The sequence below is a fragment of the Xyrauchen texanus genome, chromosome 2, assembly GCF_025860055.1.
Source record: "Xyrauchen texanus isolate HMW12.3.18 chromosome 2, RBS_HiC_50CHRs, whole genome shotgun sequence".
NCBI classification, from domain to species: Eukaryota; Metazoa; Chordata; class Actinopteri; order Cypriniformes; family Catostomidae; genus Xyrauchen; species Xyrauchen texanus.
In genome coordinates, this window is record NC_068277.1 from 21,312,566 (window position 1) to 21,425,415 (window position 112,850).

The window sequence follows — 112,850 nt, forward strand, 5'->3', positions numbered from 1 at the left end:
TGGTGGAGGTTTGGTTCACAGGCCAAACCTTGGAGGGGAAATAACCGCAATTAAACTAGGATTATAACTTGACTATTTCTATGAAAATAATGTAATAAAATATACACCTGTCCCCTTGTGCCGTCAAAACCGCATCTCAGAATAGCGTTCGGAAACCGTTCCGACAGAACAGAGCGGTTCTCTGAATCGCAGTAGATTTTGTCAGTTTGGCCATTCTCCGTTGACCTAACGAATGGCCAGACTAGTTTGAACAGACAAAGTATACGGTAATTCCGGTAACCTTTCTGTACAATGGAGGTGAGAAGATTCTGGTTGATGTGGTTTTGGTGGCAAGATGGGAACAACACTTAGGCAGGTGGTTTTAATGTTGTGACTGATCGGTGTGTATGTATAAACATGAGAAATAGCGACTCTATTTAACAAAGCAACCAGGTAGAACACAACGTAACGCTATAGAGCAAACCCATTTAAAGCTTCCATATATTCCTAATTGTCTTAAAACACATTTCTGTAAATCTGCTTATAAAATAAGGGTTAGAATTATCTATAGTTTGATCATCTGTGAAATTTTGAATGTGATTGAAGTACTCTTAAGCATTTTGGTAATTACTACGGTGCTGTTTAACGACTGATTTCAGTTAATCATATACATTCATCTGTCGAATACACAGACCAGTTTTAGGGAATACATTAGTTAAAAGGTTTTTTCGTTTTCTCAAAGGATTAAGAATGCACAAAATCGAGAGAAGGCATTTAAATACTTGTACAAACATTAAACAATAGACGGTGTTTAATATGGGTCTATAATTAAATTGTAATTAGACATGGGATTTTGTTTGTTGAAAAATCGAATTAAACTCAACGCTGTCCTCAAAACGTAGGTTCGTGTTCCGTTGACCGGAAGTGCTGTTGACTATCAGGCGCGCGACTCCATTTTAGGATTCATTCATCTCTACACTCGTTACGGTAAGACGATACTATTCTTTTACAATCGAATTCCGCTCGCTTTTATACGATTTTATAAGAGAGTGCGATGTGAAAGTGAACTGTTATACAGTTTATTTCGTAATCTTGCGGCGTCAGCTCGGGTAACTTCATTTTGTCGAGCTAATCCGGATTATTTTAGTTCTCCATATTTGGATACATTAGCCCACAACTCTAAAAGGTACCCGCCGACGGTCACCGGTGCGGATTAATCGTGTGACTAACCTTATGTATATATAGTTGAATGATGAGAAACGAATAAATGCAAGGGTTTATTCGTTAATTGATAATTATTGTTAAATCGGGTATCATGGCCCCATATCCCGGGCAGAGGTGGCGAGACATGGCCCAGCAAACGTGTTAATTCAGCTGCGCCATCGAGTCCATGTTATGTACTTAAGCTTCATTCACGTTAACTAGATACGTGTGTTATACACCACATGTTTACATTTATTTTAGCCTGAAGAAACACTTTTTTATTCGTGTTATTTAATTGGGTTGTACTTTCAGTTTTCATCTCTGGTTGTGTAAGGCAGCACAGCAGAAATGTAACGAAACCTCGTTTGAAATAACGTGCATTTCGCAACTATGCTCCCTTTGTCCAGGACATAAACGGGAATAAAGATGGTTAAGATCTTTGTTGGCAACCTATCCTCGAGTACGACCGCGGAAGATCTGCGCTCTCTTTTTTCCGACTATGGCAAAGTTAAAGAGTGCGACGTGCTGAAAAATTACGGCTTCGTGCACATGGAAAGTAAGCAGGACGCGGAAGAGGCTGTTCGTAAACTCCACCATCATGAGTTGAAAGGTCAAGCCATAAATGTGGAGATGAGCAAAGGAAAACCAAGGGGGTCTACAAAGCTGCATGTAAGCAACATCAGCAGTGGCTGCACCAATCAGGAGCTCAGGTCCAAGTTTGAAGAGTACGGCCCTGTGGTTGAGTGTGACATAGTCAAAGACTATGCCTTTGTACACATGGAGCGAATGGAGGATGCTATGGAGGCTGTCAATGGGCTGGATAACACCGCCTTCCAAGGTGAACATTTAGAGAAAACGACGGAAAACATGGTTACCAAAGGTTACATTTTAGTCCTTTTAATGTAAAAATAATCACGGGGAGACTATAAGTCCTTTTTCAATTTATTGTAATTGTTACATAGAAACATTTTCCTAAACAATTTATTAACATAACATTTACAAACATTAGACATCATATTTTAGTAAAATTTTGCATTGAGGTAAAAACATTTTCACATCATTTACTGAAACTGCGTGACTACTTTCATCACAAGTTTAGCTACTAGATGTTAAGTGAACTTGACATGCAAGTGCTCTTTGGCTGTCATGATACAATAATTCTCTTTAATACGGTAACGTGAGCGGAAGAAAATTTTACATTGTCTTGCGTGTTGTTCTCTTCCTCCCACAAGGCAAGCTGGTCAAAGTACAACTGTCCACGAGTCGCCTCCGTACAGCACCGGGCATGGGAGACCAAACTGGCTGTTTCATCTGTGGGGAGCAGGGCCATTGGTCCAAAGATTGCAGACGTGGTCCGAACGGTAGCTATGGTGGAAGCATGGGGGGATTCCGTGGCAATAGAGGTCCCCAGAGGGGTGGGCCAAGTTATGGCATGGGTGGCCCTGGAGGTCCTCCTAGTAGAGGTTACCCAGCAGAGCCACGCCCCCCTCCCCCACCCATGAGCCGGCGTCCTAGCTATGGGGATTATGGTGCAGATGCTCGAGATCGTTATCCCAGCAGGCTGCTGACTGCCTATCCAGAGAGGTCGGCCGCTTTTGAGCGGGATCGCTACGGAAGCATTGATTATTATGAGAAGTATCGGGCTCGCCCTGTTGGCTCTAGCTTTTTTGAGGATAGGTCTCTCTCTATTCCCCCTCCTCCTCCCCCTCCCTCTTCTTCTTCTCTCTCAAGGATGCGGTTGGCTCCCCCTAGCCATGATCCCTATGAACGACGCCCTCTGGGGCCACCGCCTCCCTCGGCATCGGCGTACTTCGCGCGGGACCGTAGCCCAATCAGACGTGTGGGCGGCGGTGCGGAAGGCTACTCGTACGAGCGCTCGCGACTTTCTCCGGTCTCAAGGAGCTCATCTTACGCTGTGCCACGAACCAGGGAGAGCTACACCGAGCGGGTTCGATACGCATTCTAAACCACACACTTGCTAAGGTGAGCGAATGCGGGTCGTTACCATTGATGATCCAGATGAGATTTGTCATCGTGTTGTGTTCTGACAGGCATTTCAATGAGTGGATCAGAGCGGTGCAGCCGCATTACTCGGGTTAGAAAGTATAAATGTCTGACCTTTTGCCTGTAAAATCTTTCCTCTCAAAATATTTTTCCTTTTAGGTGTTTTCAAGTGACCAGACTTTCCCTCCACCTACATGATATTCTAAGGAGATGCTGCGCTGCATTTAAATTATGCAGGATTGAAAAGGCACATGTATTGATCAAGATGCTATATTATTTTACCCATAAAACAAACTACAGTTTAATTTCCCATGGAGTCAATTTCTGTCATCTGTGTATGTGTGCAAAAAGTTATTCATGTTAATTTTGAGTTTTTCCTTTTCAATTATGTCCAAAGGTAAGGAGCAGTGTCTCACGTAAGCATACTTTTAGACTTTGCTATTAATGGCAATTAAACATGATGTTTTGATGATTTATTTATTTTTTTTTGTCTATTCCTGTCCTCAATTGACATTTGATTTGTAATGCTAAGATTTTGCTCTAGCTGTTTGGTCCGCTTGCCACCTAATTCCTTTGATTAATTTTGGTAAAAATGATTTGTGCGGACAATCGGTTTAATTTCTTTTGCCGATTATACCAGCATTTATTTGGATTGAGTGGCAACCTGTAGTCTTACAGCTGTGTAAAAAAAAAAAAAAAAACTTTGATGGGGTAATCAACATTCCATCTTTTAGTCTACTACAGGTGATTATTTTATTTTTTATTGTATGTTTTACATTTGCTTTGATGCTTGTTGAATTGGTAGTTTTGATGCATCTAATGGGTACGTTCGACATGAGATGCACATTTTTACTCCTTCCAATGTATGTAAGTTTTTGTTTTGTGTACAGCCAAGATTTGAGAGTTTGGCAACATGTGTTTTGGAGTTCTGATTGTAACCCCCCTAATACAGATGTATTAGTCCTTTAAAACAATGTGATTTAATGTACAAATTAAAAGTGGTTGGGCAGCTCATGTGATATAGGTGAACAACATGTACCTGATTTCGGAAGGAATGCAAGCTGCTCTGTCTACAATTCTGTACTCACCAATGACTGTTGATGCAGAAGATTTTTAGGTTATAAGAAGCATCTTTACGTATGGAGACAGAATTGCGGCCTGTATGCAGAAGTGAAGTGGGAATTTGCATGATAATATGAGCTGACCATCTGTCACTCAAGGCTCTGTTCACCTTTGAGACTGCTGGCATTTCTTTATGGGTGCATTGGGAAGCTCTGAAAAATGTTTATAAATGTGATTTTCTGTATGTTTCCTACAGAGGTCAGGAGTGTGTTTTATCAATTATCTTTTGTAATAAACCAATATTTTGGTGACATATCTATGTCTCGATTTTAAGGTTTTGTCTTTTCCATTAGTTATACAGTCAAGTTGTGTGTGTGTGTGTGTGTATATATATATATATATATATATATATATATATATATATATATGATTGTGATTAATACAAATATGCACTGATATCCTGGTTGATTTTCAGTGTATGTCTTATGTAACATTAATCATTCTGTCTGTCTAAGTGCTGCTTTGAAATATTTGAAAGCTGCAGCAGCAAGTTATTGCGCGAGGCTTTAGTATAAAGGACAGAACAGAGGATGGACAGATGCATATTCTCTCCAGCAAGTCTCGCTTTTATACTATGCGAGAGTGACGCCATTTCATCTCCGGCTACTGCCAACATTAAATAGGTATGTACTCCTTTAAAATTTGGCAATATGCACAGGACTGAATGGCTAATCCCACATTTTATGCATGTAATCGCTAGGCTGTTTTCCTCGTTCAGTAGTGTTCTGCTTATATTATTGATTAGCTAGTTGATGCAGGGCTAGCTTACTTGATTTATACCATGCATGCCATATGAATGTAAACGTAAATACAACGCCTGCTTTTGATGCATTAATATATGAGGATTTGGTGGCACCCAGCTCATTAATCAGTGCACCGCAACGTGTATTTCATTGTTCTCCCATGCTGTGACCTCGGTTTTAACAATATTTTACGATAATAGCGTAGCTTTTGAGTTTACATATACATTATATAGCTTTCTGTCTGAAGCCTGTACCACGAAGCCGGTTTCGGTGGCTAGCCGGGTAAGTTTCAGATTAGTTTGCCTCAACCCCAGGTTTTAATTACCGTGGAAATTGGTCGGCTTTTAACGGTGTTCATAACCATTGCCATTTACGATACACTGCTGACCTGTTCCGTTGCCGGTTTAGTTCGGGATTACAGATGTTGAACCAATCAGCTGTGAGTAAAATGACATCTCTGACGCAATCAAGTCACGCCGCCGTGTTTCTTAAAGCACATTTTACAAATAAATAATGTATTTGAAAATCTAAATGTAGATTTTCAGCATTAATATGATACCTGCAAAAAAAAAGAAAAATCGTATTTGAAATTTATTTCAAATATTAAAAGCTCAAGGTTGCTAGGGAAAGGTGTGAATGCAACCCAAACCCATTCTTTCTTTCATGTATTCGAGATGAACATACAATATTTTTCATGAAGTTATAATATAAGTGATATTAGCCGTACATAATATATGAAAAATTACTTATTGCATACTGTATTTTTGGATACAGTATTCCAAATGCTCACTTTTTAATTCATCAATAGTAGCCTTTTTATGCTTTTTATATTTGCATGTTTTTTTTACTAAAGAAAAAGTTGTATTTTTTTTATATTTTATTTCAAATAAAGTGGAAAGAAAGATAAAGATGCTACATGTAATATTTTTACTATTCTAAATCATAAAATGAACATACTATGTCATCAGAGAATTAGGAAACATGCTAAATTGAAATACTGGCTTCTCCGATAACAATGCTACAGCCAGTATATTCAACTTTGAAGTTTCCATTCCAGGCTGGAATTTCTGTTTATGTTTTGGCCTGTGTGAACCCGCCCACTGTCCACTCACCAATAATATTTCGACAACCCTGGGTTGCCAGATTTGAACAAGTTTTCAGGCAAACAACACTGCGTTCCCTTAGGACTTAAGTCCACTTGACATTGTGTTTACTAACACATATGGGGAGTGCCTTCATACACTACCTATTTGAAACCTCTCTACAATAACGCCAATATTCCAATAATGGCTATGGTGTTTGAGCCCCACCTGTTTTGGCGCGAAACTGACCACTATAAAACAGGCGCACAGACACCATTTCAACAGAATTTCTTCCTTCAAGACAGCGATTACCTCTTGTCTCAAAGCCCTCTACCTTCACCGTTGATTCACACCAGTCAGCGGATGGAATCTTCACAGCAGCAAATCTTCATGCACATGCCCCACGAGCCCCTCAATCTCCACGAAGGGCATATTTCCCCATACGTTATGTGCTAGACGAGCTCCAGCCCTCTGAAAGAGCATGCAGTCTCGTTTGGTGATGATAAGGATGATAACGCTGGCCGTGCCCCGCAGAACTGCCCCGTTCTTCTCTGAGGTTCACAGTGAATTATCTAAGTCCTGGCGCATGTGCAGTGACTACATTCTCACGAACGTTGACCACGGGAAAAAGAACAGCTATGCCCAACTACCCCCGGTGGAGGAGGCGGAAACGGCACATCTCTGCCCAATGAGTAGCAGGGCATGGAAATCACGCCCCATTGCCGTGTAGGCAGACGTCCACACTGGCGGGAAAAGCCTACTCGGCGGCAGGACAAGCTGGATCAGCACTCCATGCAATGGCAGTGCTCCAGGTGTTCCAAGCGAAGCTCCTCAGACAAATGGATGAGCAAGGCTTTGATCCGGTGACTTTTAAAAGAGCTACGGGCCGCTACAAAAAAAAGTCACGGAGCAGGCCATCGGAAAGTCCATGGGTAACCTGGTCGTTCTGGAAAAGCATGTATGGCTGACCCTCACGGAGATGAGTGACGGAGAGAAGACATCTCTATTGGCTGCCCCAGTGTCTCCAGTCGGCTTCTTTGGCGGCGTAGTGAGTACGTTTGCTGAGCGCTACGTCACGACTCGGAAGCAGTCACAAGCCATAAGGCACTTTATGCCCAAACGGAGTATAGCGCAGACGGCTCGCCCCCACTCTGTCTCAAGCCAGCGCCCGGCTAAAAGACCCATGCCCGCTAACTCAGCACCTGCACCAGCCCCCGCCGAGCCACCAGTGAGGCTACGCATGCCTGGGCCCAGACGGAAGCAGCCACATCAGCACCCACCTCGCGCCGACAGGAGGAACTCTCCGGTGCTCCGAAGAAGGCTCGATTAGAGACACAGAACACCGTTTCCCACCTCCCCACTGCTGTTTGTCGGGAGAGGAATATTGCTGTTCACAATGTTTTAAAAGATGTTTCGACGTAAGCGATGCATTATATCATACGGTGAGCAAACCAAATTGCCCTCTGTCCTATTACGTGGACGCGTGGCGAGCCTTAACAGGCATTTCAGAATGGGTGCAAAAAACGATCGAACATGGCTATACGATCCAATTTGCTCGCCGGTCACCCCATTTCAACGGCGTTCTGTCTTCCACGGTTTCGTCCGAAGACGCGCCAGTGTTACGAGCTGAAATACACAATCTTATTGTGAAAATCGTGATAGAGATTGTGCCAAATTGTCAAGCACAAAAAGGGTTTTACAGCCATTATTTTTTTGTCCCAAAGAGAGACCGCGGACTTCGGCCAATCCTGGATCTGAGACAGTTAAATCGCGCACTTATAAAGCGGCCATTCAAAATGATTACTCAGAAACGGATTCTGTCGCATGTACGCCCACACAATTGGTTTGCATCGATAGATCTGAAGGATGCGTACTTCCATATCTAAATTGTACAACACTACAGGATGTTTTTGAGATTCACGTTCGAGGGAACAGCATATCAATTCAAAGTCCTGCCCTTCGGAATGTATCTGGCTCCTCTGAGACCGAGTGGCATACGCATCTTGAACTACCTCGACGATTGGCTGTTACTAGCACAATCAGAGGATCTGTTATGCCAACACAGAGACTTACTGCTTCAGCATTAAAACAGCTTGGGCCTCAATGTAAACTGGGCGAGGGCCAAAATATCTCCTTTTTGGGAGTCCGCCTCGACTCCACGAGCGGCCGTGTGCACAGGCCATTCTACAATGTCTGTCTCAGTTCAAACTGGGGAGAACACTTCTTTGGCGCTGTTTCAGAAAGCATTGGGATTTATGGCAGTGGCATCGGCCATCATCCCATTAGGTCTCTTACACATGAGACCACTTCAGTGCTGGCTGAAGCGCCATGTGCCACAACATGCTTAGCAACAAGGGCGCACGCACATCACTATATAGCTGCATTGGTACCACGGACAGTTCCTGCATTTTACCAGCTGTGGTAACACACAGAGGTGTGGCGCTGGGGCAAATTATCAGGCGGAAAGTGGTGACTACGGATGCTTCCAACACAGGTTGGGGGGCGGTGTGCGATGGGTGCCTGACTTTCGGCACCTGGACAGGTCCGAGGAGGCCGTGGCATATCAACCGCCTAGAACTATCGGCCTAGAACTAATTCTAGCCTTGAAGACTTTTCAGTCAGAAATAGCGAACTGTCATGTCCTGGTTTGCTCAGACAACATGACAGTTGTGGCATATATAAACCACCAAGGTGGAATTCATTCACCGCCACTGTTGAGACTGACGCGGCACCTCCTCCTATGGAGCGAGCGTTATCTCCTTTCCCTGCAAGTGACATATGTCCCGGGCCACCTGAATTATGTCGCGGACCTACTGTCACGCCATGGGGTGATACCAGGCGATTGGAGACTTCATCCTCAGAAGGTGTTGTGGATTTGGGAAATATTAGGCAAAGCAGAAATCGACCTATTTGCCTCAGTGGAGAATGCCCTCTGTCCCCTTTGGTATTCGAAGTCCCAAGCCCCATTAGGAATGGATGCAATGGCACACAAATGGCCGGCGAACCACAAATGCGCATTTCCTCCGCTATGCCTGATCCACTATATGCAAAGTCCGGAAGGACAAAGAAACGGTTCTATTAGTTGCGCCGAGATGGCCCAACCAGCCATGGTATCCGGAAATGACAGAGATGCTGTACAGCCCACCATGGGAAATACCACCTGAGGAGGGATATCCTCTCTCAGGCGCACGGCACAATCTCAATAGTACTTATCGGGAGCAGATGGACGTCCCACCTTAGCACCATCTGACTCGCACAGATTTTGAATATGCAGGGAAATGTTTTGCAGAGAGTTTAACAATCAAGGATGTGCTACGATATTCATACCAGCATACAGCTCTCCTAAAACATCAATAAGCACAACTACTCTAAATGAAACAGACATTTGATTTGATGCATGGTTATCGACTTCATTCGCATGTCGCGCAACTCTCTAGATATATGTGAAGAGTCAGCTATAGTTTTTTTATTTTTTTTATTGCAGATGTATACATACATAAATGATCAGGGAAATGAAGCATGGTTGTATCTTTTACAATGAACAATCATAACAACAGAAAACAATATTATGTCACATCAAAACAAGTCAAGAGTAATCGAGCACACGCTTCAATCTACAATAAGCCAATGGTAAGCAGGACCCGCCCACATCATTATCATTATACAAGAGACAGAAATGTAAGAATAAATACAAAAATAAATAAATGTGGGAATATTTAAAAATAGAAATAAATACACGTGGGAATAAATAAATATACAATAAAAAAAAAACATGAAAGAATAAATTTTAAAGAATAAAAATAAAAAGAGAAAATAATAAATAAAGGAAAAAAAAGTCATATAAAAATAAATTCAGGAATAACTTTCTTTAAAAACGAATTATATTTGTTTTGTCAAGACATTTATTCCTTTATTTATTTTCTTATTATTACATTTATTTAATTATTTATTATTTTTGCATGTTTTGTCCTCCATACTCCTCCTGGCCATCATGAGGATCACTCACTGTGGAATACACATGTCGGTCGTCGTCCCATAAGACTGCACCACCATGTTTCTTCTTTAGGAAGTTATGTCATGTAGTGCCGCGTGATGGGATTCTGTTCCCCATGTGTTAGTAAACGCAGTGTCAAGTGGACTGAAGTCATAAGGGAACGTTTCGGTTACGTAGGTAACCTCGGTCTCGGTTCCCTGAGACGAAGGGAACGAGACATTGCGAACGCTAGCCGCACCACAAGACTCGAGCAATGCGCTCCTTGTTCTCAATCAGAAATTCTGAGGAAATGGTGTCTGCACCTGTTTATAGCAGTCAGTTCGCACCGAAACGAGCGGTCAGTTTCGTGCCAAAACAGGTGGGGCTCAAACACCATAGCCAATATTAGAATATTGTCATTATTGCAGAGAGGTTTCAAATAGGTCATGTATGACCCGAGTCATGGGCTGCTCTCACTGTTACCATCAGGCAGGCGGTATCGCAGCATCAGGACCCGCACCAGCCGATTACATGACAGCTTCTTCCCCCAAGCAATCAGACTTTTGAACATTTGATCCTCTCACGATCAACAATCAGCACTGCACTTTATTAATCTTCTTAATCTTCATCTTATTTTCTCACACTGGATTGTCAAATATATTCCCCTCAATATTGCATATATACACTCACCTAAAGGATTATTAGGAACACCTGTTCAATTTCTCATTAATGCAATTATCTAATCAACCAATCACATGGCGGTTGCTTTAATGCATTTAGGGGTGTGGTCCTGGTCAAGACAATCTCCTGAACTCCAAACTGAATGTCAGAATGGGAAAGGTGATTTAAGCAATTTTGAGCGTGGCATGGTTGTTGGTGCCAGACGGGCCGGTCTGAGTATTTCACAATCTGCTCAGTTACTGGGATTTTCATGCACAACCATTTCTAGGGTTTACAAAGAATGGTGTGAAAAGGGAAAAACATCCAGTATGCGGCAGTCCTGTGGGCGAAAATGCCTTGTTGATGCTAGAGGTCAGAGGAGAATGGGCCGAATGATTCAAGCTGATAGAAGAGCAACTTTGACTGAAATAACCACTCATTACAACCGAGGTATGCAGCAAAGCATTTGTGAAGCCACAACACATACAACCTTGAGGAGGATGGGCTACAACAGCAGAAGACCCCACCGGGTACCACTCATCTCCACTACAAATAGGAAAAAGAGGCTACAATTTGCAAGAGCTCACCAAAATTGGACAGTTGAAGACTGGAAAAATGTTGCCTGGTCTGATGAGTCGCGATTTCTGTTGAGACATTCAGATGGTAGAGTCAGAATTTGGTGTAAACAGAATGAGAACATGGATCCATCATGCCTTGTTACCACTGTGCAGGCTGGTGGTGGTGGTGTAATGGTGTGGGGATGTTTTCTTGGCACACTTTAGGCCCCTTAGTGCCAATTGGGCATCGATTAAATGCCACGGCCTACCTGAGCATTGTTTCTGACCATGTCCATCCCTTTATGGCCACCATGTACCCATCCTCTGATGGCTACTTCCAGCAGGATAATGCACCATGTCACAAAGCTCGAATCATTTCAAATTGGTTTCTTGAACATGACAATGAGTTCACTGTACTAAAATGGTCCCCACAGTCACCGGATCTCAACCCAATAGAGCATCTTTGGGATGTGGTGGAACGGGAGCTTCGTGCCCTGGATGTGCATCCCACAAATCTCCATCAACTGCAAGATGCTATCCTATCAATATGGGCCAGCATTTCTAAAGAATGCTTTCAGCACCTTGTTGAATCAATGCCACGTAGAATTAAGACAGTTCTGAAGGCGAAAGGGGGTCAAACACAGTATTAGTATGGTGTTCCTAATAATCCTTTAGGTGAGTGTATACTATACTGCATACATATATTTTATATACTCTTATTTTTAAATGTTTTATTGTATGTGTATTCTATATTGTGTGTATTGTTTACTGTACATTGTATATTATATTGTGTTGTGTACGTATGTGTACATTTGATTTGTAAATTGTGTTGTGTAAATATGTTGTTTATTGTAATTGGTATATGTCTCGTCACTGTCATGACTGCTATGTTGCTCGGAACTGCACACAAGACTTTCACCTACTGTTGCACTTGTGTATATGGTAGTGTGACAATAAAGTGATTTGATTTGATTTGATGAAGGCACTCCCCATATGCGTTAGTAAATGCAATGTCTTGTTTCCTTCGTCTCAGGGAACCGAGGTTACATACGTAACCGAGACGTTCTCCAGCCATGGAAGCCAGCAAACGAACTGGATCAGAGTTAACAGATTCCACACGACCTAAAAAGTCTCGCCATCCATCTAAAAACAACCATGACCAGAGGCGTAGTAAAACAAGGATACATATTGAAGATTACTTTGGAATATGGAGACACAGAGTAAACCCAGAAATCCTTTAAAACGGATGCTGAGTTATCTAATTTGCATTTTGCCAACCATAAGCATGAGCTTCGAGTCTAGGGCGGGGCCGACAACTCTCAATATTTTGAATTTGGACTGCAGTACCCATTTCAAATACTTGTTGTCAATCTTAAATACATAGCACCTTTAAGATATCGCCTCCTTTTTAAAAAATATGAAATGAGATTGGACATAATACCTCATATTTTAACAAATTTAACAAAAAAATAATCAAGAATCTGAAGAAAATTATTTAATTTATCATATTTTTAAGCAAATCCCATTTATGTTCACATCCGAGACTGTAATTATTTATTTTAAACGTTACTTTCTCCATTTGGTATATTTCCGTAATCATTTCTCTCCATCTTTGAAACTGTGGGGGGTTCTGGTTTAAGCCAATTTTTTGTAATCTGTTTCAAAGCTGCTATATATTTTAAATGTATATATATTGTTCAGTTTTATTTCTTAAAGACAATGGCATTTTAATCAAAATAAGGTTTTCTGGATGTATTTCTATTGTACAGTTAAATATTAAATTAACCTGTCTAATCACTTCATTCCAATGAATTGTCAATTTAGAGCACTCATACAGAATTTGACTGTAATGAGCCTTTTTTCTCTCCACAATTTCTCCAACAATCCCCTTTTATCATTCTATTGTATTTTCTTTGAATAACAGGTGTTATTAAAAAAAATCGAATTTGTGTCTTCCAAGCAGATTCCCTCCAAACACTGGATGTATGTAACGTATTATATGATATTTCTTCCCAGTATTGCTGACTAATTTTAATTTTTAATTCATCCATGTATCAATTATATAATTTATTAATGGATGCATTTCTTTTTTTATTTTAATCTGTTAATAAATATCTTACCTGTAAATAATACAAAAAAGAAAATTGAATTTGGAAGCGCGTACATTTTGGCTAGGTTTGAAAAGGTATCCATTCCTTTATCAGTGAGCAGTTGGTGATAACTTTTCAGACCTCTATCTGCCCAAAACGTAGATGTAAATATATTTGGCATGAAATCTATATCTTTCTTAATTTTACAAATTGTATTTTTTTTTAAACCAAATTCTAAAAGTACTATTAATACAAACATTATATATTGATTTGTTTGGGTAGGAAAAAGGAAATACTAATAGGTTTCCCCATTTGATACATTTCCATCTTCCTCCATTTCACTTTAGATTCTTCGTTCATCCAAATCAATATAGGTTGAATTAGGGCAGCTTTATAATAATTTATTAAATTTGGGAATTCTGACTGCTTAAGATTTTTAAGATTAATTCTAGGTTTCCTATTATCCCATATATATTTACAGAGTTATACAATCCATTGAATAAAAAACACTTTTTGATATGCTAACTGGCAGATTTTGAAAAAGGAAAATAAACTTGGTGAGAATATTCATATATATAGTCTCTATAATTTTTGTAATCAATAGTAGCCTATATTTATTTGTAATAGGTTTGAATGATATATACATTTTTCTGTTCTAAAAGATTTATATTTTAAATAAATTTAAGCTTTTAAAATTAATAAGACTGTGTGTTCTCTTGAATGAAATGAATTCACTTATCGATATACCAGCTGTTTTATATATTCTTTTATCACTTTAAGAATTTATTTGCAGCAGTCCTCTTAAGATTTCTTAGCAGCCGCTGTTTCTTCTTGTTGTGTAAATGTCCTTAATCGCTTCATCATTTTACAGATATACCTTGAATTGTGTAAATCATGTGTTTGAAGTCTTCATGATTTAATATATATATATATATATATATATTTTTTTTTTAAACAATATCTTGTGCATAATGATTTTAAATTGTTATTTTCATAATCATCAGCTTTCAGCAGAGAGGTCAAGAGTCTCTAGCGAGAAGTGAATCGCCTTCTGCTGCAAATGTCACTCATTCATGTGCAAGAGCATGTAATCTAATTTTAAAGTCAGGATTGAAGCCTGAGTTGACAGGGACATTTGATGAGCTGCATCATGGTACCAATAAAGCCTTTGGTTTGAATTTGTCAACCTGAAACCAATCCTGAAATCTTGAGTTCGTTCAGCGACTTTCATGTTACAGGCCTCTGGCTTTTTGTTTTGTCTTCTTATCCACATTTTTCCTGACTTCTCCATGGGTGTGCCATTATGGAGAGACTTCCTATCGGATGCTCCACACTTCCGCTTAATTGTAGTAATCAGCTAGACTAACATTACTGGTGATGGCGAGCAGCAGAGGCTCTGGATGAATTTGCGCTGTTATGGGTGTTATACCAACTACAGGTGGCTAAATTATTTAGTGTCAAACCAGATGTAGCAGAGGTTGCGTTAACTAATTCTCTGTCGGTGCCTGGGTAGCTTAGCAAGTATTGACGCGGACTACCAACCCTGGAGTCGCAAGTTCGAATCCAGGGTGTGCTAAGTGACTCCAGCTAGGTCTCCTAAGCAACCAAATTAGCCCAGTAGTCACATGGGGTAACCTCCTTGTGGTCGCGATTAGTGGTTCTCGCTCTCAATGGGGCGCGTGGTAATTTGTGTGTGGATTGCTGAGAGTAGCATGAGCCTCCACATACTGTGAGTCTCCATTGTGTCATGCACAATGATCCACATGATAAGATTGCTCAGAAGCGGAGGCAGCTGAGACTTGTCCTCCACCACCCGGATTCAGGTGAGTAACCGCACCACCACGAGGACCTACTAAGAAGTGGGAATTGGGCATTCCAAATTGGGAGAAAAGTGGATAAAAGAAATAACAATTCTCTGTCACTTGTCTATTTAAAAAAAAAAAATGGACAGATAATTCAAAATGGCGTACGTCATATTGGAAGATAACAAAGATGAAAAACATTTAAACGAAGCTCCTTGTTGTTGTTTTTTTTATTAATCATCTTTACGAGGTTCATATCTCGTCACGCTGTGTGTACGTGAATGAGGGAGAGACAGAGTTGTTGGCAGAGTTCGTGAGAATGTGATAATGCAGAAATAATGCCATAAATCTTACGATTTTTTAAATGGAACCTATGATGACCATACACACTCTTTTCACGAACAAGTCCTCTTTTTCTAACCTTAATAAAGGATTTCTAGATTCCCTACATGTCTGGGATTTGGCTGTTTTCATATTGAAGTCCACAACAAGAAACACAATGAAATCTAGCGCATCATATTCGTGGATTCTCTCTCTCCCTGTGTGCTGTAGCCTATGTCTATGTCTCTTTCTCACACACACACACACACACTCACACCCAAGACGCGTGCAGAGAGCGCTATAGAGTCCAGTAACTTTACCATGAAAATGTGTGATTGTGTTCTCATCTATTCGGGATTGCCGTCGAAACCTAATGTCCATAAACAGACATTAGTGAGAAAGTGATTTATGTTAAGTAAACACTGTCTGTTCTTCCGTTTTTGACTGTTGTTTGTGATAATATAGTGCTTGGTAATGGGAATAAGCTGCAAATAGGAAGCCTGTTGCATCCGCATTGGAAGAACACGCTAAGCATAATGGGTAATTTCGCTGCCTGTGGAAAAAGTTGGATAGGTGAGTCGTTGACAAATAGCCTAATGTTGTCTGTCAGGGGCGTTGCTAGGATCTTGATACATTGGGGGCTTAGCCCAGTCCCCACCCCCCACCCCCGCCCACCCGCCCGCTTTTGGTAACTACTTCTTCTACTCATAGGCACATAATAATAAGCAATAATAATATAAATGGGGGTCTGGGGACCTCCCCAGGAAATGTTGGCCATTAAACACTTCATTTCCTGCATTCAGGTGCATTTTTTAGCATTTTAAATGATAGGTAAAAGATAGAATGCTTTATTTGTAGAACTGTAACAGCTATTCACAGAAACACAAATAAATAATACATGAATATTAAATAATTAATAATGTATCCTGAATTTTACTTGGATAATGGGAAAAGGTAGAGGTGACTTGTTGAGTCAGTGACATGAATCTAATTATCTATTAATCTAACCAAATTAACCTCAAAAACATGAAGTTTAGTACTGTTTTCCGAGCTCACTCACTTTGGGATTGTAGCCGAGGCCGTTTGCTGGCCTCAGGAGGTGGAGGACTGCCGTCTTGACGGCGCTTAAAAAATTGCCGGATATCCATTTTTACATTAGACGTTTGGGCTAGTGAGTGACGGATGAATCTTGATGCAGTCTGCTGCTTCCTGCTGATTGGTCAACAAGACAGCACGCTTTATATAGCTGGTAGTAGTCAATATCGATGCACGCGCATGGAGCGCATTATGAAAGACTTCGTCTTAGGGTTAAACAACCTATGAAACTATTAATGAACAATATGAAACTAAAACGACATAAGCTTAATTTAAAATGGCTTAGGAACTATCTATTTAGAGGTGGATAAACGCAATTTAGAGGTGGATAAACCCACTTTGGAGGTGGGTAAACGCTATTTCCGAATTTTGGGAGGTGCGTAAACGGCGTTTATGTGCGTTTAGCCTCCACTACATCCCTGAATAACGTTAATTTACACATCGTGTTTCAATCGCCAAATCAGATGTATAGGCTACTTCATCTACATTCCTCACGAGAAACGGATTATGGCTCACAAAATGGATTAGCTATAGGCGAAATAGTAAGGTCCCACGTACTTTATATATACAGTACATGTTCTGCATTAATACCACAGTGAGTAACTTACAGGGCTAGTAAGTTAGACCAGGGTTTGCTTAAGAGCCTTCACCGACCTGAGCTTAATGATGAGGGAACGGCGCCAGTAGATAACTATTCTTGCCTCCCTCGTATCGTTCATGACTCCTTATTTTACTTTTTAAAAAGTGTCTAATGTCCATAATAGCTACCACCAGAAGCCACAAACAACAATGACAGTCAAGCCCTAAACTAAAGCTGTAAGTTAACCGATGACTCTTTCAGGCTCTCTCCTCTGGTGCGCACTCTAAATACAAGCATTCTGTAACCATAGTAACTTTGATCTGCTTGAACACATTTTAATCGTCTTTAATACATGATTCAGAAGGATAGATTAAAAGACCCGGTACATTTTTTTAAATAAATACAAAATTATTAAAAAATAATAATAATTATCAATAAATTCAATTTTTTGAGATCCGGGGCTATAAAAAAAACATGTCCATGTCTAACGACGCGCCTGTTGTCTGTGATAATACGAATGAGAAATATTTTGAAATCGAGGTTAAAACACATGGATCAAAAGAAAAAAAAGATACAAATTCATGTTGATTTCATACATTCATTAAAAATATTTATATATTTTTTCTACAAATACTTTTTTAATGACTTTAAATAAATGTAAAGTGGTGTAACTTAAAGGTATTAAAATATATTTATTTACACCTTGAATACACGTGAACAACAATCTATCCTTTCAAAAAAAGTTTTCAAAAATGTTTCAAGGTAAAATAATCTTCAACAAATATGATTTATTTCAGTCACAAATATCAGTTTCTTAGGGGTTGTCCATTTAACCTGAACAAAATGTGCCTTTCATGCAAATTACAAAATATCTGTTAATTTATGTATTATTATTTATATTTTTTTTTTTGTAAAAACTGCCCACACAGTCATGATGATCCTAAAGGGGTATTTTAAAGATTTTAAAGATTATTCCATATGACTTTAGTCAACATTTATTTAGTCATGGATTTCAGCTTTTAAATGGACTTTTATTTATTTTATGTCTCATGGTTATGCTAAATGTTTTACTTTGACCCTCAGAAAAAACATGTAAAAGCATATTCATCATAGTAAAGTTGTATTCAAGTAATTGTTTTGTGTGAATTGCATCTTTTATGTATTCAAATAACTTAATTTGCTTCACATCATTGACCCAATTACATATGTAATGTGCCTGCCTTTTAATTTAATGAATTTCTCTCAAAACAGGGCCTGAAATTTGAAATTGTATTATTGTAATTCACTGTATGTAGGGATTAGTTAATCCACATTATCACGATTGCAAATTGTCCAGAACGCTGCTGCTAGATTGTTGACAGATTCACTGAAACGGGACCATATTACTCCCATTTTGTTTTCTTTACATTGGTTGCTGGTTTGTTATATTGATTTTAAGATTTTATTGATTGTTTTAAATCTGTAAATGGCCTTGCACAATCTTACATTTCAGATTTGCTACAATTTCACTCACTGTCCAGATCACTTAGGTCCTCTGACCAGAAACATTTCATTGTTCCTATTTCTAGACGTAAATTATGGGGGGAACCACACCTTTGCAGTGAAAAAAAAAAAACAATCAAACAAAAAAAAACATTTATCTACCGAATTCTGTCTGGCTAAGCAGGAACGTGATCATGGTCGAGCGAAAACTAGAGTGAACATCGGCAGGGCATTTGATTCCTGGAGGGACCGACCCTGAATTGCCATTCTTCTTATTAGACAGGTAAGCTTACATAACGGCAAAGCATGTGAAATAAAGTGCCATAAGGATTGATCTGTGTAATAATCAATGTTTATCTGTAATTATTCAGCAAGGTAAACTACAATAACACATGAAATACACAGTTTAATTCTATTTATATTATCCAACATATCCACTTCTGCCATTACTTACATTGCTCTGTACATAATATACTGTTTCTTGCTCTTTAAATAACAGATTGTAATAGATTTGCACTATGTGTGTGTATGTGGGTATGTATGAAGGTGAGTGTATGTACGTATATGTATAATTATTTATTTTGTATTCTTTTTTGTTTTAATTACCTGTCTTGCTGCTGTTTTTGATATTGTTTGTATAGTTGTACACTGGAAGCTCCTGTCACCAAGACAAATTCCTTGTATGTGTAAGCATACTTGGCAATAAAGCTGATTCTGATTCTGAAATGAATGCTAGACATTGTTCAAGATAATGCAAAAAGACCCATTCATTAGTGTAACGTGGTAACTTGGTTAATCAGAAAATATATACATTCTATTATTATAAAATAATAGCGCATTGATATTTCAAAATTACAGTTTTGATGGAATCACATCAATACTGAATTGTGTCAACATATTTATAATATACAGTCTATTTTAACATCCACCAAATTTAGCTAACATCTATTGATAAAGCTGGCTAGCTAGCTAATGCCAACATTGACTTCAAACTACAGTCTTGCATAGCCAGACCTACGTATATCCACACTTGTTTTAGCCCTGTTCCACTGGAAAGTCAAATATAATATACAGTCTCAAAGTTTGTACAAAAACAATCATAACTGTGTAATTTTAATTATGCTACCTCATCTGTCAACATGATGTCGTTGAATCTTGTTCAGTCTCTTTGTAAGTTACGTCATTGTTTTGGTCGACGCTTGCATCCCTATGGAGTGTGTGCATGAGCAACAGCTAGCTGGCTGCAGTTCACTTAACGGCCACAGGTGTCATTAATAACAAGGGTTTCTGAATCTTACATACCGCACCTTTAATGTGCAAGATCACCTTGGTGCAATTTTTTTTAATCTAAATAAAATAACTTGCTCTGCCTTTGAAACAACTTTCCTTTTCGACTGATGTCACTAATCTCTCTAAATTTCAACTCCTCCAGTCACCACCTCTAACCTTTCTGGTATGTAATGCCAACTTTTCAAGTTTCTATTAATTCCAAAAGGATAAAATCATAAAAAAAGGTCCTGTCAGACATGAATATCCTTTGTTCACTAAGAAATACACCTGTAACACCTGTAACACCTACTTATTAATGCGATTATCTAATCAGCCAATTGTGTGTCAGCAGTGCAATGCATAAAATCATGCAGATACAGGTTAGGAGATTCAGTTAATGTTCACATCAATCATCAGAATGGGGAAAAAATGTGATCTCAATGATTTTGACCGTGGCATGATGAATAAGTTGGTGTACAGGTGTAGCTAATAAAGTGGTCGTGAGTGTAAGGGGGCTTTCACACTTGGTTCGATTGCCTGTTCCGAACCCGTGTTCGATTGCTCCCCCCTCCCCCCGATGGACTGTGTTCACATTATATATTTGTATACGAACCGCGGTACGCTTGCATCATGAAGCTGCAGCTGGTGCGTAATCGTGTTGCTTGATAACCGCGAAATGAAAAGGCGTCAAAATTCAATGAATAGACTTGCTCGGTTCACATTTGTTCTTTTTTAACCTTTGGTTTTGTTTTCAACATCAAGATACAGAAACACATTTGCGTCTGTCTGCCGCAAAAATACTGAAATCGTTCAAAAGACAGCGGGCTGTCCGCCGAAGACAATTTTTGCGAAGGCAAGCAGAAATCATCTCTCTGCTTGCAGTGCGTGTGCGTCAATCCCGCTTTTCGTCAAGGTAAGTGTATATACACACACACACGCACGAAAGTAAACCCTTTCCGCTCATTTTGAAAGTGACGCGTGTGAGACTGACGACCACATTATACGTCATCAATAGCGGTTCACTTCCGCGTTTTGGTTCGATTGCGTTCATATCAGCAGCGAACCGTACTGGAGTTCACATGAACCGTACCCCAGACCACCTTTTTAAGCGGACCCGAGTACGGTTCGCGGGTGCGCACCCAAGTTCGGAAGACAGCGTTCACATCATCCAAACGAACCGAACTCTGACGTCATTCGAACCGGGGTGCGCACCAAAAGTGCTAGTGTGAAAGCCCCCTAAGTCTGTTCACGTAAATAAAATAGGTTGCAAACTGCATTTCACGTTGACTTTATACAATTAAACTCCAATGGTGGGGATTTACTGATAGCGGTGTTTGAATGAGAATCAAAATGTATGGCTGCTTATGAATATTTACTCTGTGTGTATGTTAAATTAAGTTAAGTAGAAGTTACGTTTTTGACTATCCACCTGCGTACCATGCTGGGAATGGGAGAGAAAATGGGTTGTTATCGGTGCCGGCAGGAAGGCCACTGGTCCAAAGAATGCTCATTGGACCAGAACGGCTCCTATCGAGAGGGCCCAGGCTCGGCAGGACATGGGCCCCTCAGGTTTGGTGGGTGTTGTGATCATGGCAGCTGGGGTTTTTATCGCGGCTTCAGTGGCAAGCCAGGCTATGGTGGCAGCTTTACATCCTCACATGGGCTTCACCAGCGGAGCAGGGTATTGTGTCCCTGGGTATGGAAGGGGTGCAGGTTTTGCCTGGAGTGCAATGATTTTATGATATGCCAGCAGGCAACGGCATTGGTGCAGATAATAGAATGGCCCCGGAATATGGCCCGATCGCCCAATCCGGCGAGTTCCCCTAGGGACACGTTTGAACAGTCACGCCTCTCCTCTTTCTCTTCGCTTCCCAGGAGTTCTGCATACAACATTCCGTGGGATCCATATGGGCACGCTATGCTTACTAACCTATGGTGAGATAAATTTAGGATTACAAAAGGTGAGAGCGAAGTTTCATATAACTGAAAGTATGTTGTCAGATTGTAGTTAGTTATACACTGCCATGTCACAAAAAATTCACATATTTTAATATTTCGTTGGACCTCCTTTAGCTATGATTACGGTGCACATTTGACGTGGCATAGTTTTGATAACGTTATGCAATGTCACAACATTTATGTCCATCCAGAGTTGCATTAATTTTTGGCTGAGATCTTGTATTGACGATGTGAGAGCCGAACCTCTCCATAAAGTCTTCTCCGAGACAATCCCCCCGGAGCAACCTGGAGTTAAGTGCCTTGCTCAAAGACACAATGGTGGTGGCTGTGGGGATCGAACCAGTGACCTTCTGATTAACAGTTTAGTGCTTTAGCCCACTACGCCACCACCACTCCACGACTTAATGGATGCTGGTGGCAATCTTTTAAACTATGAACACATTTGTTAAACATAATTTCAAACCCTCACAATCAGACTTCACTAAATTACATAAAGCACTTCCCCAAGAATATGTTTTTCTAACAAGAAATATATTAACATACCAAATGATACAGCCACGACTGGTTCAACTATCAATTCAAGAGATTTTAATTTTGGTTAAAAAGTTCAATAATAATTGTATTAGAAGTTGTTTCACTGAAAACCTTTACCCCGAAAAGCCCAACAAAATATGGCATCCTGCATAAACTTTAAACAAATTCAATAACTAAACTAAGAACAATGTATTTAACACTTCCTATACTGCCCAAAATGAAAGAAACACACTTTAAAGCTATGAACAACATTTACCCCCCTAAAGAATTACTTAGACTTCACTTTGGTATTGATGATAATGCATGCACATTTTGTGAAAATGATGTTGAAACTATGGACCATGTTTTTTTCTCATGCAACCTGGTACATACATTTTGGTGTGACATACATAATTGGATAAAGCAAAAGATCTCTTCATTGCAGACTTCTATCTCCAGAGACTACATAACATTTGGTTTGATATTGCAAAGCAAAGACAATGAACCCTGTTGTAATACAATGCTGTGCCTAGCTAAAATTTTTATCCACAAGTGTAGAACTATAAAATCATCCCCCAAATGTGTTACTTTTTTAAATGAATTTAAATTGTATTTGAAATCTCTAAAAACTCTAGAAGGTCCAAAAGAACAAAAATTTTACGAAATCCTAAAACACTTCCCAATAACTGAACTTAGACTGAATTCTCCCCTGGTACAACAATGCCTTAACACTGGGTTATTTATTTATATCATTTTTTATTTATTTTATTATTCATTTATTAAGAGCTGTTTCCTTTTAATGTTTTCTATATATCTTTATACTTGAGTTGTGGATTATATGTTGCCATGTTTATTTGTAAATTCTGCAATAAATAAAAAAATAATAAAAAAAATAAAAATAAACGTATTTCTGGTGTGTTACATTCTAACACAGCCAAGACAGTCTACCTACCATGCTGGGAGGATTGACTAGTTTGCTGAGCCATAGAACAACCAATGAAAGGCCAACATGTGATCTAAACGGAAGTACGACAGACTCAAACTAGTCCAATGACTGCAAACCACACATAGATTAACATTGTCATAAACCAATCGGATTATTCTTCATTGATGCGAAATCTTCTTTGTCAATCTTAGTGGACGCCATCTTAAACAAGCGGATGACAGAAGAAGGTTGGTAGATACGCGACACACGCTTACCTTCATTAGATTACCTGAAAAGGTTATAGACACTTGTTGTGCAGACATTTAACAACAGTTTAGCTTCCGACGCCCAGTAATGGCAACGGGAGCTAACGCAACCCCGCTCGGAAAGCTGCACCCAAGTATTGGCGCTAAACGAGGCTTCGACTCCGGGCCTGGCACGGGGTTAATGGCTCCGCCCGTTCCTGCGGTCTCTTTCCCGCTGCAGAACTTCCAGCAACCGCAGTTATCAAACCCAGTTTTCCCCCAGTTTACCGGAGCCGTGAGTTCTGCGCTCTCAAGCCCAATTGGAGTAGGGATGCATTCACAGGCGGGGAGTGGAGGTAAAGAATTTGGTAGGGGCCTCATTGTGGCCAAAGGCTCGTTCAAGACCAAAGGCCCAGTCATTTATAGTAGTGGCTTTCTTTAAGTAGTTTTCGGGGCTCTACGTCTTTTCATTTATGGATTTTCTAAAACGTGTACATTACACTAGCTTGTATCAGGTCCGGCAGAATTATTTCTCAGGCTGAATATCTGTTCATATTGTGTAAATTAAACGCTCAAAGCGTGATGCTGTTTGCATGCAATGCGCTGACACCACGCATGTAATCCATCCCTGATAGATTTCGGGCAGAAGAAGCGGAAAAGGAGCAGATGGAGCAGCGAGACCCCCGATCAGAAGACTGTTATCCCGGGCATGCCCACCGTGATCCCTCCCGGTCTGACCCGCGACCAGGAGCGAGCTTATATAGGTGAATATCTGAATGTTCTCGTAATCTATTGTGCTTTGAGTCCTATTGATAAAGAGGTTGCAGCATATTGTGTTTGAGTTTTTGATCTACACTCAAACAACTTTTATCTTTGTGTCAAAAATGTATTGTTTTTTTTATTCCCTCACAGTTTGCACATCACATGTGGTATGTAATTGCTCAATTTCCTTAGTCTGACATCCTTGCTGATCAAATTGAGATCAATTTAAGGCATACTCTTTTGGATATTTGCTAATCAGTTTTTATTCCTTTCGACTCAAGTTTCAAGTTTTAGTGCAGTGTTTTAATTTTCCATATTGAGATGGTGTTTTCAAAGGAGTCATTTCATGGAAATTCAGCACTTTGCCGAATTCTCAGAATGTACTAACTCCATTGATGTGCAATGTGAGTATGGTTTTGTTTAGGAAGCACCAAGGTTTTTAGTTGCACTGTCAATGTTTGCATCACATTTGATGTCCATTAGCAAGAACTGTCTCCAGCTGCAGGGCTCCCATATTGCTCATGATGTTTACGATGGAAAAGGTATTTTTGGAGATTTGACTACAATAGCAATGCAGGTCTAAAAATGAACTGCAAAGTCATCTCCATCCCAGCATCTGAAAGCATTGTGTAGTATATTGTTTTTTCATTGCTGTAAGGCACTTGATTTGCGATGGCATGTGGTGTATTGTTTGTTGAAAGCTAATGTGGCTCAAAGACCAGACATGCATCACCTTAACTAGTCCTTTATTGATACCTGCCGCATGGTGTCTCTTAGGCCAAGTGGACACTACACAACTTAAGATCATCGCCTTTGGTGTTTTGAGTCGGCGACTTGTCTGTGTCTTGTCTCACGATGAAGGGTCTGGTTGTGCGCGAACTCCTGCGACATGCAGGAGTCCCAGACAGTTTTCAAAACTGCTTGATATCTAGACATCTTGTTGTCGGGTGTGCACACTGTCCCTATGAGCATGAGACCGTCAATGAGCCGCAACCAATGAAATGGAGAGCAAGCGCAAGAGGAGGGCGAGGTATTATGAAGCGGAAGACAAAAATGTATTTGAAAAAAATTACACCTCCCTACCTGCTCTCTTTATTTTCAGCTGTTTGTCTTTTTTTCCTTTGGCAAATATGTGTGAAAATGGGCGAGAACCGTTATTACATGTTTGTTGATATGTTATCAGAAATAAACGGCCTGAGTTTGTGAATTAATTTAGTTATCTTAATTTTAAGATTCATTTTGGACAATCCTTTTGAAACTGGCTGATTTTTTTATTTTTTTTTTTTTGCTTATGTGTAAATTTAAAGGGAAATAAAATGTACGATTAGAACATTTTAAAAGGCAAATGCGTGAACATGTACAATATGAATGCGGCATGCACATTAGAAGCTCATTTAGAGGTACCACATTAAAATAACTAAGAATTCTCAGGGCTCCAAAAAAAAAAGGACTTGGGGGGCCATTGACTGTTAAACTGAAACATTAAGGAGCCAGATGGCTGTTTTTGTTCGCCATATCATAGAATAGCTCGATTTAGCTGTTCAGAAACAAGATAGAAAAGAAGACAGCTGATAACCCATTCATTGGTGGTTTAATAAATTGTATGTATACGTGTATGTGTGTGTGTGTGTATGTGTATGTGTATATATATATGTAAGTTGAGAAGATAAGTTTGCATCTCCATTAGCCTCATAAATGTTCACACCCCTTTCATAATTTATACAAATATGAGATAAAAGATTATTTTTTTTAAATTAGTACTGCTCTTCAGAATCTACATTATAGATAATTATAGTATGCATATAAACTCAGCAAAAAAAGAAACGTTCTCTCAATTTCAACTGCTTTTATTTTCAACGAACTTACCATGTGTAAATGTTTGTATGGATTTCCCTGGTTAAATAAGGGTTCAATAATAAAAAAAAAAGTATGAACATAAACAAATTCAACAACTAAGACTTAAACTGAACAAGTTTCACAGACATTTGACTAACAGAAATTGAATGTGTCCCTGAAAAATCTAAAATACCACCAGCTGCTGTAAATACTGCAGTGCATCTCCTCATGGACTTCACCAAATGTTTGCAAGTTTTTGCTGTGAGATGTTACCCCACTCTTCCTCCAAGGCACTTGCAAGTTCCCGGACATTTCTGGGGGGAATGGCCCTAGCCCTCACCACAGAGGGAGGAGGATATCTTCCCTGTAACGCACAATGTTAAGATTGCCTACAAGGACGGCAAGCTCAGTCCGATGATACTGTGATGCACCGCCTAGACCATGACGGACCCTCCACCTCCAAATCGATCCCGCTTCAGAGTACAGTTCTCAGTGTAATGCTCATTCCTTCGATAAACGCAAGTCTGACCATCACCCCTGGTGAGATAAAACCGTGACTCATCAGTGAAGAGCACTTTTTGCGAGCCCTGTCTGGTCCAGCGAAGGTGGGTTTGTGCCCATAGACAATGTTGTTGCTGGTGATGTCTGGTAAGGACCTGCCTTGCAACAGGCCTACAAGCCCTCAGTCCAGCCTCTCTCAGCCTATTGCGGACAGTCTGAGCACTGATGAAGGGATTGTGCATTTCTGGTGTAACTCGGGCAGTTGTTGCCATCCTGTACCTGTCCCGCAGGTGTGATATTCGGATGTACCGATCCTGTGCAGGTGTTGTTACACGTAGTCTGCCACTGCAAGGACGATCAGCTGTCCTTCCTGTCTCCCTGTAGTGCTGCCTTAGGCGTCTCACAGAATGGACATTGCAATTTATTGCCCTGGCCACATCTGCAGTCCTCGTGCCTCCATGGGCATCTTTCTAGAAGAGTCAGTAGAAGGGTCTCTTTAGTGTCCTAAGTTTTTATAACTGCAAACTTAATTGCCTACCATTTGTAAGGTGTTATGTGAATTTTCCACTGCACGGTACGACTCTTTTTAGTACCACAAGGTTCCAAGCGAGCCGGGCGATACAAAATGTGACATCAGATTGGTCAGAGAGAATAGTCACTACCAGCTTCCTGGATTTGCGACACGGTACATCAACCCACTAGTTTTAAAGTTAGCTAAAGCGATAGCAGTATCATTTGTTCACATGACATTTGAATTGTATAAAGAAATGACTGTGCGCAAAACGACACTGTGGTCAATAAACAAGGTGCAGATGTTCCTCTCGTTAGCGATAAAACAATGCAAAATGAAAAAGTCTTTACGGACCAACAGTGTAGGAAAAAAAAAAACAAGTGACTACAACCAAATAGTGGTTCAACCAAATGGATGCTATGTAGATCAGCGAGCAATGGGAGGGAGAGTGCCCTGGACTCCGCCGCGGCTGCATTCCATGATGGAGGATGGTACGTTAATTCTGTACTCCACTTGAAAGCTTCACTTTAATTAGTTTACCAGCTACTGGAAAGCTTGGTTATAAAAAACCATGCCAATTTAACTGTTACACTTGTGTAAAATCATTATGCAACAACTGGTTTATGCATCGCAATGAGCTAGTAGCTAGCGGTCGTGTTATTGATTATTGTGTGGCGTTTAAGATGTCACGACAGTAGAGGCGGCACAACTATGACGATTAGACTATAATCCCACCCACATTGAGGCGGCACGAAACAGCAGTGGAAAAGCAAGTTCCGACAAAAAAGGGGGTAGAGTTGAGTCTAACTGTAACGTGCAGTGGAAAAATGACAATGGTGTCTTAATGCCATTCCGCAGGTGTATGTTCATTAATTGTTTATGGTTCATTGAACAAGCATGGAACACATTGTTTAGATCCTTTACAATAAAGATCTGTAAAATTATTTGGATTTGTACAAAATTATCTTTAAAATAGTGTCCTGTAAAAGGTAGTTTCTTTTTTTGCTGAGTTTAGTAGTGTGCTGTCTTAAGCATCAATTAATGTTTGCACCTTGTGTAATAGTTGTGTACAAGTACCTCGATTGAAAAAGTGATAAAAGCTTGATCTCGTGTGTGTGTGTGTATATTTGAGTGTGTGTGTGAGATATATATATAATATTGTGAAAATTCTTTCACAAACACACGCACATAGAAACAGGACAGTTTATTCGTGATGACAAACCAACAAACAACATGTAAGACTGGCTCACACCCATTATTGCACTGATTTGCACTCAACGTGGGAAAACAGAAGAAAATAATGAGGCGGCGGTTCGGGAGATGTTGGTTCTCTTTTTTTCAATGCTTTTCTCTACTCTTGTGCGCTCCATTTTATTGGCTGTAGCTTTATTGCCAGGACAGTGTGCACACCTGATGATAAAGTTTTGAAATCCAGCGTAGCTTTTGCGACAGGGTCGTAAGATGTTATACTCTCAGAGAAAACAGTTGCTTGATATATTTCTGAAGCAACTGCACTATTTAAACCGCTTTACCTTCACCTGTGCAGGTGAGGAGAAGCTGACAGCTCCACTCTCATAGAAGATATATCTCATCCTGGACCAGCAACTTCCAGTTGTGGTTAAAAATGAATAGCATGGCATAGATTAACTTGAAATAATAATTAAATACTATTAAATTATTTGCAATGCTTAAAAATGTAAAAAAAAAAAAAAAAAATTATATAATCAGTTGTAATGGTGTCAATGTGCTCTGGTAGAGAACCAATTTTGTTTCTTGTGTTTTTAAGAGATTTTTTTTTTTTTTTTTATATAAGGTTCTCAAGAAAGAATCTGAGATACTCTTTTAAACTATAGATCCATTTATTAAATCTTGTGTATATTCCATGTTTTTTTAATTGAAGTATGTGCAAAAAAAAAAGTCTCCCTTTTGAAAATGAATAAAATAAACTGAATAAATAAAGCTAATAGAATTTAAATAATAAACATGATAAAAAAATACCATGTAACTATAACATGTTATATAACTAAATATAGTATAGTCAGCTTTAAAGTAATGTCTTATAAATTAATAATAATAATTTACATGTACTCAAATGGTTTTGCTTCAGGACATATTATACACTGGAAATCAAGTGGTGACCCACCATAGTAAAAACGTAACCTGTATTTAATGTATCCTGTGTCACATTTCCTTTTGTTTGTTAATGGTTTTCAAGTCCAAAGACATGCATCAAGTGACATTATTTTTGTTGTTGATGCAAACAACAAAAGCGAAATTTGAACAGCATATTTTCTTATATGAGCACATCATTATCTAGTTTTTTCCTAATTTCAAACAGAACATACATATTACACAGGAGGAAAGGCTCCTCATTACCATGGCTGGTTAGGTCAGTGGAGCTAGTCTTAAATAATGGTTATTATTATTATAACAAATTATAGTATGCGAGTTAATAGTTAAATCTGCCTCGGCAGTCCTCAATAGGCTATCAATTATAAATATAGCCAGTGGTGGCTCAGTGGTTAAGGCTCTGGGTTACTGACCGAAAGGTCGGGGTTCAAGAACCGCCAAGATGCCACTGTTGGCCCTTTGAGCAAGGCCCTTGACCCTATCCAGGGGTGCTGTTTCATGGCTGACCCTGCGCTCTGACCCCAGCTTAGTTGGAATATGCAAAACAACTGCATTTCATTGGCTCTAAAGTTGAACCTTAATCTAATTGTTCTTTCGCTGCTGTCCGCGACTCAGTCCGTAATAGACCTGGGATCCACCAGTTGAGAAACACTGCTTTAACTTGCACACACGCTCACTTATGTCAGACCCCCGTGCCTCATTCTCTCACATTTTCTGTGCTGCATTTGTGTGTGGGGCAAGTTGACAAGTCTGACAGACAGTCGAGGAGGAATGGAGATAAGCACGTACAGGTGAGATTCTCCGCCCATTTGCATTTTTTTCTCAATACCTTTGATAAGCATATGTACATGGTACATATAACTGTCAATTTTCATAACGTGGTATACCGTTGCAACCCTTGTTACCAGATGCTCCAATCACAGAGACTACAAGGGTGCTAATTGAATGAAATCCCAGATGCAGTTTATTGTGCTACTCCCAATCCCAATCAATAGTTACCAGAAGAAGAAAAAACTGGTGTACAATACATGACTTTTAATGATAAAGAAGGTTGAAATGCACATGGAACTCTATTTTGAAATGTCTGCAATCCCAGATGTGAGGACACTTGATTTGCTGAGAAAGTGAATCTGTTTCAAACAGCTAACCTGAGCTCCTAAGTTCAAACCCTCAGTTCTTTTCGGGTTATTGATGAAAAAGACCCAGTTCAAAAGAGTCATTTGTTCACGACTCGCTCACATTGGGTTTGTTGTTGCGTGCACTGCAGTGCCGCGAGCTCGTCATCACAACAGAATGTGTGAAAAGTGCCGCGAGACACACTGGTGCGCGCTCTGTAGATGTATTCAATAACTAAAAAAAATATCTGACGAAACCGCATATGAAAGCACACAACCGACTGTTGCCAGTTGCGAATTTGTTTTCAATTATTGTCGCAATCAATTATTTTTGGACACAAAGTTTAATCACGGTCTGTAGCCCTGATTCTGGTCTAAACATCATGTTTGCACTATTAAATGCAAGTTTAATTAAGAAAAACTGTGTGCCGGTTTTTAGCGCTTTATTTTGTGCTTTTAATATCATTCAGTAAAACACAGAGGTAATGATTGGTGTTTCCTCATGAAATCAGAGACTCTCCCTTAGAAATCTGAACGCAAGTGTTCAGAAAAGATGAGCAGGTGTAACAGTGATGTGTCTCGCTTGTACTTTTGTGATCTGATCACCCATCTTGATGCCAGATGTACACATGGCCTCAGTCGGGGACGATTGGTTGTGTAGTTGATGCACTACAGTCCTTTAGCGTGTGCGCCAGTATAATGGAAAACAAGACTGAGTCGCAGGGTGCCGACTGCAAATTGTGTAGTGTACACTAGGCTTTACTATTATACTGCACCATTCAGATAACACGTGACCTGGGGGGACTGATTATCTTAAGCATGTCATAGAGAAATGCATGTGTAAACACATGCTTCCATGAGTAATGCAAATCCTTGGTTGATAAAAGGTCACATTTTTTGGTTTGTACAGGCTGTTTTAGTTGGTGTGGCTTGAGGCCAGGGTAAATCTAGTCTTTTAACTCATTCAATCCAAAGGTTGATTGGTTAATCTGATCATTTCTAATTATTGGATTTCAGTTGTCCTAACTGCTTATTACTTGTAACTGCTGGTAAATGGCTACCTCTTAATATCTTGTTAATGGTTGCTTACACAAAGTATGTACTCTGATGGATAAAAGTTTGGAATAATGAACAGATTTCGCTGTTTTGGAAGGAAATTGGTACTTCGCCAAAGTGTCATTCAACTGATCACAAAGTATAGTCGGGACATTACTGATGTAAAATACCATCACTATTTGAACACAAAGTCATTTTTGATTAAATCTAGACCGGCCCCCTCTCCAGCAGCCATCACTCCAACAATTTACTCCTTGAGTAATCATGCTAAATTGCTAATTTGGTACTAGAAAATCACTTGCCATTATATCAAACACAGTTGAAGGCTGTTTGGTTCCATAAAGGAATTCTTACTTTGTCTTGGTGTTTGTTTTGAGTTGCCACAGTATGCAATAGACTGGCATGTCTTAAGGTCAATATTAGGTCAAAATGGCCATAAAGAAACAATCCTCACATGTCCTCAGATGACAGCTTCATTGAATTTTACCCACTCAAACCAGTTTCATGTACAACAGTAAAGGGAAGACTCAGGGGTGCAGGCCTTATGGGAAGAATTGCCAAGAAAAGCCACTTTTGAAACAAAAACAAAAAGGTTAAAGTGGGCGAAGAAACGACATTAGACAACAGATAATTGGAGAAGAGTGTTATGGATCTTAATTCCATTGAGCATTTGTGGGATTAGCTAGGCTGTAAGGTATGTGAGAAGTGCCCGACAAGACAGCCACATCTATGCAAGTGCTACAGGAAGTGTGGGGTGAAATGTCACCTGAGTATCTGGACAAGACAGACCGCTAGAATGCCAAATGCCAAGGATCTGTAAAGCTGTTATTGCTGCATGTGGCAGATTCTTTGAAGTAGTTAAAGTTGTTCTGAATTTAATTCAGATTTATTTATTTATTTTTTTTTTTTTGTACAATTATAATTGTACATTTTCATGTTATTTAGTCCTGAATATACATTGCGATCAGTAATTTCCTTCCGAAACAGCAAAATCTGTAATTTTCCCAAACTTTTGGCTGTCAGTGTAACTGTTTTCGTTTTGCCTGGCCCAATTCAATTTCTTGACTTTTTTTTTTTTTTTTTTTTGCATTGCTTGTTGACAAGTGAAAACAGGGCTACTTAAGAGTGTTTAGTCCTGTTAATCTTTATTCAGCTTTCTCATCCTAAGCATCAAATTATACAGGTCCTCCTTTTCAATCTCTGATGCAGTTGCTCAAGCCACTACATTTTAGCCAGTGTGACATTTCATTTTTTCAAAACTTTTTTCCACTCAGCAGACCTTCCTGTTTTTGCCACCTTTACCCACCCAATATAAATGATGATTGTCTGTGAACTAATGATAATATGTGTTTAAAATGTGAAATTAGTTTTGTCTTTCAAAGTCGGTGGCATAAAACCGAAAGCCTGTTGCAATGAACCTTTTCCTGTGAAATGGTTATTTACTGAAATCCCTACCCCAGGATTCTGGATTTTGGATTGGCCCTACATTTGAAATTAAACATTTTCATAACTTTATTTTTGGAGATTTTTTTGGACTTCTATGATGACTTTAAAGCTCAAACATAAGTGCATCTTCCAGAATTTTAAATGGGGTTTCAGTAATTTAGAAAATTGTTTCAGAAGATCAAAAGGTTTAAGTTGACCTTGATTCTTAGTGACCTGACAATTACCATGGTCTCTTTTTTTATTATTATTATTATTTATTGTTTAACCTTAGTCACATTGATTTTGTATTTTTTTTTTACAGTGTACTGTTTCTGCTTTTGTGGGTTTTTTGCCGTTAACCACATTTCTCTCCGTCCTTGTTTTTTTTTTTCTTTCCTAACCTGATTTCTTCAAGTCCAACTGCAGATTGAAGACCTGACACGTAAACTGCGTACAGGAGACCTGGGAATCCCTGTTAACCCTGAGGACAGGTTGGAATAACGATTTAAACCCACCAACAGTAACATTTTCTTAAATTTTTTTAATGTGTCATTTTATGTGAGGCTAGTTTGTAAATGTGTAACAATTTTGTATGTAGAGGTAGCCTCACAAGTGATTGTTAAAGGAAAAAATAAGTTTTACTGCCTTGCTCTAAAACAGGGGTTGGGAACCTATGGCTCGCGAGCCACAAGTGGCTCTGTTAAAAATCAAGTGGCTCGCCGTGTGTCTCACCATTCACCAACACGTGAACGTTTAAAACTTTCTTGAGATAATTTTCCAACAAAGTGTGTGTGTGCGCGATTGCAAAGCTTTAAGTCAATGACAGTTTTGATTTCCTTCCGAATTTGTTGTACAGCCTACTCCTGGTAAACAAGGTTTGAAATCAACATCCGCCAAATGTGATATACCAACCACTGTGGAGGCGACCTGTAAGAATTCTCGGAGAGATATATTACAAGAAATTAGACACAAAGATACACGTTTGAGTTCTGGGACTCCTTTCCCAATAACTATTGATTTTAGCTGTTTGTATTCTACAAAAGATTTTATGAACGTTCGTTATTTTTTTTATGTGCACCCAGGGTGTGAAACCTAGCACCTACGAAATGCAACAGCTCAATCCAGTTTGTGAGCTCCTCGTCCAAATGTATTTTATGCTTGAGTAATTTTGCTCATCTACCCGCAACAGGTGGGTGACCTGTAAAACGTCTTGGTGTGACGCATGACAAGAAATCCTGTTAGTCAAAAAGATGCGCTTGAAGAAACATTTTATTATATTTTTAAGAACAGACAAAAGCTGTCAATGCTTGTCTAATTCTCTGTTTGTTCTGAGTGCAAAGGGACCCTGTCTTGTTGAACAAAGAGTTATCACTGCTTTTTCTCTTTCATTTAACTGAAAACTATTTGGAACTATTAATGTAGTCCATGAGAATGCTGCAAATGATCTCCGATCATCTCGTGAGGTACTCTGATGGAGCAGTGCACTCTTACACACTGTGAATGCAACTCTGCAGGTTCAGTAAATATACAAGTATCTTCGTATTAAAGAAACAAAGATGAAAGTAATTAAATCATAAATTAATGCAAGACACTTCACCTTGAACCTATTGAGTCTTATTTTCTTTTCTTTAGGCAGCATAAACTTTATTACCAAAACGCAATACAAACACATTCGATAAGAACACATTTGGCAGCATTTTTTAGCAAAACACAGGAATTTATTAGGCTTTTTTATAATGATTATTATAATTATCTTTTTAGTTCTTAATTTGTATGCTATAAGTAATTGTTCACCTGGTGCCGTGTACTGATAATTGCGTGATTGCAAATGTGGCCTTTGGATATTGGTCATTTTTGCATATTTGTTTGTTTATGAGTAGTCTATGGGCAATATAAAAATTTTATTTTATTGAAAAACTTTGTTTTTGAAAATAGTAAATTATTAGTTTGTGATCATTGTCGAAAATATGCATCAACCAAAAATTTAGAATTGACTCCTTCGTGAAAAAAGGTTCCCGACCCCTGCTCTAAAATGACCATATCTTTGCATCTCTTGAAACAAGTTTAGTAAATATATATCTGATTACAATTAAGTAGTTTAGTTATTTGCCTAAACATTCTAGTATGTTAAATGCATAGTAGAAGTTTAGTACACAAACAATTGGATCTGTTTTTATATGGAGTTGCAAAGATATGACTAAAGGCCATTAAGGTAGGATATGGTCATATCTGAAATCAGAAATTTCATTAATTCTGCCAGGTAGCTAGTACATCAGCAAATACTGCATGGTGAAATTAGACAGTAACATTTTTATATTGCGGTATTTCTACATTTAAGACATGCCTTGAACCTAAGAACCTGTTGATGTCGAATAATACAATTTCTTGATTTTATTTATATATATATATATATATATATATATATATATATAAGTAAATCAGATTAATATTTTCTGTGCTGTTCTTGAATTGATATTAATGCATTGGTATGTTATTGCATGCATTTTAAAGTGATTTTCTGTCAATTCATATTGCAAACCATTGTTTAATATTTTATAGTATTTATATCAGTGTAGTTCCTTTAGTTCAAGTTACTAGTATTTAATTTATCAAGTATCAAAGTATATTCTCTTCTGAGAATTTTAAGATTTTTAAAAGGTATTTTGCTTTTCTTTAGATTATATGTAATTTGATGCCCCTTCATGCTAACCTCGGAAATGCAGGATTGAAAAAACACCCAAGTCCTTAAGCACCAAATTGTTGGTCAGTAATGGTTTTCCATAATGGGGCTGCCACCATTTGTCCAGGAATTTCCAGAGTATTCCAGATTTCCGCACTGAAGACCGCTCGGAGGAGAACCCTCTGACCTTTTCTTTTTCTGGAATAATCATAACCTTAACCCCACTGACCTTGGCCGCACATAGGCTTCATAAGCATTCAACATAGCAGGAAATGTCATGTTTCTGACTTGAGTGTCTCTAGTCGCTATACCCCTTGCTCTCTGAACAGCCGTAGGTTCTCCGGCAGAACTTAATCCAAAGTTTTTACAGCGCCAACGCTAAAAAGGTTCTTCTTAAAGGTCTATCCACTCCAGGATTTAGGAATGATCGCTCATCAACTTCCAGCTCACATAACAAAGCTGGTGGGTGGGGGTGGGGGGGGGGGGGCTTCAGGTTGTCAGCGCTGGAGATATAAAATCAAAAGAAACCAGCAGAAAACTCTTCCCTCTTTTTTCCCCCCCCAACTCTTCTCCTCTTCGAGTTGCCTCTAATCAACCTGTTACGCTTGTGTGGCTCTTGTGTTTGAGAGCTGATGAAGGTTAATATTTAATCCAGATTTATTTCTCTAACCCAAATTCCCCCTCGTAACTTTTCAAGCACAGAGCCTCATTGTACCGTTTAACAGGTTTTCAGCACCATCCGAGGGGAAGGTAACAGTTGGAATTCTCTCCGAGAGGGTGTGATGGTTTAAATCAGCGTACAAGAAGAGATGCTCTTCAAGTGTGTTGGTTGCCTCTCTTGTCTCCAGTTAGTTTTTTTTTGTCCCAAATACTGAGACTAAAGACCCAATATGTCATTTGATTTACATTTTCTAATATATTATTTTTTTTTAATTCAGAAATCTCCTTGACAAGTTCTTTTAAGACCCCTTTTTTTTATTTATTTTTTAGAAGCAACTGATGTTTCTGTTCAGAGCTCAAAGTTCCAAAATGTTAACATTTTTCAGCAGTTCAGTATGCTAGGGCCCCCATATTGCTTTACCGGATGGCACACAAAAACACTGGGTCATCCCATGCACTTCTTAATTGACCCCAAAACAGAAGCCAAATGAGTATCAGTCTAGTTTAGGAAAGCCAGTGAGTATTTGACAGTTGTTGTAGCTTCAAGTAAAACATGATTTTGACCCTTTTTTTGTTGTACCTTCTGTTCTTCCTTCCTTTTCTCAGGTCTCCATCTCCGGAGCCCATCTACAACAGCGAGGGAAAGAGGCTTAACACACGTGAATACCGTACACGCAAGAAAATAGAGGAAGAGAGACATTCTCTCATTACTGAGATGGTGGGACTCAACCCTGAATTCAAACCCCCTGCTGACTACAAGTATGGAGTCTTTCCCTTCCCCTGTAGTATTTACCTTCTCTCTGGGTCTGTAATAACAGATTTACTAGTTCTATATATTTTTTTCTCTAATCTGAACTTCCCTTTCAGACCCCCAGCTACTCGGGTCAATGATAAAGTGATGATTCCTCAGGATGAATATCCAGAGATCAATTTTGTTGGACTTCTGATTGGGCCTCGGTGAGTTACAAGTTTTTTTCCTGATGTTTTTGAACACAGAAAGGTGGTTTGTGCTCCTTAGTCTCTGTATAATAATCTAATCTGTCTGGTTCTGGCTTTCCCAGTGGCAACACTTTGAAAAATATTGAGAAGGAGTGCTGTGCGAAGATCATGATCCGTGGGAAAGGCTCAGTGAAGGAAGGTAAGGTGGGTCGTAAGGATGGACAAATGCTCCCAGGAGAGGATGAACCTCTTCATGCCCTGGTAACTGCTAACACCATGGAGAATGTCAAGAAGGCTGTAGAGCAGGTGAGTCTCCTGACTTGTTTGTTAGTCTTTGTCTCAATTAGAAATGCTTTCAATTTTGATAATTTGAGCATCATACAAAAGACAACTGGTACAAAAACTGGGTTCTACTCCTGCAGCAACCAGGAACCTTTTTACTTACCACTAAGTTGTCTTCTCTGCATTTCTTGATTTGTCCACATAGATCCGCAACATCCTCAAACAGGGAATTGAGACTCCAGAGGACCAGAATGACCTGAGAAAGATGCAGCTGAGGGAGCTGGCACGACTCAACGGCACTCTAAGAGAGGATGACAACAGGTGAGAAATGGCATGTCTTGTACCATCGTCTCAGAGCAGTATGCGAGTAGACGTTCATCGATAGTCACTCATGTACGTCTTGCTGTCTCAGGATCTTGCGTCCGTGGCAGAGCACAGAGCCTCGCAGCATCACAAACACAACTGTGTGCACAAAGTGTGGTGGAGCTGGTCACATTTCTTCTGACTGCAAATACACCAGGTAAACAGAACCGCCAGAAATCTTGTTCTCAACTGCCTTTTAGCAATGTCAGACATTGGATATAATTCAAGCCCTCTAGAAAATTTCGGGAAGCACAATAGATGTAATCGGATCTGTCTTCTCCGCAGTTCTTTTGCTCCTCGGACAGGCGAACCACCCCAGTCTGCCCAGGATAAGGCCAGAATGGATAAAGAGTACCTGTCCCTCATGGCTGAGCTTGGAGAGGCTCCAGTCCCTGCCTCTAGTGGGGGCCACAGCAACCCTCACCCTAGTGGACCCCGTCAATCAGGACCCACCAACAACCAGCAACAACAAGTACGAACAAATGCACCGGATGAGTAAAACATCCTCCTGAAGAATATGGCTTAAATTGCTTACTCTTAAAAGAGCATTACACATTACAGCAATGAATCATATAATGTCCATATTAACGGTTTTATATATATATATATATATATATATATATATATATATATATATATATATATATATATATATATATATATATATATATATATATATATATATATATATATATATATATATATACACACACACACACACTGGTATAAATGCATCGATGCCCAAAAGTTTGGAATAAATTACAGATTTTTCTTTTTCAGAAGGAAATGCGTCAAATTCACCAAAGTGGTATTCTACTGATCACAAAGTATAGTCGGGGAATTACTGATGTAAAAAAAAAAACAGCACAATCACTATTTGAAGAAAGTTATTTTTATTAACAAATCTAGACAGGCCCCATTTCCAGCATCCATCACTCCAATGCCTTGTTGTTGAATAGTCATGCTAATTTGGTACTAGAAAATCACTTGCCATTATATCAAGCACTGCTGAAAGCTATTTGGTTCATTAAATTAAGTTTAACATTGTCTTGGTGTTTGTTTTTGAGTTGCCACAGTATGCAATAGACCGGCATGTCTTAAGGTCAATATTAGGTCAAAAAAGAAAAAAAGCCTTCTCTTGAAACTCGTCAGTCAATCATTGTTTTGGGGAATGAAGGCTATACAATGCTTGAAAATGCTTGAAAGATTTCATACAAAGATGTGCGCTACACTCTTCAAAGACAAAGGACAACTGGCTCTAACAAGGACAGAAAGAGATGTGGAAGACCAGATGTACAACTAAACAAGAGGATAAGTACATCAGTTTGATGTAAGAGTCTCTAGTTTGAGAATTAGATGCCTCGCATGTCCTCAGCTGACAGCTTCATTGAATTCTACCCGCTCAACACCAGTTTCATGTACAACAGTAAAGTGAAGACTCAGGGGTGCAGGCCTTATGGGAATAATTGCAAAGAAAAAGCCACTTTTGAAACAGAAAAACAAAAAGAAAAGGTTAGAGTGGGCAGAGAAGAGCGTTATTGATCTTAACCCCATTGAGCTTTTGTAGGATCAGCTAGACTAAGAAAGGACATCCACATCTATGGCAATTGCTACAGGAAGTGTGGGGTGAAATGTCACCCGAGTATCTGGACAAACTGACAGCTAGAATGCAAAGCTGTCATTGATGCATGTTGAGGATTATTTTTTATGAGAACTCTTTGAAGTAGTTTAAGAAGTTCAAAATTTAAGTTCAAATTGTAATAGTAATTTTTCACATGTCCTGACTATACATTGCAATCTGTTGAATGCCACTTTGGTAAATAAAAATACCAATTTCTTTCCATAAGAGCAAAATCTGTACATTATTCCAAACCTTTGTGTTTTTAAAATTTTGTTTTAGAATCGCCCACCTTGGATGAATTCAGGCCCTGCTGATAACAGGAATTTCCATGGCATGCACGGGGGTCCTGGTGGCCCTCATAACTTCCCTCCACCAATGCCAAACATGGGTGGCCCTCCCATGCCTCCAAACCCCAATGGAATGCCTCCCCCCTGGATGCAGCCTCCCCCTCCAATGGGCCAAGGCCCAGCACCACCTGGACACCCCATGGGTGAGTACTAGTCCAGATTGAAATCAATGTTTAGGACTGGTGAAGTGCATACATGACTAGGGCTACAACTAGCGACTATTTTGATAATTGACTAATTTAACGTTTATTTGGATTAGGGGTGCGCCGATCTGCCACTGATCGCCGATCATGAATTTAAGATGAAGATCGGCCGATATAGATCTGTGCAAACCTAATCCAAATAAACGTTAAATTAGTCGATTATCAAAATAGTTGCAGCCCTAGTCATGAAAAAAGTTTGGCTCAAATCTAGGCATGATCATGGATTTTAAGACAAGGATCGGCCGATCGTGCCTAGATTTGAGCCGAACTTTTTTTGCAGCAGGCAAGGAATCACACTGCTACTCTAATGAATGAGCACTTGCTCAGCCCTTGAAGCATGACAGAGTGGCCTTTGGAGGGTGAGTTGTTTTCAGTTCTAAGCATTCACAAATTTAAACTTTCAGACATGGTGTAATTCAAATAAATATGCCATTTTGTTTTAAAAAATGTGTAAGAATTGCACGTGTCTGAATATTAAGTTTCTAGAGTCGTTACAGTAGTAATTCTGACTTGCTGCACAGAGAGGATAAAGAGACTGCAAATGGTTATAAAACAAATTAAACAACAAAATAAACATGCAACTACAAATCTGAGTACATGTGACAATCAGACGCTGTGTGGAGTGATAGACTGTTTGAGCCATCATGAGCTCTTTTTTTTTTTTTTTTTTTTTCTTCACTCCCATCAACATGAGCACTTTCGGTGTCAATGAAACATACATGCTCTCCAGGTGCTCTCAATATCTCATCAGTCACTCATCCCAGCGCTATTCCCAATTTAATTGAGGATCCCAATTTAAACCAGACTGATGTTGGTCGCAATGCCACTAATAACAGATATAACTGTTTAACTCTAAAAAAAAAAAAAAAAACGGCTTAATAATTAGTGATTTGTGTTACAAAAAGACACCAAAGATGGTAAACAAACCGTAAATATTAATGATTTCTCAATGGAGCAGTTTTAGAGCTTGTAATGGATATATCTTATTTTTGAACATGTCTATTCTGTGTGTGATGCTCATGGTTTTTACTGTTTACCAGTATGTCACAATGACCTTTTGATATTTACAGAACTATTCATAACATTTCAATACAAATAAATGTTAGCAATTCACAATTCATGTAATTTTGGTAACGCTTTATAAAAAAAAAAAAAAATTCTTTAATAATAGTTAATGCATTCGGTATCATGAGCAAACAATGAGCAATGTATTTTACAGCATTTATTAATCATTTTTAGTTAATAAAAATACAATTATTCATTGTTAGTTTATAGTGCATTATTTTTAACTAATACAACTGTTGATTTTTAAAAATGAATTGGTATAAGTTGTAACTAACATTAAGTTCGTTAGTTAATGTTAACTACAGTAATGTTGGTAAATAATGTTAACAAATGGAATGTTTTGTAAAGTGTAACCATTTTACTGTTTGGGTATAAACGTATAACTGCAGAATATACCTTGCAAATGTGTGGCAAATGGCACTTTTTAAAAAGATTGGTCTCAAATTTCCTGATCGGTGCACCACTAATATGGATAATCGACTTTCTAGCAATTATTAGAACTAGTGGTCGTCAGATATATCGCAGAGGCTGATAAATCATTTGATGTTCTGAATTTAATTATTGAATCGACTAAAAAAAATTCTGTTTGGCCGATCTGTTTAAAGGGTCCTGAAACACTCCTTTCAGCTCAAGCCTGCCACACAACCATTTTTGAAAGGGGGGCAAGCAATCTGTAAGTTGCCCATGGAGTATGATGAATTGTAAAGATTTGAGTCGCTTGCAAAGTTAAATTCCAACTAAATGGGTTGAACGTTGCTGTCTGAGAGAACAAATCAACTATTAATCACTCAATTAAATTAGTCACTCAGCATTATTTCACTCATACAGTTAATGGCGTCAAAGATTTTCACAATTGCTAGTAACAGTATGCACAAATAAATTATACGCTGTTTTGTAAGCTCACATTAAAGTACACAGATCCACACTGGTCATTATATATCTGTAATTTAATATGCAAATCCCAAGCCATTTACTCTTGAAAATATGTGAATGTTTTTAACACTGATATCTTTGGAGTTATTCCATGTCGTTGATTCACAAATATAAGTGCTTAAGATTGGTTAACACACTCATATTAAGGATTGATGTATGGATCAATTGATAGCGTTTTTGTCGGGGACAATCAATGTTAACCGTAGGGCTGGGCGATTAAAATGATATCAATATTTATCGTGATAAAAAAAAAAATCCACGATATCGACGATAAGCTTTTGAGTCATTTTCGATATTTAGCCTGTGTTCTACATCTAGACATGCATGTTGCTAAAAACACTAGCAGTTTGGCTTTCTTATCGTATGTTTCCACTGGCGCGTGCTGAGCGAATGTGAGCGAGCCATTTCAATTCCTTCCTATGGAAGCAGAGCGTCAAGCTCGCGAGGTGGATTGTTAAATTGACAGCAGCGCGGGGTAAGCGTTGGGAGTGGCTTTGTGCGGATTTCTTCTGTGTCAGTGGAAACGCATCCTCCGACTGTATGAAGTTGCTATTGCCACCGCTACACAGGTCACCGCGTTCAATGTCCGGACCCAAGTTCATTCCATCTTGACTGAAAGACATCTTGACGACTGTTACGCCCTCTCATCGTCTCTAGTGAGCAGCGCAACAAAACAACAGTGCCGGTTACTTCATAGCTGATATTTCTGCGCTGTATTCTTGAATAATCTAGCACTGAAACACGCTTCACTGATGCCCTGTCCCGGGCCGCACCCTCGTCCTCTTTTCTCCACATGTGCGTAAACATGAGGTGCGTGTTTCCAGAGTGCATTTAAATTTATAAAGAAAAAACATTATGGTCTAGTTTTATTAATCTGCATGTTCCAAGCCTTTAATAATAAACAAACCGATTTCAGTTCTAATTTTGTGAAATTATTCAGATGTCATCATCTCTGACAAGGATGAAAGACAAAACAATTACTAGATTGTAGCCTAGTCTTTCTCACTTTAATGAAAATAGGAAAAATTGTCCATTCAGACTTTTACATTTTCAAACGGTTCTCTCTGGAGATACACCTGAACCCCATACAGTATCATTCCTCAGTCACAAGGGCTTCTATGCCCCCATACTTGGATATCTGCATGTAAAGAAATATGAAAATAATTATGTAAAAAAAAAATATATATATATATTATATAGTGTGTATAATATATGTATGTATGTATGTGTGTATACACACAAATACAGTGGATATAAAAAGTCTACAAGCCCCTGTTAAAATGCCAGGTTCTTGTGATGTAAAGGAATAAGACCAAGATAAATCATGTCAGAACTTTTTCCACCTTTAATGTGAATTGAAAAACAAACTGAAATCTTTGAGCGGGGAAAAATAAAAAAAACTCCTAATAAACTGGTTGCATAAGTGTGCACACCCTTAATACTTTGTTGAAGCACCTTTTGATTTTAGTACAGTCTCAGTCTTTTTGGGTAGGAGTATATTATCATGGCACATCTTGACATGGCCATAATTGCCCACTCTTCTTTGCAAAAGCGCTCCAAATCTGTCAGATTGCGAGGACATCTCCTGTGCACAGCCCTCTTCAGATCACCCCACAGATGTTCAATTGGATTCAGGTCTGGGCTCTGGCTGGGCCATTCCAAATCTTTAATCATCTTCTAGTAAAGCCATGCTTTTGTGGATTTGGATGTGTGCTTTGGGTCGTTGTCGTGCTGAAAGGTGAACTTCCTCTTCAGCTTTCTAATGGACGCCTGAAGGTTTTGTGCCAAAATTGCCTAATATTTGGAACTGTTCATAATTCCCTCCACCCTGACTAAGACCCTGGTTCCAGCTGAAGAAAAACAGCCCCAAATCATGATGCTGCCACCACCATGCTTCACTGTTGGTATGGTGTTCTTTGGGTGATGTGCAGTGTTGTTTTTGCGCCAAACATACCTTTTGGAATTATGGCCAAAAAGTTCAACCTTGGATTAATTAGACCATAACACATATTCCCACGTGCAGAGGGGAGACTTGATGTTTGTTTTTGCAAACTTCAGCCGGGCTTGGATGTTTTTCTTGTAAAAGGCTTACGTCTTGCCACCCTACCCCCATAGCCCATTCATATGAAGAATACGGAAGATTGTTGTCACTTGTAGCACACAGCCAGTACTTGCCAGAAATTCCTGCAGTTCCTTTAATGTTGATGTAGGCCTCTTCCTCCCTGACCAATTTTTTTTCTCGTCTTCATCAATTTTGGAGGGGACGTCCAGTTCTTGGTAATGTCTCTGTGTCATATTTTCTCCACTTGATGATGACTGTCTTCACGGTGTTCCATTGTATAACTAATGCTTTGGAAATTCTTTTGTACCCTTCTCCTGACTGATATCTTATGGAGTGGTGGTGGCGTAGTGGCTAAAGCACAGGGCTGTTAATCAGATGGTCACTGGTTCTAACCCCACGGCCACCACCATTGTGTCCTTGAGCAAGGCACTTAACTCCAGGTTGCTCGTCCCTGTAATAATTGCACTGTAAGTCGCTTTGGATAAAAGCGTCTGCCAAAATGCGTAAATGTAAATATCTTTCAACAATGAGATCCCTCTGATGCTTTGAAAGCTCTCTGCGGATCATGGCTTTTGCTCTGAGATGCAACTAAGAAAATGTCAGGAAAATCCGACTAGAACAGCTGAACTTTTATTTGTGATTAATCAGTCACTTTAACTGATGGCAGGTGTGTAATGACTTCTATTTAACGTGAGTTTGAATGTGATTGGTTAACAGAACACAGCCACATCCCCAGTTATACGAGGGTGTGCACACTTATGCAACCAGGTTATTGTAAGGTTTTTAATTTTTCCCCCACAAAGTTTTTTTGTTTTTCAATTGAATTGTTCATTTATAGGTCACCTTAAAAGTGGAAAAAGTTCTGACATGATTTATCTTTGTCATTCTTTTACAAAACAAAAACCTGACATTTTAACAGGGGTTTGCAGACTTTTTATTTCCTGTGTGTATGTATAATTATATATATGTATTGACATTTGAAATGTGTCCTAATAAGCAAGTTTTAGTTACATTTAAATGCTGTTTCGGTTTAAGCAGGTGTTTAATTTGTATGCTGTATAATATAAATATGATATGTAATATGATATAAAAATAATATGAATGTTTAGATTATATTTTATCTAGCATTTATAATGCCTCATTATCAACAAAGCTTGTGCTTGCAAATATGTGTTGGTTAAATTAGTAAAATGTACTTTAAATATGCCCATATTAGAAAATCAGCATATTGATTTCTGAAGGATTGTGTGACACTGAAGACTGCAGTAATGATGCTGAAAATTCATCTTTGATCTCAAATTGCATTTTACAATATATTTAAATAGAAAACTGTTATTTTAAATTGTAAAAATACTTCAGAATATCAATGTTTCTGTATTTTGGATAAAATAAATCCAGTCTTGGTGAGCAGAAGAGACTTCTTTATGTAAAGAAAATATATAGTCAGATTACTTTGTAGCTTACAACTTAATTTGGATCATTCATTCTCTATGCCTCAGGGGAGGGGTCTTTGTCTCTCGTGTGAATTACAATACATATTCATGATCATTCACGCCTACTCGCATATTACCTTTCAACACTAAAATTGTCTTACAAAAGTTTAATTACTATATTGTTTTGTATGAATGAGTGATCAGAATGGTTTTCACATTTTGTAGCAAAAACTCTAGGCTACAAGATTCAGACCTCAAAAGTCTTGTGGACAAATGTTTAGTATGTGTTATATGACCTTATTTCAGTGACTTAAAATTTTAGTTTTTTCAAAAACCACGCATTAACGTTTTCTAAAAAGTACAAACCTGTACACGCGTTGCTCACATATTATTGTAGCCCAGTTTGTGCTAAATACAGTGTTATCAGACTTAAGCCATTAATATGTTTTTAAGCAACTGAAAAAAGCACAAATGTCAAGGCATGTCCAAACTTCTCCTGGGCCCAAAATACCCTAAGACCCCAGAGGGTTAAACAAGCTCTCATAATAAATCTCGAACTGATTGACAAATTCACTTGTGAACTGGATTGCTGTGTACTGTATGCCAATGATTGACTTATAATCAATAATATGGTAGTAAACAATACATTGTATTCTAAAGCCGCTTTTGTATTGTCTTATCAATGATTAACTCTTCTATTACAAGAATGTAATGCATTTTATTTATCTGCATTTTATATATATATATATATATTTATATATGATAACTATGTATAATCATTATATATTGAATAATTGTTATATAAGGGGTTTTCTGAGCAAATATTTGTATATGCGAGTAATTTGATTAAAAATGTTAATCGATTGACAGCCCATACACACATATACCTTCATTATGATTCAAAATGAACATATCATCTTATAACATTCATATCCAACTGCACTCAATTGATAATTTGATTACTAAAATATTGTAATTTTCATAGAAGTTCCCTCAGACACCACTGCATTGGCTGTGTCTGGGCCCCAATGCAGTTTTGTAAAGACTTATTTAGGATTTAGTTTTCTCTTTTTTCTTTTTCTGGAAATTCAAAAGAAATGTGGTAAATATCGAATTATATAAAGTATTTTTTGCATACAAGTCCCAGTCAGAGACGGTCCACCTCACCGCATCTCAAAACACACATAAATGTGTGCTGCGCAAACGGTTAAAATGTGTTGCCTTTGACTGAAATTCCATTCTTCTGTCAGCAGCTCTGAGAGGAATCGATTCATGGTACAATCAACACTCTCAACTGAGGTGCTTGAGAGTTTGAAGCACTGACAAACCTGCAGCTCTTGCTTGTCAAAGGGTAAAGGCCACGCCTTCTCATGAATAATATCGAGAACACCCGTAATGTAGAGGCACTGAAATTCAATGGAAAGCTAAACCTTTTAGTCACGCCCTGTGATGTTGACTCTTCATTTCAAATCCGGTATAAGAAAATTTGCCGAACACTATATAAATGAACTCTTTTCTTCTTGAAATTAAAAATGACAAATGTTGAATTTCTCTTCCCTTGTGTGCAAGACATGTATATGTGTTTTTGTGATATATTCCTATTAACATCTCAAAAATTGTTGTAGTGCTTAATGACCCTTTTAAGGTAGGGCTGGGCGAAATGGCTTCAAAAATTACTCCATGAAGCTTTTATTTTATGTTCAAATAGTTATTAAAACAAACGTTATTCCAACAATAGATTACACCTTGTTAACCCTTTTTTATTTTTTTTTTTACATTTTTAGACAAAACATACATAAAACTTGGATCCCCTAAAATAATTTAATAAATATAGAAAGATAGTAGTAATACCAATAGACAATATAAAATGTGTATAAACTTTAAACAAAATATATATATATATATATACATACACATGAATTAAACCGGAAGTAGGGTGTGATCCTTAAAAAGCCCAATCTTGACCCTTCAGAACCTAAAAACTATAGGCCCATATCTAAACTTCCATTTATCTCCAAAATTTTGGAAAAAGTAGTGGCATGCCAGCTGACCTCCTTTATGGAGCAGCACAACCTGTTTAATACTTTTCAATCTGGCTTTGGAAAATTACATTCTACTGAAACAGCCCTTATCAAAGTCTCTAGTGATGTGATTATGGCAGCGGACTCTGGCCACTACACTGTACTTTTACTTCTTGATTTGACTTCTGCTTTTGACACTGTGGATCACGGTATACTGATCAATCGGCTTCATAATGAGATGGGACTATCAGGATCTGTCCTTCAGTGGTTCTCTTACTATATTCATGACAGAACCTTTAATGTTGCTGTGAACAATGTACAGTCTGATGTGACCAGTTTGTCCTGTGGAGTGGCACAAGGTTCAGTTTTGGGTCCTATTTTGTTTTTAATGTACATTTTGCCACTTGGTCAAATTATTGGTTGTTTCAAGGATGTATCATACCATTTCTATGCTGATGATGTCCAGTTGTATTGTTCTTTTAACGAGTCTGAGTTTCATCGTTTGTCTCTGTTTTTAGAGTGTGTGTCCTCCATCAAAGACTGGCTAGCCACAAACTATTTACAGCTAAACCCAAACAAGACTGAAACTCTGATTTTTGCCCCAGACCATAAGATCCCGCTGATCAAACAGCACCTTGGCTCTCTGGGCCGCTCTGTCAAATCCAGCCTCAAAAACCTTGGGGTTGTGTTTGACCAGGCCATGTCTTTGGAGACACACTCTAAACAGCTCGTCCGAAATTGTTTTTATCATCTTAGGAACATCTCTAAAATTCGCAAAATGTTATCAAAGAAAGATCTGGAAATAATAATTCATGCTTTCGTATCAACAAGACTTGACTACTGCAACTCTGTTTTTATCTGTCTGAATAAGTCTGCTTTGAACAAATTGCAAATTGTTCAAAATTCTGCTGCTAGACTTTTAACAGGTGCCCCTCGAAGGTCTCACATAACACCAGTCTTAATGGATCTCCATTGGCTCCCTGTAAAATTCAGGATTGATTTTAAGATTTTAGTGCTGACTTTCAGAGCCTTAAATGGTCAGGCCCCACATTACATCCTGGACCTTTTGAAGTTGTATTCCTCTGACCGCACTCTCCGGTCCTCTGGCCAGAACTTGCTTGCAGTCCCTAAGACTCGTTATAAGACCCGAGGGGACATGTCATTTCAGTCTGTAGCTCCCAGACTGTGGAACGCCCTGCCCCTGTCCATGCGTCTGGCAGACACTGTTGCCTCTTTTAAAAAGGCGCTGAAAACATGTTTATTTAATAAGGCTTTTGGTTGATGGGTTTTTACTAGTGTCACTTTAATCTTACATATGTATATACATTTTATACTGTTTGTTTTTACTTATCCTCCTGTACAGCACTTTGTGATTTTATCTGTGAAAAGCGCTTTATAAATAAACTTTACTTACTTACTTACTAGGAGACTTGAAGCAAGCAATAAATGCCATTTATTAAAGAAGTTACTTTTCCCAGAACATCTTTTTCAAGTTTCAGAAAAAAATGGTATCCACTAGCCATTGGGAGGTTTTTGGAGGTTTATTAGATTTCCAGTGGAGTAGAATACTGTGCCTGGCTAACAAAAAGGTAAAAGATAAAATATTGAGTTGTTTGGAATAAAACAGACCAAATATTTGGTACCCCAAAAACTGCTATAGTGGGGCAAACATCAATTATAATTTAACACTTCAGACATAATTGTAAAATAATTGACCCAAAAATCTTGCAACAGAGGGCAAGTAAAAAAAAATATGACTTCAATCGCACTGAGCAGCATGACATTGGTCACCTCTGTCTTCAATAATAAAAATATTTCAGATAATTATGCCTTGGAATACAGAATTCATTTTAGTATTTTAAATTGTGAGGCCAAGACGTGCACAAATAGTACTCTACCATATTCTGTCCAGTGCACCTGCCCATCAGTCCTCTTCAAAACTTCCAACTCCCCCCTCCCACACTTTTTAATTTTGTAATCCTCTAAACCTAAAAGACAACCATAAGTTCTTGAAACTTGTGATGTTGATTGAATTGCAGAAATTCTTCCCATACTAGCATCGGGGGCAGAGATGGGTAATTAGAGAATAAGTTAGCAGAGCAGCGTCTAATCTGCAAAAACCGATACAAGTGTGACCCTGATAACCCCAAATCAGAAAATAGCTGTACGTAGCAACAAAATGTGCCATCTCTGTATAAGTCTTGAAAACATCAAGCGCTTTGCATGCTACTGCTTAAGTACAGGATCAATAAGAGATGGTGGAAACATATGATTCCTCAATAGCGGCATCAATGTTGACGTAAAATGCACTGAAAGGCAAAAAGAAACTTGGGCAAAACGTTCATATTTACCACATGGAGCATTTATTTTGACACAAAGTGCAGTGTGTAGTTTAGTGCGCTGTAGTCCTTTTATGTTGTAATGTGCCGCCCTTTTGTAGATTTGTATAATAATTTGTAGTTTTTACAAAAATTTGCTCATCTAATATCTCCCTCTGAAGCACGTATTTTATCAGCCAGAATCAAAAGTGCCTCTGATTCACAAATCATGACTGTCAGTCCGTGACAATCCAAGCAGGTGAGTCGGCCACCCTGGTCTCTGGATATCGTCAGCGGTTATTTAAAAAAAAAACATAGCGGTCGACCTCTAATTAGAATATGACTATTTGGGTGATTAATGCAAGGATTAAACATTAGATCTTAACCAACAATTCAGCTTGTGCCTTGAGTTAAGAGACTGTATTAAATATTTGCTTTATAATAAAATAAAAATAACTAAAGCATCTTTTAAAAATGCCTCTAAACAACCTTCACAGGAAAAAAATACTTGAGCTCCTGACCCGTATCTGCATGATTTTATGCACTGCTGCCACACAATTGGCTGATTCATTGCATGGATGATTGTTGGTGCCAGACGGGCTTTTGAGTATTTCGTTTTGGCCGCATCAGGGGGACCTACACATTATTAGGCACATTATTTCAGGTTTACAAAACACAACATTTGATGTTGTGGCTGATCGGTGAATTATGAATCAATACGTCGTGAGCCATCATGCTATCATAAGTTTCAGCAAGCACGTGCAAGGGACAAGCATCTCCGCGTGAGCGAGTTCATCTATCAGGAGAAGATTCAATCTCTCCTCCTCATTTTCGGAGTTTGTGCTTATTTACATGACCCGCTTATTATTTAAACTGCAATTTAAGGATGCAGTAATGTGTTTCCTTTTTAGACACTGACATGCAAGTTTTGCTCCAGCTTATAGTCAGCTCCACTTCATTTCATATTGACGCTTCTATATTTACTTATTTTGCATAATTCCCTCATACTTTGCGATCTACATTACCCTTAGGCTGTCCTGAGAAGTTTGGACTCTGAGATGTGTCCTCCTCTCGTCTATCACACACTTGAACTGAAGTGCTGCTCCTCATTAGAGTTTCATATAATCTAATGTTAAGTTAAATAAGATCAAATGACTATTCAAAACTCTATGACTTGTCTTTTCAGCCCTATTCATAGCTTTGTCATTCGATAGTTTTTCAGAAAGCTCTAAAAGTTTTCCAATCTTGTTTTGTGTTTAGCTTTAATGCCCCCACCAATGGGTATGATGCCCCCACCTCCACCTCCTCCCAACAACCAGCCGCCACCTCCACCCTCAGGACCTCTGCCACCATGGCAACAGCAGGCTCCTCCCCCACCACCCACCAGCAGCATGGCAACCAGTGCTCCACTACCATGGCAACAAAGTGAGTATACATTGATGTCATTAATAGTATTTCATTTTTACCTTTTGAAAGTGCACAAATCTTTCTTTGCAGTAACATGCAGGTGGAGCATTGCTATGATATGGTCATATTGATACTGATTTTCCTGTCACAGATACAACCACAACATCCTCCTCTGTTACTGGAAACCTGCCTCCCTGGCAGCAGCCTCAGCAGACGGCCACCTCCGGTGCTCAGCCCCCTCCACCCATGGGCGGCTCTATGGTGCCCCCTCCACCTGGGGTCCAGCCTCCACTTCCACCTGGAGCACCCCCTCCACCACCACCCCCTCCACCTGGCTCAGCAGGCATGATGTATGCACCCCCTCCCCCACCACCACCCATGGACCCTAACTTTGTGACCATGATGGGCATTCCTGGAATGCCACCTTACGGGATGCCACCTGCACCTCCACCTCCTCCGCCCCAGAGTTAAAAGCTCTGTGTAGTTATTATGGCCATTTGACCATGTAGTGATGCCTAAAATATATGTACACATATACAACAGAACTATACCTTGTTCTGTTCATTTAACAGCTTGATGTGTTCAGTTTTTTTTTTTTTTGACCTCTTCAGATTTTTTTTGGTTTGGACAAAGACATTGAGCAATAGAGCTAGTGTGGTTGGAATTTGTAAATTTGCTTCAATTGTTAATGATTTTTAACTAGTATTTGATGCGTTAGTAGAATATTTGTTCATGCTGTTAAAATGTTGATGTGCAAATTTTTTGGGGGTTTGTTTGTTTTCTGCCAGCCTACATTTTCATGTATTCTCTGTCCCTCTCCAGTTTAAAACAACAACAACAAATTACATATGCAAATGATTAAATTATCAACATTCCAACAGATGGAAATGACCATATACACTCTTAATCAACATTGCATTTGTTGCTGCAGAAGATAATCTTGTATTTAAATTTGAATAATCGATTTGCTTCGTGTTGGATGGTGAATAACTTTTTTTTTTTTCTGCTCATTGTACCACAGCCCTCCACAATTGATTTTACTTAAAAAAAATAAATTAATGAGAAAATTTATTTACAGTTTTTTGCCTTCCATCAAATGTATTTTTGTAATGAAGCATTGGACTAAATAAAAGTTGGCTTGGCGTCAGATTGAGCATTGAGCGAATTTGTAAATTGATCTCATTTACTCAACCTCATGCCAGATGTGTATAAATTTCTTCTGCTGAACACAAAGATTTTTAGAATATTATCTCAGGTCTGTAGGTCCATACAATGCAAGTGAATGGTGGCCAGAACTTTTAAAGTCCAAAAAGCACAAAGGCATCATTAAAGTATTCGTATGACTCCAGTGGTTATATCTACAGTTTATCTTAAGAAGTGATATGATAGGTGTGGGTGAGAAACATAAACATTGAAATCCTTTTTTACTATAAAATCTCCTGCCCAGTAGTTGACGACATTCACAAAGAATGTCAATTGCCAAAAACAGAAGTGAAAGTGGAGACTGATAGTAAAAAAATTACTTCCATATTGATTTGTTTCTCACCCACACCGATCATATCGCTTCTGAAGTATGCTGCCTTCATGTGCTTTTTGGACCTTTGAAGATCTGGCCACCATTCACTTCCATCATATGGACCTACAGAGGAGGAATATTTTTCTAAAAATCTTTAAAACATGGTGTAAGGGAGTTAAATGGAAAGGAGGCAAGAACCGTCTTGAAAATATAAATAATATTAAATTATTTAAAAAGACAAACACATACAGGGCAGCTGCCCATAATTCTCTCTCTCTCCAACTATCATCACCGGCCACCTTTATCCCTCACCCCATCAGGCTGATTGGGGACTGGGCGTGCGTCATTCCAGCCCGACCACGCCCTCCTCTGCTCTACACATGGATTTTGTATAATCAATTTAATTCACATTATTTAGCTCTACACAATCTTGATTTTGTCTTAGTGCAAACAAATTAAGATTTTCATTTTACTTTGAGAAAATTGGTATGCTTATTGTAGACATGGGTTAAGATGGAAAAAAATACATACACAGTAAATATTTTGCAGTTTGAAAGAATCTTGGCTATAAACTTGCTATGTGCTGGCGTGGTCAAGTAAATAATGTTGTATTTTATTCTTCATGATTTGTGAATTCGGAGGACATCACCCTCCACATCATCGGTCGTTTAAATTTTACGACTCTTCACTTTCTGATGCAAATAGCTCCAAAAGTTGAACACCTAGAAGACTGAAACCACTCTCATTTGACCAGTCTGATTTGTGAATTCTTTCACAGCAGTTTGTTTTCCTCTCACGCCATTTTAAGTCCATGAGTTGGGACGATGACAAATAATCGCTCTTCAATTTCACGTTTCCAGCAAATATGCGGTTCATGTAAATTTACATGTTTTAGATTGTGAAAACTTTCACAATCACATTTGATCGTGTTTTATTGCATCTTCTCTACCCCCATTGCCTCGAGTAATAATATGAAATCAGCTTATAATTCTAAAAACTGACCATCTTTACAGGTAACAATATGATCAAAAAGACCTTGATGATATGTGAAAATTTTCACAGATCAGTCATTGTCTCTCAACCATTGTTTGAGTTCTGTTGTCAACAGTTTAGCTAAAAAAACCTGTGTTAAAAGATTTGAGGGGTCTCATTCTTGAAACATGATAATTATGGTGGAAAAACACTAGTTTCAAACAGAACTGGAATTGTGAAAACCAACAGAATGATTTTTGTAATTTTAATGGCTTCATGCATATTGGCAATATGAAAAATTAAGGATATGTGCCATAAAAGTAATAAAAAGCCTAAAACTCTAAAAACTGACAATCTAGTTGGGTCATAGTAGATCAAATTGACCTTCATGATTAGTGAATTTTTTCATAGATCAGTTTTTGTCTCTTAACATTTTTTTAGTTCTTGGGTCAACAGTTTTCCTGAAAAATTTATATTATAGGCTTCTAGAGGTCACATTCTTGAAACACATGATAATTCTGATGGGAAAACACTAGTTTCACACAAAACTGAAATTGTGAAAACTTTTACAGATTGATTTTACTCGGTTTGATGGCATTATGCATTTTGAACAATTCATAAAGCCATAAAACTAATAAACGTCTTATAATTCTACAAAATGAGCACCTAGACGTGTCAAAATAGGCTTAAATAGACCATCCTAATTTGTAAATTTTTTTTCACAGCTCAGTTTTTGTCATTTAACTGTTTTTTGAATCATAAAGTCAACAGTTTACCTGAAAAATCAGAGTTATATGCTTAGTGTTATAACTGCTCTGTGTTTTAGTATTTCCCATTAATTATGGTGGGTCAAAATGACCTGGAACACCACTAGTGTTACATTTTTGTCACGTGGCCTAAACTCATTGAATACAGTCCAATTTTGTTGTGTGTTCAGATTGCAAATGTAGGAAAAGTTTGCCACCGAGATGAAGGATAACATTTTTATTAAAGAAATTAAATAAAAATGGGTAAAAATTGACCCGAACACCACACAAGGGTTAAACAAAATGACTAGCTAGTTGACATATCATCCATATAAAAAATGTATTTGTCAACAACAAACCAAAGCCATCAAACAGAGTAAAATCAATCTGTGAAAGTTTTCACAATTTCAGTTTTGTGTGAAATTAGTGTTTTCCCATCAGAATTATCATGTGTTTCAAGAATGTGACCTCTCAAAGCCTGTAATTCTAATTTTTCTGGAAAATTGTTGACCCAAGAACTAAAAAACTGATAAGTGAAAAAATTCACAAATCATCAAGGTCTTTTTGAGCCTAGTGTGACCTTGGAAGATGGTCGGTTAGGATTATAAGCTGATTTCCTATTACTCGAGGCAATGGGGGTAGAGCAGTAAGACGCAATCAAACACGATCAAATGTGATTGTGAAAGTTTTCACAATCTAAAAGAGTGGTTTCAGTCTTCTAGGTGTTCAACTTTTGGAGCTATTTGCATCAGAAAGTGAATCATAAAATGATCGATTGCAGAGTGGAGGATGATGTCAACTTAATTCAAAAATCACGAAGAATAAAATGCAACATGTTTACTCATGTAAGCACGACAGCACATAACATGTTTATAGCCAATCAAATTTGAATTCCAAACCGCAAACTATCTTTACCGCGGTGCAGAAGGCTACGTCTACAGTTAAAGGAAGCTAGAAACAGCACTTAGCAATTTTCAGGCCGCCATATGGAAACTATAGCTTCACTTCATTATCAAGGAAGTTGCTTCTCTGGAAACAATAATGGCTGATAGTTCGGTTTTCGATGGACATTCACGTGCCATTTTGAGCATTCTATTTAGTGTATTCCTTCATGCTCAGAATATTTGCATGGTGATATAGGCTAATTTAAACGTGCATCAGCCCTCTGTGAGGCTCATGTAGGTCATGTTATCTCAGTAAGTAACATATTAGGCTATATTTAACATTAGACAAGTGGTCGAAATGTATTATGACCTGCCCAGTCTGTGAAATATATAGAGTGCTCATGTTTATGAAGAGTGCGCGCGCCGCCCGTGAGCGCGCTTAACCCTGAAGCATCTACTGGAGATCACAGTGACGACCGCGACACACGCAGCAGGCATCACGTAGACTATTATCCCCGGTGCACGAAACTTCATATTATATAACAGTCTACATACAAGATGTCCAAGCCACTGACGGATCAAGAGAAGAGGAAGCAAATTTCCGTACGAGGTCTCGCCGGGGTTGAAAACGTCGCAGACCTCAAAACCAATTTTAATCGGCATTTGCACTTCACCTTGGTCAAGGACCGTAATGTTGCAACGAAGCGCGACTACTACTTCGCCCTGGCACACACCGTCCGCGACCATTTGGTGGGAAGATGGATCCGGACGCAGCAGCATTACTATGAGAAAGACCCGAAAGTAAGATACCCAAATGCCGCAGTTTCATCTCACTGTCCGGGTTCGCACGTACACCACTGACAGATGGGCAGCAGGGAGGCGGGGTCGGGTAACAACCAGGGGACATAATGTTGCGCAGTAAAGCCGCAGCATTGAAAGATACAAATATTTATAATTGCTATGAGTGTAATATTTTGCTAGGTCAAACGCTCGAAGAAATGCCACAGTGTTCATTGTTCGGCCGACGGATTATGTAATTATTTTTTTCCAAGAATTACATAATCTCCATATCTGATGCAGATTCGCCGAATCTCCTTTTAATTAAAGGTCCCACGAATGAACTGACTTTAATGTGTGGAAATAGTTTCATGTGCTTTTGACAAGTGTATCAACAGGTCAAACTGTTATTTCTAATTGTCCAGAGAGAAGACAAAATATAATGTGCGCAGCTTCTGTGTTATAACAAGTAATTGGAATTTTTCTTGATGAAAAATTAGAAATTGTAATTCAAAACATCGACACGCCGATCGAAATTAATTTGAGGCGCGCATGCGTTACTAATTGTACAGGATTCCTCACGTATTTTTTTCTTCTTAACTTTCTGCAATTTATGCAGCGCGAATTTAACCTACAGACTCTTTCAATTAATTTCGGCATTATCGGTGCTATCTATTTTTTAAATAAACTGCGACCTATAATAAATGTAGGCCTACATAACGTTGTCATAATATTTGCATATTCAATTGTGATTGGTGTTTTCTTTCTTACATCTACTTAAAGGGATAGTTCACCCAAAAATGATCATTCTCATTATTTACTCTCCCTTGTGCCATCCCAGATATGTATGACTTTCTTTCTTCTGCAGAACACAGATATTTTTATAAGAATATTTCAGCTCTGTAGGTCCATAAATGGAAAGTGAATGATGACCAGAATTTTGAAGCTCCAAAAATTACATAAAGGAGGAATAAAAGCAATTAGTAAACCTCCTGTTTTTAAATCCATCATCTGAAGCAATCCAATCTGTTTTTGATGAGAACAGACCAAAATGTAACTCCTTTTTCACTGTAAATCTTGACATCAGCATTCTCCTTGGCGATCACGATTTCAAGCTCGATTACACTTGTGTAATCAAGCTTGAAGTTAATTTTAGTCACCATTCACTTGCATTGTATGGACCTGCTGAAATATTTTATTAAAAATCTTTGTGTTTTGCAGAGGAAAGTATTTCATACACATCTGGGATGGCATGAGGGTGAATAAATGATGAAAAAATTTCCTTTTTTGGGTGAACTATCCCTTTAACCATTGTTGTCGGCCTTTATGGTGCAAAATTGGCAGAGAATGATCTATAACATTAGCTAACCTAAAACTTGAACCAAGTGCTGAAAAGCGCGGCCTTGCAAGCACTGTATTTCCTTCAGTAACTGTAAATCACTTAAAATCTAATGTATATTTAGCTTCCAAATAATAGTAATTGAAGGGTAGCAGTTATGATATGGTTGTATATGGAATTTGTGTCATCCCTATTTGAATTGCTGGCATCATGACAGAGTGTCTAACCTTTAACATTGACTACTAATGTGACTATTTATATATGAGCAACATGCCTGAGACACAGCACGTAAACACACTCACATATATTTTTTCAGACTAACTTTGTTAGCATCTAGACTAGGAGACGAAAATATACCAAGCTGATTTGTATTTTACTTGTATTTTTTTGTGCTAGCAAGGCCTCCATGACAGCCTCCATTATTGATTGAAGGTTTGCAGTGATGGTCTGGAGGTCAGTGAGGTCTTAGACAGAAAATACAGATGAGATTTGTGTAATGCACCTGTCACAATAGTACTTGTCACTGGTTCTCTGCTACTGGAGTTTTTTAAGTATAGAAATGGTAGAAAAGTGTGATTTATTCCTGATGCAATAGGGAAAGATGAATGATTAATGATATATTTTTGTCTTAATATTACACTCTATCTCTCTCTCTCTATCTCTCTCACTCACTCACTCTATCTCTCCACCTCTAGCGTGTGTATTATCTTTCTCTGGAATTTTACATGGGGCGGACCTTACAAAACACCATGGTCAACTTAGCTTTGGAGAATGCCTGCGATGAGGCCATCTATCAGGTTAGATATGTAGAACAAAAACTGATACCCAAAGAAGATGTGAATTTTCCCACCTCTTCTGCTCTAATTTTGTATCATCACAGTACAAAGAGGTAGAAATAGCTTAAAAAATGATGTGGTCTTTCCACACAATTGCTCACTGTCCTCATCAAAGAGCATGTTTAAATATGTTTCTTTTTTTTTTTTTGTACCTCCTTTGATCCTGTCTGACTCTGTTGTTCTGGTTCTTCTCAGCTGGGTTTGGATATGGAGGAGCTGCAGGACATGGAGGAGGATGCTGGCCTGGGTAATGGAGGCCTTGGTCGACTGGCAGGTGAATTCAGTCTATTTGAGCTAACCGTGCTGTTCATAAGATTAATGGAGGGATTTTAGTGAGGCACTTACAAAGGAAGCCTCACTGTAAATTGGTTTTTGCTTTTTTTATAGAAAAGGTGGGGCAAGTCCAAATTATTTTTTGTGGTAATCAATATTATGCAAGAAATGCTGTTGATTGAACTTGTGTTGAACCCAGAATAATCCTTTAATTTATTTTATTGCAGCTTGCTTTCTGGACTCCATGGCAACCTTGGGCCTGGCAGCTTATGGTTATGGAATCCGATATGAATTTGGAATCTTTAATCAAAAAATCACAAAGGGCTGGCAGGTAAGAAACAGTAATATTTGTGAGAATGTTTACTGGCAACAATATATCAGTGAAAAATCATTCCTTCCCCTCTGTGTATTTGTCAGTGCTGGCTGTCAGTAAATTATTCACATTATTTGACAGGTGGAGGAGGCGGACGATTGGCTGCGCTATGGAAACCCTTGGGAAAAGGCCCGCCCTGAATACATGCGTCCTGTGCATTTCTATGGTCGGGTGGAGCACAACCCTGATGGAGTAAAATGGGTGGATACACAGGTTTGAGCAAAGAAACCATGTATCTTCACTTACATTTACATTTACTTTTATTCATTTGGCAGACGGCTTTTATCCAAAGCGACTTACAAAAGAGGAAAAACATCAGCGAATCATCTTAGGGAGACAGTGGTACGAAAAGTGCCATATTACAAAGTTTCACTATCGTCAGAATAGTATACAAAACAGATTTAAGTGCAACAAGAAATGTAATTTTTTTATTTTTGTTTAGTGACCGGTTAAGTGCTTTTGGAAAAGATGTGTTTTTAGCCGTTTTTTGAAGATAGAGAGTGAGTTAGCTTCCCGGATTGAGTTGGGAAGGTCATTCCACCACCGTGGTATGATGAAACTGAAAGTCCGGGAAAGTGTTTTGGTGCCTCTTTGTTTAGGTATGACAAGGCGACGTTCCTTAGCCGACCGCAGGCGTCTGGTGGGAACGTAGCTCTGCATAAATGTTTTTAGGTATGTTGGAGCAGACCCAGTGACTGTTTTGTATGCCAGCATCAGAGCCTTGAATTTAGTACGTGCATGAACCGGCAGCAAGTGGAGAGAGACAAAGAGTGGTGTAACATGTGCTGCCTTTGGCTCATTAAAGACCAGATATACTGCTGCATTCTGGATCATTTGGAGAGGCCTAATAGCACATGCAGGAAGCCTGCAATGAGAGCGTTACAGTTGTCCAGTCTAGTTATGACAATGGACTGAACGAGCAGTTGTGTGGCATGTACAGAGAGGAAGGGTCTTATCTTCCTGATATTGTAGAGTGTAAATCTACATGATCTTGCAGTCTTTGAAATGTGGTCTGTGATATTTAGCTCATCATCAATGGTTACCCCTAGATTTCTGACCGTTTTGGAAGGTGAAACTGTAGTTGGACCCAGCTGCACAGTGATGTTGTGTTCAACAGCAGGGTTGGTTGAAAAGACAAGGAGTTCGGTCTTGGCTGGGTTGAGTTGAAGGTGGTGTTCCTTCATCCAGGCTGAGATGTCTGCCAGACAGGCAGCGATTCGAGTGGACACTGTGGTGTCGTTGGGCTGGAAAGACAAGTAGAGTTGTGTGTCATCAGCGTAGCAGTGGTAAGAGAAACCATGTGACTGGATGATGGGTCCCAGTGATGTTGTGTATATGGAGAAGAGAAGTGGCCCAAGCACTGATCCCTGAGGTACCCCAGTAAGTAACTGATGTGGCTTGGATACCTCCCCTCTCCAGGCTACCTCAAAGGACCTTTCTGAGAGATAAGAGTTGAACCAGTCAAGCACAGTTCCAGTGATGCCCAGTTTAGAGAGGGTGGAGAGTAGGATCTGATGGTTGACTGTGTCAAAGGCAGCAGAAAGGTCCAGCAGAATCAGAACGGATGATCTGGATTCAGCTTTCGCCTGTCTCAGCGACTCAGTGACAGACAGCAGGGCAGTCTCAGTGGAGTGTCCACTTTTGAAGCCTGACTGATTGTAATCCAGCAGCTTGTTCTGTGAGAGATAGGCGGAGATCTGATTGAAAACTGCCCTTTCCACTTAAATGGAAAAGGAAACATCAGTTATTCATATTACATATTCATACACAAATTAGTGAGGATATATATACATCAGGAGGTGCACTAGAGCTAAAGCAAAAATACCTATAGAAAAATAGAGAATAGAACAACCAATTAGCATAACAAAAAATAACCGTTGATGTTCTACTGTATATTCATTACATATGGGATATTTTTACAGATATATAAAAGCTTTCCTTGTTAAATCTTTGCCTCTTTGACTCAACAGGTCATCCTCGCCCTCCCCTATGATACGCCTGTCCCAGGATACAGAAACAACATTGTTAACACAATGAGGCTCTGGTCTGCCAAAGCTCCGTGCGAATTCCACCTCAAAGACTGTGAGTTCTACACGGAAAGGTCTTCAGACATACTTTGAAGTTTGTAATTTAATCTCTTGATTGTTTTCTGTAATAATTGTTCTTTTCATAATGTATCATTCTGTCATTATGTAGTAGTAGTATATACTAATCTGGCTTTGATTTCTTAGTTTATCTTGATAATATATCTAATTTTAAAATGTGATTTTAAAATGTTTTAGCACAACAGCAGACTTTTTAATCTCCCTAAACAGTTAATGTTGGTGGATACATCCAGGCTGTCCTGGACAAAAATCTGGCTGAGAACATCTCCCGTGTGCTATACCCCAATGACAATGTGAGTACAACACTCTACAATTCCCAAAAATGGTGTGTGCTCTAAATGATTGTATTTTTAAGCCAAATATTCAGCAGAAACTCATGACCTTTGAAGCATAAATTCATACAGATACCCCTATTTGTGTGTGTGTTTCAGTTCTTTGAGGGCAAAGAGTTGCGTTTGAAGCAGGAGTATTTTGTGGTTGCTGCAACTCTTCAGGACATCATCCGCAGGTTCAAAGCCTCTAAGTTTGGCTCAATTGAGGTGGTTCGCATGGACCTTACCACACTGCCTGATAAGGTGGGACAACACTGAAGCACTTGGGAGACCACAGTCATTTCTGAAACCAATAGGATCTGAACAAAATTATTAATATTAACAAAAGATGGGGGCCTGGGTAGCACAGCAAGAAAAGGTGTGACTAGCACCCCTGGAGTGGCAAGTTCGAATCCAGGGCGTGCTGAGTGACTCCAGTCAGGCTTCCTAAGCAACCAATTGGCCCGGTTGCTTGGGTGGGTTGAGTCACATTGGGTTAACCTTTTCGTGGTCACCATAATTTGCTTCTCGCTCTCAGTGGGGCACGTGGTGATTCGTGCGTGTATGCCGCAGAGAATAGTGTGAAGCCTCCACACGTGCTAGGTCTCTGCAGTAACACGCTCAACAAGCCACGTGTTATGATATGCGGATTGACGTCACAGGCGTAGAGGCAACTGAGATTCGTCAACCGCCATCCGGATTGAGGCGAGTCACTATGCCACCACGAGGACTTAGAGTGCATTGGGAATTGGGCATCCCAAATTGGGGAGAAAAGGGGAGGAAAAAAAAATACTAAAAGATAATGTATCAATTTTACATTAAAGGAATATTCCAGGTTCAGTACAAGCTAAATTCAATGGACAGTATGTGTGGCATAATGTTGATTACTACAAAAGTTTTTTCAACTTTTATTTAAAAAGAGAAAAAATCTAGTCACAAGGTGTAAACAATATGGATTTGAACACGATTTTGGTGTGATAAAATCATCTATTAACCTTTTCTGTGTAAATTAATACACAATTAAATACATTATTTGCCTTGATGTCGTAATGCCGTAAACCCATCAAAAACACCAATTTAAACAACTTCACAGCTCAAATAATACATGAGTTTTAACATAACAATTAATATATGTGCTTTTATAATAGTATAAGCTTCACATTTCTGCCTTTAAACCCTTAAAAAATTGGCCCCATTAACTTCCATTGTAAGTGCCTCACTGCAACCTCAATTTTTGCATTTATTTTTAAAGAAATACATTGTATTGAACCACAGGATATTCCTTTAATACACTGCTGCTTTTGAAAAAGTTACAGTAACCTACAGTAACATAATGTTTACATTTATTAATTTATTAAAATAATATATATATATTAATACAGAACAATAAAACTTAACCTGCAAAAGCTACATTGTGTTCAAAGCATTTCAGTCAACATAAATAGTGGCAAAATATAAAATTCTTACGTTGATATTCCTTGAATAATTTTTTTTTTTTTTAAATAATGTTGTTAGGTTTTTTCTGTACCTTTTGTGTGTTGTACAGGTGGCTATCCAGCTAAATGACACTCATCCTGCAATGGCCATCCCTGAGCTGATGAGAATCCTCTTGGATGATGAGAAATTGAACTGGGACATGGTGAGGTTCATAAAATTAAAAAGGACATGCTGTGAAACTAGCATTTATATATATATATATATATAGGAGACAGAGTTTAAAAGGTTTGAATGATATTACACCCATTTGCATAAATGCCATGATGTTTTAATTCTCTCTCTCCTCTACTTTTACTTACTTCACTTTCTCTGTCACTCTCTCTCTTTTTCTGGTAGGCTTGGGACATCACTGTGCGTACTTGTGCATACACTAACCATACCGTCTTGCCGGAAGCTCTGGAGCGTTGGCCAGTTGATCTGTTCCAAAACCTTCTGCCCCGCCACCTGGAGATCATCTACGAGATTAACCGACGTCACCTGGAGGTCTGAGAACAGACATTCTCTATATCTCACACACTGCAATTGTGAACGTCCCCGCTGAAAAAACTAAACATCTTAGCTGGTCACCAGCACATGTTGTGTTACAGTAATTTAAGCTGCAGTAGACTAACCATCATAGAACATCTTTGACGAGCATGGGAACTCAAGTAGGGCTTACTTGAAGCTGAAAATTAAAATGATGTTTTTGAAGGGGTTGGGAGTTCTGGAATAACTCACTGTATTAGGACATACCAGAGTGTTCTCTCCTAACAGGACACAAATTATGGAATGAGGTTATAAAAACATTCTCTTCTGCTCTACGTACATGACTCTTAAATGCTTCCTGTAAATCTCAGATGAGGGAAAGTAACTTCCCATGTACTTTTTTAGTTGTATTTCTACCCTCTACTACTCTGTCTTTGCCTCACATGCCCTGTCCTGTTTCTTAGAGGATCTCTGCGCTCTACCCTGATGATCCTGACCGTTTGAGACGCATGTCTCTGATTGAGGAAGGAGGTCAGAAGAAGATCAACATGGCTCATCTTTGCATCGTGGGTTCTCACGCAGTTAACGGCGTGGCACAAATCCACTCCAACATCATTAAAGATACTGTGTATGTCTGCTCACATTTTTATCATACTACATTTACAGTATATAAATAGATTAAATAATGTTTCTTGTTAGCATCTCCACACAATTAGCCCTAGTAAATAAATCACAGATGTTTGCAGTTTGAAGACAGCAAACATTATTTTTTCTAATTTGCCTAATACAGCTTTAAAGACTTCTATGAAGTGGATCCACAAAAGTTCCAGAATAAGACCAATGGTATCACACCCCGTCGCTGGCTTGTCATGTGTAACCCTGGACTGGCTGAAGTCATTGCTGAGGTGAGGAACATTGAATTAAAGATACCATTGCATGTGTGAACAGGAAGAGGGAATTGCCGGTGGAACACACATAAACATTAATCTAAGAGCATATGAACATTATATAAGCATTAAAGAAATAGTTCACCCCAAAATGAAAATTAACTTTGTCAAACCAGTATGACTTTTTTTTTCTTATGATGAACACAAAAGAAAATATTTTACAAGAGCACACTGCTCTTTTCAATCCAATGACAGTATACAGTGACCATAGATCTTGCTACCTACAGTGAGGAAAATAAGTATTTGAACACCCTGCCAGTTCTCCCACTTAGAAATCATGGAGGGGTCTGAAATTGTCATCGTAAAAATGTCAATGACCTGAAAAGAGCTGGGACCACCTTTTCTCAGGTGTTCAAATACTTATTTGCAGCTGTATCATACAAATAAATAGTTAAAAAATCATACGTTGTGATTTCTGGATTTTTTTTTTAGATTATGTCTCTCACAGTGGACATGCACCTACGATGACAATTTCAGACCCCTCCATGATTTCCAAGTGGGAGAACTTGCCAAATAGCAGGGTGTTCAAATACTTATTTTCCTCACTGTATATACCATGTCTTCTGAAACAATTTAACAGCTTTATTTGAGAAACAAAGGGAAATTTAAGTTGCTATTCAACTAAATGTTTGTGTAAAGTTTCTCTCTTCTTTAAAGGGGTATTTAATAATAGTTCACCACAATGTAACTATGAACATGATTAGGCAAATTAACTGATTTGGTAACACATTACAATAAAGTTCCATTCATTAACATTAGATGATGCACTAGATATAATGAACAAACAATTACCAATATATTGTTTAAAGCATTTATTAATCTTTGTTAATATCAGTTAATACAAATACAATTGTTCATTGCTAGTTCATAGAGCATTATCTAATATTAATAAACACATAGTATATGTTGAAACTAAAAATGTTACCACTTAATTTAATTTGTGATGGTCTGTTAGAGAATTGGAGAGGACTACATCCGTGACTTGAGCCAGTTGAAGAAACTCCTGAAGTTTGTGGATGACGATGCATTCATTCGAGATATCGCCAAAGTCAAACAGGTGAAAGAAATAATCCACTGTGATTTATTAGCATATTTATACAATACACAAGCGTGATGATGATTATGATGTTTTATATTGCTTTGCTGTTTTCAGGAGAGTAAAATGAAATTTGCTGTGCAACTTGAAGAACAGTATAAGGTGAAGATCAATCCAAACTCCATGTTTGATGTCCAAGTGAAGAGGATCCATGAATACAAAAGACAGCTGATGAACTGTCTGCACATCATCACCCTTTACAACCGTGAGTAAAAATATCCTTCAAGATTACTCTTTAACCAGTTAAATATATCTCTAGTGTCACAAGGTTCCACAGAAGGATTAAACCAAGTTGCATGTATTTTGTAAATTTTCTACTTCTTTTGCTATAATGTGCCATATACACCAGAGGACACAGCATGGAATACTGTATCCCACATTGTAATGTGCTCAACTTGGCCTGGGAATGTCTTGATGGTAAACTTTGTACTATGCAAGACTTGCAGGAGTAAAATTTTCTGCTTCAAAGGTCAGGGTTAGGTTTAACGGTAGGGTTACGGTTAAGGAGTCTAATTAACCCTTATATTGTGTTCTGTTAAAAACTGACCGATTAACATTTTTTTTGGTCTTTTGTTTTTATTCTGAAAGCTATAGTTTATTTCATACAGTTGGAATAAACTTTGTTTATTCATCAATTTGTTCACACAGGGCATCTGAACACAGATTTTTTTTTTAGATAATTTTCATAAAATTTTATTGGTTTTATTACACTTTGTTACATCTGTGGTTTTCCCAGTCTAAAGTGGAAGACTGTTCCACTGGAAACGAATGGATAAGACTACAAAATACAGAAATATATAGTGTTCAGGAGCACTATATTTAGTATTTGATTAGGCGGGATAGTCTGCTGTAAGTTACGATATGTCATTGTATATGTTTGTTTCAGGAAATATTAAGGAAAAATTTGACTTGAATTTCAAACACTAATACTCAATTCAGTTTGGCCTTCTGAGTTTTTTGCTCATTGCATTTTATTAATTGAGACCTTTCCAAACTATATTTAACACATGACTTTCTCATCTTTTTTATGTTTTTACCAACTCTGAATATTATTGTTGTGATAAAAAATTGAAAAATTATGAGAACAAAACAGTTATAATTTGTCAGCAAATTACAATTATTATTTAATTGGTAGGATCAGATATATGCTTTGTAAAGTCCAGATTATAAACTTTAAAATGACACCTATTTTGTTTAAATCAAGCAAGTGGTTATTAATTTGTTAATTTATTACATTATTATTATTCTTAGTTTCTGCAGGAGTGCACCCCCACTAGCTCTGTTCAAGTAATCCTTCTATCAATAATAATATATATATTTTTTTACATTTGTCATAATTACTAAAAAAGACATTGACAAAAAGATTGAATGCAATATCTTGGGATAATATATGCAATATAAGAGATTTATTTACAATCTTAGTGGGTTATTTTTGATCAGGAACACAAAATTGTTAGCACAAATTAAAACAACACATGGGTTAAACACAATAAACTTTTTGCAGCTAGACAGTTGCCATCTAGACACAAGTTTGATAAATGAACCAGAAGTAATAACAACTGCGATCACTTCCTTGACTTATTATTTGATCAGTCTGCCAAAGAGTTAAAAAATGTAAACACAAGAATGGGTTGAAAGTGCAAAATAAAATTTCCCCCCAAAATGATTAGTATTTTTACTTATAAAAAACTTTAATAGACAGTATACAATGTATACTGTGCAGTATGCAGTAAGCTATCATTCCACTCCGAATATAGTTTGGTTAACTTTGCTATATTTTCTGATCAGGCATCAAGAAGGAGCCTAACAAGGCCTGGACACCTAGGACAATTATGATTGGTGGAAAGGTCAGACTGATCACTTCATTTACCAGTCAGATCAGTCCCACTGGACTTTGATACATTGAATGATCATTGGTTGAATTGTCTCTTGAAGGCTGCCCCTGGGTATCACACTGCTAAGATGATCATCAAGCTGATCACGGCAATTGGAGAAGTGGTAAATAATGATAGTGTAGTGGGAGATCGTCTGAAAGTCATCTTCCTTGAGAACTACAAGGTCACACTTGCCGAGAAAGGTATGATGCCTTCTGTCCAACTGATTATTCCATCAACTTCCTGTCTTATGCCATCCACTCATTTCTTCCATCCTTTCCCCTCTCCATCTTTCTACAGTCATTCCTGCGGCTGACCTATCCGAGCAGATCTCCACAGCAGGAACAGAAGCTTCTGGAACAGGTAACATGAAGTTCATGCTGAATGGAGCTCTGACCATCGGCACCATGGATGGGGCTAACGTGGAGATGGCTGAAGAGGCGGGAGAGGAAAACCTTTTCATCTTCGGCATGAGAGTGGATGATGTGGAGGCTTTGGATAAGAAGGGGTGACATAACATGGACAGATCAAAATTGATTGCAGATGAACATTTTTTAACCTTTATTTTTCAGTTGTAAAGTTTGAATTTTAATCTTTATTAAAAGTTTATCAATTTAGATCTTATTCGAGTAAACGTTTGTCTTCTTAGAGAGATGTACATTAGAACAGCAGAAAAAGAAGAAACTAGATTAAACTGTATTGCCAATATTATTGCACTTATGTGGAGGATACAACTGAGAGAATAAGATACGGTGCTCATTAACATAGTTGTCTTGTTTCCAGATACAATGCTCTGGAGTATTATAACCGCATTCCAGAGCTGAAGCAAGTAATTGATCAGATCTCTGGAGGATTCTTCAGTCCTGAAGAGCCCGATCAGTTTAAAGACATTGTAAACATGCTGATGTACAATGACAGGTAAGAAAAACAGAACACCCTTGTCTCTTTTTATTAGATGCTTTATTGAATCTCTGCCATCCCCATTCACTTTCTCATGCAGTTGTACTTTTACACAGATCATATTTATTATTAATTTTGGTTGTCTTGTGTGATTGCAGATTCAAGGTGTTTGCTGATTTTGAGGACTACATTAAATGTCAGGATAGAGTCAGTGCTCTTTATAAGGTTTGTATTCAAGACCCGATGAAATGGCTTGATGAACACAATTTGGTTGATGAATTTCCTATTGAAACAGGAAGCTGGGTTGGGACTTATTGAAGGGCTTTTATTTAACGTCACATCCGGGCAAAACCAATATTTTCCACTTGCTATGGCCAGTTGGTGGAAAGTGGTATTAGGGGAAGGGAGGTTTCTTGTTCTAGAACGAATTTTATTGCACAAATGGTTTTTGTGCCCCTGGGAACAATATGAGTAAACAAGAAAATGATCATAAATGACTATTTACATGCCTATATCTGCTGTAAATTAATTTAGTTAATGTTATGATTTTACTCTAGCATCTACTGTAGATGGCCTCAAAGGAAACAAACATGAACTAAAAGCCACAAAACTACAATTTTGATTGCACAGGGGGTCTTTAAATTCAAGAGGACTTTTGTATCAGTTACAGAACTCATGTTTATATGGAAAATGTTTGCATGATTCACTCATAATCTTAAAATGTACTTAACCTTTATTGTGCTTTAAGAGCTGTACACTAAACAGAAACACAATGCAGGAACTGATTAAACATTCCAGCTTGTTCCCCTTCATTATTCTCAAACAGAACACTAAAGAATGGACCAAGAAGGTCATCAAGAACATTGCTGGTTGTGGCAAATTCTCCAGCGATCGCACCATCGCTCAGTATGCCCGTGAGATCTGGGGCATGGAGCCTAATCTGGAGAAAATCGCAGCTCCCGATGACCCTCGCTAAGTGGTTCTGCCAAGTGAAAATCTTGCATTGCTGTAGCTGTTCTCACATTCAGTTTATTGACCACTGTGAAGATATGTATGCATAAAAGTAATTTTAACATTGAAATATCTATTCTGCCGTCAGACAGCCAGAATACCTCATTTAACTTTTCCGAATCCCTACTCCAGAGACATGCTGTCAGTGCATCTAGCTTTGTGGCATGTTTATATACGTATATATGTTGGTTTAAGAATGTTAAATACTTGGTGGAGTATAATGAATAGGTAAAATATATTAATCTTCTCAGCACCAACAGAATACAGCACAGCCTCATTCCTAGCATACCCATACACAGTTATGTCAAAGTATAAGGCCATAGCCAAGGCTTTTAGATATTTGCCACATGTCAGAGCAGATAATGATTGTTACAGAAAAAAATTGAGAAACTAACAAAATCTTTTCTTTTTTGGGGGTCTGATTTGTGTGATTTATGTTTTTAAAACATACGTTGTTGAAGTGAGCTTTAGAATAGCAGAGTGATTAATAAAAATTACGAATTATCTGTTTCAGTTGCTTATGGCAGTGTAAAGCAGTGGATTTCAAACTGGGAGGACATGGGCATTAGAGCTCTGCAGAATTAAAAAAAAAAAAAAATTTCATGTTTCATGGTTTGTCAAAGTAAGCGTTAACTTAAGATTACATATGTGAATTTTATCAAATTAAACCCATCTCTTATGCATAATATTTGTTATTTTCTCTTAGGAATACAACAAGATAGTCTTTATTATTGTTTTTCCTCACACAATATGAATGGGCCCTTATACATAATATATAGCTGCCTTTATAAGTTATGAAAGGGGTGCCTTGCAATGGGAGTATCCTATTTGGGGGTCCTTGGCATTAAAATATTTGAAAACCTCTGGTTTAATAAACTGTCTTGGCTTTGATGATTTCAGATTTGGTAACATTACAGTCACAGTATCTATGTACAAGACTTATTGGGTCCAGTTTGCCATTTTTCCATCATACCCTTTGACCTCTCTCTTAAAAGGAATATTCCAGGTTCAATGCAATTTAAGCTCAATTGATAGTATTTGTGATATAAAGTTGATTACCACAAAACATTATTTTGACTCATCCCTCTTTTTCTTTAAAAAAGTAAAATGGATTTCAGTGAGGCTACAATGAAAGTGAATGGGGCAAACAGGAAACTGTTTCAAAAGTATAGCAACAAGACGTAAACAATATGGGTGTGAAAATAATTTTACTGTGATAATCACTTACTAACTTTTTCTGTGTAAAGTTATAGCCAATTTGACATCTTCGTTACCATGACAAAGTAATGTCAACAAACACTAAAATGTAGGGTAAAATGTAAAAATGACAATTTAAAACAACTTTACATCTCAAATAATACATTAGTTTTCACAGAAGAATTAATGTAAGTGCTTTTTAAAAATATAAGCTTCACATTTCTGCCTTTAAACCCTCCAAAAATTGGCACCATTAACTTCCATTGTAAGAACCTAACTATATCCTCAATATTTGCTTCTTTCTTTTTTTAAAGGAGGGATGGGTCTAAATAATTTGTAGTAATCTACATTATGCCACAAATGCTGTCTATTGAGTTTAATTTGTTTTGTACCCGGATTATTGCTTTAAAAACTACAAAAACTACCGCCTTAAACAATTGTGTTGTTAGTGTTAGATTCTCTGCTTGTCACTCATTTGCCGTTGATCATAACATATTCTTATAAATGCAGAGCTCCTCAATTTAGCACTTTACAAATAGTCTGTAACATTTGTCATTATAAAGATTTGGCCTGTAGCCCTGTGAACATATATAGTTGTTAAGATGTTAGAACTCATTTCACACCACACAGAAAACGCACTATTGCTAAGACAGCTGACCTCTGCAGAAATGATGGGGTTCTTCAGAAGAGTTGCTGCATTCAAGACTCTGAAATGTATTCAGTCTGATAAAGGATGATAGTCTTATACGTAGAATAGGAAATTAAGATGTCACAAGAATGTGCAGTCAATTGCTTTTGGATTAGTAGGGAGTGGCCAATTAGCAGACAATGTTCCTTCAAAGCAACTTGCAACACCCAAACTGTAAGGCAAGTGCATATTAATTTAACATGGCTTAAATGACTGTAAATTAAATTAAATGTTATTTTCCTGTTGTTAGTGACAACCCACACCAAACAGTCCTGCTGACACCCAAGAGTAACAAAAAGAGAAATAAAAGATTAATTAACCAATGATTGTTGGTTGCTTGTTTATTTTGAATGAATACTACTTTTATGTGACGTAATAAACACCTTTTATACACAATGAGGCAAATAAAAAAATTTTCTTTTCTTTTTAAAGTGAACATACAAGCTTCTTTGTTTAAAGGAAAGTGTAGGTCTGAAATTTAAGTGCTGTGTTTGGTCAGTATTTGTTTAAAGTTTTCACCAATTTAATCATATTCTGTTTTGCAGTCCAGAGCCTACAGGAGAGTGACAAAGTTTAAAAATACAAATACTCCACATAGCCACTTAATTAAAGGTATAGTTCACCCAAAAATGAAAATTCTCTTAATCGTTTACTATCCCTCATGCCATCCCAGATCTCCTAAACACAATTGAAGATTTTTAGAAGAATATTTCAGCTCTGTTTGTCCTCACATGCAAGTGAATGGTGGTCAGAACTTTGAAGATCCAAAAAGCACATGAAGGCAGCATAACAGTAATCCATAAGACTCCAGTGGTTAAATCCATACTTCAGAAGCAGTATGATATGTCTGGGTGAGAAACAGATCAATATTTAAATTAAATGTAAAACTTTTTTTTTTTACTATAAATTCTATTCCATGCCGAGTAGGACTGTACGAAGAATGCAAATTGCCAAAAACAATAGAAGAAGAATGTGCAAGTGAAAGTGGACACATTTAATAAAAAGGACTTAAATGTTGATCTGTTTTTCACACACACATATCATATCATATCACTTGTGAAGAAATGGATGTAACCACTGGAGTTTTATGGATTACTTTTATGCTGCCTTCATGTGCTTTTTGGACCTTCAAAGTTCTGGCCATCATTCACTTGCATTGTATGGACCTACAGAGCTGAAAATCTTTTCTAGAAATCTTCGTTTGTGTTTAGCAAAACAAAAAGAAAGTGATACACATATGGGATGGCATGAGGGTGAGTAAACAAGAACATTTTCTTTTTTTGTGTGAACCTTTCCTTTAATATGAGGTCATACCAATTACGTGTAGGCTATAATAATTAGAAAAGGTTTTATAATAAATGTTTTAGATGGAATAAAGCATGTCACACTGCAGGATACGATTTTGACGGCAATATATTTAATTATCGACGACTGCATAAATGTTGTCGTTGAGATGAATTACTACAACTTTCAGTAACTCCCCAAAACGTCGGGTGGCGGTATTAACCTCCAAACACTTCAGGGTTTCCTCTTTCTCGAAGAAAGGAACAGTTATTGAGCTGAAAACCCCGAAGCAAACCATCGGCTTACGGTTAGACCCCCTTCCCTACCAGAACTCATCCCATGTGAACGGTCTCTGTGCTTTAATTGAAGACATCAGCGGTGAAGAGGCTGTGGGATGCTTTTGCCGGGTGAATTATTGTGACGCACCAGTTGACGGAACTGACTGACAGCTGGTGAAGATTACGTCTGCATTTTTAACAGCGAGACATTAAAATCCAGATCATAAGACCTGGCGCCACCACTGAAAGACCCAGAGAGGTATGTATCAAACTGTTTTATTCGGATAAAGCCAACTGAATCATTTCGGGGGGAAATAAAATACAATAAAGTAAAGAATCGATATTTTATTGAAGCGACATACGTGTTAATTTAAAGGCGCTTGACATATAATTAAGACAAATGACTGCAGATTGTGATAAAAATTTACGATGTAAAAGTGTTATCAGCCATTCACACTAAACAAATAGAGACTAACAATGAGGTTATTAAATTGCTCTAGCTGTATCATATTCGACAAATTAGTTGGCTTTTACAGATTAAAAATCAGTCTAGTTGTAGATTTTCTGGTTTGAGAGGAACTGATTGACAGCCCTCTTCTGAGTCCGCGATACTGTGGGGGTTTTGGTGGTCGTTTGAGTCAGTTTACTTGACTTGTGAATGGGGAGACCGAGCAAGCGAGAGGAAGTGGTAGAGTGGTGTTTGAACACTGTCATGTTTTACTTTCTCGGTACATTTTTAAAGGAGTCCATTCTCAGTGAAATGTGGCTGACTGGTGTCAAATTGATGCCCACATTACTGTGTTGTATCGATGTTTCATCAAACTACCGGCGCATACTCCGAGGAAGTTTGGAGCTGTTCAGTGTTCACACGTTAAATAGCAAGACGCAGAGGACAGAATGCACTGCAGGTGTCTCTAGACGCATTTATTTATTTAAAAAAAGTTGACGTTCTTTTTTTACCTGACACGGCTTCTAAAAAACGCGGCCGCAACGTAACGGTCAAAGATGTTCGTTTACTGGTTGAAATAGAAAAACAGCGCACACGGACGGAAAAAACGAATTTGCGTTTAAACGGTCCGTTATATATATATATAAAAATCAATCGCGTTCCCTATCTATTCAGTTCCCTCGACATTGCATTTGAACGCTAGTTTGGGGTAGCAATGTGTCGTTCATTAACGATTCGTTCTTTTTGAACAAATCTTTTATGTGACTCAGAAGGAGTAGCCTAGTCTCCGAGAGTGATTCATTCATTTTGTGTATGCCGCGCGTGCGCATTGCGCAACCTCCGTTCGTTTGTTAGGCGAAAACCGCATAGTCACTGTACAGCAAACATACATTATTAGTTCACCTTTTGGTCCCAAGTCGTTCGTTCTTTTGTTCATGTGACAGCCGTATATAGAAGGACTTGGATCAAAAAAGTTGAAAGGTGATCTAATCACGCCTATAATTTTTCCCTTATTTGTTCTATAATCAAAGATTGCGTAAATAGACATGTCAGGGTTGGGGATTTGGCTATTGAAAATGTAACATTTTAATTGAATTCTGCTCAAATGAATGAAAATGACTTGAATAAAGATTTGTTCATTTTGCTGAATGAGACTCAAAGATCCAAGTCAGTAAAATGATCCAATCTTCCATCACTATATGGGGAAAATCCCTTTTCCACGACCTCGTTATAGCCCTTGAATCAGAACACCAATCTTGTTATTGGCAATGATGTTTGAGCTATGCCCCTTTAGGGACGCATTTGCACTATATAAGCAGGCGTTCCGACATCGTCTCGACTACGACAGATCATCTCATCTTGATCAGCCTGCTCTTCGCCATCGACGGACACCTTTCAGCGGACGGGATTCCCTGCAGATGCTTCAGGACGTCCTTCTGAGTCCAGCTTCTGAGTCCAGCGCCTGCGGCAAAGATTCACCTGCTTCCTCTAGTGTTCTGGCGAAGAAGTCTCTCTGCCTCGCAGACGACAGTTGTATCCTTTCAATATATTATAATATAATCCCGTCCAATTGACGTAAAACATATATAACAGAGCGTCGGGGCGCGTGCAAGTCACCATGACTTGCTGCTGCCTGGCAGCACCATGGACGGCTCCAAACCAGTATCAGCAGGGTGTGGTGCTGGGTCAGGTTTTAATATGAAAAGTGGTGACCACGGATGCATCCAACACGTTTTGGGGTGCGCTGTGTGATGGATGCCCGGCTTTCGGCACTTGGACAGGTGTGAAACAGGCGTGGCACATCAACTGCTTGGAAATGCAAGCCGTCTTCTTAGCGGTGAAAGCTTTCCATTCTGACATAGTGAATCATCATGTTCTGATTCGGTCAGACAATGTTAGTTGTAGCGTACATAAATCATCAGGGTGGCACTCGATCTCTACCAATGATGAGCCTGGCGCAATGTCGACTCGTGTGGAGTGCATGCCATCTCCTCCCCTGTACACAACAGATGTTCCAGGCCATCTGAACTGCGGAGCGGACATGCTGTCGTGCCAGGGACCACTTGTGGAGAAATGGAGACTTACGTTTCTGAGGATTTGGGAAATGTTTGCCAAAGCAGAAGTTTGCCTCCGCAGAGACAGCTCACTGCCCTCTTTGGTACTTCATGTCCTAAGCCCCGCAGGTCGTGGACGCCTTGGCCCACAAGTTGCCAAAGAAGTGCAAATATGCATTTCCCCTGGTACGTATCCTCCACTCTGCCATCAGCAAAGTCCGAAAGGACAAGGAAACGGTCACAAGCACTTCCAATAGAATAAAACCTCCCTCCCTACCTCTAGTTATGTAGGGCTTTATTATTCTGTGTATAATATGACTCGTATATCTTCAGATTAAGATTAACTTGCTATCTGGTTTTCACCTTGTGGGGTTATTCATTTTCATACACACTTGAAGACATACCGACATACCGTTACCTCATTTACACGTTCTTCTAAGTGAATGAGGCACTGCAAAACTTGGCCGCACTACTACGTCAGCGTTTTGAGGAACGAGCAATTCATCTTTGTCCCTCAGTCTGAAATTCTGAAGAAATTATGTTTGAGCGCCCAGTTATATAGAGCAAGTGTGCGCAGGGGCAGAGCTCAAACATCATTGCCAGTCACAATATTGGTATTATGATACAAGGGCTTCAACTAGGTCGTGGAAAAGGGATTTTCCCCATAGCTTTCAAATGCAACGTCTCGTTCCCTTCATCTCGGGGAACCGAGGTTACATGAGTAACCAGAGACGTTTCCCAACACCACTAACTACATGATTGGCAACCATTAGTTAGGGGCTCCCTGCATTATTTTGAATAATACAAATTTATGTTCTCTCTGCTCTGACAGGGGCATGATGGAGAACGGAGGATTTTGCAATGACAATTATAATGGTGAAAGCAGCGATGATGAGTTGGTGGATATTTCAGGTGTCACGGTGGATTTCAGTGAGGATGTACCACCTTTGTACAGAGATTACAGCACGGGTATGGACACACACACACACACACACACACACACACACACACACACACCCAGCCACTGCATGGCAGTGATATATATTGACCTTTGGTAACTCACACCAGACATGAGTTGTTTGTTTACACAGCTGTGCTTTATAAAATAACTGTTTAGTTTGAAAGATTAACCACTAGTTGTTTGTGAGTGTTTTACAAATGTTTGATAAATGAATCATTAAGACAACAGATATGAGCTGCCATCCTTATAGACAGTGATATCGTACCGTTTATATGTGTAATGCATCTTGTGATGTCAGTGGAGACAGATCAGCAAACTCTGTTCTCTGTCTGCACAGATACTGATGATGCTGTGTTGATGTCACAAACAGGCTATTCTCATACCAGGATGTTCCCCTTTTGTTAGTGTTTCACAACCTGTTCTCTCTTCCTCAGTTGACTTCCTTTTTTGTCATACACTTTAACTGTAATATTCCTCAATCAACATGGAACAGCATTACTATTAACAAATCAGATTTTAGGGATAAGATTTGGTCTGGGATTGATTGAACATTCTTGTAATTTAATATTCTTATCAGCCTATCATTTCCCTTTGAATTTCGGGCCAGTTAATGGTTAGGAATGGGATTGGGGACATGCATGGTTTGTTTGACAGGATAGTTGGTTTGACAGAAGGATAAAATCTGATTAAGAAAATAATTTGTACATTGCACTGTGTTTAAGCTGGCATTTGTCTGAGATTGTGTGTTTGTTTGTGTTGAAGTTAAAAAAGAATTATACTGAAGTTTAACATGGAGTAACTTGGCCTTTTTATTTCACATCGTATGCACTTAGCTCTACCAGACTGTGCTGTATTCTTCAATGATTGGCCAAACAATGACAAAATACAAATGAAGAAGCAGTCTCTGAGTCAACATTATGCACTGTGTGTGTTTCTACTTTGTTTTCAATTGTGCACAAATAGATTATCATAAAATAAAGTGAGGGAAGGAAGAGAGATCAATGGCATTGATAATATAAATATTATGAGACAGCTCAATTATCAATAAAGCACTGTATCAATATTCATCATGTGCATTTGACCACTTGTTGAATTTTGATGCTATCAGTTAGTTACTATCCATTCTGATTGTGTCCGCACAATAAACCTTTTTTAAAGGGTGCGACTCATTAAGCACCCTAATTCAGTAGTCAAGGTATGGATCAAGGTGTCAGCCATTTGTAAGGCTTTCTTGTTCTAGTGCACAGAAATGTTCGCTTTTTAAAAATTCCCAGAATGCAGCGTAAAAACCAGGAAGAATCATTGCGCACTATGTTCCCTTACCGGAATGTTTGTCATGCTCTATGAAGTCTCAAGTCGTTAGAAGGCGGAGTACAAGTGTAAAATAATTTTCTCTTTAAAAGAGATGCTGTTTGTAATATATTTCATCCATAATGTGCATGAAAGGTAAACAATCTTTATAATATTACAGTTTTAAAGGTATAGTTCATCCAAAAATGAAAATTCTCTCATCATTTACTCACCCTCATGCCATTTCAGATGTGTCTTACTTTACTTCTTCAGCAGACCACAAATGAAGATTTGTATTATAATATCTCAACTCTGTAGGTCCATTTAATGCAAGTAAATGGTGACTAAAACTTTGAAGCTCCAAAAATCACAAAGGCAGCATAAAAGTAGTCCATAAGACTCCAGTGGTTAAATCGATCTGTTTCTCACCCACACCTATCATAATGCTTTTGAATATATTAATTTAAAATATAATATATTTTTATATTAATTTAAAAATTTTGAATTTGTATTTTTTGTGCTTTTTGGAGCTTCAAAGATCTGGTCACCATTCATTTGTATTGTGAGGATCAACAGAGCTGAAATATTCTTCTAAAATGTGTTGTTTCTGTTCAGAAGAAAAAGTAATACACATCTGGGATGGCATGAAGGTGAGTAATTAAGAGAACTTAAATTTTTGGGTGAACAGTCATATTAAAAAGAAGTTTAAAAATATACTTCTTTGTATTTTTATTTATTTTCTTTGTCATTTTATCTTTCATAATAACAGTGAACATTTAAATATATACCACGAAAATGTACAATAGTGTCATTTTATATAGTGAGCCGCGTTTAAACATGCAACCTTGTTATCGTGTCGCAGGTGATTTGATTCGTCAGTGTCTTAATGTTTAGAGAATGAATACCCTTGCCAGTGCCTGAAATCGTATTCATGATATACTGATTTACAACATGGGCAGCCACGGAGTAGATAAAGACTAGTTTATCACTTCATTTACACACACGAATAAACACACATGTACACAAAAATGTACTGTTCTGACATCTCACCCACACAGCCAAACAACAGAGTTCCCACAGGACAGGAAGTGATAAATAAACACTTTAAAAATATGTATTTGTTATTCCAAAGTCTCACAAGAGAGATTATTGTAGGGCTTAACAGCAAGGATGGCCTGATGGCCAGTATGAGAGTTTCAGGCCAACTGTCTCACCAGTTTTGCATTTTGCATCACTACGTCTTATGGTCATTGATCATGTATCATTTATACCCTAGATTTTTGTGATGTGTTAAGCATATTAAGAATATTGTCATATTCTTTTGATTTAAATATGTTACCAAGGCAATACCATTTAGCTCACTATCATAAATTAGTATTTGTCATATAAAAACAAAATTCAAACCGTATTCATATAAAAACAAAATGAAACGTTGTCCCTTTTTTGTAAAGACTGCTTCATAAAAAAATATATAAATATGTTGATGATAATAGCAAAGGCAAATAAAAATTATTGTTATTGAACACTGCCAGATCTGCCTTGTCTTGACAGATGACTATTGCAGAAAGTCTTTTCCAAACAAAGGAAGAGCTGGGGGGGAGTAGTTAACTGAGAATTGCAAAAAAGAAAACCGAGAGAAAGTAGATTTAGTGTTCATTTTAGGTTGAGTCACCGTTCTTCATGTTTCTTTTTCTCTTACCCTCTCTCTCTCTCTCTCTCTCTCTCTCTCTCTCTGTCTACAGAGCAAACAGAAAAAAACATGTATTGCATATATAAAATGGTAAAATAATAAATTATTATTAATAATAAGCATACAGGTAAGTCCACAAAATGTAAATAAATTAACTTCAGAGAACAATGAGTAACAGTAAATTTAACTGGCACTTTTAGTCTTTTGTGAGGGGTCACCCTCTCCCTCAGATCATGACAAGAAGACACATAAATCTATACATTCAGCCTTCTCTCCTAGAACATATGAAAGTTTCTCCAAATTACTCACTCTGCTGAATTCAGGCAGTATCTGTCCTATGACTTTAAAACCTATGTGTCTGATGGTCTCCTATTTACTGCACTCAGTTCTCTCTCTCTCTCTCTCTCTCTCTCTCTCTCTCTCGATGGGATTATACACACAAACATGCAGCACTAATTTCACAGAGCTGCTGGTTATTCTTAAACCCCCACGCTTTAAGCATCTTTCCTCAATGTTTTCAATTCCCACCAATCCAAAGTTCAGTTTAGATTCAAGGAATTTATGGATCAAAGTCCTCACTGCTTCCTTAACCGTTTTTTCCCATAAAACCACATAGTCCTTAAGCTGTTAACCCTCTCTAGCTTGATTATATATATTTTGTATTATTATTTGGATTCTGGATGTAGATATGTCTGATAAGGGGCCTTATAGCCAGTATGCCGTGTCAAATGTTGAAAATGTCAACATTCCCCATCCTGTTGTGAGTTCTGAAAGTTGTAATATCAGTGTTTCAAGTTGAACTGGAGTCGTTGTGCCTTTATCACATTGTTTCAAAACCAGTCTAGTATCTCTCCCTCTGTATCTGTATAAACCAGTCATACTAGTTTGATTAGAAACATTTGACTGGGCTCAAAGCCTTTAACCTTGAATCATTTGACTGACTTTTTCACTATAAAAATTTGAATAGTGACATTAGTTAAGATGAGCCATAAAACATGTCTAGCTATCAGGCTCTTGCATTAAGTAATATCATACATTTTTTTATTGTTCTCCATAGAAAACCATTTCTTTATTCATTTATGTGCTGTCTCTAAATCTAGCACTCCACTACATGTCTTTTATACAGTTGGTTCTAAAAGTCTGAGATCACTAGGGAAAATGCTTATATTTAATGCAAACAATTTCATTACAATTATATTATCAGCATAATAATTGGAGTGAAAAGCAGAATAAAAAGAAATACAGTAATTTCAGTATTCCTTAGTGTTGGTATGTTTCATTTTGCTTTATTTTAATGTCAGTATGCACTTGAGCTGGCATAGACTACACAATTTAGTACAAAACCTGATGATCCATGTTCTCCTGGCAGTATTTGAGAATGCTCAAAAGAAAACATTTTGTGTACTTCTATGGAAGCAAGGAAATCAATTAAGAAGCCTTCAAGGGTTTTGTGTTCTGAAGCGTAGTCATTGTTTTTAAGTAAACTTAAAAATTAAAGTTGATACGTTTATGTACCATGTAAATATTTATCATTCTTTGTGTATCCTGCTCTAACTGGCTTATTTTGACTTGACTTCATCTACTGTTATTTGTGGCCAGCATAATTGTGTTCAACTCCAGCCCTTTTCTTTGTTGAATTTGAATGGCACTTTGAAATTGCATGAGCTGTGATATCACACACGCTATGTATGGCAATGAAATATTGAATTTGTTATCAGTAATTCCTCTTGGGCCACAATAAGAATTGTCTGTAGTTAATTGCCATTTTATTTGCATTCTGCTTTCACAGTGGAGAAATGGTGTAGTTATGCACTGCTGCACACAATAAAACCAGTAAAGTGGCTGTTGGTTTCCCATGGGTGTTTCTGTTGTCTTTTGTCCATGTAGAATTCTGTAAAGATGAGTGGACTCATAACAGCAGTCCTAAGCTGATGGATCTGCTAGACGAGACTGTTCCTGGCATTGGAACCTATGAGGACTTCAACACCATTGACTGGGTTAGGGAGAAGTCAAAAGATCGAGACAGGCATAGAGAGGTGAGTGAGGATTTCACTCCAGTCCAGCAGTCAAGTAAAAATCCCATTCATTTTCTCCATAGAGAATTTTTTTTTTAATGATAACTTGTAAACCTTTCAAGTCGGACCTACCATAATCTCTGAGGTTATTTAGTGGTCAGATAAATCAGCTTAAGTTATATGAACAAATACCTGTTCAAGAACTAGACTGCAGATGAATCCTGAAGAGAGCCCCACCAATCAGAGAAGTCACTGTTAACGTTTGATGTGCAATGATATCTGAATATTTAGCAATAAGTTTAAAACAAATTGTTTTTAAACTTATAAGTAGCACCTATGCATCAATGGATTTATGTTGTACCATTGTTTTTCATTTCATTATGTAATTCGCACATTCAGGGGATTGCAGTTAATTACTTTTATAAAAGACATGAATTACACAGTCTTGTAATACTTTCTCTTACTTATCCTTATTAAACTTGTCAGTTTAAATCAAAGCTTGTGATTATATGATTCATCTCAGAGCTGGTTGGTTTGGTTAATGGCTTAGAACTCTTTAATGGAGAATTTTGAAAATTCCCAGTGGAAAAAATTATGGAGAAAAATATACTTCGAGGACCAAAACCATTAAAAAAGTGCACTCTAATATCAGTAAATCAGTAAATTTACAAGTGCAGTTATAATCGAGCAACAGCAGGTTATGTTTTGTAGTTGAGCTACAGTCTTTATCCATCATATCAAGAATACCTGACAATGTGTAATCAAATATTTAAAGGAAGGCAGCCAGCTGAGGATGTGTTAAATTAATAATTCACCCAAAAATTTAAATTCTCTCATCATTTACCCTCATGCCATTCTAGATGTTTATGACTTTTATTTTTTAAGATTTTTAGATGAATATTTCAGTTCTGTAGCTCCATACAATGCAAGTGAATGGTGACACAAAATTTTTAAGCTCCAAAAGCATATAATGGCACCATAAAAGTAATCCATAAGACTCCATTTTTTAAATCTATCTTCAGAAGGGATTTGATGTGTTGTTGAGAAACAGATCGGAATTTAAGTCCTTTTTTTACTATTAGTATACACATTCACTTTCACATTTTTCTTATGTTTTTGGCAATTCACTTTCTTTGTGAATATCGCCACCTACTGGGCAGTGAAGAGAATTTATAATTTATAAAAGAATATAAAAAAGTACTTAAATATTCATCTGTTTCACAAACTATCCTGTAATATCACTTCTGGAGATATATACACCGATCAGCCTCAGTTACCATAGACTTTGTCGGTTCAAACCAGTCTGGCCATTCTCATGTGCATCAACAAGGCATTTCTGTCCACAGAACTGCCGCTCACTGGATGTTTTTTGTTTTTTGGCACCATATGGATTAAATTCTAGAAACAGTTCTGTGTGAAAATCCCATGAGATCAGCAGTTACAGAAATACTCAGATCAGCCCATCTGGAACCAACAATCATGCCACGGTCCAAATCACTGAGATTACATTTCTTCCTCATTCTGATGGTTTATTTGAACATTAACTGAAGTTTCTGACTAGTATTTCTCCTGATTTTATGCACTGCACTGCTGCCACATGATTGGCTGATTAGATAATCGTATGGATGATTGTTTGTGCTAGACAGGCTGGTTTGAGTATTTCTGTAAGTGCTCATCTCCTGGGATTTTCGCACTCAACAGCCTCTAGGATCTACTCCGAATCATGCCAAAAGCAAAAGAAACATCCAGTGAGGTGCAGTTCTGCAGACGGAAATGCCTCGTTGATGAGAGAGGTCGACAGAGAATGGCCAGACTGGTTCGAACTTCGAACTCGAACTGACAACAGAGAATGGCCAGACTAGTTCGAACTGACAAAGTATACGGTAACTCGGATAACTGCTCTGTACAATTGTGGTGAGAAGAGTAGCATTTCCAAATGCTATTCTGAGATGCGGGTTGGCACTGTTTCGGCGGCACGAGGGGAACAACACAATATTAGGCAGGTGGTTTTAATGTTGTAGCTGATCGGTGTACTTAACCACTGGAGTCCTGTTGATTGCGTTTAAGATGCTTTTGTTCATTTTGGAGCTTTAAAATATTCATTTGCATTGTGAGGACCTGCAGAGCTGAGATATGCTTCTAAAAATCTTTGTTTGTGTTCAGGAGAAGAAAGTCATACACATCTGGGATGGTATGAGCGTGACTAAATGATTGGAGAATTTTCATTTTTGGTGAACTAACTTTTAATGCACATCACCTCGGTTTTTCAAAGCATGCATGTGCACAGTGCCGATGGTCTGATGAAATTGTATACATGCTATAAACCGAGCTACTATTGCATTATCTAGATCTGTTAGCCCAACTTCTCACAAAACGGGCCATTACGGATTTCAGCCGGACTGTTTACATGACATTTAAAAAAAAATATTATTGTTCTAGTCCTACTGTAATTTAACTTTTAAAGTGCATATACTGAGTGATACATATGCCATGAAACTCCTCAGTTCTGCTATAACACCTTGTCTTTCTTTCAGATCACAAATAAGAGTAAGCATTCTAAAATAGCCCTGCTGTTTAGCATCAGTGATGCTTTTTCTGGCTGGCTTCTTATGCTGCTCATCGGGCTCATGTCAGGTCAGCCCATGTCTATCTCACTCTCTGTTTACTTCCATGCTTCCTATTTGCATTCTCAATTTTTGATTATAGTCAGAAATACTTAGGGTGGCCAGACGTCTAATTTTTCCCAGGACAGTCCCGTATTTTAAGCACTTTTTCTTGTGTCCCGACTTATTCTGAAAAAATCGTGTTTTGTCCCATATTTCCCCTCTCCTAAAATGTCTGTATTCCCTACATGGCTTTCTCATTCACGTGAGTATTCTAATCAAAGATAGCCAAGGATACGACTTGTAAAACCAATAAAATCATACTGTATTATTTGAAGTACATGATTGGATTAAACTATCGAATCACAATCCCCTATCAATAGACGTCCAGTTAGTGTTAGCAATTTTTTTGTGACGCAAAGATCAGAATCTGACGGTGCATGCAATTGGAGGAATCATTCTGTTGTGCACGGACATAGCTTTGCACATTCATGACCTGAGAAAAGTCCAGCAGGCCAGGCTGGAGGAATCATTTATACACTATGACATTAAAAAGCAGATGGATGACCTGGTTGAAGGTGGTGTAACATGGGAGCGGATGATTTTTGGTGGATTACCTCCAAATTTGTAGCCGCTCATTGGAGAAAACAGAAAAACTTGAGTGGGCCCTTCTGAGAGACATCCCAGAGTGGAAAGACATTCAGAGCAGCCTCGAACACTTCTAATCCAGAAACCCCGGTCTCAGTTTGATTGACGAAACCACGCTCTTTGATGCATTGTCATTCGTTGCATCACTGAGTGGAACATGATCAAGACGGCAGTGTCTGAGAGATGGACAGATGTTTATTGTGAGCTGGAGAGCAAGACCATCTACTTCGGAGTCTTGGCCAAGGTCGTGGAGTTTATTTTATTCCTGCCTGGGACATCTGCATCTGTGGTGCATGTGTTATTAAAGAACACAGCATGGACACCGGATAAATCTCGACTCGTGTAACAGTCATGAAGGGAATGCTTTTCGCACATCTTAATTTTGGACTGGACTACTCTGCATTTTACTATATACACTTGAAAGACAATTGCACACTGAGAAATGTACAAGGTGACAACAGTTACAGATGTGGATGCACCCTCTACTTTGCATTGATCTGTGCCTAGGTAAAGATATGTCAATTTAATTTTTGCTGGGAGGGGGCTGTCCTGATTTCCACAAGCAGTAATCTGGTCACCCTAGACATACTGTTTTTCATCAACTCAATAATCCTTTTATGCTTTAGCCTTGTTTTGTTTTGTATTCAAAGGCTTTTAGTCCTTTAGTCCACATCTTCTGTGTTATAAAAGTAATGAGGATTCGTTATTGTGTGAAAATGTGTTTTATGCTGTTATTTGAAGGCCTCATGTGTCCCATATCATCCCTTTCCAGGGGCATTGGCTGGAGGGATAGACATTGCCGCCCATTGGATGACAGACCTGAAAGAGGGCGTGTGCCTTAATGGGTTCTGGTTTAACCATGAGCACTGCTGCTGGGCATCCAATGAGACTACTTTCCAGGAAAGAGACAAGTGTCCTCAGTGGAGAAGCTGGGCAGAACTTATGGTTGGAGTCAATGCGGTGGGTTTTATATTCCATCTATAGTACATGGGCACACTTCATGGCAGAAATCAGTGTTACCAAAAGTTAAAGCAAAAGAGTGAGAAGGAATGTTATGTGTGACGTGAAATGTAATTATTTCATCACCATTTAATGGTTTACTGCTTTAAACCTCATATTCGAAAGTAAAAAGTACTTTATACTGAGTTTTATATTGCATTTCTTCATGGGAATGATACATCTTGTTGACCAAATGAAAGGCAGATGTATTTTTTGTAACTTTCTGTCTGATTCTGATATCAAGTCTCCCTTATATGTCAGAATCCAAGCCTGGCTCATCCAAGTTTTTCAGACATACAAGTTTTCTGTGAAGCAGAAATAAAATGAGTTCCAGGTGACTCACTTTCCTGTTGATTAGATCTCTTCCCTTGCACAATTATTCATTTCTGCTCCAGGTCCACTTTAGCAGGAATATCACCCTCTTGTGGTGCAAAGCAAAGCATCTTTGATCACAATAAAACACTTATTTTCCATATTAGATAAAAAAAAAAAAAAAGCTTGTATCTTTTATTTTAGATTTAAATGTGCAGAGCCTTTAATTTTGTAAAACTGCTGATTAAGAAGACACTATAAATATTGAAATGTTCTGGTTATAAATTTAATTAAAGAAAACTAGAGTTTTATATTTAAAGTTTATTATATATTTAATAAACACTAATGAAATATTTATATGTTCTTTTATGCTGAAAATAATAAGCTTTAAAGTCAACATGAAATGGCATTAGAAACCCATTTTACTTGCTTAATGTGACTAATTTAAGCGTGAAAGAAATGTTGGTTGAACTTGGGACTTTATCCATAGGCAATTGATTGAATAGTGAAAAGTGGGTGATGAGAAATGGTTGGAGGAGAGGGGTTAAAACTTAAGCCAAAAAGGAAAGTTGTTTCAGAGGTGGAGCAAGTTGCTATGACTGGATGAAAGATTACAAAGAATTTGTTTCTTTGGAATAACATGGACCATGCACAATCAGAACAATCAGACCAGGAACGTGTATTAAGTAAATGTCTGAATAATTGTGGCCTCTTAGTTTCTATATGTCCTAGAAGGTATGACAGTGTATCAGCTGCTTTCACTTCAGCTTTATCCTGTGTGTTTCCTACAGGGGAACAGTGCCTATGTGGTGAATTATCTGATGTACGTGTGCTGGGCTCTTTTCTTCGCCTTCCTGGCTGTGACTCTGGTGAGAGCCTTTGCCCCTTACGCTTGTGGTTCAGGAATTCCAGAGGTGAGACTCTCTTTAAAAACTCTGTTCTACTCATTTGCCATTATATAATTCCATACCTGCTTTCTTTTCATTATTGTCTCAAATCACCCCTCCACCAGCCATGGTATCTTTATAGTTAATTACCGATGTTCATTAAGTGTTTTTACCTGACATCTATCAAACCATCGGTTGCAAAAGTAGGTTTGCAAAGATCTGAGGTTGCACACATGTGGTCGGTCTGTCTGGAAATGGCACTGACATCCTGTCTGAAGCTAATCACTGTGTAAATCATACTGAACTTTTCTGTAACTGCATCAGATCAGGTCGCGAGAGAAAATCAAAGGAAAACACAAATGCATAAATAAAGAACCTTTTATTAATGGGCATACAAAAACACAGAATGACAGAGAGAGAGAGGGGGGTCACCCACTTTGTGTACAGTAGTGTCTGCTTTTTATCAGTTCTGCAGTACCTTTAACAGTGAAGTGTGTAATTTCTGGTCCACAAGCAGCACCAAAATGGAACTGCATAAATGGTTATGGTTTCCAAACTGTTTTTCCTCTTGTCTTGTTCTTGTGTTTTCTCAAGAAATTATATTAAAGCCTCTGTGGTTGTGGTAATGTTTTTTGGAAACAAAATTTAGAAGTGCTTGCTCATATGTTGTGGTTGGGGAATTTAACAGACCACTAACCCCTAAGTTTTAAACAAATGTGCGTAACTCGTCCTGCACCATTTACTGACATGAATGATAAGTTGCATGCCTTGATGAGACGCGTACTTATGCTTAAATTGTTCAGACTTAAGATTTTCACCTGGCAGATGGGCAAAAAAAAAAATCCCCTAGATTTATATGAAAGGAAGAACCCGAGCCTTATTTAGGGTCCAGAATATTACAGAGAATTGGGGCTTGACTTGCAACCCCCTAGTAACTACCCAGAACACCCTAACAGCCACCCTTATCACCCTAGCATGGTGCTGCTAGTGGCACGGAAGTTACATACTTCAGCTTCACAGACTGTAAGGCTCTCTTTTTAAGCACAAAACGGTGATCCAGACATTAGTAGAAAATGTTATTGATGTCCAACCCCTGTTCAAAGTCAGAGAAACAGACTTGGATCATCTTTTCTATGTTTTATAATTATTTGTCAGTTTTAGAGTTTTCTTTCATGTTTCAGATGTTTAAAATGATTTCAGATGCGCAACCACAATTGCTTCTGCGTTCTAACACTGGCAGAGAGAACAATGAAGCTCTATTTTTTATAAGCCACACTGTCTGTCTGAAAATGTATGATTATTATATTTGTACTGTTTATGTTCTGCACACACAGAGACTCGCCTGTAATGTGTTAAATAATTTATTTATTCAGCAGCATAAGTGCTACAACCTTCATGTAGCTGTGACTCTTGTATACAACATTTAGTTGTGTAGCTCCCATCTTACCATAGTTCATTGGCGCCATCTATTGGCTCAACTGTATCATAACATCTCCCTTCACATAACAAAGTTTTTAACCTTGAACAACAAATGTAACCAGGGCAATCAATAACCTGATTAACACGTTGAAAAGATTTCACCGTTAGTCTACGAATAGCTTGATGAATAGTTATGCTAGCATAACATAATTCTGCAAATGTAAATAATGAAGATTTTACTCAAGTGTCTGAATGTATCTTTTTTTTTTTCTCTCTCTATCTCTCTCTCTTTTCTCTTACATAAGAGTCAGCGTATCTAGCAGGCCTTTTGATGTTGAATCTGGTTCTTGTGTGTTTTAGAACGAGGTCTGTAGGGGGTAAGGCAGCTTCTCTGTTTGTGACTTGCTGTGCTGTGTCCTCTGGGAAGTCTTGGGACTCTCCTATGCACAAGTAGTCATCCTTTGGGGTGGGTTGGTCTGCCGGTGAGGTGATTTTGTAATGTTCTGGTGCTGGATGAATGTCTTTTCTGTTATGATGGTATTTCTTGCCTTTCACTAGCATGATGTAGGAATGGTCACTGAGTTTGTCAATACAAATGCCAAGCACCCATGTACTGGTTGAGTTGTTAGGGTGAAGAAGGACCCTCACTGTCTGCCCTTGAATTATGCTTGGCATATCGCAGGCTGTAGTGTCATAGTACTGCTTCACTCTAATGCCATTGTCTAGTTTTCTTGTGACAACGTCTTCCACCACTTTAGGATGTAGTAGTGCCTCTCCAGTAGGTAGGATGGTGCGTGTACGCCTTGAGATTTTGATCAGTGTTTTTGCCATTTTTACTGTTGACTCTGCTTTGCCATTGCTCTGGCTGTGATAAGATGTAAATTGTTGAAAATCCATGCTGCTTAAGGGTGGGCCATTGTTGGTGAAAACCTCAATGGGAATTCCATGTCTGTTGAACTGTCTTTTGCAGCATTCAACGACTGTGGATGAGGTGTAGTCTCCCAGTAGCCAGCGTAATAAACCACCATGATTAGGAACCTTAAACCATGGGAGGTTAGGGATTTTGTGTGGAATTAGAGTTTCTTTTTGCTGTCTCACTTGGATCGAGTTGCATGTGGCACAGCTGCTAACAAAGTCTTTACATCATATGTGATGCCTGGCCAGAAGACTGCCTCACGAGCATTTCTCAGGCTAGCCTCAATTTCAGAGTGCCCAGTGTGGATTTTTTTGTAGAAAGACAGCTCAAAACTTCAGGAATGAAAAACCTCTGTCCTTTTCTGTCCCATTCAAGTTCTTCTTTGTATGTCCAGAAAGGTAGCAGCATGCGTTTGACTGCATGTTTGTGGTTGGGCCACCCATTTTAATGCAGGAATGTCGTTTGTGTAACAGCGGGCCTTTGGCAGAGTGGGTTGTGATGGATTCCACAGTCTTTGTAGAGATGTTGATGCAGCTGGAGTGGCTTACTTGTTCAAAGTCTTGTGAGATTAGGCCCATTGCATAGACTAAAGCTGGTGTCTGCATTTGTGAGTGTGTCATGCTCGCTTGAGGTGTTCTGTAGAGAAAGTTGGTGACATGCAAATGCTGCCTGGTTTGTACTGCAGTTGTATCTGGTATCACTTTAGTCTCCGAAATATCCTCTGTAATCGCTTTGGGACTGTCAGCAAGGGCTTTTTGAGGATTGCTTCAAGTGGCCTGTGATCACTATGAACAGTAATATGCTCTCTACCATGCAGATATTTGTCAAATTTATCAAAAGCAAAGACAAAGAAGAGGCATTCATTCTCTATCTGTGTGTATTGTTGTTCCATTGGGGTCAGTGTTTTGGATGCAAATGCAACCGTCCATTCTGTAGGAGGGCTGCCACTCAGCCTCCCTCGCTGGCATCACATTGCAGAGTGACTTCCTCTTTTAGGTCATAGTATTTAAGTACTGGGTAGTGAGTGACTAAATCCTTGATCTTATCCAGAGCTGCATCATGCTGTTGTAGCCAAGTCCTTTTCTGTCATATGTCTGAGAGTTTCACATATGAGTTTCACATATGTCCGAGAGATTGGATAGAAACTTTGACAAGTAATTCACAAACCCCAGGAGCCTCTGGAGGGATTTTACATCACTAGGTGTCTGCATGTTCTGTATTGCTGTTATTTTCTCTGGGTTAGGGCGTAGGCCCTCATTTGTAAGGAGGTGAGTCGTGTATGTCACACTAGGGAGCTTCAACCTAAGTTTCTTTTTATTTAGCTTCAAATTGACTTCCCAAGCTCTCTGTAGCAGGGCTGAGATATTCCTATCATGATCTGCCATTTGCTTCTTTGGTAGTGTTGCCGCACCCATAGACAAGAATGTCATCTTCAATCATGCTGACCCTGGCCCTTTAATGCTTCATTGTCTCCTTTGGTACTCTTCGGCTGCTGGTTTGATTCCAAATGGCGTCCTAAGCCACCTGTATCTTCCTTCAGGTGTCCAGAATGTGTTGAGGTAGCTTCTGGCTTTATCCAACTTTGTTTGCCAATAACAATCTTTTGCATCTAGAACTGAAAATATTTTTGCATTTGCTATTTCTGGAAGATTCTCTTCAATTGTGAGCATACGGTAGTGGGATCTGAGTAAAGCTTTGTTCAGCTGGTTGGGGTCAGTGCAGATGCATAGCTTGTCATTAATTTTTTTTTATAGCCACCATATTACTGATTCATGGTGTTGGTTCCGTAACTTTAGCGATAACCCCCTTTTGTTCCATGTCACGTATGACTTTTGATTTTATGGGAATAGCGACCGTCTTGGCAACTGCTGCACATGCTGGACTGTGGGGTCAACCTCATGGTGTAGCTCCCCTGGGAGGCATTCTAATGCATCAAACACATCCTCATACATGGAGACGATTTCTTCTGTTGTGCTGGTTGCATATGCAGCAGTTGCTCATTGTGTGTTTACATGTGTATCACATGGTTTGTATTTACCTGGAGTAAATTGAGCTTCTGGCAGGTTTCAGCTGAAAGCAGCGGTATCTGTGATGTATCTATTACTTCAAATCTGAGGATGTATATGCGTCCTTCATGGTCTGCTTTGAGGTCACATTCTCCCTTTGGCTTAATTAGCGTGCAATCATACAGTGTGAGTGTGGCTTTGCTGGGCATTAAGGTTGGATTGCCATCTTGTAGTAGGCGTTGGAGGTTGCAAAAGCCAGTTAAATTGAACATGGAGCCTGTATCTAGCTGCCACTTCAAGGTACAATGGGGATCATCACTGAATGACTTATTGTGTGGGGCCAGCTTCAGGTTGATGAACAATTTATATTGGTTGGCTTGCATGGAGTTTATATGTGAGATGAACCAAATTGCATCAGCTTGTTCTTTGGACTGGCTATCTTCCTCCATCAGATTCAGCTGTGGTTTATGTTGTCTTTGTTTACAAACATGCACAAAATGATTCCATTTGCCACAGGCCTTACATATGCAGGCTTTTGCATGCATTGATTCACAGTAAGGACAGGAAATGTTGTTGCCTTTTGTTTGTGATCCTCAGTTATGTTTTTCTATTTGTACCCCTGCCTGCCACATTCAGTGTAGTTTTCATGGTAAGTTAAGTTAAAGGCATCTTTCCATAAATTCTGTTTCGTATTTTCTGTAACTGCAGTTGTGCCTGTTCACTCGCATGTCTATAGTCACAGCTAGTGTGAGCTTTAGTTCCCGTAACATCCATGCTTAACTCTTTTGTGGTTATGACCAGCCGGATGCGGATCAGCTCTTCTGTCAATGCACCAAATTCACACGTGTCTGCTAATTTACTAACACAAACCTTTCGTAGATCACATTCCTGCATGGTTCAAAATGTGATTTTAATGAATCCAGTATTTTAGTCGGAGCCTCCCTGTCATAGGAGCTGCTGGCATTCCTTTCCCATCACTGTCAGGAGTGTGTCAACACAAACCTTTTTGTCTTTTTTTCTAGGCCTGTGGCAATCTCATAGTTTTTCCATTGTACATGAAAAAACATCAAGTTGCTGTATGCATCACCCTTCATGTCTAAGGGTTCAGGAACTGGGATACTGTATGCCATAGCTGATAATCTGACTTGACTGTACAAGGAACAATATTAAACAAACATGTTGTCCGTCAGTAGACTCACTGATTACTTGCTTGGTTGACTTGAGGGGTCTTTGTTGGTTCTGACTTCAGACACCTTGTTTTATGTTCAGCATACACAGAAACTCGCCTGTAATGTGTTAAACAGGTACTACTGACTTAAATTAAGGAGGAGTTAACTGTGGAGATTTAAGGCCAGTATAATGACTGTTTTTAAAATTATCTGTGTATCTCAATCAGTTCACTAGTTCAGCAGTCAGGGCACTAATCAGTGAGTCAGCCATTTTAAGGGCTGTCTCATTCACAAAATCGTTCGAGTGCACTAAAATGTTCACTCCCTAAAAAATTCCACAATGCACTGTAAAAACCAGGGAGTATCGTTGCTCAATATGTTCTCTTACCAGAAATGTTGTCATGTCTTCTGAAGTCTCAAGTCATTAGAAGACGAACACAAGTGTTAAACAATGAAGTCCAAGCCTTATTTTCTCTTTAAAAGATATGTTGTTTGTAATGTCTTTCATTCATAATTACCATGACATTGAAACAATCTTTAAAATGTTTGTGGTGTTAAAAGAAGGTTTTATGAAAACTCCAATATATTTGTATTTTTTATTTATGTCATTTATCTGTTATAATAACACTATACGTTTGAATATCTTCAATGAAAATGAACGAGTGTGTCATTTATACAGCGATGGAGCTGATTAATAACAGTTGTGCTTGAATGCACATACTCATTAACATGTCGCAGGTGATTGAGTCATAAGTGTCCCAATGTTCAGTGGATCAGTATCCTTAGCAGTGCCTGAATTCATGTTCACGATATTCTGATTCATGACATAAGGAGCTAGGGAGCTGATTGAGACACAGGGCTTGACTCTTTAAGAAGTATTCATATGCTAAGAATATCTGATCCAATAAATAACTGTTCCTTAAGTCTAGGTAAGGGAAGTAGTTGCTAGTTTGGGAATAATTTCAAAACAAATCCTTAAACCCTTGTGTTGTTTTCGTTTGTGCTAACACCTTTTGTGAAAAAGGAGTCTGGGGCATAATGAAAATTGAGTGTCCAATATGTCGCACATAAAGCTCTGAACCCTCAACCAAAATTCTTGGATCTTAAAACGCCACTAAAAAAACATGGGTTGTGTCCCATCTTCTGATTTGCATTGCCAGAAAGTGGGTTTGTTTTTAAGACCAAGCCTATATAATGTAGAGGGGGTCCAATAGAATCTATGTAAAATCTTAAATTGCATAAGGCGCACCCTTTCATCTCTAGATGTAGACTTCAATTTTTTTTAGAATCCTAGCCCACACTAAACTTGCAATACCAAGTTTAAATATAGATATATATGTATAAGAGAAGTCATAAATTAATCCATAAGCCAACATTTTTGACAATATTTAAACCATCTAGCTGGATTAGGGAAGTTGGATGTGAACACTCGTTTGGATCTTTTCCCTTTTTAAGAGTCAAGCTGACCCGTGCTTGTGTCATGGTTGGCGGAAGCTTTCCATTCTTTAATGATTCTGTATAAACTAAAAAAATTGGAGCCACTTCTGTAGCATAAGATCTAAAAAAATTCAGTCTGGCCCCAGAACCTTGTCTATAGGCAAGGCCTTAATTACCTTACCAAGCTCCTTCAAGGTTATCTCCGAATCAACAGATTTTTTTGCTCAGTCTGTTTAGGGAGTTCTAATGGCTCCACAAAGTTTCTAATATCTTCATCAATAGACGAAGAAGTGGAAATATAGAGATCAAGATAGAACTCTTCAAAGGCATTATTAATATCAATGGTCGAGGTAAATATTTTGCCACTAGCAGATTTCTCTGAGAGGATGGTAGACAAAGACACTCTCTGCTTTATGTATCTAGCCAAAAGCTTCCCTGCTTTGTCCCCAATCTCAATGTATGACTGTCTTGCCCTGAATAGTTAAAAATTTTCTGAGGCTATCAGATGACATTCAGTGCTTCAGCTCTGCCTCGGCACTTTTAATATTCCCTTCTAACTCCGAGCTCTCATGCTTTGCATTTTTTGATGAATGAGGCATACTGTATGATCCGGCCCCAAAGAACCGCTTTAAGTGCCTCCCAAGCCACGCCCACAGAGGATACATATAAACATTGATTTCAGCATCTAACATTTGTTGGAATTCAGGATTTTGCAAAAGGGATACATTAAAGTGTCAACTATATGATTTCCTCTTCTCCATATGTGGCAACAGCTCTAAAATCACCAGGGCATGATCTGAGACTAAAATGTTTCCAATTGAGCAATCAACAACAGATGAATTGAGGGATTTAGATTTATTCTAGAATATATATATATATATATATATATATATATATATATATATATAGTATATATATATATATATATATATATATATATATATATAGATTCTCAGTAGCCTGTATCTAGATCTTTATTAATTACCTTTTTAATCAACTTATGTTCTCAACAATAAAGTAGGTCATTAATATAGAGCCATATACAGGCTACTGAAAGTCGACTGAATGTTTGTTGAAACACTGTTTACTAGTTATAGCAAGTCAGTCGATAAGCTGTTATTTTGCTGCTGTTATATAGGCTATTGATAGTCAAATGAATGTTTGTTGAAAAACTGTTTACTAGCTATAGCAAACCAGTTGATAAGTCACTTAAATATCTACTTTGGACCTTCAAAATAAAGTGTTACCCAAGATTTTTACACATCCTGTGAAGCGTCAATGTTGCTCTAGGTGGCTTTCACACTTTTGCTTCACTATGATCAAGGACTGAGTCCATCAATAGATTAAAGTCTCCTCCCAATATAATATAATCACTGGTGCCAGCAGCTTGCAACATCCCTTCAAGATCTATAAATATTAGCCAAAATAAGACTTGAGTCATCTATATTTTTGGTAATGTTTACTGGAAAGAGAGAGACTGCATTTTAAATGTGTATATCTGCTAAAGTACTTTTAAACTTTTAGGAGTACAGAAGCATCTAAATGGCTTCAAAGCTACGGACTCGGGCACTATAATCAAAGTAATAAAAAAAAAAAACATACAACTATTTAAAATGCTGTCTTTTATTCCTGCAGATCAAAACCATCCTGAGTGGCTTTATAATCCGAGGGTACCTGGGAAAGTGGACTCTGATCATAAAGACCATCACGCTGGTGCTGGCTGTCTCGTCGGGGCTCAGTCTGGGGAAGGAGGGCCCGCTGGTTCATGTAGCTTGCTGCTGCGCAAACATCCTCTGCCATTTTTTCACCAAATACCGTCGGAATGAGGCCAAGAGACGAGAGGTGAGGGGAACAGGGATGAAGATAAGGAAAGGAAAAATGGAGTGATTGAGAGATAAGGAAGAATGGAGTATGGGATACACTTAAGGAAAGGCAAAGTGAGGCTTGGGAGAGGAAGGAAGGAGGGAGAGGGTATTTTGTGTCTTGGATCAAAACTTGTAATGTAATACATTGATATAAGTCTCTTGGCTTGGTCTCTGTTAGCTGATATGCTGGAAGTTACCAGTGCCAATCTGGACAGGCAAGAGAAATTTTGAACAGGCAAAGCTTTTTCTAGTGCATCAGGATTTTATAATTCATCGTGTTCATGAATTCAGGAGGATGAACATGGCTCCATTATACATTTTACTTAAGATGGGATTGTAATGGATTTTAAATAATGTGTGTGTGTGTGTGTGTGTGTCAGGTTTTGTCTGCAGCATCTGCAGTGGGGGTGTCTGTTGCATTTGGTGCTCCTATTGGAGGGGTTCTTTTCAGTCTCGAGGAGGTGAGCAGCACTTTTTATTTCTGCAGTCCTTCCACAATCAAAGTAAATTTGGTAACACTTTACTGTAAGATTACATTTGTTAACATTAGTTAATGCATTAGGTATCTTGAACTAACAATGAACAAAATATTTTTTTACAGCATTTATTAATCATTGTTAATGCTAGTTAAAAAAATACAATTGTCCATTATTAGTTTATAGGGCATTAACATAATGTTAACATATAAACAACTTTTGATTTGAACCCTCCTGTGGTATTCGGTTATTTCTGACTAAAATAAATGTTCCTCATTTTATAAAAGTGGTTTTCTTTTGAATGAGCAGTACAAGTCTTAGTGACATTTCCTCCATTTCCATCTGAAGATACAAAACAATTGGGCTTGATTCGATAAGTCTAAGCGGTGGTAAAAAAAAAAAAAAAAAAAGTGACACCTTTGGTATTTGCGGTCAGAATTGACCAACCATGGAAAATGAATTGGAAAGACCAAAAATCAGAGTAATGGTGTTTTGTTTTATTTATTTATTTTTATTAATCTGTCAAATACAATCAATAAATCAGCCGAAAAGCAGAAATTATAGGGTGAGAATAAAAATCCTCAGTGCAATATGAACACACCCACTCACTTACAAACGCGCTTACAAATGCACTTACACACACAAAAATTAACTGGTGAGACAATAACATAAATAAAATGGGCCAGGCCTTTTTTTTTTTTTTTTTTTTTTTACATTTGTCAAAAAACTAAAACAATCAGTAGAAATGAAGGGGTGAGATGATAACACACTCACAATGCAGAACACACACATGCACAGACAGAATCAGGACATCAATAAGGCCTTGTTTCCACTTGGTATTATCAAATCAAATCAAATCACTTTATTGTCACACTACCATGTACACAAGTGCAACAGTAGGTGAAATTCTTGTGTGCAGTTCCGAGCAACATAGCAGTCATGACAGTGACGAGACATATACCAATTACAATAAACAACATACTTACACAAAACAATTTACATATCAAATGTACACATACTTACACAAAACAATTTACAAATCAGATGTACACATACTTGCACAACACAATAATTATATACAATGCAGAATATAGAACAGAATATACAATACAATACAATAAGTGGGAGTATATGAAATATATATGTGTATATATATATATATAGCAGTTGTATTGAGGAGAATATGTTGACAGTCCAGTGTGAGATTATAGATTAATAAAGTGCAGTGCTAATTATTGATCCTGATAGATCAAGAGTTCAACAGTCTGATTGCTTGGGGAAAAAGCTATCATGTAGTCGGCTGGTGCGGGTCCTGATGCTGCGATACCGCCTGCCTGATGGTAGCAGTGATAACAGCCCATGACTCGGGTGACTGGAGTCTCTGATGATCCTCCGAGCTTTTTTCACACACCGCCTGGTGTATATGTCCTGGAGGGAGGGAAGCTCACCTCCGATGATGTTCCTGGCAGTTCGCACCACCCTTTGCAGGGCTTTGCAGTTGTGCGCGGTGCTATTGCCGTACCAGGCGGTGATGCAGCCAGTCAGGATGCTCTCTACAGTGCTGGTGTAGAACCGTGTGAGGATGTGGTGGTTCATTCCAAACTTCCTCAGCCGTCTCAGGAAGAAGAGGCGCTGGTGAGCCTTCTTCACAACGGCCTCAGTGTGGACCGGACCATGTGAGTTCCTCAGTAATGTGGACACCGAGGAACTTGAAGCTGCTGACTCTCTCCACCGGTGCTCCATTGATGGTGATGGGGCTGTGTTCTCCGTCTTTCTTCCTGAAGTCCACAACAAGCTCCTTGGTTTTACTGACGTTGAGGGAGAGGTTGTGCTCCTGACACCAGCGTGTCAGAGTGTGCACCTCCTCTCTGTAGGCTCTTTCATCATTGTCAGTGATCAGACCTACCACCGTCGTATCGTCCAGCAAACTTAATGATGGCATTGGAGCTATGTGTTGCCACACAGTCATGTGTGTACAGGGAATACAGGAGTGGGCTGAGAACACAGCCCTGCGGGCTCCAGTGTTGAGGGTCAGTGATGAGGAGGTGTTGCTGCCCATTCTAACCACCTGACGTCTGCCTGACAGGAAATCCAGGATCCAGCTGCACAGCGAGCTGTTTAAGCCCAGAGCCCGGAGTTTCTCATCAAGCTTGGAGGGCACTATGGTGTTGAATGCTGAGCTGTAGTCTACAAACAGCATTCTCACATATGTGTTCCTTTTTTCCAGGTGGGAGAGAGCAGTGTGTATTGTAGATGCAATGGCATCATCAGTGGAGCGGTTGTTGCGGTAGGCAAACTGCAATGGGTCCAAAGAGGGGGCAGAACAGAGCAGATGTGATCTCTGATTAACCTCTCGAAGCATTTGCTGATGATGGGGTCAGAGCAACAGGACGCCAGTCATTTAAGCATGTGATTATAGCTTGCTTCGGTACAGGCACAATGGTTGATGTTTTGAAGCATGTGGGGACTACAGACAGGGAGAGGGACAGATTGAAAATGTCCGTAAAAACACCAGCCAGTTGATTCGCGCACGCTCTGATGACGCGGCCCGGAATGCCGTCTGGACCCGCGGCTTTACGGATGTTCACCCGTCGGAATGATCGGGTTACATCCACAACAGAGACGGAGAGTGAATCAGCCTCTGTAGCGTCAGCAGCGAGTGCTCTCTCCGCGAGGGCGGTGTTACTGTCCTCAAAACGAGCATAAAATGTATTAAGTTCGTCCGGGAGAGATGCAGCGGTGTTCATGGCGGAGACTTTATTCCGCTTGTAGTCCGTGATTGTGTTAATTCCCTGCCACATACTTCTAGAGTCAGTGGTGTTGAACTGGCCTTCAAGCTTGTGCCTGTACTGGCGTTTAGCTGCACTGATAGTGTTACGGAGGGCATAACTGGCTTGTTTACGCTCCTCCGTGTTAGGAGAATTAAAAGCGGAGGTCCGCGCAGTGAGTGCCGCGCGAACATCGCCGTTAACCCATGGTTTCTGGTTGGGGTATATCCGTATAGTTTTGGTCGGATCACATATTAAGATGTGATTTGGGTGATCCGATCACATGTGGACAGCCCCAAATACAGGTCTAAATGGGATCTAAAACATTTTGCAATTGGATCACAGAAACCACATACAAATGTGGTAAAAATCGTAAGTGTCCACATCGTATTTGAGGTGTAAACAGTTATCCGTCCTGTATGCATCCTGGCAACAGTGAAGCACCACCCTTCACCTGTCAAACAAGAGTTTAAACTTTGCTGGTTATGAGGGGCTTTAAAAGGAAATAACCATATGATTGGAAAATTAAAAAAGTGGATATATACACAGTCACAAGAGCTTCACGGATCTTCTTTAGTGTGTCTGATATCAACATAGATGACATGCACGAAAATCTGAAGCTCCATTAATGCATGTAATACACTTACTACACAAAATAAAATTCTGCTTGACATTTTGCGTTTGTGCTTCGATTAAAGTTCAACTGCATTTGAGAGAAACAATGCGCCATTGTTTAAAACAGTCTTTTTTTAAATTGTATTGTGCTTTTAATATCACTCTGAAACACACTGACATAGTTACTGATGTATGTTGTCATGAAACAGAGACCCTCCCTTCAAATCCAAACACAAGTGGTCACAGGAGACACATTTAAACGACCCGTGTGAACAGCAATATGTTTCACCTGACCACATGTGATCAGATCACCCGAAACACAACTTAAAGGTGCACTCAGCAATTCCTGAGGAACAATGTTGATATCAGAACTCAACTGCCAAAACAACATACCCCTCACTTCACTGCTCCTTTGGAACCTCCGCCCCCCAAATTCATACACGCAAGACGGTTTTACGCACACCAGCTCCAGACACACAACACTCCTGCTACTAAATTTAACATCACAACAACAGCATATATGGGTTCTGTGAAACATAGCAAAATTTATGTTATCCACCTATCCAGAAGAAAAAGAGCAACTTCTGCATCCATCTTCAAGCCTTTTACTTCTCTGAGGTTTCTCCACTGCTGAAAAGCCTCGCCGATGTTGACGTGGCTCCTAACCCTCGACTTATCATAATCCTTCTTTTTTAGTTTATATTCGTCTGACCTTTTTCTCTTGGTCTGTTTCTCAGCCATTTGTCCTACTTGGAGTTTAGAAAGTTTGCATCAGCCAGATTTGCCATCGCCCTTCCCCCATCCTGTGCACTTGCAAGAACCACCCCCTGTTGCTGACTGGCTAGAATAGTGTTGTGTGAATCAGTCCGATACACTTTGTTTTTGTCACATTTACAGAGCCAGGGCTTTGCACAAATACTAGATTGTTTTTATCCCACTCACAGTATGGTCAGCTGCAGATTGAGAGGAGATATTTGCAGAATTTTACAAAGTGTATTGGATTAGAATTACTGAGTGGACCTTTAATACCAGGTAGAAATGGGGCCTAAGTGGAGCTCTACAGCCAAGTTTTGGTCAATGTTGTCATTACAAGTCATCTGTTGTTTTCCAGCAAATTACAGGAAATGCGCACACACACACACACACACACACACACACACACACACACACACACACACACACACACACACACACACACACACACACACACACACACACACACACATTTGCAAAACAAATATTTACTACAGAAAGTTTGAAATTGCAATGTTTACTCTGAGTTTCTTTGTGTTCATTTTCTTGACATTATTATGCATTTACTTTGTGTTATATATGTTTTATGTTTGAAATAATTGGTAGAAAAATTCTTATTTTGCGTCGTCTTGTTACGCCATGGTCAGGTTTGATTGCAAGCATTATGACATTAACTGCAAAAACAGACGTTTCAAATAAAGTTAAAATCCTAAACTTTGACAAAAAATAGGTTTATAATGTCTAAATATAGGCCTATATACAAATGCATATCTTGTGATAAAATATAAAATTAGGTTACAAGCCATCAGACTACAGAGTAGGTGGCTACATCCATCTACTGGCTGTTACTGGCATAACGTGGTTTTCAAGTCCTGTTATTTATATTTTGGTCACCAGATGGCAGCAATCTGCCTCCAATTTATGTCACATTCTCATATTTTCATCATGTTTCATCTTATAGAACTGTAGCTTATGAATTAAATTAAATTATAATTGCTTATTTGTATATGCAAATTAATTTTAGAAATGTATATTTAAATAAGATCAAAATAGCATAATATTTTTTTGTTCTTCAGGGGAAAAAAGAAATGGTATCATTAACATCCTCCTCATCATCATCAAAAAAGAAAAGAAAAAAAAGGGTTACACATCTGACCCTTCCGGGCAAAAATGACCATGAATTCCAAAGGGAAGTGCCCTTTTTAAATGCCATAGGATGGTTAAAAATGTATTGCTATAGGTTGAAATTAACTAACCAAGATTAATAAATGCCGAAAAACTATTGTTCATTGTAACTTCGTGTTAACTAATGCTATCAAATGGATCCTTATTGCAAATTGTTACTGAAAATATTTTATTTTATAGATTTTTGATTGTTTTTATTTTATTTATTATGGTCTGCTCTACTACCTAGAAAAAGTGTATCCTATAAGCATTGCATTCTTTTACATAAATTTAAAGGGATAGTTAACTAAAAAATAAAAGTTATCTGGCAGAATGTTCAAGCTGCTCTTTTCCACAGTGAAACTGAATGGTGACCACAGCTTTCCCTTATAACCATACACTTTCATTTGAATAGAAAAGAGCAGCTTGGGCAATCTGCTAAATATCTCCTTTTTGCATTTCATGGAAGAAAGAAACTCATATGGGTCTGGAACATCATGACGGTGAGTAAATCATGACAGTATTAACATTTTTAGAAAAAACGATCCCTTTAAAAAGAGCGAATTATAATGCATTATGAATAAATTCTGAACATTGTGAAAACATCTGCTGAATGTGGTTTCAATATCCGAAAGCACAATGTTTATCAACACTGCAGATAATCAAGCACGCAAAAAGTACATATTGAAGATGAAACCGCACACATCAAATAGAAGTCTGAGTGAGTGTGTTTTCATAGTTACATTCTATTGAATGCATAATATCTGCGTACAAACTTCTTAAAAAGAGCTGATTCAGATACATTTGAAATTATACATGTTGCTAAAACATCCATATGCTTTTCTAACCTCTAACCTGAGGGAATGTTTTGTTAACATATTACAGGAGAGCAAATGCTCTTAAAAATACATCTTCCAGATGAAAACTCACATCGAACAGATGTCTCGGGTTAATCAACACAGTCTCTTACATTTTATTCTGTTTTTCAGGTTAGTTACTACTTCCCTCTGAAGACTCTGTGGCGTTCGTTCTTCGCTGCACTGGTTGCGGCCTTCACCCTTCGCTCCATAAATCCCTTTGGCAACAGCCGTTTGGTTCTTTTCTATGTGGAGTTTCACACTCCCTGGCACCTTCTAGAACTCATACCTTTTGTTCTACTAGGCATCTTTGGGGGCCTTTGGGGAGCTTTCTTCATTCGTACTAACATTGCCTGGTGTCGTTGGAGAAAGAGCACCTGCCTTGGGTACTACCCTGTCGTGGAGGTTCTGGTGGTGACCCTGATTACAGCTTTACTGGCGTTTCCAAATGAGTACACACGGATGAGCAGCAGTGAGCTGATCTCTGAGCTGTTCAATGACTGCGGTCTGCTGGACTCATCGAAGCTCTGCAACTACACCGACAGCGAAAATGTGCCAGGAAGCTTGAATGCTAGTGATGGCATTAACGGTCTTGCAGATCGGGTGGCTGGACCAGGGATCTATACGGCAATTTGGCAGCTAGCACTGGCACTGGTTTTTAAGGCTCTCGTCACTGTGGTTACATTTGGCATGAAGGTAATGGCCCTTTTAAATGTAGTGGTCAACAAAACAAATTTGAATTTTTTTTGGATGATTCTGAAAGGAAAAGCTAAATGATAAGACCTTCAAACCCTCTAGTGATTTAGAGTAAAAAAAACTGCTTGCGTATCAGCTAAACTCCATCTTTATCAACAATTCTCTGTTGTCCCTTGTTCTCTCCAGGTGCCATCCGGACTGTTCATCCCCAGTATGGCGGTGGGCGCCATAGCTGGCCGACTGCTTGGTGTTGGTATGGAGCAACTCGCCATCTACCACCATGATTGGACTGTTTTCAGGGGCTGGTGCTCTCCTGGGGCAGACTGCATCACACCGGGCCTGTATGCCATGGTGGGCGCTGCAGCCTGTCTGGGTGAGGAGTGATTAAGCTGCATCCATGTGAAAATTTTACTGAGGATTCATTTTCCACACTGCCTTGTGCAGTCTTCCATTTGAGAACCCATTGGAGGAACGGAGCTTGATCTTGCTTAGTCATTGACTCCTGTGTACTCTAGTTAGTTATTTCCTTAATACATCCTAATTGTCCTAGATTACACACATTTTGCTTTCTCCTGTCCGTTTCCCAAACACTCAGGCTCTTGCGTTACAAGCTGGCAAATCGCCACATACAGCTATAATTTTGCTGTGCTGTCAAATATCTTGATATTTATGTATTTACTCTGAAATTATTTGACGGTTTTTGTTTTTTAGGAGCAATCATTTTGAAAACCACATTATTTCCAATTAGATTTAAAATGTATGTAAGTGTTAGATCTAAAAATGTAGACTAATCGAGACTAATAAAAATGCTACAGAGACTTCTGTGAAAAATTGTGATGATGATGATGATGCATGCAAAGCATTGAAGTGAGTAAATAATGAGAGAATTTTCATTTTTGAATGAACTGTTCCTTTAAATTCAAATCATAGATGCTATCAATGCTGTTAATCCGTTTTGCGCTTTTATGCTTGCAAGATGCAAACTAAGGAAGGATCACAAAACTAATCTAATAAAAAGTTAATTAAAATCATGATATTCTCAATGTTGTGAAATTTTCAGATCAGATTATATCATGAATATGTGATATATCACCCAGCCCCCCCAAAAATATTATTATTTTGCTTCCCTCTCCAGGTGGTGTGACCCGTATGACAGTCTCTCTTGTGGTTATCATGTTTGAGCTGACTGGTGGTTTAGAGTACATCGTGCCCCTCATGGCTGCCACTATGACCAGTAAATGGGTCTCGGATGCTTTGGGTCGTGAGAGCATCTATGAGGCCCACATCCGTCTCAACGGTTACCCCTTCCTTGAGCCTAAAGAGGAATTCCGCCACCAGACTCTTGCCACAGATGTGATGCGCCCGCGGCGAAGCGACCCAGCGCTGTCTGTGCTGACACAGAGTGGAATGACGGTAGAGGAGGTAGAGAGGCTCATCGCAGACACCACATACAGCGGCTTTCCTGTGGTCATCTCACATCAGTCTCCGAGACTGGTTGGCTTTGTTTTGAGGAGGGATCTGGTCATATCCTTAGGTGTGTGTTTCTTATTTTAATTGGATTCTCCACATAATTAGATTTGGCATGAAAGTTTGGTCCACATTACAGTTTATTCTCTGGCTAAGAACCGTTGAAATTGGCCATCTTACCAAAATGTAAAATTACTTTGCATAGTTCCTTTTTTATTTGATATATTTAGGGAGTGGGTAAAGCTCAAGTTGTGTTTGAGGATATCAAGTTTACTTGCTACTAAATGTTTCAAACTAAAACACTTGATCCCACAAACCTCACAAACTTTGTCAACCTGGCGCCTTATAAATGCAACTTTGTTTCATGGCTGACTGATAAATACCTTTTGTACCCTGACTCCAGGACATTTTGAAGCAGCCAATCTAACACATTGGAGCCAACAATTTTAGCCAGATCTTATAATTATTGTGTGCAGTATGCATCAGCTTGTTTTTGAATTTCTGTTGGCTCTGAGACCAAACTTTTTGTAATTTACAATTTTCTGTCTATCTAATTCCCTCTATCTGTCTATTTTCTTCTACTCCTTCATTTATCTCTTACTCATCAGAAAATGCACGCAGACATCAGGAGGGCATGGTCAGCTTGTCTGCGGTCCTGTTCACCGAGTGTGCTCCACCCTCGTTGCCCAGCGGTCCTCCTGCAGTCAACCTGCACAGCATCTTAGACCTCAGCCCCTTCACAGTCACTGTGCACATGCCCATGGAAATTGTGGTGGACATCTTCCGCAAGCTCGGCCTGCGACAGTGCCTCGTCACTCAGAATGGGTGAGTTTGTGGGTGTGAATGAGGTGTTCAGCAGAGTGATCTGTTTATAGGAGTAGATGAGATGCATGCATGGCATTTTTCTTCATGCTGTTAGCTTAGCAACATGCCAACATCAAACGCTTGGAATCAATCGTGAGTTGCGCCTCTGATGTGCTACATGTGAGGGGTGCTATTTGTGTGGAGCGTGGAGTTGCTACCTATGTAGAGCATTCCAAATCAGTCACATTTGAGGTTCTATTTCAGTTAGGATGTTGCCTTAGAAGGCATTTGCCTATGTAGGCTGCTCACTAGGTTTCGGAAACAGATCTACACTTACAGAGCACTTTATTAGGAACTCCGTGGTCCTAATAAAGTGCCTGACGTGGTCTTCTACTCTTGTAGTCCATCCGCCTCAAGGTTTAAAGTGTTGTGCATTCTGAGATGCTATATTGCTCACTACAATTGTACAGAGTAGTTATCTGAGTTACCGAAGCCTTTCTGTCAGCTTGAACCAGTCTGGCCATTCTCCATTGAACTCATCATCAAGGCATTTCTGTCCATAGAACTGCAGCTCACTGGATGTTTTTTCTTTTTGGCACAATTCTGAGTAAACTCTAGAGACTGTTGTGCATGAAAATCCCAGGAGATCAGCAGTTACAGAAATACTCAGATCAGCCCATCTGTCAACAATCATGCCTTGGTCGAAATCACTGAGACCGAAGTAATTTTCCTCATTCTGATGGTTAATGTGAAAATCAACTGAAGCTCCTGACCCATATTTTCATGATTTTATGCATTGCACTGCTGCCACATGATTGGCTGATTAGATAATGGCATGGATAAGTAGGTGTACAGGTGTTCCTAATAAAGTGCTCAGTGAGTGTATATGACTCAACACTGCAGTTGAGGCTATGTACATTGTTGCAGTGATTACAAAAACCATCTCAGAACCTCTAAGATGGGGACATTTTCCTCAGCATGTTTATATCCTGTGAAAGACCATATTTGGATTCTGTTATTCTGTTTTCATTAAGGTTATGGCCTAATAGCGCTCTCCCTGCCATATTTGTTCAAAACAGCTGAAGCTGATTCTTTCTACAGTTGTTTTGCCTTTTAAAGTGTGTGTGTGTGTGTGTGTGTGTGTGTGTGTGTGTGTGTGTGTGTGTGTGTGTGTGTGTTAATTAGCTCATGATGTTGAGTGGATGAAACTTGATGTTCATCTTTCTCGGTCTCTGCAATCCACTCTTATTCTATCGAGTACAATGAAAGGAATTGAAATGGAAAATGTTTGTGGTAAAATAATACAATACATTCAATAAAATAAATGCTGTTCATATGGCCTAGCATATTCATCTGTACCAAATTTCACGATTCTCTCATGCATATACTAACCAGGACCATCTGTTCAGTTATAATTCTTCTTTTTCTTCTTCATCTCCTCTACACAAACTGCAATTCATTCAGTCCTAACTGCCTGACAAACAGACGTCTTTAAAACTTTGTTGTCTACATGATTTCAGCCTTCATTGAAGGCTGAAATCATGTACAATAAACTTTGATTAAACTTTAAAATGGTCCATAGACTGACTTTGATACATTTTTTTTTCATACATCGGTTTGCATTCATGAATTGTGATTTAGTCTTTCTTTTTTGGATCTATTTAAGCATATATGGCCATATATATCGCTGTGTTGATTCTGATAAGCAAGAAGTGGAGTGTCAAAACAACAGCAAAGCCGTTCTGATGCAGTGTTTCATTAATACAGAACCTAAGCTTACCTAAAACGTAAAAGAATATTTCACCCAAAAATGAAAAAGTTCTTATCATTTACTCTCCCTCATGCCTTCCAAGATACAGTATTTTCTTTATTTCTTTTTTTATGCAGAACACAAATGAAGATTTTTAGAAGAATATTTCAGCTCTGTTTGTCCTCACAATGCAAGTGAATGGTGGCCAGAACTTTGAATCTCCAAAAAGCATATAAAGGCAGCAAAAAAACCTCCAGTGGTTACATCATATCTTCAGAAGGGATATTTTATAAGTCTGGGGGAGAAACGGATCAATATTTAATTCATTTTTTACTATCAATCTCCACTTAAACATTCTTCTTTTGTTTTTGGTGAATCGCATTCTTTGAGCATATTTGAGCCCACTGGGCAGGGTGGATACTTTATAGTAAAAAAAGGGCTTAAATATTCAACTGTTTCTCACCCACACCTATTATATCGCTTCTGATGATATTTATTTAACCACTGCAGTAATATTTATTGATTTTATGCTGCCGTTGAAGCTTTTTGGAGCTTCAAAATTGTTATACTCACTTGCATTGTGAGGATCTACAAAGCTGAAAATGTATTCTAAAAATATTTGTGTTCAGCTGAAAGAAGAAAGTCAAACACATCTGAAATGACATGTGAGTAAATGATGAGACAATTTTCATTTTTGGGTAAACTATCCCTTTAACACCATTGTTTTGCTGTCTCGCAAGCCCTGTTATTTCCTTTCCAGAAATGCAAATCTAGTTTTAAATTAGTCGTCGGACAGATTAGTGATGTTTGTTAGCTATTAAACAAGAATATTTTTCAACTTCTTACCTTTGCTCTATGTTTCAGGCGTTTGCTGGGAATCATTACTAAAAAGGACATTCTTAAACACATGGCACAGATGGCCAACAGAGACCCAGATTCAATCCTCTTCAACTGAATGCGCTACAGCACTTTTTGCTGCAGTGGTACTGGACATGTTCTGAAAGGATCTGCTGTCTCGACTCCTGGAACTTCCATGGCAATATTGACTATCCTGAGGCTAAAAAGACATAAATGTGAAACTGTCATCCTCTCACTCTTGGAAAACTCATATCAGCCCTGAGACAAACTGTTGCCATCAGGACTACTTGGCAACTTCTGATCTAGACTATGCTTTTCTCAATCACACATACACTCAAATTTGGTAAATTGAAGGACTTTTTGAGCTGTTTATTTATTTAGCACTTGCCATCCCTTCAGTGATGTCTGCCAGTGAGAACATTCCTGAGATGATCTGGGAACATGCGCTGATGGTGTCATGTCTGAACCTGTGTACGTCGAGCAATCCCTGTGGGAAGATGTGCCGCTCTTTTGTACAAGTGCATTTCACTAAGTAGAAAAGAGATCTGGTGTGTCATGTTAAGTCACACATGCTCTTTCTCTGTGACACTCATCCTCATTTACTAAATACCCTCAGTGGTTGTGTTTCTCCATTTCTCACTCCGAAGACTTTGAGAAGGATGTTTAGAAGATGAAGTTCTGATAGTGTGCCATTCTGTAATTTTTTATGTGTATGCTTTACTTCAGTTGGACACTAGCAGGGTTCATTTCATAGCTGAATGTGCTTCAATATTTTTTAGTTATGCTTTGTTGAAGAGGCCTGATCTTTTTCTGTTTCTGTCTTTTCCCCTCTCACAAATCTGAGCTTGTTGTTCTCAGTGAGTTTGGCAGGGTCTAATGTTTTCCAAAACATAAATCTGTTGTGGTTACAAAATGTCCAATTTTCTCTCAGCTTCCCAAATGCAACAAACTGTGTCCTGCAGTTCTCATATGGAGCCACCAGAAGGCTCTATTTCACTGATTGTCCAGACTGAACTGTGTACACCTTCTGATTGACTCCTGGCTGGGTTCACTCACTGGGTGGGTTACAGAAAGCTTACATGTCATTTCCTCAGGGACTCCTTTAGCAATCCCTCAATGTCTTTATCCATGTGTCAGAGCAACTGAACCCTTGTGCATAGTCTCTTTGGTGATATGTAGGTGATATTATATTCGGCACCTGCTCAAACTTAGGTTCTCATCCTCAGTTTTCTACCCACTAGTCTTTTGCACGTAGCCAAGCTCTTGTCCTCAGACAACCTCAGTGAAGCATCACCCAATGCCTTCCTTTTTTGACAACCAGGATCCTATCATGACATAACCTCCCTTTAATGAAAGGGCGAAACGTTTGATAGTTATTTACTTTAGTCCCCTTCCTTGAAACACTTGCTCGACTTAATGTCTCTACATGTTTTGAAACCTCCGCCCTCCCACCCCCTGTCGGTTCAATGCATGTTTTCCCCCTTTGGCATTTTGAGTTGTTTATGGCCTATTAAAGGCATTCTAGTTCTTTTCATGCTTTTTCTTTCCCTGCTCGCCGTAATTCCCGGGAGTTAGATTTGGGGCAGGGAGGTCGGAGAGGGCTATTGTTCCCACTCGCTCCTGTTCGTCTGGGCTCTTGGTCGCCAGGATGTCCCCCGACTGCTTCCCTCAAGCACCGTCACGCAGCCCGATCTGCTTTCCACTCTTAGAAAGACAATTTCCGGTTTGGCTTTTAAACAACAAGCAATTCTACACTGTTATAATAGAGCAGGGAAAAAATACATTCTTGAGCTCTGATAACTGAATGTAAAGTGTGTGTTTGTGTGTGAGGGGAAAGTGCGGGTGTCTGAAGGAGAGATTATGTCTTTCTTTTTGCCTTCCTAGGAAAACATGGGAATGAGGGAGGAGGGAGAGGCGAAAAGGTTAATTAAATGGTGTTCACTGGTCAGTGGAAGGATCATTTCACAAAGGTCCCTTCTGTGTCACACGGGGGTTATTGGAGAGACTTGGCACGAATTACTTCCACTCATTCCTGCAGTTAGGGTGGGTGCTGAGCCTCTCTCGGTGCTGTAACCCAACACTTGATTGGTGTAGAAGGACCCGAGCCAGGACCAAATGAAATGTTGTAATGTAAATCAGGACATGCCACAGACCTACAATGCTCTTATCAACAGAACATGGGCTTCCAGCTTCTGTGTGGATTTCTGCTTTAATACCTTTTCTTAAGTTAAAACTCCACATCTTGAAACTAGTTTAAAATTTCACATGCTGTTCAGTCTAGGTAAAGCAAACAAGCAAACCTGAAACAAGTATGCCGTTGCTTTGGTGTCGTCTTCTTGAGAATGTGCCTGTTTTCCATGTAAATACACTTCACGGTTTAGTGCCAAGGACAAATGCTAAACCGTTGTGAATGCCGTCAATGAGCATGTTTATGATATAGATCTTAAACATGATTTTTCTCACCAAAAATGGCAATAGAGTTAATAACGAAATCACTTACAAAGCACTCAGAAATGAAGAATTCATAATTGTTTATTAATAGTTAGTTGTAAAAAACATAATATTTAATTTTTATAAAAGAATGCATTCTATTGCAGTATTTGGACATGATTGTAATATAATGTCAAATTGAATTTTTCATATGAAATAAATCTGAATTTTGTATTCCATGAGAAGATTTTGTATGCGTCTATGCTTCAATTTCAAGTATGCAAAGAATTGGGTGTGACCTGAATATTATGGTTTGTCTAACATAAAGACTCCAGGACATTTAAATGACAGAAATTTTAACATTAAATCACATTTTATTTCCACAAATCCTAAATTTCTTCAGTTGCTGTAAAATCAGGCCCACGCTGCTTTGCAATAAATGCGGTATTTAAAGGAAATTGCTGATGGTCTGTTGAAATGACACAGGATTTTGGAGCGAGTCTTATTTGTTATGAACATTTAATTTCTCACACCTTTTTGAAGGTCATCTTGGTGCTGTTTAATAACTATTTCTTTTGTAGCTTTATCATACTTTATTTTTTATTTTCTTAATGCAGGAATAAAAGTGAAGTTTTAAAGGTAAAGATTCTGCCTCAGACTGTTATTTATTTAATTTTTTTTTTTTGTGAGGAATTGTTCACAGATGACACAAGTGGATAATTTTACATATTGCTGATCTCTTGAATGATTCAAACCTTCTTGATTCTTTTCCAGTTCTGATTAATTTGCCTTTATTATTGATGCTGGCTAAGGTTTGTTCTAAACTCCTAAACCTTGGTACTATATTAAACTTTAGTGTGTAACTCCTGTTTGTGCAATGGGATGATACTTAAAATCATGTGAATCATGCTGATACTTTTCTTAGCAATCAGACTTAATATATTTGCCTACAGATGACAAAATGGGAGCAAAATCCTATAGACTTTCAGTGAATAGACTCTTGCCATATCTAGGTACCAGAATATCATTGAGACATAAAAATAAATTAGTCCAGCTCTAAAAATATCCATAAACATTTGTTTATTCAAATAACATATTTTTTATCTATTCATATAGTACATAGCAGCAATCATTCATGTAGTATCTTATTTCTATATACTTTTCATAAACCAAAACCTGGGCTTATTAAACTGAGATTTAAAAATGCTTTCAGAATATTATGTGCTGTAAATAAATCCTATTTTTTTCCTAAATGTAATGAATGATTATGTAATGATATCACTTTAATCCCCCTGGGATTACTCATACTCACCACCTTAAAAAAATTAATAATAATTTATAGAAAAACTTCTGTTATTATTTATTTTCGCACAAATTATGTTGCTCCATTAATATTCAATAGAGTAAAGTACTTTTTCAGTCTTGATACAGTTTGTGACCAGAAAAAAGCAAGTTTTTCCTTAAGGAGTGCCTTTAGCTCCGTTGTACCCTATATCATAGAAAACATTAAAGATTACACATCTAGTCCATTTATTGTATGATGAACTGTTTCAACACTAAAGCAGTTTAGTCAGCACACTGAGGCATCTACTTCATTGACTTGCATTCAAACAGGTCTCCTTTATGTGTGGCTGACCTACACAAACCAGCTGAATGAGTTATCAACTTATGGATGTCTATGATAAAGATCAGTCAAAACAACTTAAAAGTAACCCTAAATTAACCCCCTGGCAACCACATACTAAGTGCAAACAGTCCTAAAAACAGTGTTTCACTGGCCTAATTTATGTAGCTCAGGGAGGACAGGAGACAAATGTGGGCCAGAGGGGTTGCTTCTTGGTCTCAGGGGAGGGTGATGATCTGTCTGACCAGAAAGACTTCCAGCCTCACTGTGCCAGCTGTCCTGTTTGTTTTTTTTTTTTGTTTGTATTTACTCTTTTCTGGTCCTGTGCAAACGAGATTATTGAGGTCCATGATTGTGTGCAGAGATGTTAATTGGTTTGGACAGGGGCTGACCTGGATGCAATTCCTGTGACATTCCGAAGGGCTCTGGTGGATTCTGGGAATTCAGGAGGACAAGGATGGGTTTGTGAAATGGAATGTCTTAATGGATGGCAGAAAAGGTTTAACAATGACATGTGACTGATGGATTGCTAGGGAGATCTGCCCAGCAGAATGTGTGATGATGTGTTTGAATTGTTTTGAGAGAGGGTCTGTTTTTGCAGCCAGGAGCAATGGCAGTCTAAGTGCTCTGGGCAGGTTGTCGTAATGACTGTGTGTGTGTGTGTGTGTTTCTGACAGTTTAAAGAGATGTGTGTGGCCATATCTAAGGAACTGAATAGACTGGTGTGTTGTCAACACTGATGACGTTGCTTAATTGGTAAGTGTGTGTGGCCTGTGAGTGTGTTTTGTTTTTGTGAATGTGAGACACTAACAAAATAAGAATGATGGTGACTCATAGCTAGGTTGTCTGGAAGACTTATGAGAACAAGGCGAGGGAGGGATATTAAGAAAGGCTTTAAAGAAGAGTGTGGGTGTGGAGTGGTTATTTGGCAAAATTTGGGGGATCAGATTGTCCCCAGAAGTAAAATTAATCTGCCAAAACTTCCCTGGGATGTTCATGGACATCCTCAAAGGTGAAAGTGGATCAAATTATATATAAAAAAGAAAATGTGTTTGGGTTATTCTGCAGTAATTATAATTAGCCTTATATAAAACAATAGAAGTCTATATTGTGTCCTCTTTTAGAAGGTCAAGTAAAAGTGTGGTGTGTGTGTGTGTGTGTGTGTGTGTGTGTGTTGCTTTACTTGGCTATAATGTACTTTGGAAACACATTTGTCTCTAGAAGTA

General features: G+C 38.6%; 4 protein-coding genes across 7 annotated transcripts; all 4 read left to right on the forward strand.

Moving 5' to 3' along the window:
- Positions 1-915: 915 nt before the first annotated feature.
- rbm4.2 (RNA binding motif protein 4.2) lies at positions 916-4,555 on the forward strand. 3 transcript variants are annotated; one of them, XM_052145305.1, is made up of 3 exons: positions 916-966; positions 1,590-2,020; positions 2,415-4,555. In XM_052145305.1, the coding sequence occupies exons 2-3, from the start codon at positions 1,609-1,611 to the stop codon at positions 3,146-3,148; spliced, it is 1,146 nt and encodes a 381-aa protein (XP_052001265.1). In that variant the 5' UTR covers positions 916-966; positions 1,590-1,608; the 3' UTR covers positions 3,149-4,555. The 3 variants fall into 3 exon arrangements, with proteins under 3 accessions (XP_052001265.1, XP_052001271.1, XP_052001257.1); XM_052145311.1 differs by lacking the exon at positions 916-966 and having other exon boundaries at positions 973-2,020; positions 2,415-3,165; positions 3,346-4,555; XM_052145297.1 differs by lacking the exon at positions 916-966 and having other exon boundaries at positions 973-2,020.
- Positions 4,556-23,561: 19,006 nt separating this feature from the next.
- Positions 23,562-52,429, forward strand: LOC127656728 (splicing factor 1-like). Of its 2 annotated transcripts, XM_052145209.1 has the most exons (12): positions 23,562-23,960; positions 24,240-24,368; positions 33,356-33,431; positions 36,887-37,039; positions 37,148-37,237; positions 37,342-37,525; positions 37,707-37,822; positions 37,914-38,021; positions 38,150-38,336; positions 39,765-39,975; positions 51,128-51,292; positions 51,426-52,429. In XM_052145209.1, the coding sequence occupies exons 1-12, from the start codon at positions 23,714-23,716 to the stop codon at positions 51,743-51,745; spliced, it is 1,986 nt and encodes a 661-aa protein (XP_052001169.1). In that variant the 5' UTR covers positions 23,562-23,713; the 3' UTR covers positions 51,746-52,429. The 2 variants fall into 2 exon arrangements, with proteins under 2 accessions (XP_052001169.1, XP_052001174.1); XM_052145214.1 differs by lacking the exon at positions 33,356-33,431 and having other exon boundaries at positions 23,818-23,960.
- A 3,398-nt stretch (positions 52,430-55,827) lies between these two features.
- On the forward strand, positions 55,828-71,422 carry pygmb (phosphorylase, glycogen, muscle b). The gene is made up of 20 exons (XM_052145171.1): positions 55,828-56,193; positions 58,204-58,305; positions 58,540-58,618; positions 58,845-58,948; positions 59,072-59,203; positions 60,961-61,072; positions 61,306-61,388; positions 61,527-61,670; positions 62,953-63,045; positions 63,240-63,386; positions 63,833-63,996; positions 64,159-64,273; positions 65,271-65,372; positions 65,469-65,616; positions 67,200-67,258; positions 67,347-67,488; positions 67,586-67,793; positions 68,069-68,203; positions 68,344-68,410; positions 69,012-71,422. Exons 1-20 carry the CDS (start codon positions 55,951-55,953, stop codon positions 69,159-69,161), a joined length of 2,529 nt encoding a protein of 842 aa, XP_052001131.1. The 5' UTR covers positions 55,828-55,950; the 3' UTR covers positions 69,162-71,422.
- A 1,223-nt stretch (positions 71,423-72,645) lies between these two features.
- clcn5b (chloride channel, voltage-sensitive 5b) lies at positions 72,646-110,630 on the forward strand. Its single transcript, XM_052145185.1, has 13 exons — positions 72,646-72,902; positions 75,978-76,114; positions 80,974-81,122; positions 83,636-83,735; positions 85,125-85,312; positions 86,455-86,577; positions 95,133-95,339; positions 95,743-95,823; positions 102,128-102,691; positions 102,878-103,064; positions 103,827-104,225; positions 104,767-104,983; positions 107,577-110,630. The coding sequence occupies exons 2-13, from the start codon at positions 75,982-75,984 to the stop codon at positions 107,665-107,667; spliced, it is 2,439 nt and encodes an 812-aa protein (XP_052001145.1). The 5' UTR covers positions 72,646-72,902; positions 75,978-75,981; the 3' UTR covers positions 107,668-110,630.
- Positions 110,631-112,850: the final 2,220 nt, after the last annotated feature.

What these genes read in the sequence shown, in the direction of transcription:
- LOC127656728 (XM_052145209.1), top strand. Translation starts at nt 23,714, where the DNA reads ATGGCAACGGGAGCTAACGCAACCCCGCTCGGAAAGCTGCACCCAAGT. An exon ending in CCAGGAGCGAGCTTATATAG is followed by an intron (nt 24,369 to 33,355) that starts GTGAATATCTGA and finishes GATTTCTTCAAG; the next exon opens with TCCAACTGCAGATTGAAGAC. An exon ending in ACCACCTGGACACCCCATGG is followed by an intron (nt 39,976 to 51,127) that starts GTGAGTACTAGT and finishes TTTTGTGTTTAG; the next exon opens with CTTTAATGCCCCCACCAATG.
- rbm4.2 (XM_052145305.1), top strand. Translation starts at nt 1,609, where the DNA reads ATGGTTAAGATCTTTGTTGGCAACCTATCCTCGAGTACGACCGCGGAA. An exon ending in GGATAACACCGCCTTCCAAG is followed by an intron (nt 2,021 to 2,414) that starts GTGAACATTTAG and finishes TCCTCCCACAAG; the next exon opens with GCAAGCTGGTCAAAGTACAA.
- clcn5b (XM_052145185.1), top strand. Translation starts at nt 75,982, where the DNA reads ATGATGGAGAACGGAGGATTTTGCAATGACAATTATAATGGTGAAAGC. An exon ending in TTCTTTTCAGTCTCGAGGAG is followed by an intron (nt 95,824 to 102,127) that starts GTGAGCAGCACT and finishes TCTGTTTTTCAG; the next exon opens with GTTAGTTACTACTTCCCTCT. An exon ending in TGCCTCGTCACTCAGAATGG is followed by an intron (nt 104,984 to 107,576) that starts GTGAGTTTGTGG and finishes TCTATGTTTCAG; the next exon opens with GCGTTTGCTGGGAATCATTA.
- pygmb (XM_052145171.1), top strand. Translation starts at nt 55,951, where the DNA reads ATGTCCAAGCCACTGACGGATCAAGAGAAGAGGAAGCAAATTTCCGTA. An exon ending in TTACCACACTGCCTGATAAG is followed by an intron (nt 61,671 to 62,952) that starts GTGGGACAACAC and finishes TGTGTTGTACAG; the next exon opens with GTGGCTATCCAGCTAAATGA. An exon ending in ATATCGCCAAAGTCAAACAG is followed by an intron (nt 65,373 to 65,468) that starts GTGAAAGAAATA and finishes TGCTGTTTTCAG; the next exon opens with GAGAGTAAAATGAAATTTGC.